Here is a 144,179-nt window from a genome sequence, read left to right on the forward strand (position 1 = left end):
TGCTGTTCTCTCTCTAAATACACAACCATGTACTTTAGGTACATCACCAATTGGGATTGGGTCACCTTATGAGCCCCTGTACAGTGCACTATAGGTACCCAGGGCATAGGTGCATCCAAGGCCTACCAGGGCCTGCAGCATATCTTCTGCCACCCCTGGCTGGTCATCCAAACTGACACAACTGGCTGATCACTCAGCTGGGGCAATTTCGTGTAATCACCCCTTGCTTAGATATAGTATACCTATGTCTAACCCTATATCTGGACACATATACACCTATAAGTCACTCCTATGGCAGGCCTTAACAATCCCGGAGGCAGAGTGCTTGGTTTTATGTGAGATGGTGCTCTAGCATGAGCTGAGCCTGTCTGCAGCTTTTGGAACCATGTCCTGATAGCTGTTCCAGGATATTGCCATACCATATAAACTTAAGTGCATTATGAACCTCGCGGTTAAATGCTATCTTTAGTTTGGCTTTATCAAAACATGTCGTGTAAGGTAAGTCCAATTGGTCGCAAACTGCTTGTCCTACCAGCGTGTTGCCCCAAAGCATTATGGTCCATGAAGTAAGCATCAGCGGGTGCGCCTCTGCCAGAGTCTTGAGCAAAATATCACTGTTGCGTTGACCATCCCTGTACACGTGTTTCGAGGTTGTTGCCTCTCATCAGCAGGGAATAGGCATATATGTAGGGGTGCTGCGTAGGCTGCCAAAAAATGTTCTCAGGTCTGGTACCGCTCAAGGCACGCAGGTGCGTAACCCAGGCTCGTCAGCCCCACCAGCTCCAGGGAGCCTGAATATAAAAGAAAGTCCAATTGGTCGCACACTGCTTGTCCTACCAGCGTGTTGCCCCAAAGCATTATGGTCCATCAAGTAAGCATCAGCGGGAGCGCCTCTGCCAGGGTCTTGAGCAAAAAATCACTGTTGCGTTGGCCATCCCTGGACACGTTTTTCGAGGTTGTTGCCTCTCGTCAGCAGGGAATAGGCATATATGTAGGGGTGCTGCGTAGGCTGCCAAAAAATGTTCTCAGGTCCGTTACCGCTCATGGCACGCAGGTGCATAAACCGGGCTCGTCAGCCCCACCAGCTCCACGGAGCCTGAATATAAAAGAAAGTCCAATTGGTCGCACACTGCTTGTCCTACCAGCGTGTTGCCCCAAAGCATTATGGTCCATGAAGTAAGCATCAGCGGGTGCGCCTCTGCCAGGGTCTTGAGCAAAAAATGACTGTTGCGTAGGCCATCCCTGGACACGTGTTTCGAGGTTGTTGCCTCTCGTCAGCAGGGAATAGGCATATATGTAGGGGTGCTGCGTAGGCTGCCAAAAAATTTTCTCAGGTCCGGTACCGCTCATGGCACGCAGGTGCATAAACCGGGCTCGTCAGCCCCACCAGCTCCAGGGAGCCTCAATATAAAAGAAAGTCCAATTGGTCGCACACTGCTTGTCCTACCAGCGTGTTGCCCCAAAGCATTATGGTCCATGAAGTAAGCATCAGCGGCTGCACCTCTGCCAGGGTCTTGAGCAAAAAATCACTGTTGCGTTGGCCATCCCTGGACAGGTGTTTCGAGGTTGTTGCCTCTCATCAGCAGGGAATAGGCATATATGTAGGGGTGCTGCCTAGGCTGCCAAAAAATGTTCTCAGGTCCGGTACCGCTCATGGCATGCAGGTGCGTAACCTGTGCTCGTCAGCCCCACCAGCTCCAGGGAGCCTGAATATAAAAGAAAGTTCAATTGGTCGCACACTGCTTGTCCTACCAGCGTGTTGCCCCAAAGCATTATGGTCCACGAAGTAAGCATCAGCGGGTGCGCCTCTGCCAGGGTCTTGAGCAAAAAATCACTGTTGCGTTGGCCATCCCAGGACACGTGTTTCGAGGTTGTTGCCTCTCGTCAGTAGGGAATAGGCATATATGTAGGGGTGCTGCGTAGGCTGCCAAAACATTTTCTCAGGTCTGGTACCGCTCAAGGCACGCAGGTGCGTAACCCAGGGTCGTCAGCCCCACCAACTCCAGGGAGCCTGAATATAAAAGAAAGTCCAATTGGTCGCACACTGCTTGTCCTACCAGCGTGTTGCCCCAAAGCATTATGGTCCATGAAGTAAGCATCAGCGGGTGCGCCTCTGCCAGGGTCTTGAGCAAAAAATCACTGTTGCGTAGGCCATCCTTGGACACGTGTTTCGAGGTTGTTGCCTCTCATCAGTAGGGAATAGGCATATATGTAGGGGTGCTGCGTAGGCTGCCAAAAAATGTTCTCAGGTCTGGTACCGCTCAAGGCACGCAGGTGCGTAACCCAGGGTCGTCAGCCCCACCAACTCCAGGGAGCCTGAATATAAAAGAAAGTCCAATTGGTCGCACACTGCTTGTCCTACCAGCGTGTTGCCCCAAAGCATTATGGTCCATGAAGTAAGCATCAGCGGGTGCGCCTCTGCCAGGGTCTTGAGCAAAAAATCACTGTTGCGTAGGCCATCCCTGGACACGTGTTTCGAGGTTGTTGCCTCTCGTCAGTAGGGATAGGCATATATGTAGGAGTGCTGCGTAGGCTGCCAAAAAATGTTCTCAGGTCTGGTACCGCTCAAGGCACGCAGGTGCGTAACCCAGGGTCGTCAGCCCCACCACCTCCAGGGAGCCTGAATATAAAAGACAGTCCAATTGGTCGCACACTGCTTGTCCTACCAGCGTGTTGCCCCAAAGCATTATGGTCCATGAAGTAAGCATCAGCGGGTGCACCTCTGCCAGGGTCTTGAGCAAAAAATCACTGTTGCGTAGGCCATCCCTGGACACGTGTTTCGAGGTTGTTGCCTCTCGTCAGCAGGGAATAGGCATATATGTAGGGGTGCTGCGTAGGCTGCAAAAAATGTTCTCAGGTCCGGTACCACTCATGGCACGCAGGTGCATAAACCGGGCTCGTCAGCCCCACCAGCTCCAGGGAGCCTGAATATAAAAGAAAGTCCAATTGGTCGCACACTGCTTGTCCTACCAGCGTGTTGCCCCAAAGCATTATGGTCCATGAAGTAAGCATCAGCGGGTGCGCCTCTGCCAGGGTCTTGAGCAAAAAATCACTGTTGCGTTGGCCATCCCTGGACACGTGTTTCGAGGTTGTTGCCTCTCGTCAGTAGGGAATAGGCATATATGTAGGAGTGCTGCGTAGGCTGCCAAAAAATGTTCTCAGGTCTGGTACCGCTCAAGGCACGCAGGTGCGTAACCCAGGGTCGTCAGCCCCACCAGCTCCAGGGAGCCTGAATATAAAAGACAGTCCAATTGGTCGCACACTGCTTGTCCTACCAGCGTGTTGCCCCAAAGCATTATGGTCCATGAAGTAAGCATCAGCGGGTGCACCTCTGCCAGGGTCTTGAGCAAAAAATCACTGTTGCGTAGGCCATCCCTGGACACGTGTTTCGAGGTTGTTGCCTCTCGTCAGCAGGGAATAGGCATATATGTAGGGGTGCTGCGTAGGCTGCCAAAAAATGTTCTCAGGTCCGGTACCACTCATGGCACGCAGGTGCATAAACCGGGCTCGTCAGCCCCACCAGCTCCAGGGAGCCTGAATATAAAAGAAAGTCCAATTGGTCGCACACTGCTTGTCCTACCAGCGTGTTGCCCCAAAGCATTATGGTCCATGAAGTAAGCATCAGCGGGTGCGCCTCTGCCAGGGTCTTGAGCAAAAAATCACTGTTGCGTTGGCCATCGCTGGACACGTGTTTCGAGGTTGTCGCCTCTCGTCAGCAGGGAATAGGCATATGTAGGGGTGCTGCGTAGGCTGCCAAAAAATTTTTCTCAGGTCCGGTACCGCTCATGGCACGCAGGTGCGTAACCCGGACTCGTCAGCCCCACCAGCTCCAGGGAGCCTGAATATAAAAGAAAGTCCAATTGGTCGCACACTGCTTGTCCTACCAGCGTGTTGCCCCAAAGCATTATGGTCCATGAAGTAAGCATCAGCGGGTGCGCCTCTGCCAGGGTCTTGAGCAAAAAATCACTGTTGCATTGGCCATCCCTGGACATGTGCTTTGAGGTTGTTGCCTCTCGTCAGCAGGGAATAGCCATATATGTAGGGGTGCTGCGTACGCTGCCAAAAAATGTTCTCAGGTCCGGTACCGCTCATGGCACTCAGATGCGTAACCCGAGCTCATCAGCCCCACCAGCTCCAGGGAGCCTGAATATAAAAGAAAGTCCAATTGGTTGCACACTGCTTGTCTTACCAGCGTGTTGCCCCAAAGCCGGGACATGTATCGGGTCTAGAGATCATCAGTTCAACAAGTACCTACTTGCACCCACTGGGGTGAACCACTCAAGAACTCCATGTACCAGAGTCCCTAGGGGCGATCCGGAGGAGGGGCTAGCGGTGTGCGGTCCATTGCGATTGTGTCTACAAATTGGCTCCCTAGAGCTTTGAGCCGACGGGCCCCTGGACGACGCACCTGCGTGCCTGTTCGGGCATCGAGGCCTTTAACGGTTGCTTGGGGGCCTTCTCTTCCAACCCTAACTATTTTCTCTACTGATGAGGGAAGTTATCCTGAAACCCGTGCCATGTCTCGGGCGATATCCAAAAACCCAGGACATGTATCGGTTCTAGAGATCATCAGTTCAACAAGTACCTACTTGCACCCACTGGAGTGAACCACTCAAGAACTCCATCTACCAGAGTCCCTAGGGGCGATCCGGAGAAGGGGCTAGCGGTGTGCGGTCCATTGCGATTGTGTCTATGTCGTGTAAGGTGTCATACACTTTGGAATACTACCCCCTCGCCAATTTTGGCAACGGGTGTAGCATTCCACCCTTCCAGAGGGAGAAGACATGTTACTTTCCTTAAACCAGGTTAAAGTTAACCAGAGCCTCAGCACCACAAAATGGATGCTGCTGCCACAGATACAAGTCTGACCTCCTGCTGCTCGGAGCCCTTCCAGCGAGGGAGGCTTGGACAATAGGTGTCCTGTCACAGGGAGGTGCTAGCACCACCCCAGACAGGAGATAGTGGATTGGGGCAGGGAGGGCTGAATGAAACGAGACACTGCCTGGGGCACACAAGGTGTCCCATGCATAGTACAGTTCAAACCGGTGCTGGGGCACTCCAGCCCCAGCTCTGTCATGAAACTGGACAAAGGGAAAGGGGTGTAACCACCCCCTTCCTGGGTCCCACCCATAGGAGGGACCTAGCAGGTAATCCAGCCCCTTGATTTGGATTAAAGGTAGGAGCTGTCTCCCAAGACTTTAGATAATCCTTACTGACACTTTGATACAAAACTCTGGACCCTTCGACATCCTACTCGACGTAGAAGACTGAAGAATCTCCCTTGTGGTCAAGGAGTGACCACCCTGTGCAAGCAGGCACCATCAAGCGCTCAACGGTTTGATTTGTTGTTGCTCCCACCGGAGCTTGAATGACAGAGACCAACAAGAACTGGACTTCCAGACATCCAACAGCCCGATCCACAGCCACAACAAAGCTGAGACCCATGGACGCGACGAGGGATGTGGGACTGGCCATCTTGGAAAGCCAGCAAAGTGCTTTCTGTGCAGCTCCTGAGGCACCCTTGAAGCTGTGGATTGAGAATTGAGAAGCCCCAGCCCCGAGCATCAATTGCACTGAAGATCACCTCTCCACACTCACCGAGTGCTGCGTGGGGCCCTTTTGTATTTTACTGCTTGATGCGTCTGTCCGGTCAATTGCCCATTGGCTAGTGGCCTCTGTGACGATGAACCTTCAAATTTTCAATGCTGGTCTGGTTGCTCCAGACTGGTCCTTTCTTTCCTGAAAAGGAGCAGCCCATCAGTCCTTGCTGGTCTGATCCAGAAGCCATGTTTGATTCCTGCATGGGTTGCATTTGCCAAGGCTTGTTGACTCCAAATCGAGATCCGACATCGCCGACAGCGAGAGCCTTTGTGCGACAGTCCTTGCCCAGTGCTTGGTTGTCGTCGACACCTCCTGGTCCACGTGGCAATGGAGACAAGCTTCATGACATCACCTGATCGCAACCCGACAACGCCTGGTTTCTTCCTGGTTCCTTCCTGGTTCCTTCCTGGTCACTGGCTACTGACCCAGACTTTGTCCCCTCTGCTTTCAGGTACTCTACATCTTCGATCCACCCTTGGATCCAACCGGACTCTTCTCTCCTGGTCGCCTGCAGCATCTTTTCTCCAAGGCTCCATAGAACTCCACGACGAAACCCGACACACTTTGACACCTATGCACCCGCTTCCTGTGGGTGAGGTAACGTGAGTACTGTGGTGCTCCTGTAGAGATTTACATCCCTAGTGTCCTAGTTTTAAGTGCTTAAGTTCTAGTCCAGTCAGAAGACTTCCAAATCTGCAACTTTCTAACTTTACGCACCCATTGACTATTGGTGCACGCGTGTGCATTTAGACACTGCACCCGCATCCTGTGGGTCTCCTACGTCCTAACTGCTGTTAGTACAGTGTAGCCCCAGCGATTCCCAAGGCCCTAGGCCTTACCATTGTTCGTGACGTGGTTCTTATACCACTATTTTAGTATATGGTTTTAAGGGCCACCAGGGCCTATCCATATTAGTATGTTATATAAAGTTACTTGTTATACGCTTGTGCTCCTGTGCTCATAAAGAGTTAAGGGGATCTATTTAGAAATAAATACATATATATTTTAAATATATAACCTGAGTGGTGTCCTTTCATTTGGTATTGAAAGGTTTGCATATGGTAAAACAGCTGGCTTCACATGCCCTCTTGAGTTTAGCCTAAAACTACTTTTGTCCATGATATCACTAGGATAGCTGGTCTATAAGGTTGACTTTACAACCATCACCATAAGGGTTGTTTGGACTGGTGCAAGGTGCTCACTAGAATAGTGAACATCATATACCAGGCCAACTTCTCACACCCTGTCTACCACCCACAGGGACCACAATACTTGCTGTAGGAGTGAAACATTCAGGCATCAGTTAACATGTGAAAAGCAGCCTCTGTGCAGGTCGCTCCTGTACAGAGGGATACTTTCAAAAGATAAAACCACCCTGGCCTGTCCTTGTAACACACTGAGGGCCAGAAAGGTAGCAGGACAGACAGTGGGTAGTACCTTGACCGAGAGGTTTTTAGGTCTCGCTGATCCAGCGCACATGCGCTGTCAGCGAGACATTTAGTAACTGGCTTTTTGGAAGTGCTTCCAAAGCGGCGATCAGCTTACTCTCACACCCACAAGCACGCGCGATCTCTTTCACTTTCGCGCGCGCACACGCTCACAACTTCCGTTCGCATGAGGTGCCTTATGCCGCCCCACCACTAGATGATGCCACAGGCCATGTTTTTGGCTTATTAATACGTCAGGACTGCCAACAGCACTCAGAATTTGTCGACAACGAACGCCTAATTGGAGCACCCATCTTTGCTCTCTTTTTGGCCTTGCACAGTATGTTTATTTTGTGGGCTTTAATCACAAACTTGACAGCTGGTGACGTAGTGACAAGTTCTCAACTGCAGCTTACACATCACAGCTGTGGAAGCAGTCGGGGCACGCAACTCCTAGGTGACGTGCAATCCTATTGTCTGCTGAAGTGGGGCTTCTTTCTCTGCCAAGATGTCGATGAGTTGGACAGCGTGCTCCAAACCAAGCCAGAGAGAGATGAAAAGAGGGAACGGGCGGTACCGGAGGGCGAAGACATAAGCTTCTGTACAAAAGCTGAGGGTCAAGATACACTGCCCTGTGATTGCAGCGGCACAGAAAAGCACTGGCCTTAACATATATTTTTTTAAACACTGCTCTCAAGACGCTACTTTTTCACATTGCTTCGTATTCATTAATTAGTCTGAGGTGTTCTCCGTGTTTGGTTTACAAAGCCACTGGAACCTACACCAATTTAACATATTTATGACCGTGGTGTTCTTTCTTTCCTCTGAGGCTGTACACAATTGATCCGGGGTCCCAGAGACCCGCAAGTGCCTCTGCCATGGAAAAGAGACAGCATGAAGATAGGAAGTGGACTGTATGAGGGGTTAATTCCGTCCACGAAACAACTGCGCACAATTTGGCCCATGGCCCTGGGGGCGCCCCAGCCTCGATTGCTGCCTGCATTTAACCCCTTCAATGCTGATGACGGAGCGGTTCCGTCATCAGCATCGGTTGGGCTGTGCTGATGACGGAACCACTCTGTCATCGGCACAGCCCTCGGGAGCATCGATCTCGGCGATTTTAGCAGGGATTGCAGTGGAAGACTTTCCGCTGCCACCCCCGGGCCCCCCCCATGCTTCCTGGTGATGTCATCACGCTCAGCGCTCGTGGACGTCACCAGGAAGTGCTGGACGCGCTGGAAGCCATTTCTTTCCAGCGCGTCCAGCGAGCAGGTAAGGTTTCTGCTCTCCGGTGGGGCCATTTCTCAGTGCCTTGAGGCATCGGGGGGTGGAAACACTGTTTCCTCTCCCCTGATGTCCCAATGCAGGGCATTCCTGGTTCAGGATCGCGCACAGCGTCGTGATCCTGCACCAGGAATGCCCCCACTAGACACCAGGGATGTTTTTTTGGGAAAAAGGAAGCGACCCGTTGGGCAAGGGTCGCTTCCAGTGACATATTTTATAGTTTCAGACTTTTCTGCCCTCCCTGGTAGAGGATTGTTTAACAAAGGGCATCATTTATATGTAGATAACTTCTACACTGGTGTGCGGTTGTTCAGGGAATTGGCCAAAGTGGACACTGTTGCTTGTGGCACAATCCGCTCTAACCGTAAAGGTTTCCCAAAAGAACTTGTTTGTCAAAAGCTTGCTTGGGGACAGTGCAGTGCATTGCGTTGTGAGGAGATTCTAGCTGTGAAGTTTTCAGACAGGAGAGATGTCTACATATTGACTTCCATACATGATGAAAGCACTGAACCGGTGACTGTTTGGGGTCATGTTGCAGAAGCGCACAAACCTGTGTGCATTTTAGACTATACTAGGCACATGGGTGGTGTTGACAGAGTAGATCAGAGGTTGGAACTGTATGCTGCTCTTCGTAAGGCTTACATTTGGTACAAGAAGTTGGCTATCCTTCTTTTCCACTTGCCAACCTTTAATGCTTTTGTTGTGTTCCAGCAATCTTGTCCTCAGTCAAAGATGACTTTTGTAAAGTTTCAGGAGTCTGTAATAGGCAGCCTTTTTTTAGTGGAACAGGCAAGTGTTCCTAGAGTTGGAGTGGTGGAGGATGTTGCCAGATTGAAAGATCACCACTTTCCTGATCAAATTCCTCCTTCAACCTCAAAAGTCTTTCGAAGTCGGAGATGTAGAGTCTTTTGGTGAAGAGGTTTGCGGAAGGAGGTTCGTATGTATTGCCCCGACTGTCCTTCTAACCCTGGGCTGTGTGTACCTGCTTGTTTTAGAATGTACCACACGCAAAATAATTTTTGGGAGCATCCATGAGTGGTAACGTGAACTGGCTGGTCTCTATTCTTTAAAACGTATTGTTTAGTTTCAAAGTTGGCATTTGTGTAGTGTATTTAGATTTAGTTGTTGTGTTAGTAGATTTGTATCAATTTGCAATTTGTTTTTGTTTTTCATTTGTTTTGAAAAAACACTAAAGTATGATGTTGGTTTGCGTGTAGTGTTCATTGTCTGACAGTGTGCATGGTGTGGCGCTTGGCTGGCGGTGTCTGTGGACTGGTGCTTAGCTGGCGGTGTGCGTGGTCTGGTGCTTGGTTGGCGGTGTGTGTGGTCTTGCGCTTGCCTGGTGGTGTGTTGGGATTGGTGCTTGGCTGGTGGTGTACTTGGGCTGGTGCTTGGCTGGCGGTGTGTGTGGAGTGGCGCTTGCCTGGTGGTGTGTGTGAACTGGTGCTTGGCTGGTGGTGTGTGTGGTCTGGTGTTTGGTTGGCGGTGTGCGTGGTCTTGTACTTGCCTGGTGGTGTGTTTGTATTGGCGCTTGGCTGGCGGTGTGTGTGGAGTGGTGCTGTCCTGGCGGTGTGTGTGGACAGGTGCTTGGCTGGCGGTGTGCATGGTCTGGTGTTTGGTTGGCGGTGTGCATGGTCTTGCGCTTGCCTGGTGGTGTGTTTGTATTGGTGCTTGGCTGGTGGTGTGCGTGGACTGGTTCTCGGCTGGCAGTGTGTGGGAAATGACTTAATGCTGGTTACTACACACAGTGCTAGCTGAGCGCCACTCCATGCAATCCATGAGTTTGTGTAGTTGCTGTGTCAGGAATGTGGTGGCCCCTTGATTGGCGTTGTCTGCTGGTGGAAGTGTAGTAATGTGATGGGTCCGTAGCTGGTGGTGTGAATGTTTTGTATGTGTCACATGTATGAAAGATGTATGAATGGCCTGTAAAGAGGTTGGTGCCTTGTCGTGGCTTTACAGCTCACGAGCTGTGAGTCAATGGTTCAGTTTCTCATCCTTTCTATTATTAACAGTGTATTTCATTTTTTGTGAAATCACTCGCTAATAAAATGGTATATACTGAATCATCACACACCCTCGTGGCAAATCCAACCAGTATGTGTGTGTGTTTGAGAACTTGATGTCTGTGTAGTTTATTTATTTATTTATTTTTTTTATTTTTTAAGCAGGACGCACCTTGTCACTTTTTTTGTAAATGTTGTGATGTGTTGCTTTTGTGCCTGGTGTTGTGAATGGTCTTCTGTGTGTCATGTATGAAAGGTGTGTTAATGGCCTGTAAAGCGGTTGGTGGCTTGAAGTGGCTTTACAGCTCATGAGCAGCGAGTCATTGGTTCAGTTTTTTTGTCCATGTAATTGACAGTGCATTTCATTTTTGTGAAATCTCTTGTTAATAAAATTATATGTACTCGCCCTCGTGCCAAATCCAACCAGTATGTGTGTGTGTTTGAGGAATAGATGGCTGTGCAGGGATCTTGTTTTTTTTAGTCTCTCTGCCAAGGTGTACATTCCGCCTACGAATAACCTTCCAATTGTAGATATTGTTGAAAACCCATGGGACTACATGGTGATGTCTCTCTGGTGAAATCTAACAACTAATTTTATCAACAATATCCTGCAAAACTCACAATGTCCGTCATATTTTCCTTGCAATATTGTGCCCAAATTTTCACGCAGCAAAAGTAAACAACTAATTTTGTCAAAACTAATTGGTTTAGCTAGGGGGGTCACATGGGTTTTTCACTCCTTCCTCGGTTGCCATCTAGGTAAACCTAGCAAACCCACACATTTCTGGAGAGTAGACACCCGGGGGGCTTTGAAGGGGTATGGCTTGCGTGGATCCTACAACGTTCCTTTTCATAGAATCCCTAGCAAACTTTAAATGTAGCTGAAAAATTGTGGCTCACATAAATTTCCACCCACCCAGCGTTCCCCCAGGTCTCCAGATAAAATGGTACCTCATTTGTGTCGAGGTAACATCAAAAGTACCTATCACAAAGCAACCTGGTTTTTGCAAGGGGGTTCCCATGAGTTTTTGGACCGGGGCTCGGCGGCCATGTAGGGAAACCTACCTAACCCATATATTTCTGGAAACTAGACACCCGGGGGACTCCTGCGAGGTATGGCTTGCATGTGTCCCTTATCATTCTCCTACCGAGAACCCACTGCAAATCTCAAATGTCCTACCACCCAGCGTTCCCCTTGTTCTCCCGAGTAAAATGATACATCACTTGTGTGGGTGGGCCAAAGCAGAACAGGCCAAAAGTGGATTTTAAAACAATTGTAGTGTTTGGTATTTACAAGAAAGCACAAAGAATTTGACTGTTTTGGGGTCATCCTAGTCACAGGCCTTTGGCCCAGCCACACATGTGAGGTATCATTTTACTCGGGAGAACAAGGGAAACACTGGGTGCTAGGACAATTGTGCCAGCACGGAGATCCCACACAAAAATGTATGGAAAGTGTTTCTTTAACCTAATTTTGAGGTTTGCAGGGAATTCTGGGTAGGAAAACGTTGGGTGAACCATGCATGCCATACCTCACTGGACTCCCCTGGGTGTCTAGTTTTAAGAACTGTTTGGGTTTGGAAGTTTCCCAAGATGGCCACGAGCCCCAGGCCAAAAACTCAGATGCCCCCCTTAAAAAATAAGGTAGTTTTGCTATAGGTTATTTTTAAGTCTCTACCGTACGATTTGGGCCTTTTCCTGTTGCAGCCACTATGCCTACCCACGCAAGTGAGGTACCATTTTTATCAGGAGACCTGGGGGAACGCTGGGTGGAAGGAAATATAAGGATCCACGTAGATTCCTGAACTTTCCACCACATAAATGGGAGGAACCTTTTTTTTCTCAATTTGTCAGGTTTGCAAGGGATTCTGGGTAACAGAACATGGTGGGAGGCAGTGGAGAACCCCCATCCTTAATTCCCCTGGGTGTCTAGTTTTCAAAAATGTATAGGTTTGCTAGGTTTCACTAGGTGAAGGCAGAGCTAGGGGTCAAAAACTACAAGTAGACACTTTGCCAAAAAGGGCCAGTTTTCGCTGTGAAATTGAGGTGCGACCACGTTGCGTTTTGCGCCATTTCCTGACACAGGCACTAGGCAGACCCAGGCAAGTGAGGTACCATTTTTCTCATAAGACTTTGGGGAACACGGGGTGGTTGGAAATTTGTTGATCCACACAGATTCCAGAACTTTCCACCACAGAAATGTGAGGAAAATGCGTTATTTTTCAATTATTTAGCTTTGCAAGGGATTCTGGGTAACAGACCCTGGTGAGAGCCAGTCAAGTCAACCCATCCTGAATTCCCCTGGGTGTCTAGTTTTTATAAATATATAGGTTTGCTAGGTTTCCCTAGGTGCCGGCAGAGCTAGGGTTAAAAAACTACAGGTAGGCACTTTGCCAAAAAAGGGCCAATTTTCACTGCGAAATTGAGGTGCGACAACGTTGAGTTTTGCGCCGTTTCCTGTCACAGGCACTATGCAGACCCAGGCAAGTGAGGTACCATTTTTCTCATAAGACTTTGGAAAACGCAGGGTGGGTGGAAATTTTGTTGATCCACACATATTCCAGAACTTTCCACTACAGAAATGTGAGGAAAATGCTTTTTTCCTGGATTTGTTAGCTTTGCAAGGAATTCTGGGTAACAGAACCTGTGGGAGGCAGTCGAGTCACCCCATCCTAAATTCCCCTGGGTGTCTAGTTTTGAAAAATGTATAGTTTTGCTACGTTTCCCTAGGTGCCGGCAGAGCTAGGGTTAAAAAACGACAGGTAGGCACTTTGCCAAAAAAGGGTCAATTTTCACTGCGAAATTGAGGTGTGACTACGTTGCGTTTTGTGCCCTTTCCTGACGCAGGCACTAGGCAGACCAACGCAAGTGAGGTACCATTTTTCTCAGAAGACTTTGGGGAACGCGGGGTGGGTGAAAATTTGTTGATCCACGCAGATTCCAGAACTTTCCACCAAAGAAATGTGAGGAAAATGCGTTTTTTTTTGTCAATTTTTTGGTTTTGCAAGGGATTCTGGGTAACAGAACCTGGTGGGAGGCAGTTGAGTCACCCCATCCTATATTTCCATGGGTGCCTAGTTTTCAAAAATGTATATGTTTGCTAGGTTTCCGTAGGTGCCGGCAGAGCTAGGGTTCAAAAACTACAGGTAGGCGCTTTGCCAAAAAGGGCCAGTTTTCACTGCGAAATTGAGGTGCGACCACATTGCGTTTTGCGCCGTTTCCTGTCGCAGGCACTAGGCAGACCCATGCAAGTGAGGCACCATTTTTCTCATAAGACTTAGGGGGTCGTGGGGTGGGAGGAAATTTGTTGATCCACGCAGATCCCAGAACTTTCCACCACAGAATTGTGAGGAAAATGCTTTTTTTCCAATTAAATAGGCTTACAAGGGATTCTGGGTAAGAGAACCTGGTGGGAGGCAGGCGAGTCACCCCATCCTGAATTCCCCTGGGTGTCTAGTTTTCAGAAATGTATAGGTTTTCTAGGTATCCCTAGGTGCCGGCCGAGCTAGGGTTCAAAAACTACAGGTAGGCACTTTGCCAAAAAGGGCCAGTTTTCACTGCGAAATTGAGGTGCGACCACGTTGCGTTTTGCGCCGTTTCCTGTCGCAGGCACTATGCAGACCCAGGCAAGTCAGGTACCATTTTTCTCATTAGACTTTTGGGAACGCGGGGTGGGTGGAAATTTGTTGATCAACGCAGATTCCAGAACTTTCCACCACAGAAATGTGAGGAAAATGCGTTTTTTTCCCAATTTTTTAGGTTTGCAAGGGATTCTGGGTAATAGAACCTGGTGGGAGGCAGTCGAGTCACCCCATCCTAATTTTCCCTGGGTGTCTAGTTTTCAAAATTGTATAGGTTTGCTAGGTTCCCCTAGGTGCCGGCAGAGCTAGGGTTAAAAAACTACAGGTAGGCACTTTGCCAAAAAAGGGCCAGTTTTCACTGCGAAATTGAGGTGCGACCACGTTGCGTTTTGCGTCATTTACTGTCGCAGGCACTAGGCAGACCCAGGCAAGTGAGGTACCATTTTTCTCATAGGACTTTGGGGAACACGGGGAGGGTGGAAATTTGTTGAACCACGCAGATTCCAGAACTTTACACCACAGAAATGTGAGTTAAATGCTTTTTTTCCTTCCATTTTTTAGGTTTGCAAGGGATTCTGGGTAACAGAACGTGGTGGGAGGCATTCGAGTCACTCTATCCTGAATTTCCCTGGGTGTCTAGTTTTTAAAAATGTATAGGTTTGCTAGGTTTCCCAAGGTGCCGGCAGAGCTACGGTTCAAAAAGTACAGGTAGGCACTTTGCCAAAAAAGGGCCAGTTTTCACTGCGAAATTGAGGTGCAACCATGTTGCGTTTTGCGTTGTTTCCTGTCGCAGGCACTAGGCAGACCCAGACAAGTGAGGTACCATTTTTCTCATAAGACTTTGGGGAACGCGGGGTGGGTGGAAATTAGTTGATCCAGGCAGATTCCAGAACTTTCCACCACAGAAATGTGAGAAAAATGCGTTTCTTTCCCCACTTTTTTAGGTTTGCAAGGGATTCTGGGTAACAGAACCGGGTGGAAGGCAGTCGAGTCACCCCATCCTGAATTACCCTGGGTGTCCAGTTTTCAAAAATGTATAGGTTTGCTAGGTTTCCCTAGGTGCTGGCGGAGCTAGCGTTCAAAAACTACAGGTAGGCACTTTGCCAAAAAAGGGCCAGTTTTCACTGCGAAATTGAGGTGCGACAACGTTGCGTTTTGCGCCGTTTCCTGTCGCAGGCACTAGGCAGACCCAGGCAAGTGACGTACCATTTTTCTCATAAGACTTAGGGGAACGCAGGGTGGGTGGATATTTGTTGATCCACGCAGGTTCTAGAACTTTCCACCACAGAAATGTGAGGAAATTCATTTCTTTCCCCAATTTTTTAGGTTTGCAAGGGATTCTGGGTAACAGAACCTAGTGGGAGGCAGTCAAGTCAATCAATCAATCAATCAATCAGAGCATTTGTATAGCGCACTACTCACCCGGAGGGTCTCAAGGCGCTGGGGGGGGGTCCGCTACTGCTCGAACAGCCAGGTCTTGAGCTGCTTCCTGAAGGCGAGGTGGTCCTGGGTCAGGCGGAGGTGGGTCGGAAGGGAGTTCCAAGTCTTGGCGGCCAGGTAGGAGATGGCCCTTCCTCCTGTGGTGGCTCTTCGGATGCGGGGGACGGCGGCAAGGGCGTGGCTGGTCGATCGAAGCTGGCGCATGGGAGCGTAGAAGTTGAGGCGGCTGTTGAGGTATCCTGGTCCTTGGTTGTGTAGGGCTTTGTGTGCGTGGGTGAGGAGCCGGAAGGTGATTCTCTTGTTGACCGGGAGCCAGTGCAGGTCTCTCAGGTGTCCGGAGATGTGGCTGCGGCGGGGGATGTCCAGGATGAGTCGTGCTGAGGTGTTCTGGATCCGCTGGAGTCTCTTCTGGAGTTTGGCGGTGGTTCCGGCGTAGAGGGAGTTGCCGTAGTCCAGACGGCTGGTGACGAGGGCCTGGGTGACCGTCTTCCTGGTCTCGGTGGGGATCCATCGGAAGATCTTGCGTAGCATTCGCAGGATGTTGAAGCACGACGAGGAGATGGCGTTGACTTGTCTGGTCATGGAGAGGGAGGAGTCCAGGATGAAGCCCAGGTTGCGTGCGTGGTCAGTTGGTTTGGGTGCGCTGCCCAGGGCGGGGGGCCACCAGGAGTCGTCCCAGGCGGAGTCAAGTCACCCCATCCTGAATTTCCCTGGGTGTCTAGTTCTCAAAAATGTATAGGTTTGCTAGGTTTCCCTAGGTGCCGGCAGAGCTAGGGTGCAAAAACTACAGCTAGGCACTTGGCCAAAAAAGGGTCAATTTTTAACTGCAAATTTGAGGTGTGACCACGTTGCATTTTGCGCCGTTTCCTGTCGCAGGCACAAGGCCGACCCACAAAAGTGAGGCATCGTTTTTATCGGGAGACTTAGGGTAATTCAGATTTGTAAATCAACTGTTATCACCTATTGAGTTTTCATGCATTTCTCCCTTCCCAATGAAAGACATTGTGAAAAAAAAATCATTTTGAAGAACCAAATAATTCTCATGCTAGTATGAGTATTGTCAATTTTGAAAATGTGCAAATATATACTGTTTCTAAACTCTATAATTTGTACCCAATTCAGAAATACATAGGTGTCTTTCATACCCATTTTTCCATGTATATATTTTCAAAGAATAAGTGCTCTATACCCGGTAAACAATAAAATACCATTGCAAGTTGCTGCTCAGTTTTTGGCTCTGGGTTCATCGGGTTATTTTCCTATATATCCCCACAACCAGGAAGGTCCAACGGATGTAACGGTATATTGCTTTGAAAGAGCTGTCAAAATTACAAGAAGTTACAGGTGAAAACGTTGAGACAAAAGGCTGTTTTTTTTCAACAAATTTTCAATTATTCCAATATTTAACTGTTAGTTTCTATAAAGAAACCTTCATGGATTTAGACAAATGACCCTTTTCTGAATTCAGAATTTTGTCTACTTTTCGAAAATGTATAGCTCTTCAGAATCCTTTATTACTTTCAAACTCATTTCTACCATTAACTGGAAGGAGGTTGAAAGCACTGAAAATAGCAAAAATAGGCTATGTCCCAGAAAAATGCCAAAACTGTATGCAAAATGTTGGTTCTCTGACAAAAGACTGTCATTCACTAAAAGCTAAGAAAATGGTGATATCAGCCCCACAAACCCTTTTTTGATAACATTAGCAGGGAAAAACACAGAGGCTTTCATTTGCAGCCCGTTTTTCCCATTTTTCTGAACAAATCAAACATTTTACTGTATTCTGCTTAATTTCTGGGAACCCTCCAAGGGAATCCACAAACCCTGGGTATCTTTAGAATCCCCATGATGTTGGAAGAAAAGGACGCAAAATTGGCATGGATACCTTAAGTGGTAAAAATCTTACAGGGGCCTAAGCGCTCACTGACCCAAATCGCCAAAAAATGGCTTAGCACAGGAGGGGAAAAGGCCTAGCAGCGAAGGGGTTAAAGCATCACCTAGGAGCAGGGATGGCAGCGTAATGTTAAGCAGTAAATAAAAACGCAAGTTATTTTAAAACGGTTATTAACATTTTGCTAACGCCATGAAATCTTTACCAACTAATAGCTTGCCATTAACCTCTTGCATCTACATAGTAGAGACAAACCTAAGATATTAATCAAAGGAAGTACGGGGCGTTATTTTTATTGAGTAAGTGCTCTTTAAAGGTCACTAATATAATCATTATATGCGCATTGTTCTTGGTGAGGCAGTCTGCAGGGGCGTCCATTCTTTCAGCTCAGAAAATGACACCATTGTTGTGTCAATAAATGGGTGTTCTCATTTGTTTCGAAATGGGGAATCTGACATCGACCACTGCAGCTCCAATTGGCAGCATCAGACTTGAGGCCTGTAGAGCCGCAAAGCGACACTGCACCTTTTCGGAGCCCCTTCCGATGGCTTGGGATGCCACCCTTCCGATGGCTTGGGATGCCATTCAAGGGCGGCAGTGGACCATGACCGGAGTATGTCCTTTACTTAACCACTTCACAGCCCGGCATGAGTGCTCCATTGCATTACTTCAATAAATAAAGGATTCTGGAACATTGTATACCTTCAAATCAGACAATACACTCTAATATATGGATACTAAATTAGGACGGTTTGTGGCATGAATCTCCCCTACACTGGCTTGGAATCCCTGATATGCGGCTATTGCCCATTATCTGCCACCTGCTTTCTCCCTTGGTTGTTCATAAAAATATATGGCGGTAGGTTATGTTATTCTTTGTTTATTTGTTTAGATGTTTTATATAAGTAGGATACTGTGGTCTTTATTATATTGGTGTGGAGATTTTTCTTATTATGGGGGCATTCTGACTTCAAAACATACATGTAATAAGAAACCACATCCCTTGTAGCTTGTAATAACCTATTACAAAACAACAGAGAAGTAGCTTTATATCGGGCTGCCGTCAGACTACCTCCTCCTTAACCCTTTGTGACCTCAGCAATGGGAGGAGAGAGCCTGGGCAAAGCGGTCATGACCTATGCTTCGTGAGGACTCACGTGCTGCACCACAGGCTTCACACAAGAGTGCCTGTCGCACCCCCATCCAAGGCCCCACTGTGGGGCAGCAAAACGAGTCTGATTGGTTGGAGCTGTTGGCAGGACAATTCCTTATGTTGGCTGCTGCACGTTTTTAGCCAATCGCTTCAGTCCAATGCAAAAGTCAGGAGTTTGCCCTGCATTTGAAGCTGCTTCCTCTAATTGCATAAGAACATGAAGTAATCTCCGTCACAGCACATCAGAGGAGGGCTGCATTGTATTTGTTATATTTAAGGAGCACACTTTATACAATTTTTCTTAGAATAAAGTAGCGTTCTTAGAATAGGTGATTTTTTTGCCAGATGTCTTCGAAACACAAGGACTAGAAAGATGGTGCTCTGTGTTGGTATATTTTTATTGTGCAATCAACAGAACTTCACACATTTATTCCCCATTTTATTTTATCATTATTCCAATTAGAAACATACAATTATGTTTTTTATTATATGCTAAACAGCTTTAACTTGGCTTGATTTTCTTACACACAATAATTGGTAATATGGCCAGCTTCTAAGGTCGAGCCTAGCACCACCTCTGCACCAGTGCAGCACTACCTCCGCATCAATGCACCATCAATGCAGCACCACCTCAGCATTCGCGCATCACCTCAGCACAGCACCAACTCAGCATCCCACAGCACCAACTGAGCACCAGCTCAGCACCACCTGAGCACCAGAAAATCATCCCCATCTCAACATCATATCATCATCACCACTTTACCTCTTCAGCATCAGCACAGCACCACCTCCTCATCAGTGCACCACCACCAGCGCACAACCACCTCAGCACCAGTGCAGCACCACCCTCTCGGCACCAGCGAAGCACCACCTCAACATCAACACCTCACCATCTCAGCATTAGCACAGCACCACCTCCATATCAGTGTACTAAAACCAGCACAGCCCCATTTCAGCACCACTGCAACACCAGCGCATCCCCATCGTAGCAGCAATTCAGCACCAATGCACCACTTCAGCATCAGCGCAGCACCACCTCAGCATTATCTCAGCATCACTTAGCACCATCTAAGCACCACCTTAGCACCACTTGAGGACCAGTGCAGCAACACCAACTCTGCATGACTCAGCACAACACCATCACTCGGCATCACCTGAGCATCACCTCTGCACCAGCAACATCACCTCAACACCACCTCAGTCTGCCCTTGGAATCTGGCATCTGTCAATTCTCCCCTGGTGTTCGTCTGCTGCTCATGTATGTAATTTAGGTACTATTTCCTAGCATTCACCCTAATGGTGTTTATGTATCCCCCCATAGAAAAAAACTATAAGAAGCAAGTATTAGAACAGACCAGAAGAAGTTGCCAGCACTGCAAGAACAACACACTAGAAGACACTTTTTATGTTCTTTTTTTAATAGGATCGTTCAGTTGTACATAATGTGTTCTTGGTTTTATATATAAGAGAACAAATTCTTATTAACACTTTTTTATTATAATTTTTAAACATGCTGCACAGCGGCAACACTGCTCTACAACATAGTTTTATAGACATTGATAAAGCCAATATCTCTGACTAAACACTTATACGGTCCCAAAGGCGAGACCTATTGGCTATGTCAATGCTTGTTGTAGAGTACCTTGGCTTTTTTAGTCCGAGGGAGTTGGCTCTAGTGTCTGTCTTTGGTATTTGTGTTTCTGTGCAGTCTCCCTAGAGTTATTCTGTCAAGGCAGGTCTCCACCACAGATGTTTCTCTTGTGCTTATCTCTTCTACACTATTCTGCACCAGAGAGGTCCCTCCGATGTTTGTCTCTGCCAAATTACTCCGGCTTAGACAGGTAAATGTAGAGCCTGCTCTCTATGGTTCTGTGACCCAGAGCTGTCTCCATCTGGTCTGTCCCTCACCTGATACTCTTTTCTAGCATTGCCTTTGTATGGGCTGCCTCTCCTATAGTCAGGGTCACTGGAATTATGTGTCAGGGAAGATTCAAATTATGAGGCAGCGGTGTGTAAATTATGTGGAAACAATGTAAATTATGTCGCATTATACAGCACATTTAGTAATAGTTTTACTTTATTATTTAGCAATTTTTAAGTTTGTTAACACGATCTGAGCATTGGTTGCACCTCATTAGTACCAATTTAACACCCAAATATAGCAATAAAGTACAGAAAGATGACAAGTCAACCTTTGCAAAGGGCCTTCCACTGCGCTGAATTATGGATTATGTGGCAAATGCGGCAAATCTACAATTATGCAAAAATTGCCACAGCCCCACAATTGCATAATTCCAGTGGCCCTGCCTATAGTATTCTGTGAGATGGGTCTCTACTGTATGTGTGTGCTACGCTGCTTTGTTCCAGAGATGTATCTATGTCAACCTCTGCTACAATATTCTACCGTAGAGAGGTCTGTGATTGGTTTGTTTTTTGCAGTGTTCATACTGCGCAAACTTAGCCCAAGGGTATTTTAGCGCTTTACTCTTGAACAAGGTTTCTTTCTTTTTTTTTAGGATCTGGGAGATTAAGTAATTTTCCCAGAAGCACAGAATGTTGAGCTGATGCCAGGCGTCAAACCTGGTTGCTGCTCATCACAAAAGGGCCCTGATAATCAGCTAAAAGAGGTCACATGCAATGCAGTCAAGGGCAGCCAAAGCGCAAAACCCTAAGAAAAGGCAGTGCCTGAGAAGAAGAGAGACTGCCTCTCTCAATGAAGAGGGACCAGAGCATCACGCGCACCCTAGTGGCAACAGGCCACAACAGCTCCACCTACAAAGTGAAGAGGGATTGCTACCCCCAAATAGCAAAGAGCTACAACAAGCCCAAAAACTGCTCCAGCCAAGAAAAGCACGCCCATAGGCTGTCTGCCACCACTACAATAGAAAGGAGACCAGAGCCGTCGTACTGATCAACATCACATAAGGGGACTGTCATCCAACTAACGTGAAGCCGAGGGATCTGGATTTCATCAGCACAGTGTTCGTGTCCAGAGGTGTCCTAGTAAAACTAGGAATGCATACTGAGATGCCCAGGTGCTCCCAACTGCACCTGTCTACCGCTGTCCGGTGGACTGCCTCTCAAGGCTGTGAGACTGTGTTGTTTTAGTTGTTCTCATTCATTCTTACAGTTTAGACTTTGTTTTTAATAAAGTTTTGGAGGAATGTAATGTCCTGCTGGACACGATCTAGGTCTCAGCAGATCCTAATTTTACCAGCCACTCCTTTGAGGGTTAGCCACGCACACACCCCACACCCATCCACCAGAGGCATTACGAGTGACGTTGGCCTGTTAACAAAAGGGCCCGAGTGCAGTGATGGTTCCTCCGCTAAGGCAGAGGAGCTTCACCCCACTGCACAAGAGCAGGGTAAAAGAAAAAAGAAAATAATAATAACTGAAGTTATTATCATTTTATTTTTAGTATCGTCAGGTTAGGGCAGGGCAGGGCTTGGCTTCCCTGATGTCAAGGAGGAGGAGTGGTTGCTGCACTATAAAGTGCGCAGAACACTTTGGTTAAAAATGTCATGCACACTTTGCACGTTCTCCACTCAGGCTGCATTGCAGCCTGGGTGGAGAACATACCCAGGCTCCCATTCCACATCTGAGGGCTGAACCATGGAGCTCAGACAAATCACAACGCTGCATTTTAGTGTTGTGATTGGCTAGGAGGAGCCTGGGTGCTTGCCAATCACAATGGCTGCATTGCAGTGTTGTGATTGCCTCAGGGGAGATTGGGTGCTTCCTAGAAGATGAGCAGAGAAGACACATGGGAGAAATGGTGAAGAGATGCGGCGGTCAGTTAAGTGAAAACTTTTTTTACCCTTCTCTCCGTCCCCTGTACCGTACTGGCCGCCACAGCCCGAGTGCACTTACTCGTGGCTAGGTAGGTAACTAAGTATACCCACTGTGTCACTATCTGTTAATATGAAGTATGTGGGCCTAGAGCCAACAATTTTACACTGAGGGTGCGTGCGGGAGATTGTTTATTTTCCTGGGTACGGGGAGCTAAGGTGCGAGGCAGGGAGTGGGACTGGGAGTGGCGGAGGAGAGGAGCCCAGAATAATGGTCCCTGGTACATGGAACATGTTGTATTAAGTGCACTGCAGTGGATCTGAATTCAGTGGTGAGTGGGCTTTTGTGAGCATAGAGGAGGTTATGTGTTATGTAGAACAAGGCATTTTGTACTGACTCCATATTTTGGATACTCTTGGTGTTCATGGCCGGCTTAAAGGTGCTTACCCTGCCAATTACCCCTTCATAAATATATAATATAGGGGTCAACCTCACAGGTCGGCACACTGGTCTTTGTTGGTCCTTTGGGTCTGCATGACTTCATGACTTCTACTATGTGCCTGCATGGCTTGCCGATGATTCCATTCTGGCAGAGTGAACAACGTTTTGTGCAGCTCACGGAAATAATTCTACAGGGAAAGTGACTGGAATATAAACCACATAAAGCACTCTCTGTGACCGAGTCTGCATGTATTGGTCTGTACTAGTGCTGCATACACTGCAGACACCTGATTAGAAACTTCAGGGTGTACCTGACATTGGAGATCTGCAGTCTGCGCACTCATGTGCCTCATCTTTCCCTGGTGCCCTGAGCGGTGTCACTGGCTTTCTTTTCTCAGGACTTTCCCAAAAATGTCCAGACAGTTTTCGTTTGCTGAAGCACCATCAGGAGAGGCATCATGTTAGCTACGATCCTGACAGAGTTTATGGCCATGAGCGCCAAGGTCCTTTCACTTGACACCGACTAATTTAGCTGCAGGTTTTAAATCTCTTTGTTCGGTTTTCAAGGCCTCCAAATTGACTGGAATACCAAACAAGAAAGATTATACAGGAAAGTGACGAGTTTGGAGCACCACTCACGGTGATATTATATTGCACATTATGGCTTACCAGAGGAGATGGAAGGGGATGACATGGTTGCTTTCATGGTATCTTTTTTGCCAAAGTCACCTGAAATCACATTTCCAGGCAAACTGTAATTCCAGAGAGTGCACAGATTTAGGGCCCAGTCTGGTAGCTTAGTGGACTAATGTGTCCACTGTAGGGGCCTGTGCTGATCTCATTGTCAGAGGTTCAAACTGCGGTGGGTCCACTCAGCCTTTCATTCTTCTGAGGTCCATAAGAGGAGTACCACTGTGTTGGGTAACAATAAACATCTGTTACTCAGGGCCTTTGTGGTGAACGTACGCATTAACAAATACAAGTTATGTAATGTAATGTTTGTCCAGACCAATGACCAAACCCAGAGCCGTAACTGCATGCCCATTGAGGCACTAACACTCTAAATGTATTCTTCAAGAAATTAAATGTAATGGTTGTCCATTCAAACAAGATGGCCTACTGGTACACATCACAACTGACTTCTCATATGATACAGTGGTCAAGGAAAATACATTCCTTGCACTGTGCCCCAGACTACGGAAGGATGGAGTCAAGTTTGGCCTATTAGATCCAGCGACAACGCTGAACAAGTTACTTACATTTGGTAATGTCTTATCTGGTAGAGGCTATCTCTAGCCACAGATTCCTTAGCTTTGAATATTCCTCAGGTGTCAGACTGGATGCAGAAAATCTTGAGCAGTGCCTCTACGTTCAGACAGGTGGAGTCGATCAGCTCCACATTGGAAATGTCGGCCCCGGAAGTGGCGTACACAGTGCCTATATAGTCACCACCAAGGCAAACTGACATCTGTTTCTTTTCATTACTATTCCATGCCAGAAGCATGGAGCCATGTTAGAAAGCTGATGTAATAATGTGCAGATACCAAGGACCTAGAGGTACCTTCTAATTAGAAAGAATCTTCTCGCAGAAGTGGGGAAGATGGAGTCTCTACCAGTAAAGGGATTTCTGAAGGTATGTAACTTGATCTGATAGAGATTTTCTAGATGCAGGTTTCTTACCTTAAAATCAACACCCAAACAGTACCTCCCCGGAAGTGAATCTGCAAACAGAGTAAGAACAAGAAGTCCTGGATGACCAAACGGGCAAAGTTCTTGTCACAAAGGACCTTACTGTCAAGGCAGTAGTGTTTCATGTACATGTCCAGAAACACCGAAGTAGCAGCATGACAGATTTCCAGGACAGGGACGCCACAAGCTAATTCAGTGGTCACAGCCTTAGCTCTGGTGGAATGAGTCCACACGCTCTTAGGGAGGCTGCCCCATGGGCCAGTGTATAGCAGAGCTTAATTAAGACCATAATCCATCTAGAGACAGTCATTTTCCCTTTGTTAGTCCTGGAAAACCCAACAACCAGTCAATTGCCAACCTGGGATAGTATTATAAATTGTGATCTGGTGACTTAAAGGGTGTGTGCAACCACTTAATGCGTCCCCAGGGCTCAATGGTATTACAGAGGGAGCTGCAGATGCTGGAGTGTCTCCTTCTGTAATACAGATAACGTTGGTGTAAATGTTGCATCAGCGCTATCATAGGAGGTCATGCCCTCATTTTCATGGGTGTGTTGCCCCATGCAAATGTGGGAATCAGTTTGCCTTTGTGCCCACTCCTTATTATAGATGGGGTGCAGAGGCAAGCATGTCTTCAGGAGGTGCACTGAAAGTGTGCTGTGAAAAGGTGGTGCACTTTCAGTGCGCCTCTTAAAGGCAGCCCTTTGGAGGGGATAAAGAATGGACCCCCAGACATCTCCCTGATGGAGAGTGCAGCCACTCACTTCACTCCCCTGCAAGGGGATCTTTCTCCCTTCTTGAAAGTGATGTCTTTTCTGGCTGTGCCTTTCTTCAGAAATATTGCTGGGAGATCCTTTCTCGACATCCTGCTGCCCTCTTGGTGGAGGACTACAGCCCCCAGGGTGCACCGGTAACTCACCAGCTGCCGCGATTCCCGCATTGGAGACTGTTTGCGCTGCCGACGCTTATCACGCTACAGCTAGACAGCTCACTTTGAGAAACTGTGACGTTTGTCCAACTGCGATTGATATATCGAACTCTGACGAAAGGAAGTAATAAAAACTAAGAAAAGTGACGTTCTACCATCTACTTCCTGTGATATCATTCAAAGAATGTGACGTTTTGTCCAACTACGATTGATATATCTAACTCTGATGAGAAGAATTAAGAGAAACTAAGAAAAGTGACGTTTTACCGTCTACTTCTCGTGACATTATTCAAAGGATTTCCTTCCTTGGAGTCTCTGTCCAAATATCAAAAAAACTGTCTCTTCCAATGCCAACATTTGATGTGAATAGAAATTGGATTGTAGATAACGTCTAAGGGTCTTCAAATATATGCTCAAAACCCATGTCCTGATGATGGTCTGTTGAATTCATTTCGCCAAAGACCGAAACATCGACTGTTGTGTCTAATTCTGCACATTATTGACTGATCACAATTGACTTACATTTACGTTTGATTTGAAGTTTTTGTTTGATCCTATGTAGCAGTTTAGACTTATTTTCTAGATGTATATTAGGAATACATTATCAACTCCCTTATACATCTGAAATGCATTGTGTTCTGTACCCCCATTTTTTATTCTGTACCCTGTTACATCAGTAACATCTTTAATCTCAAGAAAATAACAATCTTTTGATATAAAAACCTGGTCTTTGTATTTATTGCTGCTTTGTTGTTAGTGTGGAAACACCATTTATTGGTTCTTTATCATTAATTTCAGCTATTTTAATCAAATTAGTAAGGGAGTTCAATTAGATTCATTCCCCTTCCAGCTGTTATTCAAAAACATAAACGAAATCCCTTGCTGGCCTATTACTTTTCAGCGAGTGAGGGGGAGGCATGGTCACAGCGCATGAAGCGCAGCCTCTCCCCCCACAGTGCGGGAGTCTTCATATTGCTGGGAGATCCTTTCTCGACATCCTGCTGCCCTGTTGGTGGTAGGTTGTGCAAGACATTGTAGCGACCACACCTAGCTGTTACTTGTCACAACTCCCCGGGCGAGGACTACAGCCCCCAGGGTGGACCGGTAACTCACCAGCTGTTGCAATTGAAGGGAGGCGTGGTCACTGCGCATTAAGCGCTGCCTCTCCATCCGCGGCGCGCGGCGACGCCCGGACCAAGCCCGGACCAAGGGCATGCCCGTCTGTGCCCGTCAGAGCCCGAAGGAGCCTGGGCTGGGCCGGACCTCTAACATCTATTTTTGTACTCAGGTATTCATTCCTTAACAAGTGAACCAAAATTCAAACTAATTGTTACTCAATTTGTATAAATGAAGAGATGCAAATCAGGGGTGGGTTCTGTAGTGATCCAGAATCACGGTCAGCAACCTAGTGTTTATGTATGCCCTACAATAAACACCCACCCACCACTAATGTCACTGGTCAGGTGACACAGGTCTAATAAAAAAGGCGGAGCGCACGTGCTCGGGGCCAGTTGTACCAAGTATCTGACTGTGTCTGCGTCAGTCCTTTTAGCAATGAGGGCCCAGGGCCCCCAACATTACATTGGCGACGAGGAGGGCGGACGCTAGCCACGCGTGCCGCATGTACAAGAAGAAAAACCCCTGAAAGAAGAAGGAAAGTGCCCATGTGCAGGGCACCCCTCCGGGAAAGCGGCGCCGGCCGCCGAGAGGCCTGAGGGGCGTGTGCAGTGCCCCGGGCTTAGACATTCAGGAGGAGGTGACTGGGAGCCCACCCCACACCTCCATGCCCAGCGTGAGCCTCCCGGCGTGACGATAAACTGCAGCGGACCGACCAGAGCCCACCTGTGCCGGCCGCAACTGAGCGCCACGTGGAGGCGCGGCAGGAAATGCCCGGGAGGGAGAGGTCCGATGCGGAGCCCACCCGCGAGTGTACTGACCCCAGCGCTGGAAAAGCGAGCCGTGCAGAGCCCACCTGCATTGGCCGCCACCGAACCCGGGACGAGGAAGACCATCGTGGTGCCCACCCGCGTGGTCGAAAAGGCAGCCAGCCGAAGGTGAGCGGAGGGGGCCACGCATGCGAGAAGCGACCCCCTCATGACTGTGCATCGAAAGCGGAGCCCACCCGCAACAGTCAAAACGCCATAATGGCAGCCGCCAGCAGGCGCCGCCGAAAAACACAAAGCGGAGCCTACCCGCTATAAATAAACTGTGCCCCTAGTATAGCGAGGCCAGCGGAGCCCACCCGCGGCCTGCCTGTGGTGCCTCCTGTCCCACTCTGTGAGGGTGAATGAACATTGATTAAGCAGGACTCGCGGAGCCCACCCGCGGCCTGCCTGCAGCGCCCTCTCCCCCGCCGCGTGTGTGAAGTGCGGCGGCGGGGGAAAGACTACACCGAAGAGCGCCCGCAGCTTGAGGGGAGCTGCCAGGCGCCTAATAATTAAAGAATCTCCAGCGGAGCCCACCCGCGATTAACCTACTATTCAGCGGAGCCCACCCGCTGAATAGCGTGTCACCCCCAACCCACACCGCGTGTGACGTGTGGCTGCGGCGGTGGAGTGAGGGAACAGGAGAGATCCAGCGCGGACAGCAGCCGGGGAAATGAAGCGGCAAGCCCCCCTGTGCGGCACAACTCCTAAACAAATTCACCAGAGAAACGGAGAGTCGTCCAGCTGTGGCCGCCTGCCTCGCCGCACCGCTGATCCCTGTGTGCGCGATGGAGGCAGAGAACGGCCCGGAGACCAGCGGACATCGACTCCCCTCCCCCATCGCACCACGTGAGGAAAGTGAGGCTGCGGCGGCGGGGAGAGCAACAAGAGACTACCCGCAGCCTAGAGGAGCAGTGGCCCCACCCCATCCCCACGCACAAGGAGACTTGCTGCACCAGCGGCGCTTCCGCAATCAATTGGTTCCCCAGCAAGAGCCCACAACTCCAGGGGAAGGAAGGAAAACTGGCCTACCTTCCCAGTGCTGCTATCACCGTGGCCAGGTTCTCAGGCTGCCTGCCTGCCTGCCTGCCCGATAGCCCCAAGACAGCGCGGCCGGCAGAAAGTGGAAGCCAGCAAGCTGAACCCTGCAGCGCAACACTGCCATCTAGTGGCCAAAGCGCGTAATTGCGTCCACAGAATACAAAACTGACATGCCACCAATTGAAAGGAGCTAGTGGGCTGCGAGGAAACTGTGTGCCAGAAGGAAAGTAATGCTGCACCTGACTGAAGGACAAAGAGCACCAGTGGAGAGGAAAAGGCAACACTGGACACTAAGGCACAATAAAGACTGCCAAGTGGGAAAATTACTACACAGCAACGCTAACTACACACTGTTCACAAACCCACCGTCACTGCCCAGTGACACAGGACAGCATAGAACTGCGCAGGAACGCACCAGAGGAATAAGAACACTGCCTCACCAGCAGCGCAGGAACGCGCCAGAAATGCAGGAACACCCCAGGAAGGGCAAGAAGCATCCAGGAGACAGCGCAGGAACGCGCCGGAAAACCCAGGAACACGCAAGGAAACGGCGCCGGGACGCGCCAGGAGCGCAAGGGACACTTCAAGAAACGACGCAAGAATGCGCCCGAAGCAAAGCATTGCGCAGGACCGCGCAAGGAGTGAAGGAACTCCACACCTCGGGACCGAACAGCATTGCGCAGGACCGCGCAAGGAGTGAAGGAACTCCACACCTCGGGACCGAACAGCATTACGCAGGAACGCGCAAGGAGTGAAGGAACTCCACACATCAGGACCAAACAGCATTGCGCAGGACCGCGCAAGGAGTGAAGGAACTCCACACCACCACGACCGAGTAACGCAGGGATCGCGTCCTTGGAGACCTGTCAGTAGGTCACAGCGAAGATGACTTGCCAAAAAGTCACCGCCAGATGCGGACCAGTCAATTGGTCGCCCGGAAAAGAAAAGGAGAAGATGACCAAGCAGTTGGTCGCCCGGAAAGAAAAGGAGAAGATGACCAGGCAGTTGGTCGCCCGGAAAGAAAAGGAGAAGATGACCAGGCAGTTTGTCACTCGGAAAGAAAAGGAGAAGATGACCAGTCAGTTGGTCACCCTGAAAGAAAAGGAGAAGATGACCAGGCCGTTGGTCACCCAGAAAGTAAAGGAGAAGATGACCAAGCAGTTGGTCACCCGGAAAGAAAAGGAGAAGATGACCAGGCAGTTGGTCACCCGAAAAGAAAAGGAGAAGATGACCAGGCAGTTGGTCACCCGGAAAGAAAAGGAGAAGATGACCAGGCCGTTGGTCACCCGGAAAGAAAAGAAAGGAGATCACGACTGCAAAGACATGCCAGAAGATCAAAGGCATAGTAACTGAACAGATCAAGAAGAGGTCCACGGACGGGACCCAGAAGAGGTCTGATGACACCGACCCGAAGTGAAGAAGGAGCGACAGGAAGAAAGGTGCGATGCCTGGTTTGGCCATCGGAAGAAGAGAAGGCGTGTCCTAAGGGTAGGACACAACCAGGGAGATTCGTGTGGAGTGCACACCACACGGAGATGGCCTGGGTGGTTGAAGAAAAGAAATGGGACCAACCACGTCGTGAAAGGAATGGAGGAGAAGAAGGGTAGTGAGTGCCATGGTGCCACCAGAAGATCACAAGAAGAAAAGAGGTGTGACCAGTCAACACACACACCTATCAGAAGAAGATGGTGACACGCACCAGAACACCGGAGTGCAACAGAGAACAAGGCCTGGCATGAACACCGGCGGCACAAGTTAAAGGTATCCACCTACAAGCCATCCATCCATGTGGCGATCGTAGAAGAGGGGTTGAGAGGAAGATTGAATGTCGAGAGTGCTCACACATCCGGCTGAGGTACTGACCACTCCACATCAACCCGTGGCAGCCCAAGAAGCAAAGGCCTCAAGGGACTCTGGTGGCAGCAAGTCCCGCAAGAGAGACGGATCCACAGCGGTGCGACTGCAAGACCCACGGAGAGGAAAGCTTTATGTGCAAGAAAAGAGTCAACAGCGTAACCTTCAGGTGGAACTAGGACACAACGGTGAAGATCGTGGAGCGCCCCGCTCACGGCCCGAAGGCTATGGTGGAGCAACATGACCGACAACACCAGTCCAGTGGAAGCCTGGCAAAGAGGTCCTCCCGGACATCTTGTGAGAGAGGAATACCGCGAAGAGGGGCATTCTAGTGAGAGGATGTATGCACCTACTCCTTTCATCTGCCCAGAAATACTTTGAAGCCTGCCCGAGGTATCACCAAGGACCAGGACTGAAGAGGAGAACCGAGAAGACAAACAATACTCGGATCACGTCACCCTTCTATCTAGCTACCAACTGTCACCAGTCGTGCCAAGCAAAGGCAAGACCGAGAACAATGTCCAAGCGGCGCAGACAGAAGATAGGACCCGCCGAACAACGGCAAACCATGCCACAGTGACTCATGAGTCCTGGATGCAGCAACTTCACCATCTGCGACCTGCAATCCACCAAAGAGACTCACCTCAAATCATAGAGTCCAGTGTTGTATTGAATGTACATTTTTCTTTCCCACAGGTTGGACTTTCATTTGTTTTCATTTTCCCCCAAGTTTGGGAGGGATGTAGTGATCCAGAATCACGGTCAGCAGTCTAGTGTTTATGTATGCCCAACACTAAACACCCACCCACCACTGATGTCACTGGTCAGGTGACACAGGTCTAATAAAAGAGGCGGAGCGCACGTGCTCGGGGCCAGTTGTACCAAGTATCTGACTGTGTCTGCGTCAGTCCTTTTAGCAATGAGGGCCCAGGGCCCCCAACATTACAGGTTCCGGGGTGGCGGGAACTTTAGACGTGTTCCTTGTACGCGCCGAATCTGCATTGATGCCTGAAATAGCCCTAACTGAACGGAGGTTATCCTTGGACCTACAATCCCTTTATGCATGTCAGCCTGACAAGGGTACAAATACTGTTATAAGCAATGGTTTGGAAATTCCCACTGTCCCTCGACCGATTGTTAACGCTGCTGACTCATCGGCCCCCGTCACTAACTTTTAGCCCTCGGACCAGGACGCAGGTTTTGCGACAGAGAAAGAGCCGTAGATACGGATTACCGGTGTAAGCACTAGAGGTCAGCCAGCAACGAGAATTCATGGTGTCAAGAAGGGAACTGACCAGGGAACTAAAAAGAAAACATGTGTGGCCCAAAATCAAAACCAGCGAGTAACATGCAAATCAGTTTCTCGACCGATTTCCCCGGCTGTGAATAACAAAGCTTGTTCCTCTTTGGTGTTACTGTCCACTAACGTTAAGGACAATATTAACGGGAATAGCTCTCCTGTTTGGTCAAACGAGGATGATTTTTGCAAACGCCTGGGTTTACTGATGCCCAACCTCCTTTCTCCTTTGGTACAGAAGGTGGGCAGTATTGAACAAAGATTAATCTCATTAGAAAAGTTAGGAGCCTCTCCTCAAGTAACTAGCTTTGCTGTAGGCAATAACAATGGTAATGGTGCTCGGCCAATGCTTTTAAGGGGGGACAGTGTTACGGATAAAGGTATAACTACTACAACTTATTGCCCAAATCTTAAATGTAGCCAGGTTTGTAACCAAGATTCTGATGCCACCTAATTCAAGCACTGACCCTTTGTCAAGTGCATATAACCAGACTGACCAGGGCCAAAGCTTCTCAACGATACAGTCAGCAGTATTAAACAATCCCGCACCACCCAATTTGGGGGGGTCGGGTCGGGGTAGTATGACAGCGGATCTAGGTTCTGTGGCTCACAAGGGGAGTAGGCTCTTTGAGGCCACGTCTAATGTGGTTCTAAACTCCCCCCCTGAAGTGACCCCTGTACACAGTGGTTTTAGCAAATGTACCCCCTCTGCCTGAAAACGATTTTGAACACTGGTCAACTCTACATAACAAAGCCTGTCATCGAACAAATGGTTACAAGGTGATTGCATTGTTTTATCGTTTAGATCTCCAAATTTAGTGCGGCTCATTTTTGATAGAGCAAGAAGTGGGGAGACCAATGTAAATGGTATTAATATTCTACCTTTGGGGTTTTTCTATCACCCTCTGACTGACGAACAGTGCTATCGTCAGCAGGCTTTGTTTTTTAATAGTAGAACCTCTCATTATACAGTGCCAACCAGCAATCACTTAGAAATATTTTTGTCCTTAGAAGCAATTGACTGACTAATCAATGAAGAATTTAGCTTACTTCATTATGACTACTTGCCCAGTCTTACTCAAGGGTCTACAAGCAGTATGCCTAAATTACCCATACCTGATGAAGATGTTAATCCCACTACTGTAGAGAACAGGCTTAAAAATGACATCACACCCAGATATGAAGATACTCCGCAAGGGTTGTTAGATTGCGACCTTCACCATTTATTGTTGCCTTGTGCCAGCCAGTTAATCATACCAGAAGGAGCTACAAGTTTAAAAGTAATGCAGTCTGCAAGGAAGCCTGTTATTAATCTTGCTCCACCAAAATCGCCAATGTTTACACAGGATAACTTAGGCGAGGAAACCCTCTGTAAATTTGTATCTTGGAATATAGCAGGTCTTTACCAAAAACTGACAAACCCAATTTGGTGCGAATTTATACAAAGCAATGATATGCTCTGCCAACAAGAGACGTGGGCAAGAGATCCATTACATATTAACGGGAACAGAACCTTACACACTAAGGCAGGAGAAAGTAAAGGTGGCAGATTAAAGGGAGGCCTTTGTACATATATCGCAAATACCCTGAACTTTAGTAAAATTGAATCTAGGTTAGATAATGTTTTTTATCAGATATTTAATATTAAAATTGATAGCAAGTGATCGATAAATCTGACTAACTTGTACAACAACATTGCCATGCATGATGTAGAATCTGTTTTTAATGAGTTAGTAAGTGAAGTTCAATCTCAATGACATAAATGTGCTCAAGTTACTAGGATTCTTTTTGGAGGAGATTTTAACTGTGGTCTATGTCCTAATGTTGATCCAAATGTGTGCGAATTTGATGTGGAGGAAGGGTCTAGTTGCACGCACTTTATTCATTTTAAATTTGGGGAGCGGTTAAACGAGTTGTTATGCACCTTGGACTTAGGATTTGTAAATGAAATGTGTTTAGAAGCAGTATCAATGGGTTATACCTTTAACGGGCGTAGTTCATTTTCTATAATTGACTTTTTATTGTTGTCAAATCGCTATGCTTCTCAAGTTAGCTCCTTTTTCATTGGAGATATATCTTTGAGTGACCATTTCCCATTGTGTGCCACCTTCAAAGGTTGGCTAAGAAGTAGTAAAAGAGTTTACACTGTCCCCCAGCCCTTGGAGGCAATTGTACTGGACCGAATGAATGGGTATGCACTGAAATGGGCTATGGTTGATCCTGAACGTGTTTTAAAAACTGTGGTGACTAAGTGTAAAACGGAATTCGATGTTTGTATGAACGACTTAGCTGGACCCAGTAGCATTTTAGAGGCTTTTGTGTTAATATCTAGCACTGTGAGGGAGGCCCTTTTCGTTCATAAGCCCAGGAAGGCAAAACCCACTGTCTGGTTTGACTCCCAGTGCACGAAAGTACACTCAAACGTAAAAAAGTTTCTCCATACTATCCCGAGAGATCAGGAGACTATTAGGGTGGCAAAGAGAACATATAATCTAGCTATAAAGGAGAGGAGAGATGGCTTGAAAAAGGAAGCCTGGGAGTCCCTCCATCTGGCTGCTATTACTAGGGATAGTAGTGCTTTCTGGAAGGCGATTAAAGCACCTTTTTTGAAACAAGACGGGGGCCCACCATTGAGATTGCCATCCCGGAGGAACAGTGGGTTGAGCATTTCACAAGGGTATTTAAGGGGATAGATCAGTTGGATAACGAATTAAGTAACTTAGTACTAAATAATAAATCAGTAAATACTGACCTTAATGTTACCTTATATGAGGTGATTTCGGCGATCTCCAACAGCCGTGGTGGAAAGGCACCTAGACCAGATGGTGTTCCTTGTGATCTTTTTTAATCAAATGTATCTCTTTGGGGCCCAATCATTTCGCAAGTAGCGAATGTCAGTTGCCATGTTTCATTTCTGGCAACTTGGACAGAGTCAATTTTTGTCCCAGTCTTTAAAAAAGGAAAGCGCCAAGACTCTAGATGCTACAGGCCTATTTCGTTATTAGACTCAATGACAAAAGTTCTAGGTTGTGTAAATTAAGTAAGATTAAAAGCCTGGGCGTCTGACAATAGAATCCTTTCTGATTTACAATACTGCTTCCGTGAAGCAGTGGGCACTATTGAGCAGACTCTTAACCTTGCCTTATTGGTGGGAAAATATGTTTGTGTAAAAAATGGTTACTTGTTTTTAGCTTTTGTTGACCTGACAGCTGCTTTTGACTCGGTAAGACACATTAAACTTTCGGAGATTTTAGAAAAGATAGGTGGAACATCAAATTATCCATTTTTTAAGACGATTTTATTGTAATGCTCAAACGAGAATCCGTTTTGATGTTAAGGGTGGGTATAAAACTCCAATCCCAATACATAGGGGAGTTCGTCAAGGATGGGTCCTTGCACCATTTCTTTTTAATTTGTACATGAATGATCTTGAGGGCACATTACTTGAGCAAAACGTTGACTTCCGTAAGATTAATGGCCATTCAATTGCTGCCCTTTTATATGCAGATGACACGGTTTTACTGTCCAGAACACAAATAGGTCTACAGAGAGTATTAAATGATATCAATGATTTTATGTATGACTTAAGACTATCAGTGAACACTTCCAAGACTTATGTTATGAGATGTGGGGTGGGGTGGGGGGGACATTTTGTGACATGTTTATTGCGGACCAAAAGATTTAAATAACAAAAACTTTTTCATATTTGGGTGTCATGTTTCACCAAGAAGACACCTGGGCACAGGCAAAAAGATCTAAAAAATTTAGCTTTATTAACATCATATCTGCACTCACCCAGTTTTCGAAAAGATTAGGGAAAGGACCACCGGTGGTACTTTTACAGATTTATCAGGCTAAAGGCATTTCCACCGCAACCTATGGTTCCGGGGTCTGGGGCATTGCAAACACACATTCTCTACAAGTAGTGGAAAATAAATTCCTAAAATATCTATTGTCGGTACCCAGAACAACATCTGCTTACATCTGTCACACCGAATTGGGTTTAACGTATTTGTCTGACATTATTAAACTTGAGCCCGTCTTATTGTGGCATCAAGTATGGACTAAAGAAGAACCGACATTAAATAGGGATATTTTAAAGGATATTTTAAAATTGGAAAAAGTACTAATGATCCCATGGATTTATTATGTTTATAATTTTATACAGAATCCGAGTCATCTGGAGTATTTTACCGAATCCCTGCAATTAATAAGCAGGAAAGAATTTAAAAGAGAAGGCATTGCAATATTGGAAATGATAAGGTTGACGACTGAGATATTTAAGCCCACAGTATTAGAAAAACAAATGATCTTAAGTGTTTTTAAAATGCAGCCTTATCTAGCTATAGTTCCAGGTTTTTATTAACACGATTTAGACTCTGTATATTCCATAGACTTACCAGCTTTCCTAACATGAATAATTGGAGCCGCACTATGATAGCTTGTCCTTGTGACGATTGCTCATGTCAATCCACCATCCATGTCATCTTTTTTTTGGGTTTTTCCTCCAAGATTAGGAAAATGTGGATTCGACCAATGCTAAAAATGATGGAGATTAGGACTTGCCGAACTGCGAATATTGCACTGCAAACCCTGGATAATGCGGATATGATCTGGAAAGTTGCGATGTTTCTAAAACGGGTGGTTGCCTATAGGAAGAGTATAGTGATTTAATGAATTTTGGACTTCATTTTATTATCCCTGGCAATATATATGCTTTTAATTTTTATGTATGACTGATGGTGTATGTACTGCTTTTATTATTTCATGATTTTACAATCGAATAAAGCTTTATTTGAATTGAACTGAAAGTGATGGTGGGTGCCGCCTAAACTGGGAAACGCGGAGCAGCTTTTAAAAAGCTGGCTATATATTACGTGAATGCACTGCCGCAAGGGCAGCATGATTTCACAGCTGCCCTGTGTGCAGTACATTCTTTGAAATGTGGTGCACTGTCCCTGTTAGTACCCAGTGCACCTTTCTAAAGGTGAGCCATGCCGCAAAGAGGCAAAGTGCACTGCATTCATAACACGGTCCCTCTTCTTCTTTTGTACGATCAATGTAGAATGACAACACTCTTTTTGGGTTGAGGCAATGGGGTCTTTCCTCCTCTTTAGAAGGGTGAGGCAGAGTGAAGAAGGTCAACAGGGTGATGTTCTTTCCAATGTAGAACAGCAACACCACCTTTTTCAGGGAAGAGGCACAGGTGTCAGTTTGTCTGGAAAAAGTTGGTATATGGAGGGTGCACAGAGGGCGCCTGAAGCTTGTTTACACTCCTGGTGAGGATGTATGACGTTACAACGCATACTTTTACCACGCCTACCATTACCACGCAATTTTTACAACGCAGGATCCATTACAACGAAGTACCATTACAACGCATGTATTTACAACGCAGGTACCATTACAACGAATACCCCTTTACCCAAAAACCCAAAACTGACCCTGAACCCTAAAAATACCCCTTTACCCAAAAACTGAAAACTGACCCTGAACCCTAAAAATACCCCTTTACCCAAAAACTGAAAACTGACCCTGAACCCTAAAAATACCCCTTTACCCAAAAACTGAAAACTGACCCTTAACCCTAAAAATACCCCTTTACCCAGAAACTGAAAACTGACCCTAAACCCTAAAAATACCCCTTTATCCAAAAACTGAAAACTGACCCTGAACCCTAAAATACCCCTTTACCCAAAAACCCAAAACTGACCCTGAACCCTAAAAATACCCCTTTATCCAAAAACCCAAAACTGACCATGAACCCTAAAAATACCCCTTTACCCAAAAACCCAAAACTTACCCTGAACCCTAAAAATACCCCTTTACCCAAAAACCCAAACTGAGCCTGAACCCTAAAAATACCCCTTTACCCAAAAACCCAAAACTGACCCTGAACCCTAAAAATACCCCTTTACCCAAAAACCCAAAACTGACCCTGAACCCTAAAAATACCCCTTTACCCAAAAACCCAAAACTGACCCTGAACCCTAAAAATACCCCTTTACCCAAAAACCCAAAACTGACCCTGAACCCTAAAAATACCCCTTTACTCAAAAACCCAAACTTATAATATTTTTAATAAAATGATATACTTACCAATACTTACGTTGTAATGGTATGCGTTGTAAAGGTACCTGCGTTGTAAATACATGCGTTGTAATGGTACTTCGTTGTAATGGATCCTGCGTTGTAAAAAATGCGTGGTAATGGTAGGTCGTTGTAAAAGTTGCGTGGTAAAGGTTTATACCCCTGGTGATGTAATGCGACAATGAAGACTGTTTTGATGATCAAGTAATGTAGAGTGCAACTATGCGTGGGCTCTATAGGCAAACACATAAAAATGTAAAACCAAAATAAAATCTCATTTGGGCGTAATGCAGGGGTGTAGAGGAAACCTGTGCGGAAGTCTGGTCAGGGAACGAGTCACCACTGGTGATTTGAACAGGGAGGGCTGATTTGGCGACTGTAAGAAAGACAATATGGTCATATGATACACTTTAACTGTACCCAAAGCGATGCCTTACAGGGCAAGTGATAAAACAAACACCACCTCAGATAAGGGTGAAGAGAGAGGATCAACATAGTTGGCAGTGCACCAAACCACAGACTTGTCCCAACAGTAGGCGTATACGGTCCTAGTTGAGGGACGCCTGGCTGCCAGAATGACTTAGCAGCCTTTCAAGAGAGGTCAAATACACTTGGCTGCCACTGCTCAATCTACATGCATGAAGACAGAGTTTGCACAGGTTCTTTTGCAGGACCCTGACCTGCTACTGTAACAGGAGATCCTCCCAAATAGGTAGCCTGACCGGAGGACCAATGCTCTTCGCTCTCAACCTGGAGCCACAAGAATGACTTGTTGTTCGTTATGTTCTTCCGAACTCTCGGCAGGAGTGTTATCGCCAGGAAGGCATACAGGAGACCTGCATTCAACTCAAGAAGAAATGCAGTCCGAGTGCAAGCCATCTTTGATTCTCCAGTGTGCAGAAGTGCTCACAATATGCATTTTCAGCAGTGTCGAATAAATCTTACCAAAGATCTCCCCAGTCACAGAAGAGACCTTGCACAACCTCCGGATGAAGATGTCATTCGTGATCGAGAAGTCATCGATGGCTGAGTGTGTCTGCCTTGGCATTCAGATAGCCTCCTTGGTGTTGCACAACTAGGAAAATCTCTTAACGTCCCAGCCATGTCTAGAGGTGCAGAGCCTCTTGGCAGAGGCTCTGAGACCCCACCCTGCCCTGTTTGTTGCAGCACTACATGGCGGCGGTGTTGTACATGTACACCTGAACTAGTCTTCCTTTGATGAAAGGGAGAAAGGTCTTCCATGCCAAGTAGATCTCTCTCGAACCCAACAAATTGACATTGAGACTACTCCGAAGACCAGAGTTCTCTGATGGCCACCTCTCCCAGATGGTAGTCCGAAACCATGAGTAACTCATCTATCACTACTGTGAGCTCTAGGTGGGGAAGGGAGAGGGGTCCGCCACTGACCCAATCATAGTTTGTCTGTCACCACCCCGATCTTCTGTTGTTCCCTCCAATACCTGGACCAGGTCTTAGAGATTTCCCGGATACTGCACACACTGGGACTTCAGGTCCCACTGTAGAGCCGGCATCTCACAGCAAGGCGTGTGGTACCAGCAGGATGCAGGAGGCCATGAGGCGAAGCAGCCTCCAATTTAGTTTTACTGAAATCCAGGATGAAAGCTGAAACATCTGAATCATGGCCTGATTATCCTGGACTCGCAGTTCTGTGAAATAGGCCAGAAACGTTCCTGTCTCCTTAATAGCTACAACGATAGGGAGTGTCTGAGAGGGAGTCTGGTGCAACTTCCACATGTTTTTAGTGAACCCCAGTAAATGCAGGAGCTCTGCAGCAGTCTGGAGATGGGTGATGTTTATCTGGCATGAGCCCGCCCTCCTCAACCAGCTGTCGAGGTTGGGGGAAAATTGGAACCCCTGACCTGCACAGATGGGCTGCAACTACGGTCCTCAACTTTGTGAACTCCCAAGGGATGCTGGTAAGGCCAAAGGGGAACACACCAGACTGAAAGTACTCATGGTCCACCATGAAATTCAGATAACACCTGTGGGCTGTCAGAACAGGTATGTGAAACTAGGCAAGTCCAGCTCTACGATCGAGTCTCCAAGTTTCAGGGCAAACAGGACCTGAACCAAAGTGACCATATTGAATTTCTCCCTTTTGAGGAAGTAGTTCTACTAGCAGGTGTGGTATAGGGTGGAGGCTTCCGTTCATTTACTGCACCAGAAAGTAGCAGAAATAGCAACCACAACCTACTTCTGAAGTTAGCACTCTCTTGATGGATCCTTTGGCCAAAAGAGCCTATACTTCCTGACGCAGGAAGAAAAGGTGGTTCTCCATCAGCCGGTCTAAGGATGGTGGCATAGGTGGCAGGGTTTCTGTGAATGGAAGGGTGTTAGCTCCTTGAACAAAATGAGGCACCCATATGTTTGAGGTGAGGGCTGCCATCAGGGAAGTTGGGGCTTGATCCTGCCAGAGACTGGATACACATGATGGTGAAAGTGCATGAACAGGTTTGGAGGCTGTGGCAGATGGGGCAGATCTCTGGTCTTGAGTACCACAGGGCTTGTGGGAACTTTGCTCATGGCCATGAAAGTACTGGGTAGGCTGTTGGCTGTGGTGGTTGAGTGGGAATGGATGCAGTTGGCAACCCCTCTATAGCCTTTTTTAGAGTCCCTGTGACCGGGCAGTGGCCTTTATCTCTGTAAAGCGCTCGAATGCCAAATCTGCTTTATTGCCAAACAGGCAAGTGCCATTGAAGGGCATGTCCATAAGGGATGCCTGGACATCCCCCTCAAAAAGCCAAAAGACATCAACTAGGCATGGGACGGAGTGCCACTGAAATAGCAATTACTCAGCTGAGCAAGTTGGACATATCCATTTCACAGCGTAAAGTGAACTTTTCTTCAACCCTGCGATTGGCAATAGCCTGGGACAAGATGGCTCAGGCCTCCCCCAAGACAATGGGCAGCACTTGTGCAGTCCAATCCCAAACTATGCAGGAATATCGGCCAAAGAGGCACGATGAGTTCACTGACCACATTGCATCGCTGGTGGAAGAGTAAATCCTCTTATCAAAGGTGTCCAGTGTCTTGGATTCCCTATCCATTAGTGTGGTAGAGAATGCACCAGGGTTCACTTTGGAATTGGAGATAACCAGACTGTCTAGGGTAGGGTGCTGGGGGAGGAAAGCTGGGTCACCAAGAGCATGGCGATGGTAGCAGGAGATCATTCTGAGCACAGGAGCCCCTGTGCAGGGCTTGGGCCATGCCCCAAGCATGACATCAGTGATGTCTTCATTAAAGGGAAGAAGAGGTTTTGTAGGTGCAACTCCCAGTTAAAGCACCTCTGTCATGACGTTCATCTTGACTGCCTCCGAGGGGAGCGTAAAGTCCAGGAACTCTGATCTCTTCTCACCACCATGTCTAATAAAGCCCCTTCCTCTAAAGCCACACTAGGAGGAGAGACTACAGCAGTGTCTTTGGAGGTATCTAGACCACTAGGATCCACCAGTTTCTCATACAAGTTATTCTTAAGCTCTTCCATGGGGTCGGGATGTTGCGTAAGTTACGACTAGAGCGTAACTCTACAAGGTGTGCTTTCCCACCCAAAAAGTGTTGTGAGTGAACTTGTGTTTCAATGCACCAGCAATGAATGTAAAAGACCAGTTATTGTAACCCCACAAGACACTAGTCTAGGCGTCAATGATATGGAAGTATTGCTTTTGGGTTACTAACAATCCCATAAAAGGATCAGGAGCACAGTGGAAACAGTAATAAACTTTATTTTGGTAGTCATAGTGTCAGACACACAGTACCAAGAAAAATGAACCCTTTTAAGTTAAAAGTATGTATTAGTACGGGAACAATCTACAAAGAGTATAAAGACATGTTCTAAATAACCAAACTATAATGAACATTTCCAGCATTGTTTAAAATGTCACTAAAATGGTCATCTACAACCTAACATCCTAACGTCTACTTCTATGAACTATACTGTGAGAGCATGAAGGACAGAGAAACTTGCAGTCTAGAGTTTCTTAGGGATAAGAGACGCACTGCATACCTTTTTGTAAAAATTAATTTATTGGAATATATAAAAAAAAATTACAGAAAGAGCAAAAAGAAAGAGAAAATGGGCAAACAGCACGGTCCATGACAGTCTTCATGAATAACATAAAAAACAGGGCTTGAGCATATAATAAACAATATCAAAAGTACACAGATAATGGAATGACACATTGATAGGCAATATACTGCAGGTTGGGACATCTTATATCCAGAGCCCCAGACTCTGTGAATATATCACCATTCGCCCTAGCACACGGCAGCGGCACCCGTGGGACACATCGCCAAGTGCTATTACCTCCCTCCCCACCCTGGGACAGTCAATATAGCACAGTTTACATAGCGATTTCTGCTATTGCAGTCAGGGCAGTGCCAGTCAGTGGGGGAGAGTTGTCCTCATCCATCTCATCGTCACCTGTGCGGCGTCTATCAGTGAACAGGGACCAGTAGTTCTTAGGCCTATTGCGCGATGGGAGCAGGTCGCTGTACAGTTCCGTCTGTGTGCAGCAAAAAGTCATTTCCCTAGTCCACTGTGCTAATGTGGGGACCGGGCCTCGCATCCAGGTACGTGCAATACACCGTTTGGCAATAAGGAAAGCCATATCTACCAGCCTTCTGTACCTGGGGTGAAGGGGCTTGGAGTATCCCAGTATGGCCAACAGGGGATTGGCAGTCAGCGCGATGTGCGTGATCTCGTTGACTTCACGGTACACTGAGTTCCAAAAGGCAAGGACATACGGGCAAGATCAAGCAACATGAATGAAATTGGCTAGAAAAACCCCACATCTCTCACACTTAGCATCGTCACGTAGGCCATATCTATGTAGTCTATCGGGGATGTAGTACACCCTGTTGAGATATTTAAAGTGCTGCAGCCTGTGTCGGCCATTCAGAGATATTCTCCTCGTAATCGTGCAGCAATACTGCCACATCTCCTCCCCCAGTTCAATTCTCAATTCAGCCTGCCACGCCGTACTCGGTATGGTATATTCCGCTGTCCTCTCAGAGAGGGCAATGCGATATAGATTGTTAATTAGTTTAGAAGGGGCCTTAGCATTGACGATATAGTCAAAAGCTGTCACTATCGCAGGTTCCTCCATATCCTCCCCCAGTAGGCTCCTAAGAGCGAGCCGCACTCTGTGGAACTGGAAGCGTGCTAGAAGTGAGTGCGTCCCATCCTCCATCTCGATCTCACTCCAACTCCGAGCGGACCCCCCAGAAAAAAGGTCTCCCATAGTATTGATCCGCAGCCCCTTCAGAGCCTCCACTACTCCTTTGTCCCTACATGGTGGCAACCACACGCATCACTCCACCAGAGCGTTAGGGGCGTATAGGAGGCTACACGCCTGAATATCCATCATGTGATGCCAGGCGTGCGTGACAACGTTTAGAGAGTCAAGGAGACCCATTTTGCGATCCGGAGGTCTGGATAACAGTGCCAGTAAGGGTGTCGGGTCTGCCACTATTGACTCGATACGTATATGTGGAATGTTACTGGTCCGTGAATCCAATGGTAAGCGTGGGCACATTGCGCCGCACGGTAGTAGAGCTCCAAATCCAGGGCTCCCAGCCCTCTTGCCTCGTATGGGCGCACTAAAATTTTCTCAGCTACACGGGGCGGATTCCCGGCCCAGGCCAGCCACAGCATTGATGATTGTATCTGCTGGAAAAAGTGCAGTGATAAAACCATAGGTATGTTGCTGAATAAAAACAAAAAGCGCGGGAGAACGACCATTTTCATTAGGGAGATTCGTCCTATCAGCGATATTGGGAGAGCTATCCATCTCTCCACATCCTCCTCGAGATTCGAGACAGCCACCCCATAATTCTCTCGTAGGACCACTTCCGCGTCCGTGTGGAGACAAATCCCCAAGTACCGAACTGCGTTCGTGGACCACTGAATAGGATAATCTGACTCAAAGGGTCACATGGCGGGAGTAAGCGGAAACATAAGAGACTTCTTCCAGTCAATATGTATCCCCGATAGCGAGCTAAACAAGACCACCTCTCGGAGTACAGCCTGCAGGTGCACCTCTGGGTCCTTAACATAGAGAAGGGTGTCATCAGCGTACGTAGATACGATCAAATTATAGGTGGGGAAGCGTAACCCTCTGTGGCCATGATATTCACGCAAGGCGCAGACCAAAGGTTCAGCAACCAGTGCGTATATTATAGGGGAGAGGGGGCATCCCTGCCTCGTGCCTCTGCTAATCCGTATAGGGTCCGTGGTGAGAGAACCTATGCGTATGCGGGCAGACGGGTGGGTGTACAGCATAGCCAGTAACTGCAGAAACAGCGTACCCACCCCCATGCGACTCAGAACATGGCGAAGGAAAGGACACTCGACGGAGTTGAAGGCCTTCTCCATATCAAGAAAGACCGCCACTGCGGGGACCTCAGGGTGTGTGTGTTGAAACGCGGCAAAGACCGTCCGGAGATTGTACGTAAGGTTTCGGGTCGGTACATAGCCGGCCTGTTCCGGGGCCACTAGCAAGGTCACCATGGGGGCAAGGCGATTGGCAATTAATTTTGCAAATATCTTCGCATCGACTTTCAGCAGTGATAAAGGACGGTAGGAGGCACAGTCTCCCGGGTCTTTATCAGGTTTGAGGATCGCCACTGAGATAGCTTCACGTAGAGTAGGCGGCATCGTACCAGTGTCCGCCATGTCCTCGCAAAGGGAGAGGAGATGTGTTATCAATAAATCTGAATAGGCCTTGTAAAAGACCGCAAATAGGCCATCACTGCCCGGAGCGCCACCAGCCCTCCTTGCCAATAATGCCCAAACTATTTCTTCCCGTTCTATTGGTCGTGCCAGGAACTCTCGCTCCACGTTAGACAGCCAAGGGAACTTAATGTGGGTTAGGTAATCTAGTATACGCTCCTCAGGCGTAGGGCCTCACGAAGCGTACAGTTTCATATAATACTCCCGAAAACGCTCCTCCACTTGCTCATCAGGGATCGGCTCCTCAGTCGTAGAGGACCTCATTACTGGGATCGACGTTCTGTCCCATCGGCGCTTAGCCAGCTGCGCCAGAACCACGCCAGGGCGATCCCCCTCCCCATACACCATAGCTGTTGCATATTTTCCTAGATACTTTATCTCAGAGTCAGCCTCCTCATTGTATTCGCGTAGCTGGTGCCTCACTACCATTGTGGACCTGTTTTCGCTCCAGCTCCTCCAGTTTGGATTCCAAAGAACGCGGCCTTCCCCTGATCAATTTGAGAACTCTTGCATGTTTCGAAAGGGTGACCCCTCTAACGTACACCTTGAACTCCTCCCAGACAGTCTGGAACGAGTTTACGGGACCCACGTTAGCTTCAAAAAATGTCTCAAGGGCCACCGCCTGCTCCTCCTTAAAGGAGGCGTGCGAATACGGAGGAAAGCGCCAAGTGAATGGTGGGATGCGCTTCGCTGGGACTACCAGCGTCAGCAATATAGGGGAGTGGTCTGAATATGTACCTGGTTAAACAGAGCATGCGTGCACCATTCGGGTAAGGCGAGTCGTAGCCAACCAGTAATCTATCCAGGTGTGTATGTTGTGTTGGGCCGAGTAGTGTGTGTAACCTCCTAGCATAGAGTGCAAGTGTCTCCATATGTCACGCACATCTAAGCAAACCATTTGAGATTCTAGTGCTCTAGCCGAGGCCAAGGGACGACGGTCGGGACAGTCCGATCTATCTAGGTGTGGTTGTCTAGTCCTATTAAAGTCGCCCCCGCAAAGCACGTCCCCTTTTGAGTACTTCTCAACCTTTGCCCCTAAGTACGTGTAGAAGTCAGGGTCATCGTAATTTGGGCTGTAGGTATTCACCACACTGACATCCATGCCTTTCCCACAACACCGCGGTATTTCGTCCGTCACCGTCAGTCGCTAAAGGCGTCATCTTGATATGTGTCTTGGGATTGACCCATGTGAGCACCCCCTGGCGTGTGATGTACACCCAGCGGCATGAGCCTTCCTTACCAAGCCTCTTTAACGGAGAATTGGTCTGTCAGGGTGTAAGTGCGTCTCCTGCAATAGCGATACACCACGCCGTGCAAAACATTGCAATACCTTGCAAACCTTTCTGTGGTTGTTAAGCCCCTGGACATTCCAGGGTAATAGTGTCAGTGTGTCAGGGTTATCCCCAGGAGTGTCCATCCTGTCTACGGCGGTCTGAGTGCCTGTTCCATAATGCGTGCCTGTATATGCATCTCAACACTGTGTTGTGCCCAAAACATATGAGGTGACCCAGCAAAATTGCCCATTAGCAACGAACAAATTACACAACATGAAAACGATACATAACAACTCCCCCCAGTCCCTCCACCCACTCCCACCCACGCCTGGCCATCCCCAACTAGGCCGCGAGCAACCCTCCTCCCCAGCTTAGCTACCCTCCTCACCCAGGACCCTCCCGGCAAACCCCAAAACCTTCCAGAAGCCCCCACCCCAAATAACCCCCCCCTTCGAGCTCAACCAGAACGATTACCAAAAAAAAACAGTGGGATACACGCAGGGGCAAAGGTAGCTAACAATGTGCCAACTCCCCATAGAATCAAAAAGAAGAATGCTGCACGCACCTCCCCTCGTCACTATACAAAAAAGGAAAACATTTTGGTGTAACCATAGCCAGCAGTCATAGCGCACCTCTAGCATAGTCATAGTGCATTACTATCATCATAAGCATCAATACACATCTCAAAACAAAAGAAAAAATATAAGAGGAGAGCTGTGTCTACCTATCGGAGTACGCTGCCGCTGGAGCATGCATGCATCTAGAAATCATACCGAACGTCCATGTGCACACCCCCATAGACAATCCTTTCTGTTGGGGAATGAAACCCTCCAGATAAGTCAAGGAACCCCACCGCCCGCAACACAGTCCCACCTCAGCATCCCCCCTCCCCGCCCCCCATGTAATGCAAATTTGAAGATGTCGCTTATCTGCAAGTATTGGTCTGGGTCGGAGGTACGTCCCAGTCTTCAATGTTGTCATTTTCAGTGTCGTTTGGGCACGACACTTTGGCCAAGCTGCACGCATACCAGAGGACGTTTAGACTAACTGAAATCGAAACTGTGCAAATAGGTGTGCATTCCACTCCCCCCGTATTGCTTATCTGCAAGTGCCACATCTAGTCCTGTTCATCCATAGAGCCTCCCACAGTTTTAGGCGACTTGCCCGGGGAGGAGCGACTCTCCTTCCGCCAGTCTTTCAAAGCCCTCTGCAGAGCATTAGGGTCCGTAAATATCATGGATTTCCCCAGCCTGTTTATTTTCAACTTTGCCAGGTAGAGCATCGCGTAGTCCACGCCCATTTCTCGTAGCTGTCGTTTCATTGGTTGGAACTGGCGCCGTGCCTCCTGTACTCTGGCAGCGAAGTCCGGGAACAGCCAGAGGGTCGAGCCCTTGTATTGCAACGGCTGTCTCTCCCTCGCTAGTTGCAGTGCAACATTGCAGTCCCTGTAGTTGAGCAGTTTGGCTATGATAGGCCTGGGCGGTGCTCCCGGTTTTGACCTAGGGGCGAGAGATCGGTGAGCTTGTTCGACCACAAACATGGCAGAAAAGGCAGAATCGCCCAGCAGGGACTTTGGGAGATGTACAACGAAGCTCTCCATGTTTCCGATCTGCATGGACTCCGGCAAACCCGTAATGTGAAGGTTGTACCTCCAAGATTGTGACTCCAAGTCCTTCGTCTTATCCTGGAGCAACTGCATCGCCCCAGCCAATTGTTTACCCTCGGTCTCCAAGGTGGTCTGGGCTTCCTCCACCTCGGTAATCCTGCGTTCAGACATGTCCAGGCATTCCGCATGTTTGTCAATCCTCTCTGCCATGCGATCCATACAATAGGAGAGCGCGACCATCTTGGTGCCCAACAACGCTAATCCCCCCTGTAGACTCTTTTCCATCGCCAATAGCAAGCTGCGTATATCTTGCTGGGGGGGGTCCTCAGGCAGGTCACTTTCTCTCTGGTCTTTACCCGATGCAGTGACACCCGACCTGGAGCCTCTAGACTCGAAGGACAGCTTTGTCTGGGTTCTGTCAGAGCGCCCCATTCTTTTTCCGGACAGCAATCAGCCACCGTCGGCGCAAACAGCGACACCCTATGCGCCACGGTCCTGAGGTTGTCCCAGATACTCCAGGGGCGACAGCTGCGTCCCACGCCCTGCGTGCGGACACCCCCCCACCTTACAGGGCACCATATCCAGCGAGCCTCCATGTGTCTAGCCCCCGACTCAGGGCACCAGTCTGCAGCGCCGGGGCCTTGTGGGTCACTCTGTTAGGCCTCTCAGTCCTTCAGGCCCCCGTGGTCATAAGACGCTAGGGTTCAAATGGCAAACCAGGGGGGAGAAGAAAGTCTCATCTAGGGGCTGCATTCGCAATAGGCAATACCATTCCGCGACCCCGCGTTGTCCTTGCAGTCTCTGGGGCAAGCTGCTGGTGAATCCAATTGGAAGCACTGCCACTTTCCTCAGCGTAGGTCTAAACACGCAGTTGGGGCCCACTGGCCACAGCTCTTCCCTTTTTTTACAGCCCCGACTGGGGGCATATTCCCATGCGAGAGGCTCCCGCTCCCCCCTCCTCCAGAAGCTCCTGAGGCTTGGCGTGTCGCTTGGGAGACGCGGAGGCCGCTGCCAACAACCCCGCGCCTCCTTAGAATCCCCGACCACACAGCGCTGCTCCCCGTCATGGCTCACCCTCCTCAGTCCATCCACGCAGGCAAGAGGCACCCCGTTGGGCTTGCTGCACAGCGGCCATTGCACCGTGAAGTGAAGGCCCAGTCCACCGCGGCCGGCACTGCCCCCTCAAGCCTCGGATCGTGCCAGCCTGCCCTCACCTACAAAGAGGCCGCCCTCCATGGCGGCAGGTCCCGAGGCATGCTCCGGCACCCCGCAGTCCGGGCATCGGAGGGGAGAGCATGTCGCTGGAGCAGGGGGGGCACCACAAGCAGGCACGGCGCACCGACTCCTTCAGCCGCCCCAGGCAGCAGGGTCACCGCCGGCAGAGTCAGAGCGCCGCAGCCGCGCCGACTGCAGCGGCCCGCCCCCTCAGGACAGTCTGCCATCTACTCCTGCGAGGAACGTCCGCAGGCCCAAGATGGCACAGCGCTTCAGCTGGGGGGTCACGAGGGACAAGCTCGCTATCGCCGTGATCGGTGGAAGTTCAGCGTCCCAGGCGCACGGTCACTAGTTTCAATTAACAGGTTGTCACGCAGGATTATTGAAGGATTGGTAACGGGAAGAGGGAGCTCTAGGCTCAAGCAGCCATCTTGGTTGCGTGCTAGCTCTGCCCCCTTCTTGAAAGCAAAGGCTATCTTTATGAGTGAAGGCGCGATGAAAGTGTTCTCTGAGAAGAGCAAATCCCTACGGCGGTAGCAGTCAGTCAGTCTTCGTCCAGGACTTGGCTTTATCAGCTTTAGTCTTCAGGTGAGATGTATCATCTGCGAAGTGTGCTGGCAGCAGGTGAGACCATCTCTGGCAGAATCTTAGGCGATAATCTGGGTAAAGGACCTTTCCTGACAAGAGTGTCAATCTTTATTTCCTAAATCTGATCAGAAATTGAAATTTCTGATTTAAGTTTAGGAATATCTCACATGGATTATGAGCACCAATTCCAAGACGTTTTCTTCTGATCATGTCCTTCAAAATGATGTAAATTCAGTGTACATTGTTTTGAATATATGTCTGTTTGTGTTCTTGTTTAACCTTGACATGGTGAGGAGTAGACTTTTGGCCCAGAAGTATGTTGCATTAGATGTTGTTGCTATGTCATTAATCGAAGAAGCTGGCGATATCACAGTTACTAAAAAGATAAGGTCTGGTGACATCCAAGTCCAAAGACAGACATGACAATGATTCAGCATAAATCAGGGAATATGGCATCTTCCATTGTTTAAGTTAGGGAAGATGCTGCCTCCATTAGTCCAGGCCTACTTAACATGAAGTTGGACCTTAGTGACACTATGTCAGGGATAACCATAAGTATCTTCAGATCGGCCCAAACTGTTTTCCCCGCAGGGCCTTTCAAGTAAAAGAAGGCACTGTCTCCGACACAAAGGGTCTTATTCCAACTGGTGCCGGAGTTGACATCAGACGATGCCCCTCCGGCTCTGTATTGGAGTCGGGTCTAACAATGGCATTGACGGCAGCATGAACACCAGGGGAACCCGCTCTGGGGAAGGTTACAGTCTTGCGACCAGAGCCGATCCAGTGTAGGAGTGGATATACGGGGCCTGACTGGTGTCAATGGTGAACCCGAAGGTGGGAATCCAGTGGGAGCACCTGCCGAAGCCATGAGACCTAAAAGCACTCCAGAGGTGTTAGCCCACCCAAATATAAAGTGCATGGCCTCATAAAACTTCCTCAGCTCTGCTTGGGTCGCTCCAGTTATGGAAAATTCTGGGAGGCGTGAAGCGGATGCAGACTCAGGCTCTGCGGCTGACATATGGGAGAGGGGCCTAGGTTTGTGGCATTGTTCCTGCACCTTTTCTGAAGACTTGAATAAGCGTGTCGAAGTTGATGAAAGCCTAAATTTCTTGAACGTTTTTGATTTTTGTAGCGTTTAACCAATGGCAATTGTTACCGCGATGATGATAGTCGGGAACAGTTATTTAAGCAGGCCTGAGAGTGTTCCTCTGGACTAATATCTGGAGTGTCATAAAGTCTACTTGCATCGTGTGACCAAGAGCTTCAGAGAGAGCTCCGGATCTGCCTTAGGAGTCATTGTTCAATAGTTGGGGCAGGCCTTGGAGTCATGGACCGGCTCCAGAAGCAAAACAGGTGAGGGTCTATCACAGAATTCTGCCTGTGACAGGATTCACAGGGATTATACCCACAGGTTTTTATGTGACATCCCTATCGCACCCTGGGAGCTTAAACTCAAAAGAATTTAAACAAAAGGTTGAAAAAAATAGTCACAAATATGGGCTGAGGTAGCTCTCTCCGGATCTGCGCTGAGGGTGTAGAAAGAAACAAACATGTATGTGCGCTGGGTTAGCACCTATATATGCACCTTAATGTCACTTCCGGCGTGGATGATGCCATCAAGGAGCTGCTCAAAGCCACCTACTGGCGGCCAGGAGAACTGCTTAAGATTTTAATGATCCACTCTGACTCCTGGAAGATACTCTAAGGCAGAGGTCTTGAATCTGTGGGGCGAGACCACCAGGGGGCCGTGCAGTCCTGGGAAGGGGATCGCGCATTTCCAGGCCTCACTTCTGTCTGGAATCTCAAACATGTAAAACAGAAAAAGACAACTGTTCAGGACACTTCAATGCTTCAGCCGAAGTTAATTGAGCTTCCTGTGCTGTGAAAGGAAAAGGTCGGGCAGACAGGTAAAACAATCCTTCGTGTCTGGTTGCCTGCTTGCCTGAATGAAATGCAAATGTGCGAGTTAATCTGCAAATGTAAAGGTTGCTTGGGAGTGGTTCTGGTTTAATTTCTCAAGTAACTCCAAGCATTGTGATGTCAAAGATTTTTTTTTTGTGGTAGTAGGAAGAGTAAATAACTGGGCTGTGAAGTGCATGCTTTTAATTACATTTACACAGCGCTTAGCACCCCTAAGGAGGTGTTGAAGTAACAGTTATGCAAAAAAAAGAAATTGCATTACTTATGGTCTGCTAATAATAAAATCCCAAATTTGGAAACTCCATTTTATACTGAAATTATTTGCATAGTTTGTAGCAGTCTATCCTCATAGTAATAAAAATACACAAGTCACTATTCTCCACTGCACCAACCAAATTGAATTCTGTGGTTACACACAGACCTCAGCAGTGCATTAACTAACAAAGGTTTCCTTATGTACTGCAGTGCATTTCTCAGTGAGTAACAATGTTTTTTAAATTTATTTTTCATTTAAGCTTCCCATTATTTTATATGTAGCTACCTGATGGTGAAAGACCTAAAAAACAAACAAATATTTTGGGGCTGATTTAAGAGAGGCTTGCGCTAACGCAAGCATCTCAATCATATCTATAAGTCAACGTAAAGTCACCCTGTGTGGCTTTGCATGGCCTCATAGATATAGAGTAAGTCAAAGCAGTGCAAGTTGCTGAGTTGTCTTACTCTGTCAAGTAGGCGTTCCATGGGCATTGCAGTGGGTTTTTCCATGCTACACCCATGGTTTTTGATGCTGCCCCAGATTTACAAAACCATGTAAACCTGGGGCAGTGCCAAAACTTTACACCTCCCCACAGCAGGAATAACAAGGAGAAATGTTTTCACTTTGACCACACCCCCATGCTCATTGACTTTTGATTTGATAAACACTGTTTAATATTATTTCCCCACTGTAAAAATGATTTGCTTGGGGAATTTGTGGCGTTTATGGTTGTCGATGAGAAGGAGTACCAAGTTCTAAAAATCGTTGTCAGGAGAGGGGCCTTATGCCTAATTTTTTTTACAGGGGGTCTCGGTATCATAAAGTCTGAAGTCCTCTGCTCTAAGGTAAAGACTCTGTGGCTAGAAGTCTCTAGAATATTGTGACATTACAAGCCTGCCAGTTCAAGGATCGGATGACTGAAGGCTTTTTGGACAACATGAGAGGTCATATAGAGGTTGAGTCAGCCCAGAAACTTGAAGAGACCTCAGCGGAAACTGCACTTGGATCTAGACTCTCTCTACATAAACCCCAGGTTTCGCATCTTGGGCCACCATGAGCCACCTTCTTCCACCGCAAGATCGCAGACATCCACGACAGCTTCAATGCCGCGACCGCCCCGGCAACCACCGAGACCCCCGCCCCCACAACCACCACCCGCATCAACCGCCTGATCACCTGGACCAACATTAACGACAACACCATCTAGATCAAGAACTCCGTCCACTACGGATCCCCGTCAGACCCATGCCCACACCACATCTTCAACAAAGCCAGCACCACCATCGCACCCCATCTCTGGAAAGCCATCATCATCTCCTTCAAGACAGCAACCTTCCCGGAGAGCTGGAAGCATGCAGAGATCAACACATTACTCAAGAAACCCAAGACAGACCCCAAGGACCTCAAGAACTTCCGACCCATCTCCCGGCTCCCGTTCCTGGCAAAGGTCATCGAGAAGGCCATTAACAAACAACGGACCAGATTCCTCGAGGAAAACAGCATCCTGGACATGTCCCAGTCCGAGTTCTGCAGCAACCACAGCACCAAAACTGCCCTCATCGCGCCACCGATGACATCAGGACCCTACTAGACAACAGAGACACCCCGGCCCTCATCCTCCTGGACCTATCAGCCGCCTTCGACACGGTCTGCCACCGCACACTACGAACATGCCGCCACAACGCTCGGATCCAAGTGAAGGCCCTGGACTGAACAACCTCCTTCCTCTCCGGCAGAACACAGAGCGTCCGCCTCCCCCTCTTCCGCTCCGAAGCCACCAAGATCATCTGTGGTCTACCCCAGGGCTCATCCCTCAGCCCAATGCTGTTCAATATCTACATGGCACCGCTCGCCAAAGTCGCCCGACTGCACGACCTCAACATCATCTCCTACGCCAATGACACCCAGCTGATCCTCTCCCTCACCAAAGACCCCCTCAACGCCAAAACCAACATCCACGAAAGAATGAAGGCCGTCACCGAATGGATGAGAAGCAGCCAACTGAATCTGAACTCGGACAAGACAGAGGTCCTCATCCTCTTGTCCACGCCCTCAGCCTGGGATGACTCCTGGTGGCTGACCGCACTAGGAACAGCTCCACCACCCACCGACCACGCACGCAACCTAGGGGTCACCCTCGACGCGACCCTCTCCATGACGAAGCAGGTCAACACCGTCCCTTCCTCCTGCTTCAACACACTGTGCATGCTACGCATGGATCCCCACTGAAACAAGAAGGACGGTCACCCAGGCCCTCGTCAGCAGCAGATTGGACTACAGAAATGCCCTCTACGCAGGAGCCTCGGCCAAACTCCTGAAACGGCTCCAACGCATCCAGAACGCCTCCGCAAGCCTGATCCTCGACATCCCTTGCCACAGCCACATCACACCCCACCTAAGAAACCTGCACTGGCTCCCCATCAACAAGAGGATAACCTTCAAGCTCCTCACTCAGGCACACAAAGCATTCCACAACATCGGACCAGCGTACCTCAAAAACCGACTCAGCTTCTACACCCCCACCCGCCAGCTCTGCTCCGCTGACCACACCCTCGTGACTGTCCCCAGGATCTGAAGAGTGACCGCCAGCGGCAGATCATTCTCCCACCTCGCTGCCTCGACATGGAAAACCATCCCCATCTGCCTACGGCAGACCCAAGACCTACTGACCTTCAGAAGACTCCTCAAAACCTGGCTTTTCGAACAGTAGCAGCACTCCCCCACCTCTCAGTGCCTTGAGACCCTCACGGGTAAGTAATGCCCTTTACAAATGATTGATTGATTGATTGATTGATTGATTGATTGATGGGCACAGTCTCTCTGCTCTGCCTGCTACCTCACTCTGTGCAAGCTACGCAAGATATTCAGCTGGCTACCCCAACACATGAGACACACCATGACACAGGCTCTCATCACCAGCCCACTGGACTACAGCACCGCGCTCTACGTAGGAATCACTGCAGACCTCATACAGACACTTGAGACCATACAGAACACTGCTGCCAGACTCATCCTCGCCATCCCCTACAATCCCACCCCAACTCAGGCAACTCTACTGTATACCAATTCAGCCTACTGACCCACGCACACAAATGCCCCACCTATATTAACCACTGCCTGAACTTCCACCAACTGTTGAGAAGCCTCCCTCACCTGGTACAGCCTCCCCCCGCAACTTTGGACCATTTCCTCACTTCCAGAATTCCAAATGGCCCTCAAGACCTGCCAGGTTGTGTAAGCCTCTGGTACCTGCAAGTGCCTGGATACCCTATTGGGTGATTAGCAGCACTTTATAAATGCTGATTGATTGAGCATCCCAAATACATAATTAAACCTGGGAATGGGCACCATCTTTATCACCTGCACCTTAACCCAGAATGAGAGTTGTAGAGAGGACCATCTTAGAAAATCTGAATCAGTCTTCTCCAAGAGTGGCTGCATGTTATGCATATTATCTAGGACCATATCTTTCAGACCTCTATTCACCAGAGTACCAAGACATGTGCATTGCCCGCTCTTCTAATCTGATAGCTTGTTATAGGCTAGCATTCATCTTTAGGTCTCGCATAGGCAGCGCATGCGCTGCCTCTCCGAGGCATCAAGTAATCAGTATTAGTGGTGAAACTCCACCTATTGTGTTTCTATTTGTTTTGTCGCTTGCCATTGGTTATATCTGGCATTGCTCTTCTTATCACGCTCATTGATCGGCTGGTGGTCCGATACGTCACTTCCATTTTGCTTCCGTTTTGCAGGAAGCAACACAGACCAACAACAGTTTAGTTCCGCTGCTCGGCACTAACTATTCATTTAGGGACTACTTCCTTGTTTATTTTCCACCGCCGTTTACCACTGCTTGTTACTATCAGCGGTCCCTTTTCTGAGGTAAGCGCTGAAACAGCACTGAATTCCCAACAGCATCACTTCAGCGCGTTCCCAATAGTATCGCTTCAGCGCGTACACTGTGCATAGCTTTTGAAAAGTGGCAAGGTTGTGGCATTACGGCCACAGCTGCCGACTTTCGAAGTCTTGGCTTCAATATAACGTTCCGTGATTCTGGACAAATCACTTCATCTGCCGCCGCTTGTCCCTCGTCCTGTGGCTGTGTTAAATTTGATCTGTTTGCTATATAATGAAGCTTCTTCACCTGCCCCAGCCAACACATGCTAGATCCTCACAATACCCTCATATGCCAAAGCCCTGTCTAATGTCTAATCCTCACATTAAACTTTAAAAAATGCCACTTCGTTACTACATGTTCTCGAGAGGACATGCATTTTAATTTACCATTTCCGTTCAACTAGCATGTCATGTTGCTATTGCATGCCTCTTCCTTCCCGTTTTTTCACTTCGCCCACTAACAAAGGTACCCAGGCAATTCAATTTCATGAAGCTTTATTCGGCACATGTAAAATGACCATAAAAGCACAAGAATAAAAACATGATAATAACAAATACATCAATATCTAAGAAAGATTTACAAACAATGTTACAGACATGATTCGTTAAAAACACATACTTATCCTGGCATTAACACAGTAATTTAAAAACGTGGCTGTATAAAAACATATATCGGCCGATTACAGATTAAAAATTAAAATCATTGCCTGATTAACTGTACGTACACCATATTTTATAAACATTGGTTTCAGGAATGCAGTAGGTAAATTTGAGTACAGTTTGCAAAACAGTAAAAAGTGCAAAGTGCTCTGAGTAGAAACGCCATCACACATGCATGGCTCCGACGGGTGTTTCTTGAGGGTCGGGAAAGCCACTAGATGGTATACCAAACCAAATCTAAGTCTAGTTAGTACAAACTTATGCGATGGCCTAGTCACCATGGTTTAATACAAAGGAAAACCCTCTACCATGCTATATCTGTAGAGCTTGACAGTGGTCAAGGTACCGTGGGCTGATGCCCGCTTCCTTGCCCTAAAAGCCAAGAAATTACTTTTCAGCTCAGCTTTGGGTGTCCTAGATGCTGCACTTGGGTCAAGCAAAATATTCAGATTAAATATCTCGGAAAAACAACCAACAATATATTTTACCCAAGGTATCTTAAGGTGTTTATCTAGAGACAAGTAATCCTCGATTATAGATCTATTAAGATACTTTTCAGCCTTAAGCCAAATTGAACGGCAGATCATAAGTGGCCTTAGGTATAACAGATCTATCAAATAATTTATATCTAATTCCCAATGGATTAACTCAGTTGGAGCGAAGTTGGTAGACACAGGAGCTTTTTTAGGAAAGAGTTTTCCTCTATTTGCAAATTATAATCGCAACTGTGGCCCCATACACCCGCCCCATATAATGCAATGGAAACACATCTTGCTTGATAGATCTTAAGCATATCCCTGGTTCGTCGGTCCCCAATCTTAGCAGCAAATCTAAAAACACCGAAAGAATTTTAGGCCATTTTGTTCTGAATGTTGTTAAATTCTTCAGTCCATTTCCTGTCCTTGGAGAAGGTGATATTGAGGTAACAAAATTTATCTAGCTGCTGCACCTTTTCACTATCGATAAAAAAGGCATTTGAAGATTTGCTTTAAACCCCACAGGTCATATTGTGTGTTTTCCCCTTATTGATTACTAGTTTTCTGTCCTTAATAAAGGTTGAAAAACTATCAATCAAACATTGTAATCCCAAGGGGGTTCTAGAAAGTAGAACGGCGTCATCGGCGTATAATAACACCGGTACAGGGATGCCATTGATCTGGGGGGCATCTGCATTCATTTTTTTCAGAATGGCATCGATTCCATTAATAAATAATAAAAAAGACGGGGGGGCAATACACAGCCCAATCCCTCTTTTGACACCAAATTTTGGGGTGCATTCACCTTTGGTGCCAAAGCGCACACATGTTTGTAGGTTCCCGTACAACCTGGCGAGGAAGAAGATTATGCCCTCTGGGGCTCCCAACTGTAACAAAGTTGGCCATAAAATAGAATGGTCTACCATGTTAAAGGCGCTACTTAGGTCAGCGAAGCAGAGGTAAAGTGAGCCAGGTTTTGCTTCTGTATATTTCCCGATCAGTAAATCAAGAGTGATGCACTGGTCGAGTGTACCCCTGCCCTTCCTAAAGCCGTACTGGCTATCAGCCAGTATGCCCTCTTGCTCAACCCATTCCTCTAACCTAATGAGCATGACTCTACTCATAATCTTAACTGAGGAGTGAAGAAGAGAAATGGGGCGATAATTCTTCACATCGGACCTGCTGCCTTTTTTATAAATCGGGACAATGATAGATTCTCCCCAGGTTTTGGGGGCCTCAGTACACACAGCTGCATTAAAAACGTTGGCCAGGAGAGGTCCCCACATCTCAGGTGCTGCCTTGTATACATCAATTGGCACTCCGTCAGGGCCTTGGGCTTTGCCCCCCTTACTCGCACGTATGCCAAGTTCAACCTCATCAGCTGTTATATCCAATGGTAAAATAACCTACCTGCTTGGGTCGGTGTCTATACTTCGATTGGTATCAAAGATGTTAGAAAATTGAGCGACCCACCCTTCACTCGGGACATTAGAGGTCAACTCTGGTATCTTTTCATCTTTAAGAAAAGGAGAATTGACCGTCGCCCAGAACAGAGTACTATTGGATAACTCCGCTGCTTGATTAAGGGAGTCCCAGGCCAGCTGTTGTAAATCACTCTTCCTCTGTTTCAGTGCAAAATTGTAGTCCGCTATTAATTTAATAATTGTAGCGGTGTCCCTGTACTTTTTTGTAAGCGCCTGTTTAAGTTTAGATAATGAGATGGTACATACATGATTGAACCAACCTGGTTCATTTCTACGCTGGCCGGTATTGTGTTTGGTGAACCTGGCATCAATAGAATTAATAATGCGAAGGAAGGAAGTTAAAATCTTCTCATAATCAGGGCCATTTTCAAGAATAAAAATAATATCAAGCAAACTATCCTTCACTGTAGAGCTAATTAGGTCATGGGCCTTATCCCCTGCCCATCTTAATCTAACTCCGTTAGGTCTATGTGGCTCAACATTTGTGATAGTAGTTCCTACTTTAGCCAAGCTACCACCCCAAAAAGTAGTGTCCAGGATGATGTAATTGTGGTCACTTAATGTGGTTACTTCAATTCTGGGGGGGGGGCATAACACGAGATAATATCTGAGGAGACAATCACATAATCAATAACAGAGCTAGAGAGCCGGTTTTTAAAAGTCGGAATGGTTTGGCCATTTACATCTTTCATGTAATCTATAATTTCCAGGTCATAACAGCCCATGAATTTATGTAGTGCTTCTCCATAACTGTTATGGCAAAAATGCAAATCATCCCATCCTGCATTATTTGTGACCCCACAGACCTTTTGTGTTGACAATTCACATAATGTGGTATTAAAATCACCCAACCAAATAATATCAAAAGTAACATTCCCTTCTAGACATAATTTTCCATGGCACTGGCCAGGTCGGTTACTACTTTCACCCTGGTATTATCAAAAATATTATTGTAGTAATTTAACAATAGGATATTGCGCCCTTTGTCCTCCACCAGCCAAAGAATCTGAACATGGTCTCCCACAGTAATATACTTTTTATTACTATTGGGCGAAGTATAGATACTAATATCAGTAGACCACCTTTCGCTCTCCCTGGTCCGGTTCCCCGCGCTGGCAGATTATAAGAAACAAATCCCTCATAACTGACGTCTTCCCTACACCACGTTTCTTGAAAACAGAGAATGTCGTAGGTGTCAATAAAATTTGATCAACCTAGTACATTCCCCTTAGATTTTAATCCTGCAACGTTCCAGCTAACAATTGTAATTCCTTTACCCCTAGTTTCTAAGCCATCTGACATCAGAGAGCCGTTAATACAGTCTTCCTCGTTACCGTTTTCATGGCTCTGGGCCCCACTCTCGGTGGTCACACTTAGATTGGCCACCACATTAGGCTCCGATTCTGTAATATTATCAATAGTCGTAAATAACTGGACACTTCCGATCTCACCAAGTTTACACTGGTCATCCTGGGCAAGTCAGTCATTTGCATCCAGGGTGTTTAAAGCATAGAATCGATTTTGAATCGGGATATCAAAAAGTGGCCTATGAAAAGGAGTATGAAGCCTGGTACTTTTATTATCATATGGAGCTTTATTAAGATGGCTATAAAAAAAGCTGAGTGACCGCACGAACACACTGTTGTCAGGGATCGGTCGGGAAGCTGCTCTAGGCAAGACAGTAGCGGCGTGTTCTGGTTTTTAAAATGAACAATGACGCAATCGCCCCTGCAGTTCTTCCTTGAGTTCTCTATCCAATTAACCCTTCTGGTAGTCAATACCTGATCAGAATAAGCAGTTGGAAACCCACATTGTCTATGCAGCCAGGAAACAGTTTTATTTTTTAATGATTCATGAGATTCCTGTTGGCTCTGGCCTGTATGGGTTTCAAATGGCGGTACATTAGTTAAAACCACCACATATGGTGCACAATCAGGAGGGAGGTTAATATGATGCCTTCTTTTTACTTCGGTCCATCCCACTTTAACCTCTTCTGGTTGTACGGTTTGCTTATTCAAACAGGCCGCAAGAGAAGCATTCTGCATAACTGTCTCATTAACACATAGTCCACCCTTAGATGAGGCAGCTTTACTAACATTACTACTAATGCTCTCTGCTGGGGACTTAAAATGACTCACTGAGGCTATACTAGTACTAACAACAGTGCTCTCAGCTTGGGTCTTAGTACTTCTCACTGAAGCCATATGGGTGTTCAAAAGGCCCCCTAATCTTATCACCTCGGCAGAAAGCTGATCAAGTTTAGCCGCTATGGGTTTAATTATCCCTTCTATCTTGGAATCCATGGTACCTACCAAAAGATTAAATTGCCCAATATCCAAGGTAACTGAGCCGTCATTAACTATAGACTCCTCATCCTCAGTAACATTTTTAGGGGGGGTAGCCACTCTTTTTGTTATATTACGAGTTCCCCCTCGTTTGGTTTGAACTTTCCTACAAGCCCTAACCACTCTGGGGGCAGGGGCTGGGGGACACTGTACCGCGGTATCAAGGGAGTCATCAAGCACAACTTGGTTAGACACCGGTTGCTCTGAGACTTTCTTATCAGTATCAGTAGCATCGGGGTTATTAAGACCATTACTATCATCTGAGACTATTGGGACTAGTGAAACTGGCAGAGAAGGAGACAGGGGAGGACTACCTAACCCCAGAGACAGTCGCCTATCATTATTAATTTTACTGACCACCTTAACAAGGTAATCATCTAATGTTGCCAAACCCGGTGGGGTGCTCACCAATTTCGATTTAGACATGACTAGAAAGGGAAGGAAAATATAACAAAAAATAAAACAAAAGCTGCTATTAATGTCCGAAAGCTAACATGGAATTGCACAATACAATAGGATTATATCTGAGCCAGTTCCTAAAGTGAAGTGAAGTGAAGTGAAGGGGTTTTGTAGAGCGCGGCTGTTGCCCGAGGGCGTCCAAGCGCTGGTAGTGGAAAAGAGACACAGTTCTGAGGAGGGAGGGAAGCAAGACGGATTAGTTTCTAATTAGAAAAGTTTTGAGTTCTTTGCGGAAGTGTAGAAGGGAGGGAATGGCTCTGAGTGAGAGGGGGAGCGAATTCCAGAGCCTGGTGGCATTTTAGCGAAAAGGACCTGCCTCCTGCTCTGGCTCTTTTGATTCTTGGGACTATGGCAAGGAGTGCGTTTGTGGAGCGCAGGGTTTTTCTAGGGCAATAGGGAGAGAGAAGTGAGTGGTTGATTTCCGAGTTTGCTCTGTAAAATGCTTGATGTGATATGCAGAGCGCCTTGAATTTTATTCTCTCTCTGACTGGGAGCTAGTGAAGGGATCTAATCCCTGCCTTGACTGACTCTCTGCGAGGGATCTGTAGGAGGGTGCGGGCGGCACAGTTCTGTGTTCTTTGCAGTTTTTCCAACACATACTCTGGGGCTCCTAAGTATAAGGCATTGTTGAAGTCCAGCCTAGATTGTACCAAACCCTGGATGACCACTTGTCTGGCTTCGAGGGGAAGTAGGGGCAGAATTTTCTTCAACATTCGAATGATCCCGAAGCAGGTTGCAGCTGTTTTAGTTGCTTGGGTGTTTAATGTGAGTTTGTTATCTAACCACACTCCTAGGCTCTTTATATTTTCCTTAGGAGTTGGCATTGGACCCAAGTTAGAGGGCCCTAGCTGTTGGTAGGTGGGGGGAGGAGGGGGGCCGAGGATCATGATCTCGGTTTTGTCACCGTTGAGTTTTAAGGATGACGAGGTCATCCATCTTTTGACTTCCTCCATGCATGCTGCCAGATTGGGTTGAAGGGGCAGCATGCTGCCTTTCTGGGTTAGGGAGACCACCAGCTGGGTGTCGTCTGCGTACGATATGATTTTAATTCCGTATTTTTGGACGACACCCGCCAGTGGCCTCATATATACGTTAAATAGCGTGGGGCTTAATGAGGAGCCCTGAGGCACGCCACAGTCTAGGGGTTGGTTTTTGGAGTAGGAGTCGCCATTGAAGACCTGGAAGGTTCTGTTACTAAGGAACAAACCCAGCCATTCCAGGGCGGTTCCTGAAATACCGACATCAGATAGCCGAGCTAGTAGAGTTTTGTGGCACACCGTATCGAATGCCGCACTTAGATCGAGGAGGACCACTGCCACTGTCCCTCCTCGATCCAAGATCTTCCTGGCTTCTTCTGTGATGGCTAATAGTGCCGTCTCGGTGCCGTGTCTGGGGCGGAACCCTGTTTGGGAGGCGTCCAGTAGGAGGTTCTTCTCAAGATAGTTGGTAAAATGGAGGTTGACATGCTTCTCCAAGATTTTGCTTGCCCATGGCAGCAGGGAGATTGGGCGATAATTGTTGGAGTCAGCTGGATTGAGATTTGGCTTTTTTAATAGTGCTTTCACCATTGCTTGTTTCCATGCAGGGGGAACCACCCCTGATGAGATTGAACTGTTGAGTAGATCCAGGAGAGTGGGAAAAATGATTGGATTGATCATATTCAGCATTTTAGGCGGTACAGGATCGAGGGGGGAACCAGATTTTACCTGTAATGCCAGAAGTTTGAGTGATTCCAGGTCTAATAATTGGAATTCATTTAGATAAGTTTGCACAGGGTGTCCATTCGCGCTAGTGGATTGTGATAAAACAGTATCGGGGGTGGGGTTTGTGAATGAGGAATACATTTTATTTATTTTTTGGTAGAAGAATTCGGCTAATTCGTTGCATCGGGAAAAGGGATCAAGGGTTATAATTGTAGGTGGAGGAATTTTGGAAAGAGTTTTAACTATCTGAAATATTTCTTTGGGTTTTGACCTGGCTTCCATGATTTTCTCATTATAGTAGGTAGATTGACCAGCTTTAATTTCCATTTTGTAGGCTCTGATATTTTCCCTATACCTTTCTCTATCGATTAAGGCGTATCCCAAGCGCCACTTCCTCTCCATTTTCCTACACTGTCGTTTTGACTCCCTGAGTTTTTCCGAGTACCAGGGGGCGGTTTCTCGGGATCTTTTTAGTTTGTTTTTTCTTGCAGGGAGGATGGGATCAATGGAATTTTCTAACCATTTGTTAAAAGATATGCTGTTTTGTTCCGGGTTTTTAGAGAGTGTGGGTTTGGAGGCAGAGAGAAGCCCGGACCAGGCTTCTAGCGGAAGTTTCGACCAATTTCTCATCTTTTGTGTTGTGGGGGGCGGGGGCAGGGTAATGTTTTCTATGGACCAATTAAGAAGGATTAGATGGTGGTCCGTCCAGGGTAGGGGGGTGGTGGATTCAACTGTTAGGGTGGGACAGTTTGTAAAAACTGGGTCAAGTATGTGACCTTTATCGTGGGTAGGCACCTTTATTAGTTGTCGTAGTTGGATTGCAGCCAAACTAGTGATGAACTCGTTGGCAACGCAGTCGGGGCTGACATCAAAATGAATATTGAGGTCGCCCAACAGCGTGAAATTTGAAGAGGACATCGCAATATCTGCAGCTATTGAAGGTACGGAGGAGGGAAAATTGTTCAATGGGCCTGGAGGGCGATAAATTAGCGCACCTGTTAGGCAGTCGCTAGGAGTGAACTTGAGGCAGAAGAACAGGCTTTCGCAGTCGGGGATAGGGTCATAGGTACAATGGCATTGATAGGTAGATTTATATATTATGGCGAGGCCTCCTCCTTTTCCGCTTGTGCGGTCCCGGCGTTCGATGTGATAGTCCGATGGCAGGGTTTGGATTATGTCTGGGTCACCAGGTTTCGGTGAGAAAGAGGGCATCAGGGGATCGTTCTTCTAGAAGGAGTGAGATTTCTGTTTTATGTTTCGGCATAGACCTGCAGTTTAAAAGCAATAGAATGAAGTTTTGCTGTGACTGCTTGAGTTGAGTCATTTTGAGATTGACATTACAATGTTGGCAGGAGGTGGGAAGGTTAAGGGGGTGATATTGATGGCGGCAATTATCCGTCGTGGGGGGGGTCTCAGAGTGAGAAGGGTGGCAGAATTGTATTGTGTCCTTAGAGGAGGATCAAGGGGGGTGGGCCCTGTCCCCGGCCGGACGCGGACGGGCGCAGACGGGCTTGCCTTAGGCGCTCCCGCTGCGCTCGTCCGCTGCGCTTCCGGTAGATGCACATTATGTGGATAGGGGAAGGAGGCATGGCCTCAAGGGGGCGTGGTCAGGGTGCACGCCTGCGATGGCGGCAGCTCTGGATTCGAACAGCGTTTAGATCAGCTGAGCGAGTAAGTACAAATCGGGCTTCTGCCCCAAGAGTGCTTAAAGATATGCAGGTTTAAAAACACAGTATTCAGGTGACATTCAATTTTTTTTTAAAAACGAACTACTGCAACTCCCGGCTTCCGCCTCAGGAGTAAATCTTTTCCAGTCTGGCGCTAGTATTCAGCTGCCTTTTAACAGGGCGGAGGGGGCGTGGCCTCAAGGGGGCATGGTCAGGGTGCACGCCTGCGATGGCGGCAGCTCTGGATTTGAACAGCGTTTAGATCAGCTGAGCGAGTAAGTACAAATCGGGCTTCTGCCCCAAGAGTGCTTAAAGATGTGCAGGTTTAAAAACACAGTATTCAGGTGACATTCAATTTAAAAAAAAAACGAACAACTGCAACTCCCGGCTTCCGCCTCAGGAGTGAATCTTTTCCAGTCCGGCGCTAGTATTCAGCTGCCTTTTAACTGGGCGGGAGGGGGCCTGGCCTCAAGGGGGCATGGTCAGGGTGCACGCCTGCGATGGCGGCAGCTCTGGATTCGAACAGCGTTTAGATCAGCTGAGCGAGTAAGTACAAATCGGACTTCTGCCCCAAGAGTGCTTAAAGATGTGCAGGTTTAAAAACACAGTATTCAGGTGACATTCAATTTTTTTTTAAAAACGAACTACTGCAACTCCCGGCTTCCGCCTCAGGAGTGAATCTTTTCCAGTCTGGCGCTAGTATTCAGCTGCCTTTTAACAGGGCGGGAGGGGGCGTGGCCTCAAGGGGGCATGGTCAGGGTGCACGCCTGCGATGGCGGCAGCTCTGGATTTGAACAGCGTTTAGATCAGCTGAGCGAGTAAATACAAATCGGGCTTCTGCCCCAGAAGTGCTTAAAGATGTGCAGGTTTAAAAACACAGTATTCAGGTGACATTCAATTTAAAAAAAAAAACAAATAACTGCAACTCCCGGCTTCCGCCTCAGGAGTGAATCTTTTCCAGTCCGGCGCTAGTATTCAGCTGCCTTTTAACTGGGCAGGAGGGGGCGTGGCCTCAAGGGGGCGTGGTCAGGGTGCACGCCTGCGATGGCGGCAGCTCTGGATTCGAACAGCGTTTAGATCAGCTGAGCGAGTAAGTACAAATCGGGCTTCTGCCCCAAGAGTGCTTAAAGATGTGCAGGTTTAAAAACACAGTATTCAGGTGACATTCAATTTAAAAAAAAAACGAACAACTGCAACTCCCGGCTTCCGCCTCAGGAGTGAATCTTTTCCAGTCCGGCGCTAGTATTCAGCTGCCTTTTAACTGGGCGGGAGGGGGCCTGGCCTCAAGGGGGCATGGTCAGGGTGCACGACTGCAATGGCGGCAGCTCTGGATTCGAACAGTGTTTAGATCAGCTGAGCGAGTAAATACAAATCGGGCTTCTGCCCCAAGAGTGCTTAAAGATGTGCAGGTTTAAAAACACAGTATTCAGGTGACATTCAATTTTTTAAAAAAAACGAACAACTGCAACTCCCGGCTTCCGCCTCAGGAGTGAATCTTTTCCAGAACACTTTAAAAACACTAAGTTACAATGAATCACAAAGTCTCACAATATTGAGGGTGATGGAGTCTGCACCATTCAAAGTCTCTGGCCCAGCCCAGCCAAGTTCTGCCCCAGGGCTGCCACAGACTGTCCCACCCTTGTCCCGGGCTTCTCCCGGGGCGCTCCCGCGACGCAGGGTAAGAGGCAGATATTTAAAGCGCCTCCTGACGCGTTTCTGGCGGTGGCGGCGTCCGGCCTCTTTGCAGGCTGGAACCTGCAGTCCCGGCCCCAAGCGCCCTCCCCCACACAGCGGCCGCAAAAAGATGTTAATGGATTGCGGCGGCAGGAGGAGAGCAGGGGGGCGCGGACCAAGGCAGCAAACAGCAGGACCAAGGAAACAAAGGGCACACGCCCTGTTCCAGCAGGCCGCCCCGCAGGCAGATAGAGAACTGCACAGCAACCGACGCTGCCGACAGGTACCCACCGACCGCTTAAGCGGTGTGCTGTATATACAGTACACCCACATCCCCGCTGTAAAAAGCAGTGAAAGGAAACAAACAGACGCCCAGTAGTATGATGCAGAATGGATGCTTTGCGTCACTTCCGACAAGGCTTTGGCGCGGTGTTATCAATTCAGGTTAGCTGCACCTGCCTCCCTGTGATCAGTGGATGCAGTGGTATCGGCAAGATGACTGATTCGCCTTAACTCCATCTGCAAAAGATGTGTCCTTACAAATGTCCTTTAGGTAAGCAGTAATTAGTCTGCGATCGGCAAAGATAATGACTCCTTATCCTGAATCTTTAATCCCCATCCAACGCCCTTCCCTTATATCGAGCTCAGCAGCACCAGCCTTTTCCACTGCAAACTTCCAAGCTGGCTGGTCTACAAACCCACAGTGTTGGTTATTAATGATGGAGTTGTCTTTCTCCCTAAAGTACAAATTTTCACGGCTGTGAAGGGTTCCTTAATTTACCCAACCCCAAAGCATTTGTTTTTACGTCATGGTAATTAACCTTTTGACACTCCTCGCTGGGTCAACGTATATGTTCATACGATCTCAACACTAGGAGCGCTTTAATAATCACAGCAACTAGTATGCATTTTGTAAACACAATCCAAAAAATTGCAGTCGCTCGTAAACTCTGGAGATGGTGTGAGATGAATCATATATGGGGCACAGGTGATAATTTATATACTTGCATTAAACAGCATGTTTACAAGTCACAGACTCTTGTAGCTGGCATCTTAAAAGCCTCATTCCGTCTTGAGCACTGCCAGTCAGAATTAGTTCTGGGTCCTGACACACGGCACTTGTTTTTAATACTGTTCCACTTTACTTAAACCCCAACGCGTTTATGTAGCCTCTTCCCCATGCCGCCTTATCTCAACTTCATTCTTTTATCTGATTGCCCCATATTCTTCCCTCTTGCCATGCATTTTTCCCAACCCGCTTCCGAAGCCAGCTCTTTAAATAACTTGCACCAACATTCTCGCCATACCAAAGCCGAAACTGTTGATTTTTATTAAAGCGTGCTTCATCCACTAATGTGTTATTCCATAAACCACCTAAAGTGTTTTACTCATCTATTGCCATCCCTTCTGTCATGTATCTCGGTAATTCGGACCTTAAGAGTCTGTTGCCACACCCAGTCACCATCTCTGTTTTTGAGGAGCCCCAGTGCCTGTATTCTTTCACCTGCTCTCAGAGACAGTTTACTACCACAGTATTTAAGACAGTCCAAGTTAAGGTAATCATATGTCTGCTACAAACACAGACTGTCGGTAAATTCACTGCAATGTTCTTTGTCCGTTATTGGTGTTTTTATGCACACAAGTCCATAATCTTAGTACAAGCTAGCCAATCCCTCGTTTGAACATACTCTGGCAGACATGACGAAGAGGGAAGGAGCATAATATGTAAAGTGGCTTCCAATCGGAGCATCCCGCACCTTATAGGCAATTGTTAGCACTCTACAGATATTCAAAAGTGCGCATTAGCAAGGCCCCAGGCAGGTGGTGCAACAACCACAGCGTGCACAGTAGTAGCAGCTACTGGTAATTAATATGGCCTGATAACAGTCCTCTTTCTAATGTGCCCCTACGGGAGTACAACCATATTCAATGCCATGTCCAGTCTGGCAAACTGCTAGAACTAAATCCCTGACCTGAAGCACTTACAGCATTAACTGCTTTTTGGCTCGACAGGGGCTCGTCATGGAAGTGCAACTTGATTCCTGTGACACTGCAGGCAGACATGGGACCAATGACAAAGCGCACTGACTGCCCCTAGAAAAGCAAACTATTGTTAGTAAAGCCAGTAAGTCTGGGTTTATTTTGATAACATATGGAGATACATGCAGAAATACGCAGATTGTGCCTTCCTACGCAAATAAGATTTTTCTGTGCCCTTTTTTTCCCATTTCTTCTTAGGCAACCTTGTGGGGTCATGCAGGAGGTTACACAATGACATGATACCAAGTCTGTGTGAATGCTTAAGTTAGTGCGTTTTGGCACATCAAGGCCAGACCTGATGCCTGATGGTCTCTCTGATGCCTGTTATGTTTTGGAATACTTCTGAACCATTCACACATGGTTTCACCTCCCTTCTCCAGAAACCAAACAGTTCAGCATACTAAAATCAAAACCCTTGGCCTCTGCCATCTTTCATGTTTTGTTCAGCGTTTCATTTTATAGTAGTTAAGTATTTTGGCACTGCACTGTGGAATCTTTTTGATCCTGACTTTTATTTTTTGGGCATTTTACCTAGTAACTTATTCTGCTCTGCTCACGGGTGAGTAGCGCGCTTTACAAATGATTGATTGATTGATTGACCAGTCCTGACCTATCTATGTAACAGTGTAAGGCCAGATTATAATCCCCACCAAACCCTACCTTCATGTTGCTAAATTACGCTATCATCCTGTCGAGAGGTGAGAAAAAGTCATCACTGTTTGAGTTTGGAGCATAGATATAGCTCACCACCAATACTGTGTTTAGCATTTAGGTCTTTGTAAACACATACATACCGGTCACGTCAGTCAAACTTTTCAGAAGTGTGTATTTTAAGGATTTTTTATATAATATGTCTATTCACCATTTTCTGGAAGTTGTCGAACTGGTCAAGGGTGTAGGAGGATCTTCCTGTCTGGTTGTGCAGCTACTACTCACCACCCTGCCCACCCACTCCCATTTCCATTTCAATTTGTCCGACTCTCGTGGTGACAGGTGAGTCTCTTGTAGAAGGTCAATGACGGGATTTTGTAGCCAGCTATGCAAGTTCTTTTTTCCTCTTATTGTAATGGAAATCCCAATAAAATTCAGAGACAGAAGCCGAAGGGCGCTTACTCGCGTCTGTGCATCCATGAGGAGCCCTTCTCCGACACCCCAGAGTCCCTTCCTGTCCATAGCCTAATACATCCCAATCAGTAGTGAGTAGAAGCCTATGAGGACTCATCATCCCAGGTGTGGACTGTTGGAGATGGGGGGAAGAGACAGTGGTGGAAGAGAGTGTAGGGTGAGGGCACAAAATAACAAAGAACAAATATGGGTATCTGTTACATACATTGGCGGCAACTTTTGATTATCTCTTGTTAGACCTGTCATCCTTAGGGTGGTCTTCCCCCAAACTTTTTGCCTGCTTACCTCCTCTTTTTGCTGATTCTTTTTGTTGGCCTTAGGACTCTGAGCACGTTGCTAACCAGTGCTAAAGTGCATGTGCTTCTCCCCTAACATGTAAACCTTAAGTAATAACCACGCTGGACAAGAGTTAGTTAAGTGGTTTATTAAGGCTACATGGTAAAGGGAGATGGAAGGACCGACTCCAACAGCAGCTTAAAGTCAACTCAATAATCCTAGCATAGTTGCTAGGAGCTACATTCCCAACAAGGATATCCATAAGATATTACATATCTTCCTTTTTTCTAACAAAAAAAAACCGCAAAAAAACAACAACACTGAATTAAGATCTATATCTAGCAGGTTTAACAATGGACGTAGAACTCTATCGATATTTGGTCTGGAGATTAAGAGAAAGTTCAGGACACTGACCATTAGGAGAGGAGACTTTGTTACGAACCTTAACAACTCTGTTGAGGTTCCACCAATGACCACCTTTGACTTTCATGGCATTGCCAACAATTGTAATCACTTTCACAGGCTCACCGAATTTACTGTCACTCTTTCTAGTAAGCACTGGAGATTTCATTTTGACCATGTCACCTACATCAAGAGAAGAAACCTTCACAGCCCTTTTTGCATTGTACCATGTTTTTTGTTTGAATTGAGATTCAGACATATTTTCCATAACAGTAGACATCAATCTTGACAAATCAGAAACAGACTTCACCCATTTAGTCTTCCAACCAGGCCTGAAGCTGGTATTGGCCTTTCTCCCTCTTAATAATTAAAAAGGACAAATATTTGTGGAAGTGTGAGGCGTGGTTCTATAGAACCAAATCTTACTGTCAAGAATATTTAGCACATCATAGTTTCCCCCTGCCAAAAGAAAAGATTGAAATTCATGACTAACAAATTGCCGGCCATTGTCTGAGACCAACATTTCTGGACAACCTTCTCTTAACCACACTTTAGGCAAGAACTGAATAATGCACTTGTCCATGAGGACTAAAATGAAGCAGAAACCACTTTGGAGATAATCATAAGGCCCCATGATATCTATCCCAAGTTTCAACCAGGTCCCCTCTGGACACTCAATAGGTATCATTGGGGGGGACATACACTTTAAGACATTTATCAGCTGCACCACAAATACAGCAACCTGAAACTATATATTCAATCTCAGTGTCCATTCTTGGCCACCAGTAAGTGTCACAAATGCAATGGTTCGTGAGAGTCCATCCAAAATGACCCTCATGAGCTCTTTGTATTATCTCATTTCGGAAAGAGTGAGGTGGTACAAACTTATCACCTCTAAGGAGCAAACCATGTTCCAGAGCCAGTTCACTTGCACTTTCCAGAATGGTTGAACAAGGGATGAAACAGCCTTTTCACTAGGCCAGCCACCTGTCACATGACTGCAAACTTCTTGAAGTACACAGCCAGCCTCTACAGCCAGCATCCATTCATTCTCCGAGCAAAGATTAATGCTAGGTATTTCCAAAGCTGCTATTAAGCAATCATTGCAATCCTCTCTAGAAAAGTCATCCAAATGAATAGCTTCAGGATCATCTGCTTTGACAGGGAAATGGGACAAAAAGTCAGCTCGTCCATTACTTCCCCCTGAAATATGAATTGATACTGAAGATGTTTAGAGACCATCCGCAAAATCCTTGGAGTGGAAAATGTACTCATGCCACCTCCAAGGATCTTGACCAAAGGTTTACGGTTAGTTTGTAACAAGAAACCTTTGTCCCAACTGTAAGAGCAAAACTTTTCAATAGCCCAAGTATAGGCCAACAACTCTCTCTCTATGACAGAGTACTGAAGCTCAGCTGACCTCAGAACTCTAGATGCAAAACACACAGTGTTTTCTAACCCATTATCTGACTGAGTAAACCTGGTGCCAAACCTACTTGACTAGCGTCTACAGTGACACAACAAGGTAGATCGTAATCAAAGGGTTTGAGTGCAGAACCACATTTCAAAGCAGTTTTGCTGACATCAAAAGCAACATCACAGTCACCACACCATTCAAACGTCACTCCTTTTTTGAGGAGGTTGCTCTTTGGCCTCACAATAGAGGCAAAATTAGGGACAAACCTTAAATAATATTTTCACAACCCAAGCAGAGATTTGACACCGAATTGTATACAAGTGCTTGGGCATTCATGATTACATTCAACAACCCAGATTTAGAGCTAATACCATCACTTGAAATCAGGGGACCTAAATATTCAACTTTAGAGCGAAACGTTTGCACTTTTCTTCCTTTAGCACTACCCCATATTTTCTAAAACAAGAAAGAACTTTGTCTAGAATTGCATTGTGAGAAGCAATGTCTTTACTGAAAATCAAAATGTCGTCTTGAAAGATCAAAACTCTGTCAACTTCTTTGAGAATTTTGGCCATAACTCTATGAAAAACTGAGACTGCCGATGCAAGCCCAAAAGGCATGCAGCAATAGCGGAAAGTACCTAAGGGGGATATAAAGGCAGTCAAGTGTCGAGATTCTGGATCCAGTTCCATCTGGTGATATGCACTGTCCAAATCTAACTTAGGGAAATAGCAAGCATCTTTGGTTGAAGCGAGCAAGTCACTTATTTTAGGTAAGGGGTGTGAGTCTATCCAGATTTCTTTATTTAGAGATCTCAAATCCACACAGACTCGAAGGTCCTCCCCCCCTTTTTCTAGCGACAACAAAAGGGGAAAGCCACAGAGAAGACTCTATGGGTTCAATAATTCCCTTAGAGAGTAGACTTTTGAGTTTGTTGTCTAGATCATCCCTAACACTAAATGGTACTCCTCTGAGCTTGTGTTTAATTGGTACAGCTCTGTCCTTCACAATTATTTTATGCTTGAAACCTTTTATTTTGCCTAAAACCTTTCCAAAAACATCAGGGAATTTGTCTTTCCACACTTGACACACTTCCTCGTTCCCAACCAAAAGGACTTGTTCTTTGGCACCAGGTTTGAGAATCATGCCAAAGAGGCCTTGGTGAAACCACCCCAATATGTTAAGACCTTTCACAGCAACATATGCTTTACTCCTGATTCTCCTATCTTTAAATTTAAGTTCTTCTTCAAAGAAACACAGTAATTCAATTCTTTGCCCTTCATATGACACAGGTGACTTATCAGGAGAAGACAGAGAATGCCAACCTTTCCAAACTTCCTCAAATAACTTCTGTGTAATCATGGTTATTGTAGCTCCAGAGTCCACTAATAATTTGATGGTGTGAGTACCCACACCGCTATTAACAATGGGATTAACGCAGGATGAGGGATCACCCTCAACCACACCTTGAGAGCAACATGTGATGCCATTCTTATCATCAGTAACAGAAATTATCTCGGAATCCGAGTCATCCTCAGATTTGATACTACAAACAGCTTGTTTTTTTAAATTCTTCTTTTTGAGACAAACCTTAGCAAAATGTCCTATTTTCTGACAGTAGTTACACATTACCTCTATAGCAGGACATTTTGATACTCTGAGATTCCAAGGATTACCACATCTCAGACATATGTTATTACCATTACCTCTATTGACTCCAGCAAATTGAGACTTAAACTTGGAAGAGGCATTGGAGGAATTAACAGTGGGCTTCACACCTTGTTTGGAAGGATTGTTAACATTACCAACATCATTAAGTTTCTCATCTAGTTCTTTCAAAGAAACCATGGAGATTTGTATGCTCTTGGCAATCTTAATGGTTTCTTCTAAAGACGCGTCACCCATGCTCAAGAGTTTCTGTCTAATGTTCTTGTCTTTACATTGGCAGACAAATTGGTCCCTGATCAACTGGTCAGTAACATTTTCGAATTTGCAACCAGCGGCAAGTCAGCGTAAAACTGAAATATAGGAATCAACATCCTCAGATTTCGTTTGTTTCCTTTTAAAGAATGTGTGTCTTAAAACCATAAGACTTGGCGGTTTATCAAATCTGTGTTTTAGTTTCAACACCACTTGTTGATATTCGTCGACTTCTTCAGATTGTTCTTGTGTCAAGGGCAGTAAATGTTTGAGAATTGACCTTCCTTCAAATCCTAAAGAATGTCGTAATATAATTTTTTTTCTTCCTGCAGGGTAATGAGAAGCACCCATGGCGCCTAAGTATGTCTGGAAAGCATCATGCCGAATTTCCCAATGATTGATGGATGAGATGGTGCACACTGTAGTTTTTTTTCTCTGAAGAAAAATAAAAGACAAAAGAAAAATATAGCTTTGAATGAATAAAGAATGGGCAAGAGGGAGAAATATTATAACATAAGTGTGTGCATTACTGATTTGGGGTAAGCGTGCACAATATACAAACTTGACAAAAGATGTGTGTATCACCAAAAAAATGACAAATAATGAGATGGGAAACACACAATATTCTGCTGCCGGTCCTGTTTTCTCCACGGCAGTTCGTGGAGATAGAATGGCTGCCTCTTCACCTCGTCTGTGGGATTAAGACACAGAGATACAGACCTGGAAAAGTCGCCTATGCTCACTCGACAGAAGGCCGGCACCGGGAACAACGTTCTCTCCTGCCGGAGGTCACTCGAGGATTACGACGTGCCTTAGTTGCCTTAGTGATAACAGTGTCCCTCACACGGAGCCCCGCCTAAGCTGACGGCGTAGTTGATTTGGCTTCACCTGAGGCTGCAGAGGGCTGACAGGCAACCGGGACTACACGCCCCAGGTATCCAGTGGGGCTCGGCGCAGTGAGACAGCCCCTCCCTCCGCCACTGGGACCTTGTAAACACTGTTCGTACCTCCCGCTTCACGGGAAACGCTTCACCCGAGACTGCAGGGGGCTGACAAGCAACCGGGACTACACGCCTCAGGTATCCAGTGAGGCTCAGCACAGCGAGACAGCCCCTCCCTCCATCACTAGGAGTATATCACCAATTAGCATCTCCCGCCCCGCGGGACGCATGCGGTCGCGCCCCAGGCAAAGCCCGGGCCAAGGGTGGGCCCGTCTGGGCCCGTCAGGGCCAGAAAGGGACAGGGCAGGGCCACCCCCCTTGGGTCTTGTTTTTTGAGGACTTGGCTGTGAGATGTGCGGTAAGAACATTGACGTCTTTGCCTCTTTTATGTGGTCCCCCCCAGGCACTGGTAATTACCACTTTAGTGCTACCCCAGGTGTTTATATTGTGTTTATCTGCAACGGTTCTCAAACATTTGTGCTCCCTAATTAGTATTTACTTTTCATTTGTGATTCTTGTTAACAACTTAAAGAACGATGGAGAAACGCAAGACCACTGTGGGTAATTTAAATGTGTTCCTGGTTAGAGCTGAATCTCTTCTCACTCACGAGATCCACCTAACTGAGCGAAGGCTCTCACTTGATCCTTTATTGTTCCCTTTGTCTAAGGAGGAAGAAACTAGCAGATCATTAACCCCAAGGATCAACATCCTACAAAAAACAATACCTCCCTTCTGGCCCCTCAACTCCAAATCCCTATGACCAATGATAGTGAGATTGAACATCCTTCTCCAGTAGGGTCAGGGCCTCAAACCCGGAAACAAACAAAACTGAAGAAAGGGCATGCACCAAGCTCAAAACAGAAGGGACCTAAGGGGGGCAAGGATGGAAGGAAAAAGGATCACCATGGTTCAAGCTCTATAGGAACACAACCAATAGTAACCCAAACAGAGGTAACTCACAGTCAACACGATTTGCACCTAGAAGCACTCACTTTTAACTCTAAAGACATCTCTCAAGGTCCCAATGTTCCCAATGTCCTTATTGAAGACCTTATCAGAGGACTCCTAGAAACTCATACTAAGGCCATGATGACTCAAATGAGCGCACTTATCGATGAAAGACTTGGCAGCGTAGAGAGGAAGATTGACCAATTGAAAGAAGCTCTAGAGACAATCAGAGTTTCTCTAGAGAACCCAAAACCCTCTCACATCGGCAGGGATTTCACCTCCACGCAAAAAGATGCCCCCAGGCAACCTACCCAGGAGAATATGCCAGGCCCCTTAAGGGAACCCCAAATAGAAATTTTAACAAGACACGAAACAGAGGTCCCTAAACTTACGGCCATCTCTAGGGTGGAGTATAAAAGTAGACCAGGGCAATTTAACAGGGAAAATCAAACTAATCCCACAACCCAACCCAACATAGTCAACTTAGATCTACCACCAGCATCTTGTCCATATGTCCTGATTCTAATGGGGGTTCCAACATTAAAACAGGGACAGATCGAATCCTGGCCTTCCCTTCGGAATAAAGTGGTGGATTGGCTGACAAAAAACAAGCACTTTAACCCTGACTACATAAATGAAATACTCATGGTCCGTAGGGTGGGGTGGGTTGGCACCTCACCTAAATCTATTCAGGGCGATTGCATCGTCGTAAACTTTAGGACTCCACGAATGGTTCGTTCCCTTTTAAATCACCAAGAGGTACCTCCCTCTCTTCACCCAAGTATCATGGCCCTTCCTCTGGGTTTCTTCTATAAACCCACCATAAGTCCCAGAGGAATAGGGAACAGCTCTGTTATAACTTCTAATAGGTTTGAGCTGCTGTCCCTCCTAGAGGAAATAGACTGACAACTAACACACGTTCTTGGGACCACTCCTTGTTTGAATGAGAGATATAGTGGGGTTCACCTCTTTACTCCTTTGCCTATATCTTCTGTGGTAGTAGATAGGTCGGTAAACTCCAAGCCTCTAACTTTCGAATCTACTCGGGTTCCATCTGAACAGGAGCAGAATCCCCCGCTAGTTAAACTTGCCAATGAATCCTCCTCTCAGAGTCTACCCTCATTTAATAGACCAGATCTTATTTTGGGTACTCAATCCGATAGAACTATTGTGAATGGAATTAGCGACCCCCGTAACAGCTCCCTCCCCAGACGTATTCTCCATGAGAGGGGTTCCACTCAAAATTATCTTCTGGAACATTGCTGGCCTTCACTCCAAGGTTAACCAAGGCGAGTGGCTCATCTTCGCCCGGACCTATGGCATTATTTGCCTACAAGAGACATGGGCTTTTTTACCCATCCATCTAAATGGTTACAAAACCAGGAGAGGCAAGATGGCGGCCGGGGCATGGGCTGTGTGAACAGCTCTGTCCCTTGCTCCGGGATTCGGGAGGAGAAGTGTTATCCGTAGTGGTCCTTAAACATCCCAAAGGCTATACAGGCACTCTATGCTCAGCCAAGAGCTGCAATACGTATTTCGGGTAAACTCTCAGGGAAGATCGTAATAACAAGGGGGACGAGACAAGGTTGTCCTTGTTCCCCCTTGTTATTTGCTCTTTATACTGACTCTTTTTAAATACCTTAGAAAATAATGCTGAAATTTAACCAGTTGAGATACATAATGGTGCGTGCAAGGTATTCGCGTACGCAGATGATATTGCAATTGTTACGCCTGATATTAGCACTGCTCTACCCAAGATAGTGGAAGCAGCTGACAAATTTGGGAGGCGTTTAGGCTATAAATTAAATGTCACTAAGACACAACTAATCCACTCAGAAGCAGGTCATCCTAATGACATAAAATTCGAACCAGCAGCTATGTATCTAGGTATTAATATCTCAACTAAAGTAGAGGATATTGTTTGTCTAAATTTGGAACCAATTATTGTCTCAACAAATAAAACGCTAGAAAGGATTAATAATCTTAATTTATCTTTATACGGACGCAGTAATGTTTTGAAAATGCTTATCTTTCCCAAATTTTTATATATATTTCGGACGATCCCCATACTTATTTCAACCTCTTTTGTGTCCGAATTGATAGGATGTGCTCCAGTTTTTTGTGGAGCTACCGTCGGTCGAGGAGAGCTCTTAAATGGTGTATGCTACCTAGATCGAGAGGGGGATGGGGGGTACCTAATTTTCGCTTATATCACTGGATAGCCTTATTACAAAATATGGGCGTATTGTTTCTACAGGATGATCCCACGGAGGAATTTGCCAGCCCGTCTATATATGAGATGTTATTGGGTGTAGAGGCTCGACAATGCTTAGTGTGGATAATCGTACCCAGTTATTATAAGAAGACAAAATTTAAAGTTATTTCGACTGCTTTTGAAATCTGGAGGAAAATAAAAAAGAAAATTGGTCTAATGTAAATTTTTATACTCACTCCATTTAAAAATTGCCCTCTATTGCCAGAAGTGTTTAGAGATCAGGTCATGGCTAGAAGGTATTGAGCCGGAATCTGTCAAATAGGAGATCTCTTTCAGGGGAAGATTTTCTGCAACAGAAATTTAAGTTACCCCAAGCAGATTTCTTTAAATATCTCCAGCTCCGTAGTTTTTTGGAACAGAATATAACTCAAAATTTGATTATGTCTAATAGTATTAAGGTGATAGAAGCACTTAGATTAAGATTTAAAATGGGCCCTTTATATCAGCTACTTATCGAAGAGTCAGGGGATGACCTCGTGGCTTGGGAGGTGAAGTGGCAAAATAAACTAGGGATAGATCAAATTAATATAGAGAGAATATTAGCATTATCCACAAAGGTTTTATTGAATGGACCCTTAAAGAGCCAACACTTCATGTCTATTTTTGATCTATATTACACTGGCACAGTGGAATTCTATAAGAGGGAATAAATGCAATAGCTGTGAGGCACTTGCAGTGGATGCATCTCATATGTTCTTTCACTGCCCTAAACTTAATCTTTTTGTTAAGGATGTGGAATATTTTTTAAACTATAGTTTACATATCCGACTGCAGCTATCCGCGGAGCTGGTGATTTTTGGCTCTGAAGAAAATCTGGCCAGACCCAGGACTGAAGCCGAAGAAGGGTTTATTTTCATTTGTATGTCTATTTTCCAATTATGTATAACTACCCAATGGCTTGATGTAGAATCACCGACTTTCAATAGCTGGCAGTCTAGATTACTCTCCGTATACCATCTAGAGACCGCAGTTTATAAAACTAAGGGCAAGAGAAAGAAAATGTTGGGTTTGAAACTGTGGCCACCTTTATCTAACTGGATATGAACATATGAATTCTGGCTGCACTGTGCCTTAGTGACACAAAAGTTATAAATATGAATGATTTTCTTATAGCGATACTAAAAAGATGGACTGTGTATCATGACTGGTTATGTATTTTTGTCTGCTTGCTGATATAAAACTTTAATAAAATATATATATATTTTTTAAATGGTTACAAAACCTATTTTTCCCCTGCAACACCATCTCCATCAGGACGGGCAAAAGGAGCCTTAGTGGTGTATATTTCCAACTTAATTCCAGTGCGGGAAATTATTGCCCTTAAAATCGAGGCTAATTATCAGCTAATCTTAATTGATATTAATAAATCGGATCTCCCTGTGATAGTTAACTTTTATAATATTTTACCCCAGCTTCAGTTGATCTTCACTTTGAAGGAAATCCTCACTTTTCTGCTAGATTTTAACACTAAACACCAAGGGAAAAACCCCATCACCAATTGGGGAGGTGACTTTAATCTGTCTCTTTGTGCACACAATGATAATATTAAATGTGACCTTTTAGATGAGAACGATAACAGCATTACTCACTTTATCCCTTCCCAAAGCGGGGCCTGTTTGAACGAGACGATTTTGAGCCTCCAACTAGTCTTGGCAAGCAAATTGGTTTAACCTACAGTTCCTCTAACTTCAACTTTTAACGGTAGAGGTACCTCCAGCTGTATCAACTTCATTTTTTTTAGCAAGTACTACCTCTTCTTGCATCTCTAATTTTACAACCCATGACTGTGTATTTAGTGACCACTTCCCCATCTCAATCACCCTATTCCTTCCGTTGACAAGAGGAAAGAACAAGCAGATGAATCTCTATGGGGAGGAAAGTTTGTCCATGGTCAGATTAAATGGTTACAGCCTTAAGTGGGCCCAGGTCGACCCGGTAAAGATCACTGAAAAAGTTGTCAAGAACTCCATGATTGAAATCAACGCCTGTTTGGTCGGCACATCATCCCCACAGGAAATTGTTGACAACTTTTTGCTAGTGCCTAATTCTGTCAAAGAATCTTTAAACAGCAAACCTAAAGGGGCAAGAAATAACAAGGTTGGTTGGTTTAACTCCACTACACCAAAGCATACTCAAACCTTAAAAAATCCCTTAATGAACCCCTTAGAGATAGGAAAGAGATCACCTAACTCAGGAAAACCTACAATAAAGCCATACGATTAAGAAAATCGGAATTGAAAGAGGAACTATGGGGAGAACTACATAAAAGTTGTCGTTCGAACGACAGTGCCACCTTCTGGGAGGTGATAAACACTCCATTTCTGTCTGGCCCCAGAGTTTCCAATAAAATAGAAGTTACAATTGACGAACTGTCTTGGATCGCCTCTAGATCAGGGTCACTTAGGGACAAATAGCATTAGTACTAGGCCCTCTTCCTTTCCACTTGCTCTGGATTTCACCTTAGTAGAAGTGGAGCAAGCCCTAAATGCCAGTAAAGGGGAAAAGCTCCGGGCCCCGACGGGGTTCCGGTTGATTTTTACAAATTTAAAACTGACCTCTGGGCCCCAATGTTACTTAGGGTACTAGACGCAACTTGTAAAGTTGGACTGTTGGACTCATGGTCAGAATCAATTTTGGTTTCAGTTTTTAAAAAGGGCGATCGACTTAGTCCAGCTTGTTATCGTCCTATTTCATTACTGGACTCTTTCGGAAAAGTTGTGGGGCGCATCATTCTAGAACGCCTACAGTCCTGGACCGAAGACAACAAGATCATATCTGACATTCAGTATGGATTTAGGGAAGGCCTGGGCACCATTGAGCAGGTTTTAAACCTATCTTTACTCAAGGGCAAATACGTGGATGCGAAAGGTGGGGGTCTTCACTTGGCCTATGTAGATCTTAATGCAGCGTTCAACTGCGTGGGTCATTCTAAGCTATGGGATATCTTAATAAGAATGGGAGTCGACCCATTGCTAGTAAATTTTCTTCGTGAAATTTACAGCAACGCCACAGCCTGAGTGAGATTTGGCTTGGGGGTGAGCTGACAGCACCTTTCAGGGTTGAGCAGGGAGTCAGACAGGGCTGTGTCCTGGCCCCCTTTCTTTTGACCCTCTACACAAATGGCCTAGAAGAAGCCATGCTGGAGGGGTCCCAGGACCTACCCTTAATTCAACATCGTCCGATTCCCGCTCTCCGTTATGCGGATGACGTGGTGGTTATAGCCCGCACTCCCCTTGAACTTCAGCGCTCACTGACCTGATATAACACATTTATGTCAAATCTAGACTTAAAAATAAACATTAAAAAAAGTTTTATTATGTATTGCGGCCCAAAACAAAGAAAAGGGAGAACAATTTATATATACAATTCTAGTGTAGACTCTCTTGGAGTCCTAATCGATGAAAAGGGCACTTGGAGGAAAGCTATTGAGGCCAGAAAACTGCAGTTTTTAAAATCAACCATGGCCCTAGTAAACTTTACACAGAGACCGGGAAGAAGACTGCCCGAGGAGATGATTCGCATCTATCAGGCCAAATATATCAGTACTGCCATCTATGGGGCTGGGGTGTAGGGCTACATCCAGCCAGAAGCCATCTAAAAAGTGGAAAACAGCTTTTTGAGGTTCCTTCTTGCCGTTCCCCACGGTACATCAACATTTAGCTACCATTTAGAGTTAGGCCTGCCCTATATCACTGACATCATAAAGATTCAGCCTACTCTCTTATGGCACCATGTTTGGACCTCAAATAAGTTAGTCCTTACCCAAAGTATCTTGAAGGATTGTCTTCTGCTTGAAAATGTTAACAAGTTTGGTTGGCTTCGATGCGTTAAAAAGTTCCTCTATGATCTGAGCCTAGAGAAATTCTATCACAATCCGCCAGAATTGGAACTGATATCTAGGAAAATCTTTAAAATAATCAATGCTTAACCCATCTAGCGGAACTCCGTTTGACAGATGAAGCCAATGAAACCTCGGTTCAGCATGCTTTGTTGATCCAAACCTCTTTGCTGATCCTGCCAAACTTAACCTGGAACCTTAGCAGTTACGATAGATTTTTGCTGACCCGGTTTAGGCTTAACACCTTCCATTGGCTTGGCACTTTCCCTACTGTTAATGATTGGTCACAGCTGCTTTGTCAGTGCCCTTGTGATGGTATCCCTCTCCAATCGCTTTTACATTTGACCCTTTTTTGCAAATTCTACTCAGAACTGAGAAAGAGATGGATTGCTCTAATTTTAAAAACCTTGGGGCTACGCCAATGTCGTCCTGCTCTCTTGGTTATCCAACTTCTTGAGTCTGATTTTCTAGCACTAAACAGAGGGCCTGATTCACAGAACTAATCTGAGACACAATCCTAAACGTACTACTGTTGGTATTCACAGAAGGCATTTAGTGGTAGTAAAGTTAGGATTTTGTCTTAAGTCTGTCTTAAGTCTGTCTTAAGTTTGTCCTAAGTGTGTCTTAAGTTTTTCTTACGTCTGTCTTAAGTCTGTCTTAAGTCTGTTGTAAGTCAAATTTAAGACAAAATCCTAACTTTACTACTACTAAATGGCTTCTGTAAATGCCAAAAGTAGTAAGTTTAGGATTTTGTCTCCGATTATTTCTGTGAATCGGCCCCATAGCCAGGTTTTTTTAAATTTTGTATTCGCCACAGAACGAACTTATAACTGAAGTTTGACGCTTTTAATCTTTCGCTGTGCATTTTAACTTAATTGTATTTTAAGAAAAAATTCATGTTTTTTCTACTGACAAATGTTTTAATATGACATGTATATACTTTTATGGTTTTCTATGAATTGAAACCGAATAAATTAAACAATTAAATTGAAGTAGATAGGTGTGTGCATCACCATGATAAACAAGAAACCTGTTGAGATGAGTAGCAATAAAGTAAAAAAACTTGTTGAAAAATTTTCAAAATACAGAAAACAGCGATGTAAAGTAAGGTTGCAGCAGGACACTGTTTGAAAAGTAACAGGTGTGTGTATGAGTGTCATGAGTGCCTCTTTCATGTGGCTATAGGAGTTATGGACTTCAGAAGGCAAGTCGAACAGTGTGTCCTGCCCCTCACTAACCTTCCCCATAACCCCGCTCCCAATCTCTCTCAGGGACCCGGTGGGAAGACATGGCTACCTCATAGGCTCTGAACCATTGCCTATATCATCATTCTTAAAAAACTCCTTTACCACATCTTTGGGGATGTACACTCTACTTTTCCCATGAGCTGGTGGTGTGCTGCTTCCAGAGGGGGTGCTCTCTAGGCTCCTGGCTTTCAAATCCAACTCCCTCAAAACTTGGTCATGCTCCAATTACAATCTCTTTTCTTCCAGAGCCAATTTATTGCTCTCTAGCTGCACTTCTAGAGCCATTTTCTTGCTTTCTAGCTCCAGTTGCCCATTTAATTTCAGCCTGGCCATCTCCATTTCGTGCATCCTGTTTTCTCTTATGTCTGCCAACTCTTCAGGGGACAGACCTCGGGCAGACACACTGCTACCCACTGGGAGAGCGCACCCCTCCTCTCAAGACCCAGTGGCTCACCAAACCGTTCCTCTGCACCCTTATAATCTCCCAAATCACCAGGGGCATCCCTTGCTTCCACCCAGGCCCTCAGCGCCTTGTGGTATTGCTCCTTTTTGGTGATTCCTGCTACTGAAATGTTAAACTTTTTGCAGAAGCTCTTGAGCTGGTTGTTGGTGTAGCTTTCTAGTTTCTCTTCCTCCCAATCACAGTCAACAGATGCAATGGACGCTGCCTTTTCTATTCTGACTGAACCAGGCATGATTTTTTTTTAAATGGAGATTTTCGCATAAACAACTATCAGAAGTACGTGGCTGCGTTATGGTCTGCACTCACTAAATAGTGTTCACCAATCACTGTATATGAGTCACAAATGCAAATTCGGAATCCTTTCCGGTTGACTTCCAATGTTAGAATTGGGGTTCTCTGGTTGGAGCAGGTAGGTACTTGTGCCAAGCAGGAACCCTCTCCTCCAGTCAGGGCAAGGGAATTACCTGCTTAAAATAACCCCTGCTCACCCTCTAGGCGGCCTGACGCTAGCAGTCAAGGTTAGTTCAGAGGCGATGTAAGTTAAGCATTTGTGACTACATACAATAACCCAGTGACAACACTACAAATGGACACCACACAAGGGTTTCTATCAAAAATAAGTTATACTTTATATAGAGTTACCAGAAGACCAATAAACGACATAAAGAATCCAAAGTACTATCAAATCTCAAGAGTGCTGGTTAAAACGGTGTAAATCAAAGTTCTGTGCGAGTCGGTAGCCTTGTCCAGCTACAGCGGGCTGAAAGAACACAGAGTCTAACAAATCCAGCGGACCGCGGCGGTCCGGGCCCACTCAAATGTCGAAAGACTCAAACACAGTACCTTTTCCTTGGGGCGTCCGGCATGGATGTGCGAGCCGGTTCCGGTGATCGTCGCGGTGCAGGAAAAGAAAGCGTTGCAGGTCACGGTGTCCCTTCCGTCGCGGTGCAGGCTACGGCTCATTGACGGCGTCGGTGAGCTCAGAGCTTGCGTTGTTCGGGGCGGACGTTGCTCGTTGTGGTGCTTCCAGCTTTACGGTGTGGCGTTCGAACCGGAGTTCGGGAACTGGCATCGGTCAGTCCGGACAGAGGTGCGAGTCGGGCGGTGCGTAGCAAAGTGTGCGAGGCAGTGTCTAACCCCGGTGCAGTCACAGGACTCAAAGTCAGCAGCAGTGACCGCGTCGGTCAGACCAGTTCGATTCGGTGTAGCGAGGCGTTGCACGTTGCGGTGTCCTTCCAGTTGCGGTGCAGGCTACGGCTCGTTGATGGCGTTGAGACGGAGTCGGTGAGCGCAGAGCTTGCGTTGTTCAAGGTGGACATTGCTCAGTGCGGTGCCAGTAGACACCAGGCTGGTCGTGAGAGTCGGTCACAGCTCCCTGCCTCTGTAGCCGCTGGAATAGTAGCAATTCACAAAAGCTGGTGAAGTCCACTGGTCCTGGGACTTCGGTCAGGGGGCAAGCTCTCTTCCAAGCCCTTGGAGATCTTTTTAGCACAAGTTGAAAAGCAAAGGCAAAATCCACAAAGTCCTTTCTCCTCTCTAGGCAGTTTGGCAACCACTGCAGGCCAATCCCCCAAGCAGCACTTCAGCTTGGGAATAGTCTCTCCTCAGTTTCTTCAAGTTCCTTCTCCTCAGCAGAGGTTTCTTCTAGTCAGTTCCAGGAGTGATCTAATTTCATGGGATCAGGGTCCCAATACTTTTACCCCATAATACTTTGTTCTCTAAGGAGAGAGGGGCCTGTGCCCAGTTCAAGTCAGTTCTGAAGCACTCTGTTTACCAGACTTCTCCTTCCCTTTCACAGCACAGGGCAGGCACATCAGACTCCCCACAGGAGGTGGAGCCAGCATTGTGGAAAGCAAGTGCAGTCCAGGAGCAATTTGTTGACAGTCTTCCTTCTCTTCTTTCAGTGTGCAGGGCACAAACATCAGACGTACCACAGGAGGTGGAGCCAGCACTGTGGGGGGTGGGCACAGTCCTATTCAGGTCCCAGGTGCAACTCCTCCCTCCCATCTGGTTGCAGAACTCCCTATTCACCACCAGGCTGCCCCAATCTGTCTCCTGGAATTCCCCAGTCCTGTCACACACAAACCCAGACAAGGAATACGCAACCTAGCAGAGGTGGGCTCAAATGGTTAGGCAAGCAAATACCTACTTTCTAAAACTGGTATTTGCAAACACAGAATATTAAAATAAATTTTACTAAAAGATGTATTTTATTGTTCTGAGTCCAGGCATACTAAACTCGAATTTCTACCATGTTCTCTGAGTCTGCTAGGATTATAAACATGTAACAATCCAGCAGCCCAAGGTAGCCTTGCAATAGTGAAAAACGAAAATGGCTGTAATTCACTATTAGGACATGCCACACACATCAGGGCTTGTCCTACCTTATACTTACAATGCACCCTGCCGTTGGGCCTACCATAGGGGTGACTAATATGAAGAAAAGGGAAGGTTTAAGTACTGGCAAGTGGGTGCACTTGCCCAGTCAGCATGACAGTACCAGACTGCACGCAGGCTCTGCAATGGCAGGCGTTAGACACGTTTTACAAGGCCGTTTCTGTGGGTGGCACAACCAGTGCTGCAAGCCCACTAGCAGCATTTGAATTTAGACGCCCTGGGCACACTCAGTGCCCTGTATTAGGGTCTGACAAGTAAACCAAATATCCAATCATGGAACCACTAATCAATACATCAATTTAAAGTAGGGAGCACTCGCTCTGTGGCACTGGACAGCAGTGGCACAGTGCCTAAAGCATCTATTACCAGAAAAACTCATGAGGCAACAACGAAAAATGGAAGGGAGACTCACGCCAATGGTGCCAGGTCTAACAGTGTGTGTGTAACTCTATGGATGAGTGGCGGAGTGTGACTGCATGTATAGATGAATGAGTGCATATTACAATCCTGTATTGATGAGTAACTACTAACTACATGTATAAGTGAGTGTATGTGTGTGTAGACCTAGGAAATAGTGAATAGTATGTAGTATATGACATTCTTGTGAGTATGTTTTCAAAAATAGTAGTCTGCATTTTAGAATGGGTGTATCAAAGTTTATATTAGGGCATCAGTATGTGCATCAGATAATTATGCGGATGATGTTGTGAGTGATGTCATGAGTGATGTCATCTGAGATGTCATCAGTGATGTCACTGACCATATCATGAGTGATGTAATATGTGACATCATCAGCAGTACATTGCGGGCGCGTGAGTTATAGTTAGCTCAACTAACTATAACAGGCGAATTTCTCTGGTTTTATATCAGTCAAATGACCAACTAACTATAACGTCCCTGAAACCTATGTTTTATTCAGTGAATATATATATATATTCACTGAAAAAAACCATAGTTTATAGACCATATATAGTTAGGAATTAGCATTTAAAAAACCTTTTTTTTACTCACACAAAACCATTGAAATTCCATATATAGTTAGTTGTACTAACTATATATCGCGCACCCGCAATCCACTGCTGATCATGTCACATATTACATCATTCATGACATGGTCAGTGACATCACTGATGACATCACTGATGACATCTCAAATGACATCACCGATGACATCACTGATGACATCTCAAATGACATCACTGATGACATCACTGATGACAACATCCAGTGACTGTATGTTTCTGTAAAGTTAAAATATGTCTTACATATTGAAGAATGAGTGGATTTATAAGTGTCTGGATGAAGGATTTATTAGGTGCATGACTGACTGTGTGAGTGACTGATTAAATGTGTCTCACTGAGTGCATGGGTTAGTGACTAAACTGTTTTAATTTGTGCATCATTATTATTATTAAATTATTATTAAAATTATTTATAACGCGCACTATCACCATCGGTTTCTTGGCGCTCATTGACATAAGGCGATGATCCAGGGTGAGAAGGTTAGTCAAAAGCGGCTTGAAAGAGCAGGGTTTTTAAAAGTCTGCGGAAACAATCGTACTTTGGGCAAAGACGAAGAGAAGGAGGTAGAGAGTTCCAGACGGAGGGAGCCAGGACAGAGAAACTCAGACCACCGTGTTTTTTTCTTTTAAATCTAGGGACCTCGAGGAGGTTTAGTGATGCTGAGCGAAGAGCTCTAGAATGGATGTGACGGGACAAGACCGAGGAAATGAACATGGGAGCTGCATCCGAAAGGGCCTTAAAGGTAGTGCATGCCAGTTTGAAAGTGCAGCGTTTAGAGACAGGGAGCCAATGTAGACTACGGAGGAGGGGAGTGACGTGCTGATGTTTGGGCTGGCGGAAGATCAGGCGGGCAGCCTGATTCTGCACCAACTGAAGTCGGTGAAGATGGCATGCAGGAATTCCTGCGTATAGAATATTGGCATAGTTGAGCCTTGAGGTGATGAGCGCAATGACCACTTGGGTCAGGGCTTCTTTGGTAAGAAACCTGCTGATCTTACGAATCCGCCTGAGGTGGAAGAAGCAGGCAGAAGTGACCGCGTTGATATGCGGTCTCATTGATAGATCTTCAGAGATGATCACCCCCTATGTCTGTTGTTCTGTAAACTGCTGCATGTGTTGATCAGTAGCTATATGAGTAACTATATGGGTTATTGGTTGATTGCCTAAGTATTTGTATGGGAGACTGAGTGTGTGTGTGGGTGGCTGGGAGGTGTATAACTCTGTGCATAGATGTGTGAGCAGTTGATTCACTAGATGTATGGGTTCAAAAGTGCATGTGGAAACAGCTGTATGGGCGGTTGACTGTGTGCATGAGTGTACTGGTGAGTGAATGGATATCTAAGTGCTACATGTCAAAGTAAGTACATATGTAAAACTCAGTATATGTGAGAGTTGACATATATAAATAACTATGCATAAGAGCCAGTGAATGTGTGAGTGGCTGTATGGATCATTGTGAACTTGTATCAGGGATTGTATAAGAGAGTAAATATGTGTTAGTATATGTTTGAATAAGTAAGGTGTGTATAACTGTATAGTTGAGGAAATAGATGTGAGATTGATTCTTTAAATGACTGACTAGGTGTGTGAGTAGCTCCATGGATGAGTGACAGTCTGTGAGTGTCTGTTTACACTGAGTGTATCTAAGTTTTTATTAGAGTCTGAAGAGATTCATCGTATTATCACATGACTAATGTCATCAGTGATGTCATCAGTGATGTCTTTTGAGATGTGATCAGTGATGTCATCAGTGATGTCATCGGTGATGTCATTTGAGATGTCATCAATGATGTAATCAGTGATGTCATCAGTGATATCATCAATGATGTCATTTGAGATGTCATCAGTGATGTCATCAGTGATGTCATTTGAGATGTCATCCGTGATGTCATCAGTGATGTCATTTGAGATGTCATCAGTGATGTCATCAGTGATGTCACTGACCATGTCATGAATGATGTAATATGTGACATGATCAGCAGTGGATTGCGGGTGCGCGATATATAGTTAGTACAACTAACTATATATGGAATTTCAATGGTTTTGTGTGAGTAAAAAAAAGGTTTTTTAAATGCTAATTCCTAACTATATATGGTCTATAACCTATGGTTTTTTCAGTGAATTTTCAAGGTTTTGTAAATGCTAATTCCTAACTATATATGGTCTATAACCTATGGTTTTTTCTGTGAATTTCAATGGTTTTTTAATAGCAAATATCAAAAGCTTTAAAATGTATTCTTCTTTAAATCAAAAAATATATTTGATATGTTTATTAATACATTTTTTTTTTTATTATTATGTTCTGGTTCGCTCCCGGTCCGCGAACCGGGTAGCTTCCCGTTAGCTCAATTTGGTGCCGCGACTCGGTACGCGAACCGGTAAGCGTTCCGGTTGCGCAACTGCCGTGTTAGAAATCAACATCGTGACGCGTCGCGGAAGCGCGACGTATCGCGTTGTCGCGTAATGTGTCTTATGACGCGCCGCGTTAGCGCACCCGGAAGTGCTCCGGTACGCGAACCGAGGCGCGAAGCGCAGCTCCCCGGAAGCGATCCGGGGCGCGGCCCGCAGCGCTTAACGTAAGCGTAACAGGTCATGTGACTTGTTAATAAAACTTTTCATTGGTTCATTTCACTTTTGGTGTCCTAATGATGTAAGGCTAGGTCATGTGACCTAAAAATAACACTTTTCATTGGTTTAGAACAATTTTTTTTCCAAAATGATGAAAGCCCCCCCTTTTTTCTCACTCTGACTTTCAACTTTGTGAAAGGAAGACCTATTTTGCTTAGGAGAAAATGGCTTCAGTAGTAGCTGCAGCTGGTGCACCCCCACCACCACCACCACCACCAAAGAAGAGAGGACCACCTCCTCAGGTAATCCTCAATCATGAGGAGGAAGAAGAGGAAGAAGAGGAAGAGTAAGTACAGCCAAGACAGTTTTTACGTGAGGAGCCCCGGATATCTCACCACAAAAATAGTTTTATTTGGCAGTTTTTTTCTTTTCCTCAAGGACAGAAAAAAGTGAATGCTCGCTATGTGACATGCCTCATATGCAAAGAAGATTTATCTAGAGGCACAAATAAAAAGTATAGTTTCGGCAACTATACTATGCACCGTCACATGCAGAGGTGGCATCCACTGAATTACAGCATGGCAGAGATGCGTGACCTTCAAGACAACCCACCAACTCCTGTGGCCAGTACATCGGCACAGGTAACTCTGTCGGGGCCAGAGGCACGGGAAACAGTGCCAAACATTCAAGAAAATTTTGTGCACATGAAGATAGTGTGTCTTTATTGTGGTAACTTACTCTCATGTGCAAATATGAGTATAAATTTGATAAACAGAGCATATGAAAACCACAAGTGCTCAAAACGCCCCAAAAAATAAAAAAATGTTTTGCTCCTGTTGAGCCCTTTTTAATGCCCGTTTTTCGTTGTTTCCCCCCAAAAAAACCAAAAAAAACATAAAATTGTTCAAAAAATACAAAAAAAACAAAAAATGTTCAGAAAAAAATATATATATATATAAAACAACAAAAACATAAAAAAAAGTTCCTTTCAGAACTACCTCCCCTTTATAAAAAAATTGCTAGAATGTTTAGCACTCTGGCAATCTCTATTTCTTTTGGTTTGCTTCCCGGTTCGCTCCCCGGTACGCGAACCGGCAGCGAACCAAATAAAAAAAAAAAAAAAAAAGAAGAGTAAGTATAAGGGAAGTAAACAGAGAGTAATGTTAAAAGAAAGACAGCTATAGGGACTAAACCAGAGATACTGTTTAATAGATCTATTTACCGAAGAAAAGATGGAAGAGGGTATAATTGTGAAAAACAAAATAGATAAGGAAGTGAAAGAAAAAAAAGAGAGTAGAAGAATAACAAAGAAGAGTTTCTTAGAGAATGTGAGTGAATGTTCAAAATAAGATTAAAACATGTGGAATAACAGAGAGAAAAAACAGAAAGCAGAAAAGAAGAAGTAACAGAAAAGGAATAATTGAAACAGCAAAGAAATGTAAATAACATAGGGGCATATTATCAACATAGGCAATAAAAGTTTCGCAGCTATTATTGGCAGAAAAGTGCCGCTAAAGCCGCTTTTGCGGCAGAAAACTGCCGCTAAAGCCGCTTTTGCAGCAGTTTTCTGCCGATAAAAGCAGCAATAATTTTATTGGCTGTGTTCATAATATGCCCCTTAATGTGCTTCAACTACACAGAGAAAGCATAATGAACAAGTAGCAAAAGAGTGATCAGTCAGAGACACTAAGTGTAATAGAGACGGAGTGAGTGAACAAGAGTGAGGAACTATGAGAAGAGAGGGACTGAGAAAAGGAGTGGAAGGAGTAGAGTAAGTAAGTAATAGAGAAAGGAATGAGGGAAGTAGCAAAGGCAGGAAAGTGAGGGTTAAAGAAATGAAGCAGTGGAACTAATAGTAGTTAAATGTGATAGAAATGTAACGAAAAGAATACAAAACATTTACCTTTTAATTGTCGTTAACTTAGTCACTTGTTATTTTTATACTTTAAATCTGTGAAAGAGAGAACAAACATTTGAAAAATATTAAAACATATATTTAAAAATTAGAAAAGACAAGGGAAAAGATTGAAGGACAAACAGTTTTTCAACAACTTTGACACTTACAGAAACCTCTGCTTCTCCAGGCCCCCTACACAGTCCTAAAGATATACATTTTAAACTAACAGTATCTTGATGCAGATGAAGTGAGGCCTATCTTGGAACATGGTGCATCTTTTGCACTGCTGTTGTCTCACAAAAGTGACGCAATGGCAGCGCAAAAGAGGTGCACAATCATCATAAAACTGTTCCTAACATTTTAAATGATTATTTCAGGATGACAATAAGGTGTGTCCTATCCAGACGTTTGTTTCAGGTGAGGCCTACTCAGGGTTGCAGATGAAATTTAGGCTTGTTGAAGAGTACAGAGGAGATAGTACATGTGCAGGCCTACCAATAAAGTTCAGACCTCCTCTGTTTCCCTGGACAAGCCTAAACTTCATCTGCACAATGTGATTCGTAATGTTAGGAAACACAGGTAATATATTTGAAAAACGTGCAATTTTTTTTGCTCATTTCACAATCACATCACTTGTGTTTCCTTTGGTTAGGTATCTCATTGTGCAGATGTAGTCCAGCATATGAAAGAGTACGCACTGCATGCAACAACTTTGACACTTACTGAAGCCTCAGCTTCTGCATGCCCCCTACACAGTCCTAATTATATACATTTTAAAGTGACTGTATCTTGCTGGAAATGAACTGAGGCCTATCTTGCAACATGGTGCATCTTTTACACAAAAGTGACGGAACAGCGGCGCAAAAGAGGCACACAGCCTTCATAAAACTGCCCGTAACATTTTAAATGATTGTTTCTAGATGCTGATAAGGTGTAGCCTATCCACAGATTTCTTTCAGGTGAGTCCTACTCAGTTTTGCAGATGAAATTTAGCTTCTTGAAAAGTACAGAGGAGATAATACATGTGCAGGCCTACCAACGAAGTGAGTCATGTCCACTGCACTCTTGAACAAAGGCCAGACCTCCTCTATCTCTCTGGACAGGCCTAAACCTCATCTGCACAATGTGATTCGTAATGTTAGGAAACACAGGTAATGTAATTGAAAAATGTGGAGTTTCTTTTCTTCATTTCACAATCACATCACCTGTGTTTCCTTTGCTTAGGTATCTCATTGTGGAAATGTAGTCTATCATATGAAAGACTACGTAGAATGTGAGCACTGTATGCAACAACTTTGACACTTACAGAAGCCTCAGCTTCTTCATGTCTACTACACATTTCTAAATGTATATCATAAATACAAAAAGTACAGAATTAATTATACATGTTAAATGGTTTATTTTTGCTGTTCTCAGAATTTATCAAATTTCACTAAAAACAGTGACTTGAAGGTATTCATCATATAACAGCGGGAAAAAAAACCACAATCAAAATGATTGTGTTTAAAAAACCCATACAACATGACAAATCAGAAATCAGAACTCCTCAAAAGTAACTTACTTTCCATGACGTCGAATGATGTCCTATGAACAGCTTACACTCTGTTGTGCTGCTATTATTTTCAGCCCGCCACTTTCTGAAAGAAAACCTCCATCGTTTTGAAAAATATGTTACATACAATAAATGACTTCTCGCTCTCTACCACACGTTTCCACAAGGCCAAATCGTGTAAGAGCCATTTATAACTCTTGGAATTCTTCTAAGCAAATTCCGTCATTTTGTATTTCCGCAACTTTGAGAAAGAAAACGTTCAAGATCACTTTCACAATCCTGGACTAGTAATATCTTACCCTTCTTGCTCACTCATGTTCCACATTTCCTATGACACTGATACTGCTTACTATGAAGCAGACTTACACTATCTCTATGACTACTACAATTATTTAATTCTCTACATCACTTTTAATCACAAAGCAATTTAAAACAGTACATACAATTATATCAACCCCTAGAATCATTATAGACCAGTTACCTACCCTAAATTCTCTTTTCTGAAAACAGAAAGTAAGAATATTTTTAAGTAAAAAGGCAACATTGTATCGTAGTCAAATAGGAATCATTTACGAAACAGCAGCTTTTTTTACATTTTCAATAAGCTGTGTAATAAGCGGATCTTGTCAAAGGACCATCATGTCATATAATAGCTGCAGTTAAAAATGTTCTTCCTAAAATAAACGACTGTGTAGCCACAACATTTGTAATTAAAGTTGAAGACTTACTTTCATCAGGTTTATATAGTTGGAATTTTAAAATGACATTATAACCAAATGTTTGGTCAAATAATCTAGACAGAATTGCAGACTTACATTACCTCTACTCCATGTTTTTATTGGCTGCTTGAATTAGCTTATAAAAAGAAACAGTTTTTCTGAACTCATTCAAAGTGCAGCTATTTTTCCATTACGTCAAGTGTTATGGTAAGAACACCGTTTGCTTTGGGAAATACTCTGTTGTCCTTTAACTAATCCATGCCCACCACTTTCTGTAAGAAAACCTTCTTTTTTTCCAGGAACTATTTAAAACTCAAAAATAACTTTTGACTCTGTACTGCACTTATCCTCAAGGCCAAATTGTGTAGGAGCCATTAGAACCTCTTGAAATTCCTCAGAGCAAATCCCGAGATTCTTTCCCTAAAATATTGGTTTTAAAAACACCAGGTAAGAATTTTTAAGGTCAAAAGGCAATTTTTTTTTAAAAGTTAAAACAGAATCATTGCAGAATGACCAGCCATTTCTAGACTTTAAATAAGCTGTGTAATGTCCTGATGTTATTGAAGGACCGTCATGATATATAATTGCTGCAATTACAAAAGTCCTTCCTGATATTGACAACTGTGAAGCCACAACATTTTTAATCAAAGTTGTCAATTTTGTTCCATCAGGCCTACATCGTTGGAACATTAAAATAACATACTGGCCATATGTTCGTATAAATAATGTTGACAACATTTCAGACTTACATTGGCTAAACTCCATGTTGTGATCAGCTGCTTTTACTAGCTTACTAAAGGACACTGATTTACTGTCTGGCAAAGTTAAATATATACATTTTTCTGAGTCTACACTAGTAGTACTTGATACCCTACAGTTCTCGCAGTCATGCTGCCATTGATAAGAAAGCCCAAACAGGTGATCTACATCTACACCTTCATCATGCAATACATCAAGCATATACATTAAAAACTCCTGACAATCTTGCTGAATATTTTGAGAGAATTGTGTTTGACCTGAACATCTGTCTAACAGATTTCGAATTTCAGACACACTTTCTATTTTTGTTCTATCATTGCTACATTTCTCTGACACAGAATTCAACAAACTGCAAAATCTCTGATCCGAATTGACCACAATCTCTTGTTTTAAAGTTTCTAGAGAAAACAAAACATTAACCACTACATTAGCATAGCAGTTGACACCAGAACTGTTTTCAAATTGAAAACCAACAACATCTTCAACAAAATCCTTTTCCTTTCTGCTTATAATTTCTGGTTCATCGACTTTTCGTCTTTTTGCTACAACCTCCCTACTATTGGTCACATTTCTTCGTTTCCGGCCTACCACACGTTTCTCAAACAAAGGATATTGAGGCAAATGTGGCGCATACTCTCTTCTTAACCTATTGTATTCCTTAACACAGTCTAGATCCGCACAAATGTTTGTGACATCACACTCAATCAAGTACAATCCCGATAAAGTTCTGACTCGTGACAATGCCACATATGCCATACCCTCCTTGAACACAGAACTGCCAATATTCACCAATGCACTGTCTACACTTAAACCTTGCGATTTATGGATTGTCACCGCATATGCCAAGCAAACAGGAAACTGCTTACGGCGAACATGTAAGTCTTTCACAAGCAAAAACCTAGCAGAGCAACAACCAATTAGCTGTACTTCGTCAATGCCATCAAATTTAATTTTTAAAAATTCAATTTCATCCCTATTTCTGTATTTCACAAAATCAACAACATTACCCATTGATCCATTTACCAGACCTCTTTCAATATGTAAATTCCTTCTTAAAATTATACGGCAATTTAAGCACACATTCAGAGTCTTTTCAAAACCCGCAGTTTTAGATATACTCTTCTCTAATGAATCCAATTTTGATTTCAAATTCTCAGACAAAATAATTGTTGATCCCATATGCTCTACTCTGTCAATAGCTTCCAGTTTCACAATATCTTGGTTTTCTAAATACAACATTTTGTTGTTGAAGATGGCACATTCTGCAAGAGTTGGCATCAAACATATTCCAGATTTCTTCTCAGTAATTTTCTGAAAAATATTCTCAGGCACAACGTCTTGTTCTGGATACAAATTTGACAGTAATCGTGCATGTAAAGCTTCTTTCCCATGCTCGGTCACTTTTCCGATTCTAACATCTTGTAGAATATTCTTGTAATCTTCATCCTTCGTCTGACGCATATTTTCATGCAGTTCAGCATAATTGAAGTTTAACCATATATTAACGTTGCCAATGCTCCCTAGGCACTTCCTGGTATCTTCATGCGTGAGCATTTTGAACACAGGTTGTCCTTTCACTGGGGTCAGCTGCAGAAGATCACTAAAAACAATGATGTGTTTGCCACCAAATAACACATCATACTTTGAGAACTTCTTGCATTCTCAAATGCACAAAGGCAAGCATGACATTAGAAACCATGCTTACTTCGTCAATTATAAGAAGTTTCATTTTCTTCAAGACTCTTGAAACTTCACAACAAGCATCTCCAGATAACTTGTAGTATTGTAATTTGTTATCATGCTCCACTGGCAGCATCAGTAGGCGATGCAAAGTAATACCTTTAATGTTATGTGCTGCCAGTCCAGTTGGAGCGGTGACAACACAAGAGAGCGATGACTCAGTCCTTTTCTGCAAATAACATGAAATTGCTTTAATGAGCAAACTTTTTCCAGTTCCCGCTTCTCCACTCACGTACAGTCGGACAGGTTTCAACGACGTACATGAGCACTCTTTCTTCTCATGACTTAATCCATGATCATTTTGGTTGGTAACTTCGTCATATATTTTCCTCTGCTCAACGTTGAGTTTTCTTTCCAAGTCTTCTAAGTTAACCGCATCCTCCTGAGCATGTGCCATGGCTCTTTCCACTTCAATCATGGCAGTGGCAGCTTCATTTTCGATAACTGGTCCTCCTAGTGGATCCTGACTCAATGAAACAGAACTCTGACTGTCCTGAGAACTGTCTCTAGCAATCTCAGCTGCAATCGTTGCTTCCTGCTCGATTTCCGCATTCAACATTTCTAGATATTTGAGAAAAACAGAACATTCTATGGTCTCCTTGGCGGCATTGAAAGAGTCTTCATAACAGAGGAAATCTCCAAGCAGTTCCTCTTCTGCACGCCAAGGCTTGAAAAGTTGCAAAAGTGCTAAATAGAAAAACTCTTTTTTTTCAGGAGATTCGCCACTCAATTTTCGATGGTTTACCAAGTGGCATTTTCTTTGCTTGACGAGACATCCCTCACTTCCAATTACAGCATACACTCCTTTATCAATATCTTCTTTGATGTTCCTCTTGAATATGTAATTTTGTAGAACCTCATACAGACAAACATTCTTGAGGTGTCTGCTTCTATTTGGATAATATGTATCCAACATGTTGGTCTTCAAAATATCAGTACTGTTTGGCTCCTTTTCCGCCAAATACTCAATTTCCCGCACAGGTTTCAGAATTCGATTACGCGTTGCAGCAAGACCAAGACTCGCCCAAACGATACTCCTGGATTTGGCATAGAGACTTGCTGAAGACAACCGGTCAGAACATTCGTAAGCTCCGATTTCTCGATGTGACAACATCTTCAGACTGAAACTGTACAACTTCTTACTGAGGCTCTTTTCATGGGAAATGTCCTCCCACATATCCTTCAATTCTGTCTTTTCTTTTTTGGTGATGTAAGATGTCACATACCGAGCCACAGCCATACAGTTATCAGCCACGAACTGTATATACATGTTAGCATTCCACATGGACAAAATCACTGGGTTGTAGTCGTTGATATACTTGGACTCTTCGTTCCTTTTCAAATTGTATGTGTTTTTAGGTGATTTCTTCATCACATTATGTCGCAGCGAAGACATCAAACTGTTCACTCTTCCTTTAGAAATCACCGGTCGTGGAAAGGCGAAACGACATTTGGTGTAGAACTTGTCCTTGTTTCTGAATTTACGACGACAGTACTTTCCGCAACGATGGCTTTGGAAGCGTAGAACTTGTTCTCTTAGGCTTTTGTCCTCCTTTGCGTTTGGAACAGCACATGTAGAATACTGTTCTATGAAACTCATCACTAAGTCTTCTGGATCTGTTCCAAATTTAGGTGCATCCTTGATCCACAGCAGCATATGTATATGAGGAGCATCTCTTGCTTGGTACTCCTTTCTCCAGAAGAAATCCAACACCTCTCCAAGAGGTGGATTTCTCTTGTTCATGATGAAAGACATCATAGCTTCAAATCTATGATTGAAGTACCTGCATACATTCACTGGATCCAAAGAGCACAGTTCTCCGGGTGTCTTGAATTCGATATTTTCAATGTTTCCATTTGCCTCTCGTAGAAATTCAAGTAAGTCTTCCCAGCCATACTCGGCACAGCTGAGAGTGAGGAACCATGTGGGAGTTCCTAAGTTCCTCAGCATACATTTTAAATCACCATGACGACGGTACCAGTACTCATTAGTACCACGCTGACACGCCATGAGATTAATCAGGTGAGAATCCAAAATACTGTCTTGCACATTGACTTTATCCATAAAGTCACTTGCCGAGATATTTTGCAGCTGTACACCACTTTTCAAGATGTGGTTCACTGCATATGACAGTCCAGACAGATCGCTTTCAAACAGGAGATGAAACAAATAGGGAATGCATTGTCGAAACCTAGGATCTTCTGCATACAATCGTAAAGTCCGGTATTCAGAAGCAGGAATTTGATGAGTTCGCTCATCATATCTTCCTCCTTGACCTGTTGGAAAGAGCTGTAGGAAACACCGACCTTCCAAACTTTCCTCCCAAACACTAATGGGACTCCCTTTGGCTTGTTTCATTTGAAACAACTCAATAGCATTCCCCATGACTTCCTTGGAATGCAAAGGATGAACACTATAATGTTCATATATTTCTTCACTTTTAGAGGGTTCTACTTTCTCAATTTGACCAGCACACAAATCGCTATCCTCTTCTTCACTTACTTCCTCTTCTGCAACATATACATTCTTATAGTACTTATTGTTTTTTTTCAAATACAATGTTGCCTTTTTGACTTTCCTAACATCCACTAAATTTTGCCATATTTTCTTACTCTTTGTCGGAACCCCATTAACTAAGATAACCAGAGGTTCCTCTTCCACTTTTTCTACTCCAATTGTATTAATGTTTTTCTTCAAATCTAGAGGCAAATAAACAACTCTTCCCTTTAATCCTCTCTGTAAATCTGATGGAGGCAATTTCCCTGTCTTTGGCTCCATTCTTACAATAGCTTGAAAGGGATGGATACTTTGAATCAAAATAGATTCATAAGTATTTAAATCCTTCAATTCAGAAGGAATCTCAACCAATTCCAGAATATTATGAACCGCTCTAGCAGGCATCTGGTTTTGATTTAATTTGTTACAGCAATAAGTACACACACGTTGATCCAATCCCAAATCAAAACAATTTTCTACCATCAAGTATGTTGCAAAATCCTTCCATTCACTATTATTTTCCCTTTCACTTTTTGCATATAAATCCACTAACTTAGTCTGATTCTTATAATAAGTGCGTCGACAACACACACAAGTGAAATTAGGCCTCTCACTTGATTTCACCTGAAACGTGGCAATTTCCTTCTGAAAATTATCTGTACTGGAAACCTGTACACTATCTTCCACATTACCCTCTTCTTCTGGGTCAATTTCAACATTCTCCTCTTTACTTCCAGAGTAACAAAACTCAATTTCTTCACAAATATTCTTCACATCTATTTCAGAACCATGCAAAAGAGCAGTGCATAATTGTTTAAGCATAACTGCTGGACTCTTAGCATAATACAACATTCTAACTAATTTCCTCACTTTATTATGATGCACTGCTAGCATCCTGAAATGATGAAAAACACTCTGGCATACTCTCCTGGAAAGACAAGCCAGTGAATGACCATGCAAACCTGTCACTTCTCTCACTCTGCAAGGATCTAATTCTTGCAACAACTTCATTTTCTGCTTCAAACTTTTCTTATTAAATGTCTACTTACAACAAGCGGCTGGCGGGAAGGGCGCGCTTTTGTAGTGGAAGGGGCGTGGCCTATTTCGGTGGGCGTGGCCCTGGTGTCCCGGCGATTCGCCTGCCACCCGCTGCAGCGCCTGACTCGGCTGCGCGAGGAGGGAGTCACGTGGGGAGCCAAGAGGTAGACTGAATTCAATTATTTAAAAACACAGTATCACAACAATTTTAAAAGTATTCTTTAAAATCCTGCTCTCGGCTTTCCGCCTCAAGAGCTCTACTTACAACAAGCGGCTGGCGGGAAGGGCGCGCTTTTGTAGTGGAAGGGGGCGTGGCCTATTTTGGTGGGCGTGGCCCTGGTGTCCCGGCGATTCGCCTGCCACCCGCTGCAGCGCCTGACTCGGCTGCGCGAGGAGGGAGTCACGTGGGGAGCCAAGAGGTAGACTGAATTCAATTATTTAAAAACACAGTATCACAACAATTTTAAAAGTATTCTTTAAAATCCTGCTCTCGGCTTTCCGCCTCAAGAGTTCTACTTACAACAAGCGGCTGGCGGGAAGGGCGCGCTTTTGTAGTGGAAGGGGGCATGGCCTATTTCGGTGGGCGTGGCCCTGGTGTCCCGGCGAATCGCCTGCCACCCGCTGCAGCGCCTGACTCGGTTGCGCGAGGAGGGAGTCACGTGGGGAGCCAAGAGGTAGACTGAATTCAATTATTTAAAAACACAGTATCACAACAATTTTAAAAGTATTCTTTAAAATCCTGCTCTCGGCTTTCCGCCTCAAGAGCTCTACTTACAACAAGCGGCTGGCGGGAAGGGCGCGCTTTTGTAGTGGAAGGGGGCGTGGCCTATTTCGTTTGGCGTGGCCCTGGTGTCCCGGCGATTCGCCTGCCACCAGCTGCAGCGCCTGACTCGGCTGCGCGAGGAGGGAGTCACGTGGGGAGCCAAGAGGTAGACTGTATTCAATTATTTAAAAACACAGTATCACAACAATTTTAAAAGTATTCTTTAAAATCCTGCTCTCGGCTTTCCGCCTCAAGAGCTCTACTTACAACAAGCGGCTGGCGGGAAGGGCGCGCTTTTGTAGTGGAAGGGGGCATGGCCTATTTCGGTGGGCGTGGCCCTGGTGTCCCGGCGATTCGCCTGCCACCCGCTGCAGTGCCTGACTCGGCTGCGCGAGGAGGGAGTCACGTGGGGAGCCAAGAGGTAGACTGAATTCAATTATTTAAAAACACAGTATCACAACAATTTTAAAAGTATTCTTTAAAATCCTGCTCTCGGCTTTCCGCCTCAAGAGCTCTACTTACAACAAGCGGCTGGCGGGAAGGGCGCGCTTTTGTAGTGGAAGGGGGCGTGGTCTATTTCGGTGGGCGTGGCCCTGGTGTCCCGGCGATTTGCCTGCCACCCGCTGCAGCGCCTGACTCAGCTGCGCGAGGAGGGAGTCATGTGGGGAGCCAAGAGGTAGACTGAATCAATTATTTAAAAACACAGTATCACAACAATTTTAAAAGTATTCTTTAAAATCCTGCTCTCGGCTTTCCGCCTCAAGAGCTCTACTTACAACAAGCGGCTGGCGGGAAGGGCGCGCTTTTGTAGTGGAAGGGGGCGTGGTCTATTTCGGTGGGCGTGGCCCTGGTGTCCCGGCGATTCGCCTGCCACCCGCTGCAGCGCCTGACTCGGCTGCGCGAGGAGGGAGTCACGTCATTTGCCATGTCCAACGGAGGCACCCCCAGAACTATGCCCGGGAGAGTGTCAGAGACCTGGCACGTAATCCCCCAAGGGATGGTGCCTCTACATCCACTGGAGGAGCCACAACATCAGGGAGAGGACGTGCAGTGGAATTGCAGATGATTCCGAACATTCAGCCTGTTTTTAGTGACATTACTATCAAGTGCAAGCAATGCGATGAACTGCTTTGCTATGGTGAACAGAGCATCAAGCTCATTGCACGCAGAAGGCAAGAACACCACTGCCCTCCCCAGCCCTAATTTTTCTCCTTTTTTTGCTCCTATTGAGCAGTTTTGCATTCCCTGTTTTTGGTTTTGTTAAAAAAATAAACTAAAAAAAAAGAAAAAAACAGTTATTTTTAGAACTACCTCCAATTCTCAAAAAAGAGCTGTATTCTTAACAAATTCAAAAGGAGTAAGTGGAGTGCAGTGAGAGAGGAAAGGAAAATGAGTGAGGAAGCAAAGAAAGGGACGAGAGGGGAAGGGAAGTGAAGTAGGGGGTCTGAAAGAAGGTGAGTGTGAGAGGTGAGTGAGGAGAAGGGGAGTGAACAAAGGGAATGAGGATAAGTGAAGAAAATGTAGTAAAGGAACGGGGATGTGGAAGGGTAAGAAAAGAGCAGTGATGTTGAGGAAAGAGTGGTGATACAGACTGGATAAAGGCAAGTGAGAGTGAGACAAGGGGAGTAAGGGAGTTAAGAGACAGAGAAAGTAAAGGAAAAAGTGAGAGTAGAAGACTGAGTGAGGGAGGAAAAAACATAAGTGAGGGAGTGTGGCTGAGTTATAGGGAGTGAGCGTGACAGAAAAGGAGTGACAGACTAAGGGGACGGAGAGAATGAGGCTAACAGAGAGAGAATGAGGGAAGGGGAGTGTAGAAGTAAGAGGACAGAGGGAAGGAGTTAGTGAAGTGGAGTAAGGAGAGTAAGTGAAGGGAAAATAGTAAAGGAATGAAGTAAGTGAAGAGAGAGGAAGGAAACTAAAGGAGAAAATCTGAAAGAAGGTGAGTGTGGGAGTGTGGCTGAGTTGTAGGGAGTGAGCTTGACAGAAGAGGAGTGACAGACTAAGGGGACAAAGACAATTAGGCTAACAGAGAGAGAATGAGGGAAGGAGAGTGTAGAACTAAGAGGACAGAGGGAGTAAGAGAAGGAGTTAGTGAAGTGGAGTAAGCAGAGTAGGGGAAGGGAAAGAGTTAGGGAGCGAAAGAAGGGAAGAGAGTGGAAGAAAAGTAAAGGAGAAGGTTTGAAAGAAGGTGAGTGTGGGAGTATGGCTGAGTTATAAGGAGTTAGCATGATAGAAGAGGAGTGAGAGACTAAGGGAATGGAGAGAATGAGGCTAACAGAGAGAGAATGAGGGAAGAGGAGTGTAGAAGTAAGAGGACAGAGGAAGTAAAAGAAGGAGGTAGTTAAGCGGACTAAGGAGAGTAGGGTAAGGGAAAAGAGTAAAGGAATGAAGTAAGGGAAGAGAGAGGAAGGAAAGTAAAGGAGAAGGTTAGAAAAAAGGTGAGTGTGGGAGTATGGCTAAGTTATATAGAGTGAGCGTGATAGAAGAGGAGTGAGAGACTAAGGGGACGGAGAAATTGAGGCTAAAAGAGAGAGAATGAGGGAAGGGGAGTGTAGAAGTAAAAGGACAGAGGGAGTAAGAGAAGGGGTTAATGAAGTGGAGTATGGAGAGTAAGGGAAGGGAAAAGAGTAAAGGAATGAAGTAAGAGAAGAGAGAGGAAGGAAAGTAAAGGATAAGGTCTGAAAGAAGGTGAGTGTGGGAGTATGGCTGAGTTATAGGGAGTGAGTGTGACAGAAGAGGAGTGAGAGACTAAGGGGACGGAGAGAATGAGGCTAACAGAGAGAGAATGAGGGAAGGGGAGTGTAGAACTAAGAAGACAGAGGGAGAAAGAGAAGGAGTTAGTAAAGTGGAGTAGGGAGAGTAAGGAAAGGGAAAAGAGTGAAAGAGCGAAACAAGGGAAGAGAGAGGAAGGAATGTAAAGGATAAGGTCTGTAAGAAGGTGAGTGTGGGAGTATTGCTGTGTTATAGGGAGTGAGCGTGATAGAAGTGGAGTGAGAGACTAAAGGGATGGAGAGAATGAGGCTAACAGAGAGAATGAGGGAAGGAAAGTGTAGAACTAACAGGACAGAGGGAGTAAGAGAAGGAGTTAGTGAAGTGGAGTAAAGAGAGTAAGGGAAGGGAAAAGTGTGAAGGAGCGAAAGAAGGGAAGAGACAGGAAGGAAAGTGATAGAGCAAGATTTCGCATCGCGACTTGCTCGATTCATGAACCTCGAAACCGTTGTAACCTCGTAACGAATTGTACGTTTTACTAAAATCTTTTATTCCCGATATATATGTATGATAGAGAAGCTTGCTTATGTGTTTTATTAATACGAATAACTTTTGTAATTCTAAAATGGCCGCTGCTTGACTTTTCTCTTCTGCGCATGCGTCAGTCACACTCACGTGATTTCGTGTAGAGATAGTTTTGGAGGGAAAGGGTGCGCATGCGTAATATGCAATAAGATGACTATGCTTTGATAACGTGGTGAAGCCTTGTGCTGCTGCTCTTGTGAAATTGTTTGTTGCACTTACCATTAACGCATAGTATATTTTTATAATGATGAAACTAAAGTATGACATTATGACATGAAGTACATTCATTTATTTCCATGTATTAATTTGTTTTCGCTTACATTTCATGTATCACGGGAAATGGGGGTCCAAATGGGTCATGAGCCATTTTGAAGGTCCTTTCTGCGCATGCTCCAGATGCAAGGCCAGAGACAAACTTGGACCGTGGAACTTAGACAGCTGGCAGCCACAGTCGAGATGCTCCTGAGAGAATTACCTCTGACCCTGGAGGATGGAGCCAATGTCCCTATATTGTTACAAATGTATAAGTTTTCATTGTATTCCGTGCGACTTCTCGTGGGAACCCCAATCTTGCTAGGCGGCACCCAAAAATGTAAATTAGGCCTTAGAATAGTCTGTTCTGATTGGTGTGTTAACCAAATCCTACCTTAGGACCAATCCAAATTGGGGATTCTGACACTTTGCAACATTTGGGGGGTGGTACCCTGTCCCAAAACAGTATAACTAGCCTAGGTTCACCTAGGGAAATTGTCCGACTTGTCTGAATAGCTGACCTGTCACTGACCCAACGCACTCAATAGGTGACTTGATACAGAGGGGCTGCGGAGCTCTCTGTCTGAAATTTGACCATAGACTCTGAAGGTTTTACTGAACCTTAAGTGCTGGCGGAGCACTTTGCTGGGGAATTCGCTGACCCAATCGGGGTCCTGACTGATAGCTGCAGAGAGGGTGGAGCGCAGGCGTTGCTTCCGAACTGCGGGTGCTGGTCGTATCCTGGTGGTCCTGTCCTGATCCGAATCTGGGTTTCCTGTCCTGTCCTGGGTGTCCATTCTGCACCTGCTGTCCCACTGAGGGTTATCCTTCCTTGAGGGTTTTCCTGTCCTTAACTGACCTGTGGCCAGGGTTGGTTTTCACACCAGTCTAGGTAAATATCGCTCTGAATTCTTAAACTGCACCTTTTCTATTTTTCTGTCTTTTGCTTCAATAAAGACATACCTTTGCACGTGAATAATTTTCCATGCTTTCTCCTGTAACCATTGCATTTCATAAAGTCATTTGCATTTGATTATCTTAGCGTGTTCCTATGTTACCCTACCTTTTAGAAATCATTTTCTGTATTGCAGTTTGCAACTTCCTGTTATGATCTTGGGTTTTCCCTCGTAAACTGACTAAAGTAACTCAGATTTATAGCGTGTTCACTTTGCCCTTATCTTAGTTTCCTCTCACTTAGCGGGTTCCCTGTCTCACTAGTATTCTTTGATAAAGCTGTATGACTGCCTTTTACTTGAATTTAAGATAAACTTTCAACACTTCCAGTTGTCCGTTGTCATTTTATGAAAAGTAAAGATTTATGGTGAATAGTATATTTTGCTGCCTTTCCTTTTACAGCTAGCTCCCTGACCCATCGTGGGCATAGGTACCCATAACGGTGGATGGTAAGTTGGGTACACTAGAAAACATCGAAAGGGAAGACACAATTATTGGTAGTAGATTGCGTGGTCATCTGATCAATGTATATGGTGAAGTAAAGTATATGGGCCCGAAGCCAGAAGTGGCGACATTATTGGTCGGGTGACCCGCGATCTCTAGCAGTAAATTTTCTGGTAGCATAGAGGATGGTTAGGGAATAGTTAAAGGTTAGGTAGGACTAGTTAGTCTAGCTAAGTCGGATGCTGCTATAAGAGTAGGCGCTTCAAGAGAAATTGATCAATCGCTTGAAATTGTTTACTTTAAAAATTATGAAATGTTTTAAAATCATTGTTCTTGTTATTATACTGTTATATGTATTAATCCATTCGTACGTAAAACGTTTTTTATGTTGTTAGGAATCCCCGAGGAATTGAATAGCGAGTGGTGAATAGAATCCACTTGCTTTGAGGTCATTTGCTCTAAGGAAATTTGGTGCAGGTTAGGCAGAACTGGAAGCACTGACTAGGGTTTTCTGAATGTATGATTGAATAAATGTTAGTAAAGAGGTTCATTGGCAAAATTCCTACTGTGGCATAACCTAGTGAGGGTCGCACCGGAAGAGTAGCAGGTTCATCGGAGCTCGAGTGAAAGCAAAGGGGTTCGCTAGGGAAACTTTAGGCTCGGATATATCCCGGAAAGGTGGATGAGTCTAGGGGAGTAACAGGTTCTCCAATGCTAGTGTGAAGGGTAGGCAGAAGAGATCTACTCGTAGTGAGTGAAAAGTAAATGGAAGTAGTTTACTTGCAGTAAAACAAATCTTTCCTGTCTAGACACTTGAGCACAGTGGCGAATGTGTATTCGTTGTTAAATAACTAAGCACTGAACACTTTTAGAAAGTAAGAAAGTTTCCGTTACCTTGTGAAGGAGGGAGTCAGTCGCGAAGCGGCTCTGACGTCACTCCGTGCCGCGCTAGGATTGGTAGACACAGCGGGCTGGTAGCGGAGCTGAAATTGTAAAGGAGGGGTGAGCGCCAGAACGTGGGAACTGTCTCGCGAAAAGGCCGCGCACACATTGGTCGAGATTATTTGAACTCGTGCATTTCATTGGTCGCACGGAAATAATAGACGCACTTGGGTTGGAAGTGATTTTGTAAACAAAATCACTCGTAAAAATCGTATGTGGCATTTGTATAGACCGCATACCAGACCTGATCCACGTTATATGGGATTTGAGAAGGATCAGTGGAAAGGAGTTAAAAACGACATTATGTACGGAACTAAGAGAAAAGTATCTCTTGTAAATAAGGTGAAGAATTATTTCAAAAAGGACAAGCCGATTAAAACTAGAGAAGGTGTTGTCATACCGCACCCCATCACTCCCGCATCTTTCATGATGTTCGATAAAGGGTACAACACATGTGTATGGTTGGAAAATTGGGTGGAATACACGAAAGATGACGGAGTATTGGCTTTTCCATTAGATGGAACCTTTAATAGCAGAATCCTATTCAATTTGAGAACACGGATGAATGATTTACATCCCAGACCTAGATTAACGCAGTATGAAGCACTAGAGGAATGGGAAATTGAGGCTTTTGAAAGGGATAAGCCCCGAATGGATAAAGGGTTGACTACATTTTATCCAAAATTAAAGCAGGAAGCACGAGCTAAAAAGATGAAACAGTGGAGGCAGAACATGATAGTGGAAGGGTTGTTTCCCATGATGCCAGCAGATGATCCTTCTGGGGGACAGAAACGGTTGGAAAAATCTAAACATTGGGTACCCATCGGAGAGTCGGATGATGAATTATTAGATGACCTGTGTACAAGAAGTCCGCCCCCTTATAATGAAGGACATCGACCTTCCAGTGCAGGAGATTTTTCCCGAAGACTTCCTCCCCAGGAAGAAGTTAGGTCCGCAAGTGTAGGAGGGGGTTACCACATTCCTCCCTACACCGAGAGTCTAGGACCAGTGGATACCAGAAACATCTACCCCAGGATGTCAGCTAGTGGGGAGACAGGATATTCCCGTGAAGGAGATTTTTGTTCTCGACCTCCCTACGGAGGCGAGATGAGACCCTCAAGTTCAGGAATGCCGTTATTATTGCCACAGTATGAGGAAGAACGAAGATCCCTAGGTACAGGAAGTTTGTTCCCAAGACCAAATTATGGTGAAGGACCTAGTGAGACTCATACCACTGCCCCGAGTTATGCTCCCACACTGACCCCGCAGGTGTTACATGACAAATCCTTAGAGAGATTACTGGAAGAGAAGGAGCGGGAGGTTCTAGCAAAACAGAGAGCTGAGATCATTCAGAAAATGACCCAGTTAAACACCAGTCCTGAAGCATTGACAATCCCAGTAACAATTGGACCCGTGGTTTCATTGTACGGGGATCGGCATGAAAGTCCAAAACCTTCAGTCATTACTCCCGTCATAGTACAGCCCAGACCAGAACCCTTAATTGTAGATGAACAAACGAGTGAGTGTGAATCTGAGGTCTCACTGATGGATCTGCCCATTAGAAATACAGGGAAAAGGATGCAGAAAAGACATAATCCTTTCAATGCGAGGGAGATTCAAATGGAATCGACTTCGGGTACTGGAAGTGTCACTTTGGTCACACCTGAGGAAATCGAAAGATGGAGTCAAGAATTAGAGAAACAAACTTCGCAAACGAAACCTTTAGACCTCTACAAACTGAGAGTAGAAATCTAAGAATTAATGGCAGGAAACGTAGGATTAGACAGATTAAATACCTACTCTGAAGAAGAGTTGTTGTTTATGTGCAAAAGTCTTACCCGCAATGTCCGAGTACTTCATGAAAAATTGACAGATACTGCTGCTAGTATGGGAATAGACATTTCAAAATTGAAACCCTTGCAGAAGCCATACCGAGCAGAATTTTCAGACAAAGATTTGGAAAACCTGAATATATCAGGGAAAAAGGCACAGGTCAAAGAACTATTGACAGTGTTGCAGAAATGGGGAGACGTAGAAAAATGGAAAGCCAGATGGGCTAGGAAAAAAGATGAGGCCAGGTCTAGGCAGGTAACACCCGAATTCGCTCTAAGAGAAGCTGAAAAGCCAGAACAGTTATGCCCTATGGGTGAAGTACCAGGGGGAAAATATGTACATGTCCCATGGTCCCGTCAGGATATTGTGTCCTTCACAAATGACTTCCCAAAATTACAAGAAAAAACGGTCGACTGGTACCGGCAGGTAGAGAGATTCGTAAAAGTGCAGAAATGCCTATGGAAGGACCTGGATGGGTTCTTCGACATAGTGGTCCCTGTAGATTTGTGGACTGAGTGTAAGATAGCCATAGCTTGGCCTAGTGAGGAATACCCGAGAGATGACAAAACAGGGGAACCATCGAAGGAAGTGATGAGGAAGTATGAACAAGTAATTCAACATTTGAAATTAAAAGTGCCTGCAAAGGAAACTGATTGGACCAAGATAGATAGAACTACGCAGGAAAGGGATGAGACAGTGCATTCTTTTTATGAAAGGCTGTTGCAGGTATTTAAAACATACAGTGGTATAGATAACATCGAGATGAAGGACATGACCCACTTCATTTACAGGTTTGTAAACGGTTTAAGACCCGAAATTTGTCAGTGGATAAAGGATAATAAAATCTGTTGGCATACCAAAAAGATAGATGAGGTCCTACGGTACGCAAAGTACTGTGAGGACGAAATGGCAGAAAAGAAAAAGGCCCTGTAGGAAAAGGTGATGTGGGCTCAAGTGAAGCTCGCAGAACAGCAAGAAAAGCAACTGAGTAAATTAAATAAAGTTACTCAGAACCAAGGTCCTGGGGGAGGGAATGGAGGAAAGCCCCGACCTAAAATGAGTAGAGAGGAAGCGAAAAAGAAATTTCCCTGCCATCAGTGCGGAGAAATTGGACATTGGCGAGACGAGTGTCCATATTTACAAAGTGATAATGCCCAAACACCTGATTTAATTCCACAGACGCAGAATGAAAAGCAAAGAAAGACCCAGCAGCAGGTAAAAACGATTCAAGTGCCACGAGCGCCAAAGCCTATGTTTAAAGGGAAGTCACCACAGGGTGATGATGTAGAAGTCTGGGGAGGCAATGAAGATAGAAATACAGCAACTTCGCAGTATTTGTTGAGCGACACCTTTTTCTGTGATGACCAGTACTGACGGGGCCTGAGAGGGGAGGACGAGGAGTGCGTACTTGGCGCCTCTTTGGCGGTAGACCAGTCAGGGCCATACATTGAAGGAAAGGTTGATGGAAATGATGTCACCTTTCTATTGGACACTGGTGCTACCCGTTCTACTGTGAGAACAGTGGACGTTCCAAACCTACCCCTCTCGGGAGAAGCAATCCAAGTAGTAGGAGTATCTAATCAATTGATTAGTACACCTGTTACCGAACCCATGGAGATCTCAATTGGAAACTTTAAACAAATGCACAGATTTGTTGTCTGTGATACCAGTCCGGTAAACTTACTGGGACGTGATTTGCTGTGCAAAATGAATTGTACCATCTTTTGCACACCAAAGGGCGTTGAAATTCAAACCCCAGATGAAGACGGTATCTACAAGCTAATGTTAATTAGACCTGACTCAGAAATAAAACGACTGACTATACAGGACTTACCTGAAGAACTCCAGCAAACAGTGAAGCCCGAAGTGTGGGACTTTACTGGAAAGGATGTGGGATTAATGAAAAATATAGATCCAATACAGATAACAATGAAAGAAAATGCAGTTTACCCTAACAATAAGCCTTACAAAATGAGTGCCGAAGTGAGGGCAGGTGTTGCTATTGAAATACAAAAACTGCTAGAAGCAAACATCATACAGGAAGTAATGAGTAGCCCGTGCAACTCACCCATTATGGGCATCAAAAAGCCTAGTGGCAAGTATCGAGTAGTGCAGGACCTGAGAAAGGTAAACAAAATTGTGGTTCCTTGCTGCCCTATTGTCCAGAACCCAGCAGTGATTCTGTATCAGATCCCCTGGGATGCTGAATGGTTCACTGTGATCGACCTATGTCATGCTTTCTTTTCGATCCCATTGCATCCAGATAGCAAATTTCTTTTCTCATTTGCTTTCAACAGTAACGTGTATGTCTGGAACAGGGTCCCACAGGGGTACACAGAAAGCCCCTCTATCTTTAATCAGATCTTGAAAAAATGCCTTGAAACTTTAGTCTTACCTGGAAAATCTGTTTTGGTACAGTACATTGACGACCTATTGGTGGCGTCTAAAAGCCATAGGGATTGCGTGGTTGACACCATTGCCCTACTAAATCACCTGAGTGAAAAGGGACATAAAGTGGCCTCTGAAAAATTACAGTTCTGTTCGAAATCAGTGAAATATCTGGGACACCAGATAGAAAAAGGTATCAGAAAAGTCACCTCAGAGAGAGTCAGAATAATTCAAAATATGCAGTTACCCCGTGCTCAGAAAGAAATCAGAATGTTCCTCGGAGTTGTAGGTTACTGCAGGCAATGGATTGTGGGATTCGCAGTCCTTGCAAAGCCTTTGATACAAATGACAAAGAAAGGAGCAAAGGACCCAGTTGAATGGAATGACGAGAGCTTAACAGCTTTCACACAGTTGCGAAATTGCCTGTGTACAGCCCCTGCTCTGGGAATGCCTGACTACTCTAAGGAGTTTGGCCTTTTCTGTGACACTCGTGACAATTGTGCATTGTCGGTCCTGACTCAGGAGCATGGTTTAATCAGAAGGCCTGTGGCATATTTTTCTGCCACTTTGGATCCAGTGGCTGCTGGACTACCTGGATGTCTAAAAGCAGTAGCTGCAACTTGCACCAGTTTAGAACAAAGTGAGTCAATTATTATGGGACATCCTGTAACTGTGTATGTTCCACATGCAGTTGTGATCCTATTGACTCGTACAAAAACTCAGTATCTCACCCCTAGTCGGCTGACTAAATATGAGAGGATTCTCATGGGTGCTGCAAATATAGTCATTACCCGATGTAACATTTTAAACCCTGCCACTCTACTCCCTGACTCAATGGTAATGGAAGATAAGGGAGATCATGAGCATGACTGTATTGACCTGACAGAGTTTAGTACTAAACCTCGCCCAGACATAAAAGAAACTCCTTTGCCTGTACATGATGAGGAATGGTTCGTGGATGGTTCATGCCTGAGGCACGAACTAGGAGGCCTAAGTGCTGCTTATGCTGTAGTTACGTTAAACAAAATTGAAGAAGCATCCTATCTATTTGGAGTAAAGTCTGCACAAGTAGCCGAATTGATCGCCCTGATAAGAGCTTGCAAATTGGGAAAAAACAAAAAAGTAACAGTGTATACTGATAGTCAGTACTGTTACGGGGTTGTGCATGACTTTGGCCAATTATGGCTACAAAGAGAATTCCTGACTTCTTCAGGTACCCCCATTCGAAATGGAAAAGTTGTTCAAGACCTTTTAGAGGCAATCCAATTACCAAAAAAATTGGCAGTGGTCAAATGTGTTGCTCATAAGAAGGGCCTTGACCCTGTATCTATGGGAAATGACTTTGCTGATCGGGTGGCAAAACAATGTGCTATGGATCAAATGAGAATAAATCCCAATCGGGGTGGGGTTGGAAACAGCTGCCAACTTAGAATGTTTGAAGAAGTGCCTACATGGGATGAAGTGAGAGAATGGCAGCATGTGACGCCCTGGGAAGAGAAAGAGAAGTGGAAAGAACAAGGTTGTAAACCGAGACGTGAGGATGGTGTCATTGTGGGCCCAAATGGTATGCCTGTGTTACCCAGACACCTGCTTGCCCCAATGGCTCGATTGATACATGAGGGATCACACATTGGGAGGGACGCCATGGTTCTGGTATTTCAACAGACTTGGTACAACAAGAAATTCAGGAAAGTAGCAGAATCTCTCTGCCAGAGGTGCTTGACCTGTCAGCAGTTCAACGCTGGCAAAAGAACAGTGGTTGAATTGATGAAAATTGGGAGATCAGGGGGTCCCTTTGTGAGAATACAAATTGATTTCATTACCATGCCTCGTTGTGAGGGGAAAAGGTATGTCCTAGTCATTGTCTGCCTATTTTCAAAATGGGTGGAAGCTTACCCTGCCACACAGAATGACGCCATAACAGTAGCTAAGCTCCTACTAAAAGAGTTGATACCTAGGTTCGGGGTTCCAGTCTTTATTGATTCAGATAGAGGCACACATTTTCAGAATGAAATTTTGGCCCAGCTTTGCAAAGCATTCGGGATCACTCAAAAGCTGCACTGTGCATATCATCCAGAGGCTTCTGGAGTGGTAGAACAAATAAATGGCACTATAAAAAATAGATTGGCAAAAATGTGTGACTCCACTGTCTTGAACTGGATAAATGCCTTGCCTCTTGTTCTGATGGGACTCAGAAGCATTCCAGATCGAAGAACAGGCCTGAGTCCCCATGAGATATTGATGGGAAGAGTGATGAGACAAGCTTGGGTACCAGGATACAAACTGTTAAACATTTCTGATGATTTGGTACTTGAATACTGCAAGCAACTGGGTGACCAAGTGCGTTCTATCTCTCGCCAGATTGGGGCAGACGCCGTCGCCAACCCGACAACACCAGTTCACAAATTGGTTCCTGGTGACTGGGTTAAGATAAAGAAGCATACTCGTTCGAGTTGCCTTGAACCAAGGTGGGGACAAAAGCGCCAAGTAATCCTGGTCACCACGACAGCGGTGAAGTGTGCAGGCGTTCCCAAGTGGATCCATGCCAGCCATACCCAGAAGGTGATACCCAACGAGGAACCTGGAGCAGAAGGTTGTCCAGCTGAGGGGTCTACAGCTGTTGGTCCTGAAGTAGCTGATATCAGACGGCCGAGCACCAGTCCCATTGAGGGTCCTGTAAGCGTTGGTCCAGAGGTAGCCGATGACGTATGGCCAAGCACTAGTACTGCTGAGAATCCCACAGTTGTTAGTCCGAAAGTAGCTGATGACGAGCTGCAGAGGATTTGGCCAGAAGATTGGATACCCATAATCGACCTTCCTGGAGACCCACTCAGAACAAGAGAGCGAATAAGAGAAGACAGAGAGTGGAATAGAGAGGTCGAGCAAGGCACAGGCGAAGACCCTCAGATCATTGAGATTCACATCAAAACTGAGGACGAAGAAGAAGGTCAGACAGGGACATAACAAGGGATCGATACTCCTCCGCTGACTCCTGATGTCGAAAAGGGACAGACTAGACATAGTGTAATAGTTCGAGCAGAAGAAAATCAAGGGATCGAAGTGCTCGAGCAGGATCAGGCAGAAATAGAAGAACGTGTTCAGGACACAGAAACAGAGACATTTCAAAGCCAAAGTCAAAACTCACCTGAACAAGGCCAGCTTAGCAACCAGGCAGAAGAAATAGATACAAGACCTGGGACTAGTAAAACAGAAAGGGAGAAGACAGAAATTGAAGTGCCACAAACAAATGAAAATAAAAGGACATTAGAAGAAAGCCAAATAACAGTGCCAACCAAAAGACTCAAGAAAAAGAAGCACATTGAGCCAAGGTATATTAAGAGACTAAGATTAAGAATAAAAACAGTCCAAGAGAAACTTGCAGATATAAGAAAAAGTCCCCGAATTGCAGAAATACCTGAAGATAGCACCAAAAGAAGGAGTGAGCGAATAAAAAGACAAAACGAAAAATACAAAGATCCAGAGTGGACCTACTTAATCTTGGAAAACTTTGAAGATCTTGGTATTACTGACAAAAGCGACAGAGAACATATTACTGATTACTCTGCAGAGGAAGAGGAAGAACCGCCGTGAAATTGCTCAGCATAAAAATACCTGGGCAAAGCCACAAAGAGGGGTTAAAATTTTATTTCTGAGCCAAAATGTCTGATACAAATGTGAGTAGTAGACCTAGCCGCAGTTGTTGCAAAACATGCTGCAAGGTGTGCATATGGAGTATAGGTATAGTTATAGTAATCTGGATAGGATTAACCGTTTTCATTCCCTTTATGGTTAGCAAAAATACTAATATTGACCCTACTCAGATTACCGACACTGAAGAACTGACAACACGAAGTGTAGAAAGACGTGAGAAAGCACTCAGACAGACAAAACGAGACTTAGAAGCATCAGATGAGGAAGGACTACATTACCACGGAGTTAGAAACAAGACACATTTAAATGTTTTCGCAAACTTGTTAGTGCATTATGTAGAAACTATGGAAATAGAAGATTGCTATGTCTGCATGAAGCTACCTACTTCTGTGGCTGAAGGTGTGACATATCATCATCTACCTCTGACCTATGGAATCTCCTGTAGTATTTTAGCAAGCTTATTTTACAATAGAGGACCGTTACAGTACTATTATTCTAATAATGACGTGATCTTTTCTGAACTTCCTATTCGTGGAAACTTGAATCCTGTACATACCAAAAGTGACGTAATACGATATATGGGAGACTATTTTCTGACTATAGGCAATATAGATATAGCTGAAGCACACAGAGACAACTTGACCTGTTCATTACATGAACAAGAAAAGGTATTCTTAAACATGGCAGAGAAAAGAAGGGAGAGTTTCCAAAGAAAGGCAAATGACAAAAGGCAGAGAACACCTAAATGGGCTGAAAACATGGAAAGCACCTCAAATGGCGGGGCAGGGCCTGCTTTGTTGCTGGATTTCGAGAAGAAAGGGAAACTCTGTCTTCATCGCGAGAAGACTAGTTATTATAATAACATTTTCATTGGTTCCAGTCAATGTGAACATAATTACAAGGTAATTGGAGGTTGGGGATTCACAAATGGGTCAGAGCCTGTGTTTCCTGGAATTTATTATATATGTGGAGACAAGGCTTATTTCAAATTGCCGGATCACTGGTATGGAAGCTGCTATTTTGGCATTGTCTTCCCGAGAATATACCATGTGAATGAAATTGCTGGAAGCAGTGAAAATACTAATGGCTTAGTGCGTAGCAAAAGAGAAAGCGTAGGCGAAATAATGGGTAGTATTTTTAGTGCACTGATACCTGGAGTGGGAGTGGTTCTGAACACTCACAGAATTTGCAAATTATCCACAATAGTGGATGTGTTGTCTACTGACACAGCTCATGGATTTCTGCTGGTCAATTCCGAAATGGTTGCGATCAGATCAATGGTTTTGCAAAACAGACTTGCTCTTGACACCTTATTAGCAAAAGAGGGCGGAGTCTGCCGGATGTTGAAGGCGCAACATTGTTGCACTTACATTCCGGACAAAAGTGTACAGCTCAAAAGATATGTGAAAAACATTACTAATTTGGAAAAGGAACTCAAACCACTCGAGGTTGACAGTGCCTGGAAGAGACTGGTTGATGGTCTCTCCAATGTAGGTCATTGGTTTGCTAGTTTAGGTAAAAGCTTATTACTTAAGGTACTGATGCCAATTGGAGTGATAGGTCTTATCCTATTTCTCATATTCGTCTGTTGCAAATGTCGAAAGCATACTAAGAAGTATCAGGTGAATGCAAGAGGAGTGAAACGGAGTGCGGATGAACTTGAATTGGAAGAAATGAATAATCAGATTTATAAAAAGGTGAAAAATTCTCACCCTACCAAAAATGAGAAAGAGAAACTGAATCGCCTGTTGGAAGAGATAGAAATGTACAAGGTGTGAAAGAAAGTTGGCATCTGGTTCCATTTTTTGTGATGATAGTAAATATCATCAAAGAGGGGATTGATAGAGCAAGATTTCGCATCGCGACTTGCTCGATTCATGAACCTCGAAACCGTTGTAACCTCGTAACGAATTGTACGTTTTACTAAAATCTTTTATTCCCGATATATATGTATGATAGAGAAGCTTGCTTATGTGTTTTATTAATACGAATAACTTTTGTAATTCTAAAATGGCCGCTGCTTGACTTTTCTCTTCTGCGCATGCGTCAGTCACACTCACGTGATTTCGTGTAGAGATAGTTTTGGAGGGAAAGGGTGCGCATGCGTAATATGCAATAAGATGACTATGCTTTGATAACGTGGTGAAGCCTTGTGCTGCTGCTCTTGTGAAATTGTTTGTTGCACTTACCATTAACGCATATTATATTTTTATAATGATGAAACTAAAGTATGACATTATGACATGAAGTACATTCATTTATTTCCATGTATTAATTTGTTTTCGCTTACTTTTCATGTATCACGGGAAATGGGGGTCCAAATGGGTCATGAGCCATTTTGAAGGTCCTTTCTGCGCATGCTCCAGATGCAAGGCCAGAGACAAACTTGGACCGTGGAACTTAGACAGCTGGCAGCCACAGTCGAGATGCTCCTGAGAGAATTACCTCTGACCCTGGAGGATGGAGCCAATGTCCCTATATTGTTACAAATGTATAAGTTTTCATTGTATTCCGTGCGACTTCTCGTGGGAACCCCAATCTTGCTAGGCGGCACCCAAAAATGTAAATTAGGCCTTAGAATAGTCTGTTCTGATTGGTGTGTTAACCAAATCCTACCTTAGGACCAATCCAAATTGGGGATTCTGACACTTTGCAACATTTGGGGGGTGGTACCCTGTCCCAAAACCGTATAACTAGCCTAGGTTCACCTAGGGAAATTGTCCGACTTGTCTGAATAGCTGACCTGTCACTGACCCAACGCACTCAATAGGTGACTTGATACAGAGGGGCTGCGGAGCTCTCTGTCTGAAATTTGACCATAGACTCTGAAGGTTTTACTGAACCTTAAGTGCGGGCGGAGCACTTTGCTGGGGAATTCGCTGACCCAATCGGGGTCCTGACTGATAGCTGCAGAGAGGGTGGAGCGCAGGCGTTGCTTCCGAACTGCGGGTGCTGGTCGTATCCTGATGGTCCTGTCCTGATCCGAATCTGGGTTTCCTGTCCTGTCCTGGGGTGTCCATTCTGCACCTGCTGTCCCACTGAGGGTTATCCTTCCTTGAGGGTTTTCCTGTCCTTAACTGACCTGTGGCCAGGGTTGGTTTTCACACCAGTCTAGGTAAATATCGCTCTGAATTCTTAAACTGCACCTTTTCTATTTTTCTGTCTTTTGCTTCAATAAAGACATACCTTTGCACGTGAATAATTTTCCATGCTTTCTCCTGTAACCATTGCATTTCATAAAGTCATTTGCATTTGATTATCTTAGCCTGTTCCTATGTTACCCTACCTTTTAGAAATCATTTTCTGTATTGCAGTTTGCAACTTCCTGTTATGATCTTGGGTTTTCCCTCGTAAACTGACTAAAGTAACTCAGATTTATAGCGTGTTCACTTTGCCCTTATCTTAGTTTCCTCTCACTTAGCGGGTTCCCTGTCGCACTAGTATTCTTTGATAAAGCTGTATGACTGCTTTTTACTTGAATTTAAGATAAACTTTCAAAACTTCCAGTTGTCCGTGGTCATTTTATGAATAGTAAAGATTTATGGTGAATAGTATATTTTGCTGCCTTTCCTTTTACAGCTAGCTCCCTGACCCATCGTGGTCATAGGTACCCATAAAGGTGGATGGTAAGTTGAGTACACTAGAAAACATCGAAAGGGAACACACAATTATTGGTAGTAGATTGCGTGGTCATCTGATCAATGTATATGGTGAAGTAAAGTATATGGGCCCGAAGCCAGAAGTGGCGACATTATTGGTCGGGTGACCCGCGATCTCTAGCAAAAGTAAAGGAGAAGGTTTGAAAGAAGGTGAGTGTGGGAGTGTAGCGGAGTTATAGAGAGTGAGCATGACAGAAGAGGAGTGACAGACTAAGGTGACGGAGAGAATGAGGTTAACAGAGAGAGAATGAGGGAAGGGGAGTGTAGAAGTAAGAGGACAGAGGGAGTAAGAGAAGGACTTAATGAAGTGGAGTAAGGAGAGTAAGGGAAGGGAAAAGAGTAAAGGAATGAAGTAAGAGAACAGAGAGGAAGGAAAGTAAAGGAGAAGGTCCGAAAGAAGGTGAGTGTGTGAGAGGAGTGAGGAAAAGGGGAGTAAACGTGGGGATTCAGAATATGTGAGGCAAGGGCAATAAGGGAACAGGGGTGTGGGAGCATCAGAGAAGAGTAGTGAGGTTAAGGAAAAGAGTATAGGGAAAGTAAATGTTGTACATCAAGCTTACCTTATAAGTAATGTAAACTTAATTACATATTTTCATTAAATGTAATATCTGTGAAAGAGAAAACAAAATAAGTTACAATATTTATAATATATATTTTACAATACAAGAGACAAAGTAGGAGATTAAAAGTCATAAAAGGTTAGTAAGAGATAAACTAGAAGTGAAGGACTCAGAAAGAAAAACAAAGGATAGGTGAAAGTCAGAGAGAGTTAAAAAGAAATAGAGAGAGAGTAAATTACTAAAAGGATAAGGACATGGATGCATTCAGTGACAGTGAACAAGAGCAGGAGAGAGAAATGAACTGAAGGTGAGTAAGATACTAAAGGAATGTGCATTATGAAAACTAAAGGAAGAAAGGGGAGTAAAGAAAGGGGAGTGAGTGACAGAGAAGCAGGAGTGAATAACGGTGGATTAATGAAAATGAGGCATGGAAGGTGAGTGAGGGTGAATGTAGGGTTGTAAGACAGTGAGGAGACAATGGGAGTGAAGGTAAGAGAGAGGGAGTGAGGGAAGACACGTGAGAATATGAGAGAACAGAGGTGAGTGAGAGAAAGAGTGAGTAAACGGCAGTAAGGTGAGTAAAGGAAGGAGAATGTCTGAGGGAGCAAAGGAAGGGAAGAAAGGGAAGAAAAGTGAAAAAAAGGGACTGGGAAAAAGTGAGTGCGTGACGAGAGAAAGAAGAGGGGTAGTTAAAGATGATGAATGAGAATAACTGAAGGAACTGGAGCAAGGGAGCAAGGGTGAGGGAGGGTGAGTGAAGGGCAGTGAGGTTGATAAAAGGGAAAATAAAGATAGGGTAAAAGCAAGTGAGCTTGAGACAAGGGAAGTGAAGGAGTGAGAACATAGAGGTAGTGAAGGAAAGAGTGGCAGAAAGGAACTGAGTGAGAGAGCAAAGAAAGGTAAGTAAGGGAGTGTGGGTGAGTTTTAGGGAGTAAGCGTGACGGAAGAGGAGTGAGAGAGTGAGAGGATCGAGAGACTGAGGCTAAGAGAGAGGGAGTGAGGGAAGGGGAGTGCAGATGTGAGAGGACAGAGGAAGTGAGAGAAGGAGTGAGTGAAGTGTAATAAGGTGAGTGAGAGAAGGGGAATTATTGAGGGAACAAAGAAAGGAAACAAGGGGAAGGGGAGTAAAGTAGAGTGACTGACAGCTGCTAAGTGGTGGATGGGAGAGAGGGAAAGGGCCGTGAAGGAGTGGATAATGAGAGTAAGTGAGGAAAGTTGAATAAGGGAAGGGAGGTGAGGGAGAGTGAAAAAGGCCAGTGAGGGTGAGTTAAGAGGAGTGATAGAGGGTGGAAATAGGTGAGTGAGCATAAGAGAATGGGAGAATAATATATATTTAATAATAGAAAATACAAAATAATTTCAACAACATGTTATATGGTTTATTTTTGCTGTTCTCAGAATATATTGAATTTCACTTAAAACAGTGACTTCAATAGTACTCATCATATAACAGCGGGCAAAAAAAACACAATCAAAATGATTGTGTTTAAAAACCCATACAATCTTTTAATAAATAATGTAAAATTTAGAAAAAACATATCTAAACTCACTTTTTATCCATCTACTTTTCCACGAGGCCAAATAGTATATGGAAAGTCCTTTTCTTTGAAAATTAGTCCAGAGTATTCTCAATCTCTCATTTACCTGAGTTTCTGAAAGAAAAGCTCCAACATCTTTTACATTATGAAACAATAGTTTTATTTCCACCTCTAGCTTACTTTTTATAAATATTTTCTATAATACTCACAGCACACACTATGTGATATACATATACTATCTCTATGAGAACTACATGTTTTTTATTATCTTCATCACTCTCATTCAGAAAGTAATTTTGAACAGCAAACTAATTTATATTAACTGCTGCAATCTTCATAGGCCAATTTCCTTCCCTAAAATTTCGGTTGTAAGAACACTAGGTAAGAATTTTGTAAGTCAGAAGGGAAACGTTGTTTGAAAGTCAATTGATTATCATTACAGTGTTTCCATCCTTTTTGACATTTTAAATAAGCTGTGTAATGTCCTGATGTTGTTGAAGGACCATCATGGTAAATAATTGCTGCAGTTGTGAAGGTTCTTCCTGAAATTGATAATTGAGAAGCCACAAATTTTTTTATTAATTCCATCAGGTCTACATCGTTGGAACATTAAAATAACATACTGTCCATATATTTGTATAAATAATGTTGATAGCATTGCTGATTTACATTGAGTACAGACCATGCTTTGATTTGCTTGTCTAACTAGATTATTGAATGACACTGATTTGCAGTATGGTAAAGTCAAATATATAAATCTTTCAGTGTCTATTGTAGTACTACTTGAAAAGGAGCAATTGTCACAGTCATGCTGCCATTTTTAAGAAAGGCCAAAAAGATTTTCTACATCTACACCTTCATCTTGCAAAACAACAAGCATATACATTAGAAATTCCTGACAATCTTGCTGAATATTCTGTGAAAATTGATTTAGACCAGAACATATGTCTAAAACATTTCGAATTTCAGAAACACTTTTTATTTTTGTTCTATCACTGCTACATTTCTCTAACACAGAATTTAATAAACAACAAAGGGCCTCATTTATGAGAAATGACGCATCGCTGCGTGAAAGCAGCGATGCGTCACTTCTCAGTGCGCACTCCTTGCGACATACCTGATGCGTCATATTTAATGTATGACGCATCATGTCGCAAGGAGTTACAGATACGTCAGTATTTCTGACGTATCTGTAAGCGCAAAAGTGACGCATTGCTGGAGTGTGTCACAAAAGTGACGCAACTCCAGCATTGCTCCCTTTCACATGGGGCAAGCCCCATGTGAAAGGGCTTGCATCAGTCTTACCCCTGCTGTGAGGCAGGTGCAAGATTTTGACGCAACGGTGTCCTAGAACTGACGTTTCACTGCGTCACTTCTACGACCCTTTCTTGCGTCAATACGCCCCCTTTGCATACATTATACCTGGCGCAGGTATAATGTGGCGCAGGGGTTTACAAAGTGACGCATCTACCTAGATGCGTCACTTTGTAAATATGGCGCAACAAGGCGCATTGTTTACGCCACTGGTGCGTCACAAAAAGTGACGCACCGGCGGCGTAAAAGTGACGCAAGGGCTCATAAATGAGGCCCAAAATGTTTGATCACGATTTTCAGCAATCTGTTATTGTACAGTTTGAAAAAAAAAACAACATTAACCACTATATTAGCATAGCAGTTGACACCAGAACTATTTTCAAACTGAAATCCAACAACATCTTTAACTGAATCCATTTAGTTTCTGCTTACAATTACTGGTTCATCTAGCTTTTTTCTTTTTGCTACAACTTCACTACAATTTTTCTCATTTCTTCTTTTTCGTCCTCTCACACGCTTTTCAAATAGAGGATAATGAGGTAAATTTGGAGCATACTCTCTTCTTAACCTATTATATTCTTTTACACAATTTAGATCTGCATTAATCTTTGTCTCATCAAAATCAATCAAGTACAATCCTGATAAAGTTCTGACTCGAGATAAAGCAACATATGCCATACCCTCCTTGAACACAGAATTTCCAATATTCACCAAAGCACTATCTACACTTAAACCTTGAGATTTATGAATAGTCACTGCATATGCCAAAGAAACAGGAAACTTTTTTCTGCGGACATATAAATCTTTCACAAGCAAAAATCGGGCAGAAAAACGACTGATTTGTTGTACTTATTCAATACCATCAAATTTAATTTTTATAAATTCAATTCCATCTCTATTCGGTAATTCACAAAATCCACAACATGACCCATTGCTCCATTTAATAAACCTCTTTCCACATGTAAATTACGTCGTAAAATTATACGACAATTTAAAGATGCATACAGAGTCTTTTCCATACCAGCAGTTTTAGATATTGTCTTCTCTAAAGAATCCAATTTTGATTTCAACTTTTCTGACAAAATAATAGTTACTCCTTCACGTTCGATTTTATCAATAGCTTCCAGTTTCACAATCTCTTGATTTTCCAACTTTAACATTTTGTTGTTGAAGATTGAACATTCTTGCAGAGTTGGCATCAAGCATATGACGGATTTGTTTTCAGGAATTTTCTTAAAAATATCTACCCTCTCTGTCTCTGCAAGCAGTATGTGTGTTTCTGCTCATATTATTTCACTGTCTCTACAGGCAAAAAACAGGCCACCTACATATAAGCAAGACATAACATTAATTTCTCATTATATGTAACATCCTGCTCATGTGCCTAAGATCACACTGTGAGTGAAGCTTAATTTACCCATCAGTGTGATCTTAGACACATGTTCACGATGGTACATGTAATCTACCATGTCTTTAAAAAACATGTACTTCCATATTTTTAAAGGCATCAACTAATCACATTATTCACCCAGATCCTTTTAAAATCAAGCTTGACTCACAGTGTGATTTTAGGCACATGACCAGCATGTTACATGTAATCTACATTGTCTGTCTCTGCAAGCAGTATGTGTGTTTCTGCTCATATTATTTCACTGTCTCTACAGGCCAAAAACAGGCCACCTATATATAAGCAAGACATAACATTAATTTCTCAATACATGTAACATCCTGGTCATGTGCCTAAGATCACACTGTGAGTGAAGCTTGATTCACCCATCAGTGTGATCTTAGGCACAAGACCAAGATGTTACATGTAATCTACCATATCTTTAAAAACATGTACATCCATATTTTTAAAGACATCAACTAATCACATTATTCACCCAGATCCATTAAAAATCAAGCATGACTCACAATGTGATCTTAGGCACATGACCAGGATATTACATGTAATCTACCATGGATGTCTCTGCAAGCAGTATGTGTGTTTCTGCTCATATTATTTCACTGTCTCTACAGGACAAAAACAGGCCACCTATATATAAGCAAGACATAACATTAATTTCTCATTACATGTAACATCCTGGTCTTCTGCCTAAGATCACACTGTAAGTGAAGCTTGATTCACCCATCGGTGTGATCTTATGCAGATGACTAGGATGTAACATGTAATCTATCATGACTTTAAAAAACATGTACTCCCTTATTTTTAAAGACATCAACTAAGCATATTATTCACCCACATCCATTTAAAATCAAGCTAGACTCACAGTGTGATCTTAGGCACATGACCAGGATGTTACATATAATCTACCATGTCTGTCTCTGCAAGCAGTATGTGTGTTTCTCCTCATATTATTTCACTGTCTCTACAGGCCAACAACAGGCCACCTATATATAAACAAGACATAAAATTAATTTCTCATTACATGTAACATCCTGTTCATGTGCCTAAGATCACACTGTGACTGAAGCTTGATTCATCGATCAGTGTGATCTTAGGCACATGACCAAAAATTTACATGTAATCTACCATGTATTCAAAAAACATATACTACCATATTTTTAACAGCAGTGTATCTTCAATAAATGAATCATATATCAGATTACACACAGGCATAAAGTGAGACACAAGCAAAGAATACTCTTTAAGCTAATTGAGGGAAACTGTTACAAGGCACAGGTGACATTATTGAAAAATGTGAAAATGTTTTCTCTTATTTCAAACAGAAAGTCAGTGTAATGCTTCTCCAAAATATAAAAAGCAGACTTTTTTCCAGAAAAGATTTTGCATACTAAATCGTTTTTGACACAAAGCACAGCTCATTTAAATGACCACTACAGAAACAAAGCAGAAACCTAAATCATTTTCAAAATACATTGCCAATATGCACCATTTTATTTTTAAACATTACAAAAAAACATGACACAAAATGCAAGAATAAAGAAGCACAATATGATTCTTAATCTTCCCCATAGTGCATACAGCACTCTATCTTTATTAAAAGAATCATTACTCACCTTTAAAAATGCTTTGAAAGATGTAGAACAGTGTCAGTCACACTCAACAGATTTTCTTAAGCAGAATCTCTGAATAATGCTTCTTTCACTTGAGCCTCAGCGTAATGGCACAGATTCTTACTCATTTCAGACCCATATTCTTGTACATAATCAATCAAAATTCTTTCCACACAAATTCAAAACCAAACTGGACATTTTAATTGGTTGTACATTTGAAGACTTTGAAACTCACATAACATTCATCCATCCCCCCCAGTGCTCGTTCACCCTGTTACCATGGTAACTCCCTCCTAACCCAGCACACAGTTCAGAAGTTCATCATACTATGTTGCAAAAGAATCCACCAAGGGTGTTTGACCAAACATTGTACTAGCTAATCAAGTGCAATGTTTCTTTGAATGACTTTTTGTCAACCATTGAAATGACTTCTTTCACAAAAAAAAGCATGCACCCTAATTTTCAGTGGAGATTTTTAAGAAAGCACCAATCATTTCTGGGTTTTCAAGTGCACTGAATCGCAACCCCTTTTTTTTAATAATTCCTACTTTCAAACTGCCATTTCATTTCCACAACTCATCTGAATAGAAGCACATTTACCTTCAAGATGCCAAAAGTCTGGTTTGTGGGTCATAGCTATGTCTTCTGGAGTGAAAAATGTGCAAGCAACAGAGGGATTTACAACCATTATTTACCAAATGTAGACATTGTGTGGATTGGACAGAGAGGATTAAGAAGTCACCAATTGATACCATTGATAAAATCCTTTATGTATCTTGCGCACCCTGACCTTATAATTATGCACTGTGGTGGAAATGACCTAGGCACTTTGACTGGGGAAGGTCTGGAAATGCTTTTAAAGGACATCTTTGGGCAATTGATGTCACTTTTTCCAAATACTGCCTTGGTATTTTCTAATATATGCAAAAGGCAAAAATGGAACTGGTCCAACCAATTTTGTCCACAGATTGAGAAAGCAAGGAAACATGTAAATAAATCTGTTTCTGCTTTCCTCGGAGACTATGGTATGGGTTCCATTTACCACAACAACTTGTGTTACAACATGCAAGGCATCTAAAGGAGAGATGGTGTACATTTTTGAGACTCTGCACTGGTTCCTACTTGTAGGTACAATAAGCACTCACATAAAACAACAGCTCTTTTCAGAGCTACCCTACCTCCAAGCACTCTAAATTATTTTTTTACTCAAATTTTTTACACTGTTTTTCCCCGTGGTGCGCTCAGGGTGCGCGTCCTGGAGAGCGCACATGAGAACGCACCCAGCGCTTACCCCGCGAAAATTTAAAAAAAAATAGTTTTTTGCCCTTCAGGGTCCTTCTAAGCCTCCCTCAAAAAACCTAAGGTGTCAGGGGGTGTCTATCCTGCCCCCTTTTAATCATTTCCCCCTTTTTTTTCACCTCAAGTGTCTCAATTTTACCGAGACACAAGATGGCGGACTCTCCAGACTATTAAGAATGTTGGCCGACACCTGACAGCCAATCAGCTTTCCGCTCGCGCACTCCCGTAGCGCGCCGGGTGCGCTCCCCGGTACGCATACCGGTGAGCGCTCGGAGCATGCCTAGTGATATATATGTTTTTTTAAAGTTGCTTTTCATAAAAACCACTAGAGCAATTTTAAACAAATATGGAAAAGGCCCTACTACATACCAGTACCTATCATTTTGCCAACTTTGGTGTAATTCCATTCATCCGTTCGGGCTGTAGCCGTGTCTAAATGTCCTATGGAAAATTGCATGGGGAAAACACATTTGAAAGTATTGCAATTTAGAACACAATCAAATTATTACTTTCGTTTTGAATTTGTGTGTGATGAAGTATGATTGGTTATGTATATATCTTAAATGAGAGGAAAACACGGCCATTTTGTGATACTTTTGTCTGAGGTACTTTTCAGAGGAATTTTGGGTGCTCAATTGCTGGACTTTGAATTACACAGTACTAACTCTTCTACTTTCAAAAAGGTGAGTTGTTCATTTGTAAGGGGAACTTGTTGTACACTTTAGGATAATTTTGAAAATGTTTTCTGTTAGTTATTTACAGTCCTTCTGTTATAATTATGGATTAAGATATGCTTCGTCACATGCAGTGCTTTATATTTCTAGTTCATGCCTGATACTATAGACTACCCAATTAATTTTAAAGAACTAAAAACTTCATTAAGCTACTTTTATATTATGCATTACTAAAAACAATAAATGAAAGTGATTACTTTTTTCTGCAATTTACAGCAAGAAATTTGAAATTAAAATGAATCAGAATTAGGAGACCAAGCAAATTTCTTTTGAAATTTCAACTACATTAATTTAAATTGAAAATGTCACGGATATCGACAGCACCATTTTATCACAAGGAAGATAGTATAAATAATTTTTAGGATGAATCTCTTGACTAAGAATTAATTGAATGTTTGGATACAATAGAATTCCAACAATCATCATGGCACACTTATAATGAGGAGATTCCTGATCATATGATTGAAGAAGAAATTCCAGATGAGGACATGCTACAAGTTCTATTAAATTATGAAAATTCAGAACAATAAATTAATATTTACAAATTAAAAATTAGTTGACATATTATTCATTTTTATTTCTAATTTATGAAGTAGTAGCGAAGTGATTGTATTGAAGTGAATTTTAGACTCTACATCGGTACCTACTTGTAGGTACTTAAATCACGCACATAACACAACAGCTCTTTTTAGAGCTACCCTACCTCTAAGCACTCCAAATTCTTATTTTACACTATTTTCTTTCAATATTTTTCCCTGCGGTACGCTCTGGGTGCGCGTACCAGAGAGCGCACCTGGAAACGCACCCAGCGCTCACCCCGCGAAAATTTAAAAAATAAATAAATAGTTTTTTTGCCCTTCAGAGTCCTTCTAGGTCCCCCTCAAAAACCTAGGGGGTCAGGGGTTGTCTACCCTGCCCCGTTTTAATCATTTCCCCCTTTTTTTTAACCTCTTGTGTCTCGATTCTACCAAGACACAAGATGGCGGACTCTCCGGACTGCTTAGAATGTTGACAGACATCCGACAGCCAATCAGCTTTCCGCTCGCGCACTCCCGTAGCTCGGAGCGCGCCTATAGATATATATGTGTTTTTGAAGTTAATAAAAAAAAAAACACTGGAGCAATTTTCACCAAATATAGCAAAGGCACATCTGCGTACCAGTCCCTACAATTTTGCAAAGTTTCGCGTAATTCCGTTCAGCGGTTCGGGCTGTAGACGTGTCAGAACGTCCTATGGAAATTAACATGGGGAAAACACGTTTGGGACCCCCTTTTTTCTCAGCCCCCACTTCATGAATCCCCCAGAAACTTTCAGGGAAGGAGCAGAGCGCAGCTGACCGACATTTTGGAAAATTACACGCAAATTCCTCAACCGGCGCCAGAGTTATTCCCAATAGAATGTTGCGGATTTCCTATGGTAGCTAGGTCCTAATTATAACTACCTACTGGTGACCGCCAGTAGGTAATATATATATATATATATATATATATATATATATATATATATATATGAAAGAAGCAGTCCCAATTCCGTCAAGTACGGCGGAATATGAAATATCTGGACCTCGAAGCTCTCACAAAATGCAGCGGAAATATAGCCAGCCAAATAATCACAACTCAAAATGAGTTAGCAGGGAGACGGTTTAATCAATAAGAGATGACGCGTTTCGTTCCACATGTTATATATATATTCACTGAAAAAACCATAGGTTTCACACATGATGTCATGAGCGATGTCACTGACCATGTCATGAGTGATGTAATATGTGACATCATCAGCAGTGCATTGCGGGCGCTCGAGTTATAGTTAGTTGAACTAACTATAACGGGGGAATTTCAAAGGTTTTGTATGAGTAAAATGACCAGCTAACTATAACTGGTGTGAAGCCTATGTTTTTTTCAATTAATTTCAAAGGTTTTTAAAATGCTAATCCCTAACTATAACGTGTGTGAAACCTATGGTTTTTCAGTGAATTTCAAAGGTTTTTTAAATGGTAATTCCTAACTATAACGTGGCTGAAACCTATGGTTTTTTCAGTGAATTTCAAGGGTTTTGTAAATGATAATTTTTAAATGTATTAATTGTTATATTTTTTATACTGATTTACTACATTATTTTAAATTATTTATTCTTAGATATTTTATTTTTTAAATTACATTACATATTTTTAATATAAATGTAAAAAAAAAATAATTAACACCTCTCTGCAACGCAGCCCCCTGGTGCGTTTGCAGAGGGGGAACTAATTCCCCTTGCATACTGGGGGTCCCTGGGGGCCAACTAGCCCACCTGTAACCTCCAGTATGCGCCAGGGGGCTGCATTGCAGAGAGGTGTAATGAGGCCACACCCTTTTTTACACCTCTCTGCAACGCAGCCCCTGAGCGCGTTTGCATAGGGGAAACTAATTTCCCTTTGCATACTGGGAGTCCCTGGGGGCCAACCAGCCCACCTGGAACCTCCAGTATGTGCCAGGGGGCTGCATTGCAGAGAGGTGTAATGAGGCTATGCCCCTTTTTACACCTCTATGCAACGCAGCCCCCTGGCGCGTTTGCAGAGGGGGAACTAATTCCCCTTGCATACTGGGGGTCCCTGGGGGCCAACTAGCCCACCAAGAGCCTCCAGTATGCGCCAGGGGGCTGCATTGCTTTGCCCCGGGGGCTGCGGTCCCCCCACACTTCTTTATCACTATGCCCCCGCGAGTTAGGTCCCCCGGGGGGTAATTTGAAAAAAAACAGACCGGGTTTGAAAAAAAAAATAATTGGGGCTTGGGGGTCCTTGTGGGACCACCTGGGCAGGCCTAGTGGGTCAGGGTGTGTCTACCCTGCCCCCTTTTTGTGTTCTACATGTTTGTTTTTCTGCTTTCTTGTGCCTCGGTCTACCGAGCACAAGATGGATGCCAACACTTCCTGGTTTGAAGTGTTGACAGCCAATGAGCATGCAGCTTTCTCGGGAAGGCATGCTGATTGGCTGCCACTGTCTGTCAACACTCCAAAACAGAAATTGTTGGCAGCCATCTTGTGCCTTGGTAGACTGCGGCACAGGAAAGTAGAAAAGCAAACGTGTAGAACTCAAAAAGGTGGCAGGGTAGAAGCACCCTGACCCTCTAGGCCTGCTCAGGGGGTCCCACAAGGACCCCCAAGGCCCCCCAAAAATATATTTTTTTCCGATAAATTGCGAGGTGCTCGCACGGTGCGCGCTTATAGCTATATAAATGTTTTCACATTTTATTTTCTCAACAGCTACTGGAGGGATTTACACCATTTAAACAAAAGGGCGATCTGTGAATCAGACTCTACTATTTTGCCGAATTCCGTTCAGCCGTTCGGGCTGTAGCTGTGTCTAATCGTCCTATGGAAAATACCATGGGGAAAACATGTTTTGGGACCCCCTTTTTTCTCAGCCCCCACTTCATGAATCCCCCCCAAACTTTCAGGGAATGAGCGGAGCGGAGTGGGCCATCTTCTTTGAGAACCGGCGCCAAAGTTATTCCCAATAGAATGTTGCGGATTCCCTATGGAAACTAGGTCCTAACTATAACTACCTACTGGCGACCGCCAGTAGGTAATATATATATATATGTTTATTCATAATGCATAGATGTAGACTCAAGAAGAGTACATCCATACCTACCTCAAATATATTTTGGTTGCCAATATGTTTGTTACGATATTCCATTTGTGAGTACATGCATTACGTTCCATTTGCAGAGATTGATGTGTCCCATGACCTGTGGAACAAATAATCCTTTAGGGCCCTATTTATGTAAAAGTAATGCATCGCAACATTTCACCTTGCTGCTCCTGGACTGACACAATCCTGAGATGCATATTCCTCTTTCTATGTGTGCTGCAGAATGCAACACTGATAGAAAGAGGAAGTAAAGACGAGAAATAAAGATATTTCTCCTCCTTACGTCTCACCTGGGAAGACATATATTTTTTGGTGCATTCCCAGGTCTACCACCAATTGTAAATCTGGGAATGTGTGAAAATCTATGGGAGTAACGTGGGAACATCCACGTAATGCTTATGGAATGCCATCCCAGGGCAGAGTAACGCAGTACAGCACTTTACGCTGCATTGTGTTACTCCTGATTTATCAAGCCACGCAAAGTGGTGTTGTGTGCCTTGATAAATCACATTTTTAGGTTTGCGTTGTGAATGCACCAAGTTGCTTGGTGCAAATGTGACGCAAACCGTTGATACTAGGGTCCTTAGTTTATAGTGCTGATCCACTACATGATGCCAGTTTAGAACCAGCGGACCAGTGCAGTAAGAAGACACAGATGAACCACCACTCTGCAAAAAGGGCAGCTGAATCATTGAATCATTAACAAAAAACTTGGTTCCTTATGAGGAGTTGCAGACAGGTCCCCAATGAACTACTGAGCATACAAGTCATAATAGAGGTAGGCTGTTGTGTTGAGTACAAGGCAGAAACTTATCGCCGTCGGCCAGTTTTCAACCACCTCCCGCTTTGGTAAATGTCCAAAGAATTGCTAGTTGATGTGAGAAGTTGGCCTGGTATATGCCCTCCAGTAGTTAAAGTGGGCACCTCGCACCAGTCCAAATGACCCTTATTGTGATTAGGTTAAAGATAACCTTTATAGAAAGCTATCCTAGTGGTATCTATGGAGAGCAGTCTTCAGGTTAAGTCTTGAAGGAATGTAAAACAGCTTGTTTTACCAGAACAGAACCTCCTGAGTAATCAAATGGAAGGAGAACCACACAAGCGTTATATAAAAAAATATGTATTTATTACTAAACACTCTCTACCAATCTCTATACGAGATTAGAGCACAAAGCACACAATACTTAATCAATAGAACAACAGTAAATAGCACAATACACAGCAGGCTCCAGGGGGAGACCGAACCATATACTAAAAAGATTGTATAACAACGACAACTTCAAGAGACACAGTGCCCAGAGCACGTAAAATCGCTGGGAACCCCAGGAACCACCCAAAGGAGTGACACAGGGAGCCCACTGAGGATGGGTGCCGTGTGGGAACACAGACGCGTGCTCCGTACAACTCTATGGGAAAGTCGCGGTTGGATAATTACAGTTTAAGGACCCTTTGGAGAGGACTTCAAGCAAACCCTTTGGAACAAAGAAGGTTCTAAGGCCAGCACCCTTGTGAGTACCGGGGTACCAGTGTTACCTATCCCTAAGGAGCCGGTGCATAGGGGTCAAGTGGTGTTGGAAACCCTCGTTGTTTTCAATGGCATGATGCGAAGAAGTGCTACTGGCGGGAAGATGAAAGGAGTCCGCTGAAATCCAAGCCTGGATCTGAGGTGAGAAGAACCTGAAAGCAGAGGGGACGGAGTCTGGGTCACTTCAGAGTGACCAGGGGCTTGAAAGACGAATGCCCACCGATGTCTGGTGCTTCAGGTGTGAAGATAGGATGCCTGACTCTGCAGCCACGGGTGCCAGGAGATGTCAACGATGACCAAAGTCCAGAGGTGAGCTGTCCCACAAAGGATGTTGAATGCTGAGGGGTCAGTGTCCAGATTGAACACCAACAAGCCTTGCCCAAGGCAACCCACGTGGGCAGAGGAAACAGGTTACAGTGTGGACCAGCAAGGGCCTGGATACTCTTCAAGCTATGGGGAGTCAGGGCACATCTGGAGCAACCAGGGAAGCTCAAGGAAAATCAGAGTGACCCTCGCCAGGACCCACAGGCCAACGGACCAGGAATCGCGAGGCAACCTAGAGCGGAATCACAAAGCACCAGCCCACAGAGCACTCGTGGAGTGGAGGCCTGAGATCTTTGGTGGAAGTACTGCTCAGGGTCGGGACTACACATACTCCAAGGCAAAGCCTCAAGGATCGCCAAATAGCATATGCTGCTGCAAAAGTACACAGTGCATAGGGGTTCGGGTTACTGGTTCTGCGTGGAGTTTTAAGTGAACAGAAAGAATGGCGCTCAAGACAGTTTGTGGTAATGTAAGAAAATTACAAAATAGTAACAATGCTGCCAGGTCAGGGAAACCCAAACAACCCCAGAAAAGTGATGGCACGGAACCACACTGTGAAATTCAAGCCAAGTCCTGGGCACACATTCAAAGAAACATTAAAGAGTGTCAATCCACAGTTATTGAATTATACGTGAAATAACGACAAGGGTCGACACCAGTTGATACTTTTTTACGAATTGTATTAATAAACAGCCGACACGTGTTTCATCACCTGGATATTCACCCATGACTCTTCAGGGCTGAATGGAGATTAAGCATAAATGTTGCAGTATCGTTGGGCTGGTGATAGTTCCAAACCGGTCAGAACGGGTAAAGGAAATCGGAAAGGATAGCAGCGTGCAGGTAGAAATGAAAGGGAAGGACGGGTAGGTCCCTTCCCCTGGGCTACGGGATCCAAAAATAGGGTTGGTTACTTCTGTTGTGAGTGCGTCTGGCATGGGTGGCAGCGGTGCACTATCGGGATCCGTCTTACTTTCCTATTTGCGGCAAACCTCTCCAAACTATGGAGAGTCAGAGCACATCTGGAGCAACCAGGGAAGCCCATGGAAAATCAAAGTGACCCTCGCCAGGACCCACTGGCCAACAGACCAGGGATCGCGAGGGGAACTCGAGCGGAATCACAAAGCACCAGCCCACAGAGCACTCGTGGAGTGGAGTCCTGAGATCTTTGTTGGAAGTACTGCTCGGGGTCGGGACTACACATACTCCAGATCACAGCCTCAAGGATCACCAAAAAGCTGCTGCTGCAAAAGTACACGGTGCACAGGGGTTCGGGTTGCACAGTCCCCATGAGGGATACTGGTCTCAAGATTGCTGAAAGAGCAGATGGGCTTCAGGGACGCTCGGGAATCTACCTCCTGTGTTGCAGAAATCTTCGGAGTCCTTAGGTGCTCGGGAGATGCAAACTGGTTAAATGCATTTAGGTGCCTGGTGCTGTAGGGAAGTAACTCCTTTACTCCAATGGAGATTCTTCTGTCATCCAGCGAAGTGTAGACTTTCAAAGAACTTGATTTCTGATGCAGAGTTTAATCCAGGTAAAACCCAAAGTCCTGTAATCATGTTTCCAACTTTATACATAGGGAAGGGGTTGGACTGACTCTGGGGACCCTCCTAGGGGAGGGGGAGGACAGAGGGGTGGCTACACCCATTTCATTTGTCCAGTATTCCACCAGAGCAGGAGCAAATGGCTCCTGGGACGGTTTGAGCTGGACTATGCATGGGGACACAAATGTGACCCCATGTGCAGACTTTCTGGCACTCTCAGAGTGCACCCACCCAGCCCCAATACACTAAAGCCTGTCTGGGAGGTGGTACCACCTCCCTGTGACAGGAAACCTATTGTCAGGCCTTCCTCTGCTCGAGCTTGGCTCAGCAGCAGGAGTCCAGACTCACATCTGTGGCTGGCAGCATCCATTTAGTGATGCTCAGGTCGAGAAGGCTGGTACTGGTTTACCAGTGTTCCACATAAGTCCCTCTAGGAGGGTGGAATTATACCTGGGGATGTATGATTCCAAAGTGTATGACACCAAACACAACATGTTTCTGAGGAGCCGTTTTAAAGTTAGCATTTACAGCGAGGTTATAATGCACTTACATATATATGGTTGGCTGCATCACAGACAACCCCGGAGAATAGATTCAGAAGGCTGCAGAGGGTCGCTACTCGTGCAGGGGCACCCTCTCACACGAAACCCAGCACGCTGCCTTCAGGATTGTTAAGGCCTGCCATAGGGGTGACGTGACTGATAGGTTTAGGTGTGTAGTGATTTAGAATAGATATAAGGAACCTATATCTAAGTATGGGGTGCCTGCACCTCCTTACACAGGCTGCAGTAGCACACCTGTTGTGTAAGTTTGAATAGCCTCTCAGGGGTGGCACAATACATGCTTTAGCCCCTTGGAGGCCTCTGGGGTACCTATGCCCTGGGTACATCGAGTACCATATACTAGGGACTGATAAGCGTACCCCAGAACCCAATATGTATTGTATCTAAAGTACCTGCAATCAAATTACAGGAGAAAGCAGATAGACTGTGATCTTGAACTGCAGGATCTCAGTCAGTCTAAGTAAAAAACAGTGGTACATCAGCAAAAAGTAGGGGTAACCATAAGAGGCTGATCCTACTCTCCTACAGTTGAGATAGGCTGTGGCCTGATGTAAGGTAGTAGTGAATAACCAGGAACCCTTGTGAATGTAGGTGACAGTGGAGACGGTGTGAGGGACGAGCCTGAGGACTGCTGGTGCAGGCTTTCTGCTGATCCGGGGTACTGCAGGACGCATCTCACCCTGCTCTGTCAACATGAGGGTCCACTCCTGAGCCATTGGGGATTGATGGAATCCAAGAGAGGGGAATTTCTGTATCTTTAGAACATTTAGAGTTCCTGCTTTTTAATGAAATTAAAGGCCGTTTATTCTAGCTTGGCTGCAGACTGCATATAGATGAAGTAAGCATTGACCTGAAGGTGTGGGATGCGCATGAATAGGTGACAGAAATTATTTAAAGGTTAGTACAGATGATGATATAGGAACATGATGAAGAGCCTCCAGCTCAGCCATCTATTTTGTGTTGGTTCTGAGGGCTCAGTGCAGGGAACTGGTAAGAGCAAAAGATTCTCTGAAGCAATTAACCGATCCTAAACAGTCTTCATTCGTGTAAGCACACCTCAGATAGGTTAGAGGATATAACTGTCAATTTTCTCTTTTCTCCGCAAAGGCCGAAGTTACCTTTTAGGAGAGAGAAATGTTAACGGGTGAGATGGCCTAAAACGAGTGGGGGTGGGGGGCAGTTTCCAAATACTGTCCTTAGAAAGAAAATTATTTATCCAGCTGGGTTGCAAGCTAGACTATACTCTGGTTTTAAGAGTTTGAAAGCAGTTTGATCTGGTCTGTGCCTGCTCGAAAGGGGAAAAGAAGAACAGAATCATTGCTCTTCAATAGGGCACTGCTTAGCCTCCTACTGCACAAAGGTTGATTCCATTGGGTTTGCTCTCTCCTGCCTTTTGTCCAGAAGTAACGCCAGACTACATTTGAGTATCCTTGCATGTGTCAACTGTGACCTGACCCACCCCAAGACACAGTGAAGTACACAAGAATACTCAAGATACAACTGGAGGGGGCTTAGCACCCAAGAGCACTGGTCTGAACAAAGCTAACTATTACCAACATGTCAGGGAACAGGAACTGATGACACTAACAGGACTCCTAACATGCAGTTTTGGCCACAAGGGAGAGGATCTATTGGATTACCACCCTCACATGGCAATACAAATGTTTCAGGACATTCTGGTTTGCATGGAAAACAGACCCAGAGTCAAGTTCATTTACTGCAATTACTTCATCCCTATAGAGTTACTTGGCCAAGAAACCCAGAATCTGGCCCTACTTTCTATTTCAAGCAACCAAAGGCAGACACATGTCAAGAAACCACAGGTAACAAAAGGGACACATTTCTGAAGAAGACCACTGAGTAAGACAATAAAGAGGTAGGGCGAAATGTGATCATGATCAAGAAAACTGGGTGGAACAAAATCAGGAACAGCATAATATTGCTGCAACCATGGAAACATTAAAATAAATAAGTCCAATGCCACCCGAATCCCCAGAGCCTGTGCCTGCCTGAGCCTGGCAGCTGAGAAGTACAAAACGTAGCTCTGAAGAGGATGAAAGAAGACACAAAGCATCAAATGCTTCTCATTCAGGGTGCGTCTATTATCTTCAGATATGTTTCCTTTGAAGGGCTGGCTGCATCCAAGCTAAGGTCATCATACTGCCGAGCCAAGGTCATCATACATGCATCTAGAGTCATTTTATTTTATTTTATTTTATGTAGTTTGTAGAGCGCGCAGCTACCCCCGAAGGGGTGTCCCGGCGCTAAAATCCTGAGCCTCCCAGGTGGAATAGGTAGAGAAGAGCGATTCAAAGTCTGGAAAAGAGCCAGGTTTTGAGTTTGGCTCGGAAGAGGGATTCGGAAGAGCAGAATCTCAGCTCAATTGGTAGGGAGTTCCACAGCTTGGCAGCAATGACACTGAACCCTCTGCCACCCATTCTAGATAATTTAAAACGGGGCGAGATCAGGAGGCGGAGGTCATTGGATCTCAAGGATCTAGTAGAGCGGGATATCGAGACACGTTTCTTCAGATAGTTAGGTCCGCAGTCGTTAACGGCTCGATAGGTGAGGGTGAGGACTTTGAACTGAATGCGGCTGGCCACTGGAAGCCAGTGGAGTTCCCTCCGATAGGCAGAGACAGATTGGCGAAAGGGGATGTTGCCAATCAGTCTGGCTGCAGCATTCTGGATAATTTGCAGCCGGTCTACCAAGTACTGGGGGGCACCTGCATAGAGGCTGTTTGCATAGTCCAGGTGGGACGTGATGAGGGCTTGGCAGACAGTGCGGCGGGAATCCAGGGGGAGATAGGGGAGGATTTTTCTGATCATGCGCAACTTCAGGAAACAGGCAGAGGTCACTTTAGTAACCTGAGTTTTACATGACAGGGAGTCGTCAAACTGGAAACCCAGATTCCGAGCCGAGTGAACGGGGGATGGGGCAGGATCAAGCGCCGTGGGCCACCACCAAGAGGAGGGGATGGAGGCTCTCTGATTGAAAAACAGTACCTCCGTTTTGTCTGCATTCAGTCTGAGGTGATTGGCGGTCATCCAGATACTGATGTTGGTGAGGCATTGGCGGAAGTTGGTGAATGCGGAGTCAGAGTGGTCCCTGAAAGAAAACACCAACTGAGTGTCGTCAGCGTAAGAGACCACCCTGACTCCGTAGGATTCCACAACGTCGGCCAGTGGGGCAAGATAAACATTAAAAAACAGGGGGCTGAGGGCAGAACCCTGTGGCACCCCGCATGACAGAGGTTTGTTTTCTGACTTGAAGGGTCGCAACAGTACCCTCTGACTTCTTGTCGAGAGGAAGGACTCGATCCAGTTGAAGGCAGTGCCACCAATGCCTATCTGTTTAAGTCGGTCAAGGAGGATAGAGTGGGAGACCGTATCGAAAGCTGCGGACAGGTCGAGGAGGACCAACATGGCCTCCTCGCCCCTGTCCACACACTCCCGAATAGTTTCGGAAACCTCCAACAAAGCCGTCTCAGTGCTGAATCCGGCTCTGAATCCGGATTGAGATCCATGCAGCAGAGAGTGGGTTTCTAGATATTCCGTAAGTTGCAGCTGCACGGCTTTTTCCAGGACTTTAGCGGGTTTAGGGAGGAGGGAAATGGGGCGATAATTAGAAAAAACAGAGGGATCTGCGTCCGCTTTTTTTAGAATGGGAATCACCAAGGCCTCCTTCCAGGTGGTAGGGAAGAAGCCGTGGTGTAGGGAGGCATTCCAAATGGAGAGGAAGGAGCAGGCTAGAGAAGGCGCCAGTTCTCCCATAAGTTTCGCGGGGACAGGATCGGAGGGGGCGCCGGATTTACAAAGGGTAAGTAATCTGATAGCCTCCTCCTGGTTGAGCTTACTAAAAGAAAGAAAGGACGGAAGCTCTGGAGGACAAATGGAGGGAGACATGGGGGCTGGCCCTTTAGGGAAGGAGGCACAGAGTTTATTGATCTTTTCAAGAAAAAAGTCTGCGAGTCCTTCGCAAAGGGCCTGACTCACGGTGTTCTGAGGAGCCCTGGCCGGAGGATTAATGAAATCTTTAACAATGCTAAAGAGGGTTTTTGATGAGTTATTGGCCTTGGTAATTTGAGAGGCAAAGTGGTCTTTCATAGCGATTTTTTTTTGTTTACGGAATTTTTTCAGGGCAGATCTGTATACAAGTTTGGCTTCGGGATCGTAGTTTAATCTCCACTTACGTTCAAGAGCTTTACATCTGCTTTTCTCCTCCCGGAGAGGGGTAGTGAACCAGGGGGCAGAGGGTCGAGATCTAGTGGAGATGATGATTTTCTGGGGGGCGATGGAATCAATCGCATTGATGAGGGCAGCATTCAGCCTAAGGACATTTTCATCTATGTCAGAGGATAGGTGCTCTGTCTCAAATTGGAATACCGGGTCCAGGGTAGCACATGTAACCTTATGCCACTTTCTTCCCAACTCCTTCCTGGGAGCCAGAGGGGCAGTTTTACGTCCGATGGCAAGAGAGAAGGAGATGAGGTAATGGTCCGTCCAGGTAAGGGGGAGGGGGGGGAGGACAGTGATATTAGAGAAATTGGCGAATATAAGGTCAAGGGTGTGACCAGCCACATGAGTGGGACCAGCAACTAATTGTTTAAGATTCAGGCTATCCATGGTTTCCAGCAGATTATTAGCCTTCACGCAGAGCGAGTTGTCTACGTGGAGGTTAAAATCGCCCAGGACAATGAAGTATTGGTGTTTGAGAGATAAATCAGCCAGTTGGTGAAAGAGGGCAGTGAGAGAGAGGGAAGTGGCAGTAGGGGGATTGTAAACTAGTGTGCCAGCCAGGATAACTGCCGAGGAGTGGGAAACGGAAAAGTACATGGCTTCAATAATACCAATATTAGTGAGTTTGGTAAAAGTCACCTGGAGGTGGGTTTTAAGAATGACGGCTAGGCCGCCTCCAGATTTACCGCCAGCCCGATTCAGACATTTTATATCGTAACCTGGGGGAATAGCCAGGTAGATATCCGGGGAGGAGGAGTCAGTAATCCAAGACTCGGTGAGAAAAAGAATATCCCATTCCTCTGAGGAGATGGACATCCAGATGTCATTAGCATGACGGGGGAGAGAGCGGCAATTAGTCAAGCCAGCTTTCAGGGTATGCTGATCTGAAAAGGATGGCTGTGAAGGGGGCCGAAGAGAGAGACCAGGTAGGTAGGGCGGAAGGGTGAAATTGCATTGTGGGCAAAGGAAATGAGCGGATTCTAGATGGTTTGGGATGCAGCGCGTGCAGGTCGAGCACGGGCGAGGATTAAGTAGGTGTAGTTGGGTGTTGGTCCAGCACGTACGGGCGGGGTTAATGGAAGAGGCAGGGGGTATGGCCCTGGGCCCGGTCCAGGCCCGGACGGGCCCAGACGGGCTTGCCTTTGGCGCGCCTTCGGCGCGCTGACGGCGCGCCCGCTGCGCCCGTCCGCTGCGCTTCCTAGCATGACACATATTTAATGTCTGTAAAGAGAAGCGTCAGGGGGGCGTGGCCAGCTGAGGTGGGCGTGTCCGCCGTGGCGCCTCGCCCTCAGTGATGGCGAAAATGGAAGAGTTCGTTGCAGCGCTAAGTCCGCTGTTTCAGTGCAAGGGTAAGTGATTTAAAAAGCAAAGTATCACACAACAAAGTTTTAAAAGATCAGGGCTCACTCCCGGCTTTCCGCCTCAGGAGACTCACAATTTTAAAGTGTCGCGCTTTCCAGCCGCGCGCACTTTATAGTGTCAGAAGGGGGCGTGGCCAGCTGAGGTGGGCGTGTCCGCCGTGGCGCCTCGCCCTCAGTGATGGCGAAAATGGAAGAGTTCGTTGCAGCGCTAAGTCCGCTGTTTCAGTGCAAGGGTAAGTGATTTAAAAAGCAAAGTATCACACAACAAAGTTTTAAAAGATCAGGGATCACTCCCGGCTTTCCGCCTCAGGAGACTCACAATTTTAAAGTGTCGCGCTTTCCAGCCGCGCGCACTTTATAGTGTCAGAAGGGGGCGTGGCCAGCTGAGGTGGGCGTGTCCGCCGTGGCGCCTCGCCCTCAGTGATGGCGAAAATGGAAGAGTTCGTTGCAGCGCTAAGTCCGCTGTTTCAGTGCAAGGGTAAGTGATTTAAAAAGCAAAGTATCACACAACAAAGTTTTAAAAGATCAGGGCTCACTCCCGGCTTTCCGCCTCAGGAGACTCACAATTTTAAAGTGTCGCGCTTTCCAGCCGCGCGCACTTTATAGTGTCAGAAAGGGGCGTGGCCAGCTGAGGTGGGCGTGTCCGCCGTGGCGCCTCGCCCTCAGTGATGGCGAAAATGGAAGAGTTCGTTGCAGCGCTAAGTCCGCTGTTTCAGTGCAAGGGTAAGTGATTTAAAAAGCAAAGTATCACACAACAAAGTTTTAAAAGATCAGGGCTCACTCCCGGCTTTCCGCCTCAGGAGACTCACAATTTTAAAGTGTTGCGCTTTCCAGCCGCGCGCACTTTATAGTGTCAGAAGGGGGCGTGGCCAGCTGAGGTGGGCGTGTCCGCCGTGGCGCCTCGCCCTCAGTGATGGCGAAAATGGAAGAGTTCGTTGCAGCGCTAAGTCCGCTGTTTCAGTGCAAGGGTAAGTGATTTAAAAAGCAAAGTATCACACAACAAAGTTTTAAAAGATCAGGGCTCACTCCCGGCGTTCCGCCTCAGGAGACTCACAATTTTAAAGTGTCGCGCTTTCCAGCCGCGCGCACTTTATAGTGTCAGAAGGGGGCGTGGCCAGCTGAGGTGGGCGTGTCCGCCGTGGCGCCTCGCCCTCAGTGATGGCGAAAATGGAAGAGTTCGTTGCAGCGCTAAGTCCGCTGTTTCAGTGCAAGGGTAAGTGATTTAAAAAGCAAAGTATCACACAACAAAGTTTTAAAAGATCAGGGATCACTCCCGGCTTTCCGCCTCAGGAGACTCACAATTTTAAAGTGTCGCGCTTTCCAGCCGCGCGCACTTTATAGTGTCAGAAGGGGGCGTGGCCAGCTGAGGTGGGCGTGTCCGCCGTGGCGCCTCGCCCTCAGTGATGGCGAAAATGGAAGAGTTCGTTGCAGCGCTAAGTCCGCTGTTTCAGTGCAAGGGTAAGTGATTTAAAAAGCAAAGTATCACACAACAAAGTTTTAAAAGATCAGGGCTCACTCCCGGCTTTCCGCCTCAGGAGACTCACAATTTTAAAGTGTCGCGCTTTCCAGCCGCGCGCACTTTATAGTGTCAGAAGGGGGCGTGGCCAGCTGAGGTGGGCGTGTCCGCCGTGGCGCCTCGCCCTCGGTGATGGCGAAAATGGAAGAGTTCGTTGCAGCGCTAAGTCCGCTGTTTCAGTGCAAGGGTAAGTGATTTAAAAAGCAAAGTATCACACAACAAAGTTTTAAAAGATCAGGGCTCACTCCCGGCTTTCCGCCTCAGGAGACTCACAATTTTAAAGTGTCGCGCTTTCCAGCCGCGCGCACTTTATAGTGTCAGAAGGGGGCGTGGCCAGCTGAGGTGGGCGTGTCCGCCGTGGCGCCTCGCCCTCAGTGATGGCGAAAATGGAAGAGTTCGTTGCAGCGCTAAGTCCGCTGTTTCAGTGCAAGGGTAAGTGATTTAAAAAGCAAAGTATCACACAACAAAGTTTTAAAAGATCAGGGCTCACTCCCGGCTTTCCGCCTCAGGAGACTCACAATTTTAAAGTGTCGCGCTTTCCAGCCGCGCGCACTTTATAGTGTCAGAAGGGGGCGTGGCCAGCTGAGGTGGGCGTGTCCGCCGTGGCGCCTCGCCCTCAGTGATGGCGAAAATGGAAGAGTTCGTTGCAGCGCTAAGTCCGCTGTTTCAGTGCAAGGGTAAGTGATTTAAAAAGCAAAGTATCACACAACAAAGTTTTAAAAGATCAGGGCTCACTCCCGGCTTTCCGCCTCAGGAGACTCACAATTTTAAAGTGTCGCGCTTTCCAGCCGCGCGCACTTTATAGTGTCAGAAGGGGGCGTGGCCAGCTGAGGTGGGCGTGTCCGCCGTGGCGCCTCGCCCTCAGTGATGGCGAAAATGGAAGAGTTCGTTGCAGCGCTAAGTCCGCTGTTTCAGTGCAAGGGTAAGTGATTTAAAAAGCAAAGTATCACACAACAAAGTTTTAAAAGATCAGGGCTCACTCCCGGCTTTCCGCCTCAGGAGACTCACAATTTTAAAGTGAAGAACATTGAAGAACTTCAGTTACATTTCACCACTGGCTCTCACGAAGATTGCCTGACCTTGCACAGCTCATGCTCTAACAATGCACCTCTATCATGGCTTGCATCATGCCTTACTATATTAGGCTTGAAACATTGATAGAGCACCCAAAAATCATCCCCACTCTGATTTATAGTATGCACTAACACATCCTCAGTGACAAAGTCCTAGAACTCTTGCAAAGCAACTCTCTGTCAATTTGCAGTGTGTGCTGGAATGGTAGTAGGGGCTGATTCACAGCACTCTTAAACAGTCTTTGGAAAAGTCAACAGGTCTCACCTTTTGGACCTATCAGCTTTGACAATAACTTTTGCCATGTTGCACAGCATCACTGACACTGCCCAGAATGGTAAACAATGATGAGGGTGGGAGCATGGTGGTTGCGCACGCCTACAAAACAATGCAAATGTTTTATTTTCTATTTGTTTACCAATCAGAATTCGATTAGTAAAAAGAAAGAAAAAATAGTAGAGCATATGAGTGGGGGAAGCAAAACAGGAGGTCTGGAATTACGGATGTCTGGGTAGGAAAGCAACACCAGGGGCATAACGCAGGCCCCTGCAGCGAGCTTGAAGTCCACTTTAAGCTGAAAATACATCTGGTATAAAACAGTGCGTGCACTGCCGGGATGGTGAGATATAACAAGCATTGGCATAGCCAATAAGCCATGCCTTTGGGACCTTATAAGCTTTTAGCCAGAGCTATTGGCTTTGCTAATGTTTTTAAGGTAGATTGTAAAGCAGTGTGGCTGCTGTGCAGCATGTTGAAAAGTTTTAATAAAAAAGTGTTATAAGCATTTTTGCTATCTTAAATATAACCAAAAAGACATTATGTACAACTGAACTATCCTATAAAAATAAAAATAAATAATTATGTAAACATGTTTTCTAGTTTTTTTGTCCTAGCAATGCTGGCAACTTCTTCTTGCCTGTTCTAATGTTCGTTTGCTATAACCTTTTCTTTTGTTATGGGTAGGGGGGTTGGCGGTTGGGAAATAGTACCTGAATTACATCAAGAGCAGCGGACGGACACTAGGGAACAATCAACAGATGCCAGATTCTGAGGGCAGACTGAGGTGGTGTGGAGTGATGCTGAGGTGGTGCTGAGGATGTGGTGTGCTGGTGCGGAGGTGATGCTCAGGTGATGCACTGCAGTGGAGTAGAGTGGAGTAGTGTGTCGTAAAACAGAGTGGACTAAAGTGGCATGGAGTGGCATATAGGGAGTTGCGAAGAGCGTTGTAGAGTGGAGTCATTTCATAGAGTGAAGTAGAGTGTTGTAGAGTGGAGTGACATAGAGTAGAGTGGAGCAGAGCATCATAAAGTTGAGTATTGGGGAGTGTCATTGAGGGGAGTAGAGTGAAGGGGCGTAAAGTACATGCATGCAGAGTAGCTTGGCACTGAGTGCAGTGGTTTTGAGTGAGGTGGTGTAGAGTCATTCGCATAGAATGCTGTGACAGAGTAGAGTGGTGCAGACTAGGCTGCAATGGCATAGAGTGCAATGGCAGAGTGGAGTGTCGGAAAGTGGAGTAGAGTGGCGTAAAGTTCAGGGGCGTAGAGTAGATTTCTTCAAAGTAAAGGTGAGTTGAGTGGAATGATGTGGTGTAGAGTGGAGTGGTAAAGGGTATAGCGTAGAGGTGTAAAGTACAGTGGCGTAGACTTGTGTAGAATGCAATGGTGAGGAGTGCAGCAGTGAAGAATAGACTAGATTGGCATAGAGTGGAGTGGCGTACAGTGCATTGGTGTAAAGCTGAGTGCTGCAGAGTAGAGTGCAGTGGCATAGAGCGCAGAATAGATTATATTGGCATAGGGTGGAGTGATGCAGAATAAAGTGGCGTAGAGTGTAGTGGGGTAGAGTGCATTGGTGTAGAGTTGAGTGGTGCAGAGTAGAGTGCAGTTGCATGGAGTGCAGTGGTGATGAGTAGAGAAGTGCCAAGTTTTTGTGGTGGAGAGTGCAGTCTTGCAGAGTGGAGTTTCAGAGTGTGGTGTCGTAGAGTGCAATGTCGTAGATTGCAGTGTTGTAGAGTGCAGTAGAATAGAGTGCAGTGGCATACAGTACATTGGCATAGAATAGAGTGGTTCTGAGTACAGTGTTGAAAAGTACAGTGGTGTATAGTAGATTAGAGTAGTGTAGAGTGGATTGGCATAGAGTGTAGTGGCAATAGAGTGCATTGGCATACAGTGAAGTAGAGTGGCGTAGAGTAAAGTGATACTGAGCAGAGTGCAGTGGTACAGAGTAGAGTGGCATTGAGTTCAGTGGCAGTGAGTGCAGTGTTGCAGAGCAGAGTGTCGTAAAATGTAGTGCTTTATAAAAGAATGGCTTAGAGTGCATTAGTATAGAGTGCAATGGCATAGAGTGGTGCAGAGTAAAGTGACTTAGAATGCAATGGTGTAAAGTAGAGAGGCGTAGAGTGCAGTGGCATAAAGTAGAGTGTTGTAGTGTAAAGTGGCGTAGAGTGCAGAGGTGCAGAGAAAATTTGCATAGAGTGTATTGGTATTGAGTAAAGTGGGGTAGAGTGCATAGAGTAGAGTGGTGTAGAGTTAAGATGTGTAGAGTCAAGTGGCGCAGATTCGAGTGGTGTAGAGTGCAGTGTGGAATGGAGTGGAGTGGTATAGTGTGGAGTGGTGTAGAGTAAAGTGCAGTGGTGCAGAGTAGAGTGGAGTGGGGTAATGTAGAGCATGTGTGGTATAGTAGCGCAGTGCCATTACAGACAACACATCTTGAATGAAATTACCAGTACATTTGCACTAACATACCATTCTACTGATAAAAGTACAGCACACAAACGATATTGTGTGGAAATGTCATCACCTAGTGTATTGATTTGTTTTGATAGAATTAAAATATTTATTTCCACCACACTTCAAAGTTACCAAAACATTTGCTTCATGTGTGCTTTCAATATTCTGAAATATATGCACAGTTCATTTACAGATATTTACATTTTGTTTTGTGCTAGAAACAAAGTCCCATCATACAGCACACACCAACTAGCCAGCATGCTTGTCACATAAATCTTTCACTTTGAAGTAAAACAAAGAAAAGTAAATACCAAGCCCCCCTGGAAGGCAAAGTGTGACATTTGAGCTCTGTCTTTGGATGCAAAGTAAATGGGACAAAATAAGAACAAGATTTAAAGGCCTGTTTACAGAAATCTCAGTACTGGTAGAAGAATACTGTAAACAGGGTTTGAGCAAGGGAAGGGAAGAACTCAAGCTGGGCAGCCTAAAACAAACAAAGCTAGCAAATAGAAAGGAAGTAAATGTTAGTTACAAACCACAAA

The sequence above is a fragment of the Lissotriton helveticus genome, chromosome 4_2, assembly GCF_964261635.1.
Source record: "Lissotriton helveticus chromosome 4_2, aLisHel1.1, whole genome shotgun sequence".
Lineage (NCBI taxonomy): Eukaryota > Metazoa > Chordata > Amphibia > Caudata > Salamandridae > Lissotriton > Lissotriton helveticus.